A 144,179-nucleotide genomic window follows, 5' to 3' on the forward strand; every position below is an offset into this window, starting at 1 on the left:
CAAAAAGGCTTAAACACATCGCAATAGACAAATACTGCTGGAAATAGAAGCCAAATCTTTTGAAATTATACATTGACTTTCGTTTTCCTTCAATCAGTCACTGGGTAATGAAATAGAGCATAAAATGGTTGGAATTCGATATCATTATATAAAAAATGAAATCATAATTGTAAAATAACTGAAATATTTTGTCGTTTTGAATGTTGCCTAAGTAACAATTTCAGTCATTTTAGTTGTACTGTAACTCTGCCCCGATTCGTTACGCTTCTTCTGACATTCAATGCAAAAAGATGTGTACAGTTCCTCTACCTCACGGGTGATATTAGCATATTTTGTCAATGCTTTCAACATGGTGTCACGACCAGCATGATCAGTTGAAACGTGAACGCTCTCAACGACGTCAAACATATCGTCGGTATGTGTAAAGTATAAGGGTTCTTGAGCACCGGGGGCGTCGGGTAGCCTAGTGGGTAAAGCGTTCGGTCGCCACGCCGAAGACCTGTGTTCCATTCCCGACATGGGTACAATGTGTGAAGCCTATTTCTGGTGTCCCCCGCTATAAACATGTCACTTTTAAAGTTGATATTTGATACCCCTAAAACACTCATTCACTCACTCAGTTTACCCTTGGAAATCACATGACATCATAGGTGTATGTCTAGAAATGTCAGTCTTGATATTTGAGACCTGGAACAAAGAGATAGACAGAACATGGAAAGGTCAGAGATGGAGAGATTTGAGGAGAGGTCTTGAAATGGGCCAGTTTGGGGGATTAATGTGACAATAAGTATTCCACAAAGGTCAGAGGTGTTGTCAGCCTCGTGATGAAGATATTTGTGTCCTGGGAAGATGCTGGTGAATGGCGTCAGGAATGTTCATCACGCCCAGGTGCTTGCTCTCCTTGGTGAGGCGAGGTAAAATTGGGGTTTAACGTCGCGTCCAAGATTATACGTGTGTGTGGCTGCTTGTACTAGTCCGGACTGATGCCGATTTATAGTGCTAGCCTACTGAGATACCATGATGCAGTTTAACACGAATACCCCACTCAGACACAGTATTCTGACCCCGAGCCGACCAGTCCTTGTTTTAGCCCCTTAATGCCGAGCGCCAGACAGGGTAACAACAAGTACCATCTTTTAACGTCTTTTGGTATGACGCGGCCGGATATCGAACCCCGGACCTTCCGCACTCCGGGCGGACGCTCTACCACAAGACCACGGAGGGATTCTGCTCTCCTTGGAGTAGAAGTTTCCTTTATTGATTTAACGATGAAAAGCGTAATCAGGGTTCGACATTATTAGGCCTCTGTAAAATTTGACCGCCTCTTTTGTCTAGTGGATAGAGCGTCTGCCTGGAGAATAGAAGGTTGGTTGTTCGAACCCCAGCCACATCACACCAAAAGAGGTTAAACACCCCAAAACACTCACTCACTCACTCAAGCATATGATTGCCTGTATATCGGAAAGATTACACAGACTTTTTCCGGGGACCAACAGTTCTTAACGACATATCAATATGTCACACACAAACGCACGCACGAACGCACACACGCACGCACGCACGCAGCCACGCACGCACGCACACGCGCGCACATACAGAGCATGACACTATATTAAACAAAAACAGCGCTCTGCTTTAAAGCGACATTCTTTGATTGGCGTGGTTTTCTTTGTTGCAACACTCGTCAATGCAGGCTGACTGGATGCCACCTGTCAGGTGGGGTATAAATAGGTTAATACACACCCTGTAGTCAGTTGACTCTCGCACACGGAGACGACCATGGCGCATGTACCCACCCTGCTGACTTTGCTGCTGACGGCCACATGCTGTGAGTGTTGTCAGTTGTTCTATTAATAATAATATAATGACAGATGTTTCGTAATTGGACGAGTGAGTTGGATTGTAATTGTTTTACATCAGTAACTCGGCGCTGCTATTTAGGACAGATCGCATATTTTCCACTTGGAGAAGAAGTAACTTCTGATCAATTCTCTGGAAGGATCTGGGATTCGAAACAACGCACAATACAACCTATTTTTCCAGCTGTGGGCCAAACTCACAGAGTGGCGGATTGTAGCGCCCCAGACCACCAAAAATATTTCTACACTTCATTGTGCACGTCCACGTTTGTGTGGACAGATGCTATGAACATCATATTTACCTTAAATAGGATCTACGTACCATATTCATATGGTATTTCATATAAGGATCAATTTACAGAAAATGTATTTGGCCAACCTTTGAGAAAAAGGTGAATTGTGATTGTGTTTAAACAGACCAACTCCCATTCGCTATGACTAGTCTGATGAAAAGACGAAATACAACCGAACTCCAACGCAGGATGTCACGTTATTGTTGAAAACGTTGTGTTATGTCATGATTGACAAGGAAGACTTGTATCAGTGCCGTAGCCCCCTACAACCTAGAAAACAACAAACATAGGTTTATGGCGTTCCCAAGGGGCGCAACTCTGCACAGCAAATGGCAGCGCCTTAGACAACTGGGCCATCCGTGCCCCCGAACCCCCTCGAGCTGGGACAACTGTACTTTCATCAAGTCCAAGTAGCATCCAGAGCTTATAAATGCATCAACAATCCATTCTGGGCCATAGAGATTATTAGCCGAGTGTGTTATAGTATCGTATTTATAAGTACATGTATCATACATTAGACTAAAACTATTGTATTACGAGAGAATTATTAATATAAAAAGTACCAAGTGTTTTTGCAGCCATGTTTGTTTACAGAAACACTCACTCCTATACTCAACGCCTTGGGAGTAAATGGGCATCGCATCTATGAATAAAGCTTACTGAAAGCTGTTCCTGAAAAAATAGTTATTTGTACTTAAATTACACCCCTGCAACAGAGGTGTCTGTATAAGTTATGACGTCATTGATTTATTCCGTTTTCCCCAAATTGGTGGCATCATAAATCATAGTGACGATGTACGCTAAACCTTGCGTCACAGCTAGTTGTGACTTGATAATTGCATGGTCAACCGTCTGTCAAACAACATACTTACCATTGCTTACAGTGGGGAAATATTTAAAAATAGGAGGACTTAATTTCTTTTTCAATTCTGGCATTAAACACTAGACAAAATACAATCTGTCCTGAACGGCTGTTATACTTCCATTACATTAAAAATGTCGTCTCCACTGAACTAGAAATGTACAAATTAGTCACGTATGATAGATAACATCCAACACTAATCTTGGACAATGCAAATAAGGACTTTGTTCATCCTAAACACTGGTGTCCCCTTTCCCAAATCTCACTGGCTACATTATGCAATAATAAGGATGGTCAATTCATCTTCATTACTACCCTGTTAGAATAGGTCTTGAGCTATCCATGCTTGTGGCGAGAAGCGACTATGCTTGTTGTAAGAGGCAACTAACGGGATCGGGTGGTCAGGCTCGCTGACTTGATTGATGCAAGTCATCGTTCTTAATCGCGTGGATCGATGCCCATGATGTCAATCACTAGCTTGTCTGGTCCAGACTCGTTTATTCTTGAGACCGCCGTCATATAGCTGGAATGTACAATATTGTTGAGTGCGGCGTTAAACAATCATTTTCAACACAAATACTGTGACAGCACTTTTTGACACAGTTCTTGACATCAGTTCTATGAAAAATAGCAGTAGACGTTACTTCTTATACTTAAAGGACAGTTTCATTTCTTCCATATGCCTTGAAACATTAGAACCACTTCCTTACATCATAACAATCATTCACTCTTGGCATTACAATGATAACATCCAATGTCAGACAACCATAACCACACTCGCATACAGTCTTCAATACATCGGTACAATGTGCAGGTCAGTTCTCGTTCAATCTGTGTGTGGTCCAGGTCAGTTCTCGTTCAATCTGTATGGGGTCCTGGTCAGTTCTCGTTCAATCTGTGTGGGGTCCAGGTCAGTTCTCGTTCAATCTGTGTGGGGTCCTGGTCAGTTCTCGTTCAATCTGTGTGGGGTCCAGGTCAGTTCTCGTTCAATCTGTGTGGGGTCCAGGTCCTGATCAGCATGGTGCTCCTGGTCTCCGAGTCATCTCTCGGCTGAAGAGGATGTCTCTACATGACATGTACATTTGGATTGTTCAGTCTCTGTTTCCAAATGATCCGCTGCATCGGTTAATTCCTCATTATTTTCCACATTCATTCCACTGGAGGTTCGTCAAGGAACCCATATTCATCATCCAAGTTGTCCGATGTACCATCGCCAATGTCAGGATTTATCCTTTCCTGATCCTTCGCCGCCCTTTGACGACGATTTCCTTGTTGAGCTCTGGGCTGAAGTGGAAGACTATCAAGGGTTCTCAAGGGGGTTGCTCTGGCTTGGGGCTTCACCACATAAACTGGGTTACTGTCATTTCCCCTTGATTCCAACATGAATCTGTCCCCCCAGTGCCCCCGTCTTCCCATGGCAAGGGAGTTAACTGACTTTAAAAGTCCAGTTTCAACCCTTGCCGAACTAGGCTGGAATTTCTGGGCTCGATCGTAGCGCCACCAGTGGCTATCCCTTCTATGTCCCTCCTATTGACCAATCAGATTCCACCTCTCATCTCATGCATTTGCTTCAAACAAAATGGCGGCGCCCAGTGAAGACTATCAAAATCTATTTTGTAATAAAACGGGTCTTGCGTCGTAGAGTGCATCAAATCACGTGAGCGCCTTGATTAAAAACATTTGGGAAAATATCTACTGACACCGAGTTGGCAGTACACATGCTTTGCAAATCCTGCATTCGACCGAAATCTGCACGGAAGTTTACGAACCGCATGTCGATTTTGAATGGACTCTGATAAACTCGTTAGTCTAGCCAAAATAAAATAATTGATTATTCCATAATTCCAGCCTAGTAGGCAAGGGTGGAAACTGGACTTTCATAGTCAGTTAACTCCCTTGTCTCGGGAAGATGAGTGTGCCCCTGGTCATGGTGTACTTTGGCTGAGAATTCGACACGAAGGATAAAATAATTAAACTATCGGTCTACTGCTGTAGATATCAGCATCCGCATTAAACATCAGACAAAAAACAACCAGCTCTGAAGGTCACATACATATTTTCGAAGATCATCGAACTGGTTTATCGCACAGATAACACTAATATTGGTTCGTTGAGTTGGACGATTTCACTGGAAATCATCCGGATATTTCATCCTTGATTATTATGGCAGGCAGGGTAACAATAAGTTCCATCTTTAACGTCGTTTAGCGTTTTCTGTTATCCTGAATACATAGTATTCGATATACGTTATGTATAATACAGTTAATGACCAAATAAGTATCCTGTTTTCAAAGAACGTCAGCAAGGGGCATTACGTCGTTCTCTTAATGAATGCATAACTGATGCTATATATATAACCCGTGAAGACCCGTTTTAGACTTTATCCCCAGCAACCCATGTTTGTCGTGAGATGCGACAATGTTTGTCGTAAGAGGCGACTAACGGGATCGGGTGGTCAGGCTCGCTGACCTGGTTGATGCATGTCATCGTATCCCAACTGGGGTGATCAATGCTCACGATATCACTCCTTAAATTATCTGGTCCAAACTCGGTTAATTATAGACCGAGTTATGTAGCTGAAATATAATATAACGAGTGCGGCGTTAAATAACAGAAAAGCATCAAACAAACATAAAATTTATATATATCGCAGCTGTATACCAGTAAGTTTTAAGATACATTTTTCGAACAATTCAACAGATAAAAAATACATGTGCCCTTCATATACCTAAATCTCAAGTAAGCTATTATTGTATATTCTCCTGTATACGTTGTTGTCACGCCAAAGTGACTCTTGAAGTATCGGTGCATGTCTTTATTAAAGTTCTCTCTGTGCAGATACGGTCGATGAAAGGCATCTGTGAGGGCGTCTTCGTGCACTCAGGTTACAGAGTTTAGATCAACTTAATTCCTTACAGTATAATTTCTCATATAACAACAACTCACGATCACCACGCATGGTCATGGGTCCAATACTTCCGACAGACATCGTGACTCAGATGTTTTGCATTTGTTCTATAAAAAGCCTGGCAAATACTGACTGACCTATTTTAGAAACCGCACCATGATTACTGAACACACCAGCTATGCATTACGTGACTCTGTCTGTCTCTTCAGTATCGCAAAAAAATCCAATCATATGAAACAATTCTAAGACAAGATTATTAGCTTTGATACTGTGTACGTTTATATACTAGTAACACTTTATACGTGTCGGTAGTAATAGAAATACCTTATACGTATATAAGGTAGTAATTCCTGTGTATTCAAGTAATACCTAAAACAAGTATGTGCTAGAAATAGCTTATACGTGTATATACCAGATAGACCTTATTCCCGTATGTACTTGTAATACCTTATATGTGTATGTACTAGTAATACCCTTTACGTAAATATATAGTATTACTAAAGAAGCAGGCTTTCCAATGTCACTTTATATAAAGGAAACGCAGATCTTAAACTGTTATTTGTTTCCGCAGTGCCTTCATATTGTTATTACCAGGAGTAGAGACCGGTTCTGTTGGGGCTGTTGATGGTGTTATTTTTTTCATTTGCTGGAATAAAAAACAATCTTTCAGAGTGATGGGTGAGGAGGACTAAAGCCCCACCACAGGAATCTGAACCAATTATATTTGATTATGCAATCCGACCCCAGTGCACTGTGCGTTTGGCGAGGGTTCAATACTTGCTGGTATAAATGAGCGACGCATGTTTAAGTGATTATCTAAACATTCAAATCGTGAGTAAATATTTATGTCACGAAAAGCCTAATCGATGCACGGAGATCCTTCAAAGTGACCTCATTTTCAGTTATAATAGATTGTAATTACAAAGTCTTTGAACAGGACCAGGCCTGGTACATACAAACAACACCTTATGAATGAATGTATTTCTTTATTTCCTCCACAGTTGAATCCGAAGATTTTACATGGGCAAATACATTATTTACAATACATCAATGACATTACTTGACTATATACAATGACATCATGTTATACACTGCTATGAATAAATGATTTACAATGTACATTTTGAGAGCAGTAAGGTATAAGTGTAGTAGATATGCATAAGGTATTTCTTTGAATTCCATATGAAGTGGCAGAACGACATTATGATGCTTTGCCAAGTATCGTAATCAAGTTCGTTAGTCAAGTCATGAACATCTGCACCGAGAAAGAATGAAAGCATAGCATCATCGTCAAGCATATCTATTTTCACATATACATCTACATCAAGTTTATCAATCAGGCATGAGAAGAAATTATTTCTGTCAGGCATAAACATTTCACAGTGTAAAACAATATGGCAATCATAGTCATAGCAATGTCTATTGCAATGGTTACATTCTTTCGACACTTTTGCTCTTGATCCGATTTTAATACAAAGTTGCAGGGGTTGTCTTAGATGTGGATAGAGATACATTACATTATAAAAAAAATGCATTTGTAACCGTTTATGAATTTTATGGTATCGTGCTAGTCTCTCTCTCCAGATGTACTGTTCATTCTCTGATAGACGTCTGATTACAAGAGCTCGTCAAGCCGATTTAGTTGGGAATGAACCGCTATCAGTATATTCCTTTATGTAGTTATCTAAATGGTATTTTTAGCAGTATATAGAAGGCTGTTGCATAAGCTTACTGGACGGCTAATATTGACAATAGCGTCGGTAGCAATGTGAGCACAAAATAGATCTTTTGTTATTGAGTTACAATCGTTATTGCAGAGCCTTCCTAATTATTGTAGTCTACATTTATTAATGTAGCCATTCATTGACCACATTCACAAGTTAGAAATAGACGAATCGGTTGGATGTCTTTTACCAAATCCTTGTATATGACGAGCAAAGTAACGTTGTTTACATTCAATCATTTCAAGTTCTTTACCGTATAAGGCTGGTAACAATTCACATCCATAAAAGCTTGTAGATAAAATCATTCTTTTCAATATATTGACAAATGCAACTGGGTGGAGGTCGGAATCGTTGAGGCCGAGTGATCGTAGTGAATTAACACAGTTTATTGCTTTTGAGCAACATGTTATTATTCTTTCTTAACAGGATAGATTAAAGTGATTTACTCTTGGGGGCATTATACGTGAGTCTCCATTTGTTGGCATATAAACGAACTGAATCAAGGGAAGACTGTAAGCCCCGTGGTGTTGTAGACAAGAGCGTTGTGTCATCGGCCAATAACACACAGGGTATATAGATGCCATGAACAGAGAGGCCATCGTTTGCTTTCCTTAGTTCACATATAAGGTCATTTATGAAAACGAGAAAGAACCATGCTGACATAACTCGACCTTGCCCAACACCTTGTTTAATGGGAAACTCATCAGATCTTTCTCCGTTGTAGGATATAAAAGCACAGCTGTCTGTATAGCTTCACACCAAGGTCATGTAATTTAACAAATAGACCGTCGTGCCAAATACGATCGAAAGCCTTTTCGTTATCTAAAAATGCAGCAAACACTTGTGATTCTCTTTCTAGGTAAAAATTAACGCATTCTAAAACGGTGAATACAGACATGATTGCTCCATGTTCCTTTCTGAAACCAAATGGTAAAACATCGGGGAATGATTGGAGATTACTGGGTGTATATTTCTATTCTACTTAAAATGATTTTCTCTAGGAGTTTAGATAGACACGACGTAAGAGTTATGCCCCTGTAGTTACGTATATCATGTTTGTCGTTTTTGCCTTTATAAATAGGTATTATCATACCTTTTCTGAAGGCACATGGATAATACTGGGATGCAAGTATTTGATTGAATAGGTGTTTGAGGGTTACTACAAGCATCTCTCCTCCAAATATCAGGTTTCATTTGTGATACCATCAGGTCCTGGAGATTTGTTTCTTTTAAGGTTGTGTATATGTGATCTGATTTCTGAGACTTGGATTTCTGTAGACAGGATATCATCTAGTGGATATCGATTGTGACGATTTTGTTCCATGATATAATGAAGTTTGGATACAATGGTGAGTTTAAAGTTTTCGTCAAAATCATCCGACGTTTGTGGTTTTGCCAAATCTGAATAATAGTCACCCCACAGTTTACATATATCAGCTGAAGAAACAGCACTACGTCCATTGTAAGTTAATTTATCAATAACGGGACTCTTGCGTCTCAACTTACGAACATGTTTATAGAATGTATTTATATCGGCTTCACATGTCTTTTCTAGTTCTGTACTTATTTCTTTGCGCTGTTTACGTTTTGATTTTCGGTGTAAACGTCTAAATTCCCTTTTTGCATTTTTGTGGGATTGGTATAATTTAGAGTTTCTATAGTGTCTATTATCCGCTATCCATTCTCGTCTGGCCTATAAACGTGAATATGTACAACAGAAGCAGGCTTTTCAATGTCACTTTATATGATTTAAACAATATTTATTTCCAAGAAAAAGGAATGGGATTGGTGTACAGGTTCAACCTATGTAAACAACTCTCCCTACAAAGAACATTTAACAATTAATAAGAGTAAACTGTACATAAAATAATAAATTTAGATTGATTGTGCCTACTGTTGCAAATATTATGATGATATACAAGTCACACACAAATACACAAATACATATATCGGTACAAAAACAAACAGCATACCAGCATATCATATAGATATTCAGGGGCCAACTTGTTAACCATTTTGTTAAATGTTTTCAATTTATGAGATTGCCGACTTTTGTATAAGGGTGTAAGGTTAGTTTCAGAGTATAGAGACTCGTGGCTGGTACCACGAGTAGCTCAACATATTGTTCTCAGTGCGTCTAAATTTAGCCTTTCCAAAACCAACGCTTGTTCTTGAGAACCGTTATCCCATACTTGATCACAATAGTCGAATATTGGTAAAATAAATGATAAATATATATTCTGTAACGTTTTTTTTCTGGACAGGCGGTATTTGAAAGTTCTAAAGCAGGTAATCGTTGGACTTACCTTATCTACTATATTATCTATATGATTTGACCAGTAGCCATCTTGATGTAAAATTAGCCCTAGGTGTTTGTGCGATGAGACCTCTGTTATTGGAGTACCTTTCATTTAAAGAACAGGTTTTTGCTTGGTTTACTTTTCTTGAAATATTATGGTTTTGGTTTTGTGTGGATTAAACGTTACTTACCAGTTATTCGCCCATACCGATATCCTTTCTAGAGCAACATTTAAATTAATCGCTGCTGTGTTAGGATCATCGACAATAATATAAAGTGACGTATCGATTGCTCAGAATACTGTTGTCTTTGAAGAAGTTAAACACATGTTTATGGATACATTTTTCAAATACTTTTGCAAAACAACTTGTTAGTGCGACTGGTCTATAATTACTGCATTCATTTACATTTCCTTTTTTGTGAATTGGCAATACAGATGCCAATTCGACTGTCGATTGTTCAGAGAAGTTGTCGTTTAAAATATTAGCTTTACATACATCATCATCATAAACCTTATCTTTATATATAACAGCTGGAAAGAGCATCACCAAACTCCACCAAGTTTTAGTACCTCGGGACTTAGATTAGCGACCGGTTCTGTTGGGGCTGTTGATGGTGTTATTTTTTTCATTTGCTGAGATAAAAAAAACAATCTTTCAGAGTGATGGGTGAGGGGGACTAAAACCCCACCACATGAAACTGAACCAATTATATTTGATCATGCAATCCGATCCCAGTGCGCTGTGCGTTTGGGGAGGGTTCAATACTTGCTGGTATAATATAACTGAGTAACGCATGTTTAAGTGACTATCTAAACATTCAAATCGTGGGTAAATATTTATGTCACGAAAAACGTAATCGATGCACGGAGATCCTTCAAGGTGGCCTCATTTTCAGTTATAATAGATCGTAATTACAAAGTCTTTGAACAGGACCAGGCCTGGTACATACAATCAACACCTTATACGTGTGTATACTAGTAATACCTTATACGTCTCTATGCTTGTAACACTTTTTACGTATATATGTTAGTTATGCATTATACGTGTGTATACTAGAAATGCCTTATACGCGTCTATGCTTGTAACACTTTTTACGTATATATGTTAGTTATGCATCATACGTGTGTATACTAGAAATGCCTTATACGTGTCTATGCTTGTAAAACTTTTTACGTATATATGTTAGTTATGCATTATACGTGTGTATACTAGAAATGCCTTATACGCGTCTATGCTTGTAACACTTTTTACGTATATATGTTAGTTATGCATTATACGTGTGTATACTAGAAATGCCTTATACGCGTCTATGCTTGTAACACTTTTTACGTATATATGTTAGTTATGCATTATACGTGTGTATACTAGAAATGCCTTATACGCGTCTATGCTTGTAACACTTTTTACGTATATATGTTAGTTATGCATTATACGTGTGTATACTAGAAATGCCTTATACGCGTCTATGCTTGTAACACTTTTTACGTATATATGTTAGTTATGCATTATACGTGTGTATACTAGAAATGCCTTATACGCGTCTATGCTTGTAACACTTTTTACGTATATATGTTAGTTATGCATTATACGTGTGTATACTAGAAATGCCTTATACGTGTCTATGCTTGTAACACTTTTTACGTATATATGTTAGTTATGCATTATACGTGTGTATACTAGAAATGCCTTATACGTGTCTATGCTTGTAAAGCTTTTTACGTATATATGTTAGTTATGCATTATACGTGTGTATACTAGAAATGCCTTATTCGCGTCTATGCTTGTAACACTTTTTACGTATATATGTTAGTTATGCATTATACGTGTGTATACTAGAAATGCCTTATACGTCTCTATGCTTGTAAAACTTTTTACGTGTATATGTTAGTTATGCATTATACGTGTGTATACTAGAAATGCCTTATACGCGTCTATGCTTGTAAAACCTTTTACGTATATATGTTAGTTATGCATTATACGTGTGTATACTAGAAATGCCTTATACGTCTCTATGCTTGTAACACTTTTTACGTATATATGTTAGTTATGCATTATACGTATGTATACTAGAAATGCCTTATACGCGTCTATGCTTGTAACACTTTTTACGTATATATGTTAGTTATGCATTATACGTGTGTATACTAGAAATGCCTTATACGCGTCTATGCTTGTAACACTTTTTACGTATATATGTTAGTTATGCATTATACGTGTGTATACTAGAAATGCCTTATACGCGTCTATGCTTGTAACACTTTTTACGTATATATGTTAGTTATGCATTATACGTGTGTATACTAGAAATGCCTTATACGCGTCTATGCTTGTAACACTTTTTACGTATATATGTTAGTTATGCATTATACAAGTGTATACTAGAAATGCCTTATATGCGTCTATGCTTGTAACACTTTTTACGTATATATGTTAGTTATGCATTATACGTGTGTATACTAGAAATGCCTTATACGTGTCTATGCTTGTAACACTTTTTACGTATATATGTTAGTTATGCATTATACGTGTGTATACTAGTAATACCTTATGCGTGTCTTTGCTGGTAAATTTGTGTACGTGTATATGCTAATAATATGTCTTTATATTAGTATTATATCGTATACGTATATATACCAGTAATACTTTAAAAGGTGCACATTCCAGTAACACCTTAAACATGAATATACTAGTAATACTAGTACCCTGGTTATGCCTTATAAGTGAATGTACTAGTAATACCTTTCACGTGCATATACTAGTTATGCCTTATACGTGAATATACTATTTATGTCTTATATGTGTACGTACTAGAAACGCCTTATACGTGTAAACTACACAAGCAGGCGTTTCTATGCCCTTTTATAAAAAAAAAGTTAACACAGATTTTAAACTGTTATTTTCCCGTAAATCTCATAATGGACATTACCAGAGTGATGTGCAAAGGAAACTAAAACCCCATCAGAGGAAACTGAACCAATGACATTTCCTCGTGCAATCCGATCCCAGTGGGCTGTGCGTTTCTTTGCATAAATGTACGACGCGAGTTTGAACAAGCATTTTACTGACACTGAGCCAAAACACTCAAATCTTAAGTAAACATATTACGCAATCCCCGAGAGTGGGCAGCAACCTGCCCAAGCTCGGCCTTTACACCATGAGTGTTGCTCAATCGTTGCTCCCTCAATGCATCAACATATTTCGAACGTATATTCTCACGCTGCTACCTCCCTGTGTGTTGGCAGAAGGGATTAGAGCTACCGCTCACTGCATTTCTGGTGGTTATAGTCTGTCTATTAGTAATTAAGGTGAGGTGAAATGGGGTTTAACGTCGTGTCCAACAGTATTGCAGTTATATAGGTGAGGTGAGATGAAATGGGGTTTAACGTCGTGTCCAACAGTATTGCAGTTATATAAGTGAGGTGAGATGAAATTGGGTTTAACGTCGCGTCCAAGATTATTGCACTTATATAGCGACGTACATGCACGTGTGTGTGTGGCTACTTGTACTAGTCCCAACTGATACCGATTTATAGTGCTAGCTCACTGAGATACCATGCCGCAGTTTAACATGAATACCCCACTCAGACACAGTATACTGACTCCGAGCCGACCAGTCCTTGTTTTAGCCGTTTAATGCCGAGCGCCAGACAGGGTAACAACAAGTACCATCTTTTAACGTCTTTTAGTATGACGCGGTCGGGGATCGTACCACGGACCTTCCGCTCTCCGGGCGGACGCTCTACCACTAGACCACGGAGGCGGGCATGTCTAGGTACCAAAGCAGGGTTCACTCAAACGAAAAGTTTACCTAGACATGCCCGCCTCCGTGGTCTAGTCTAGGTAAACTTTTCGTTTGAGTGAACCCTGCTTTGGTAGTGTCTGATCACGTAGATGCCCGATAGATGAACACATGAATGACAGTCATTGCAAAATGACTAATGTTCGGTTTGTTACAGTATTTATCTGACAGAATATTTGTTATAATGATTATTGCACAATTTACACAAGTATTATTGGATAAAGTATTTAAAACACTTTAGACTGCATATAATACAAAGTAAGGATAGGATTTATGGATTAACAACTTCTTTATTACAATAAGGAGCTCCTAATTGTAATAAAGAAGTTTTTCACCCATAAGCCTTATCCTTACTTAATACTCCACCTTCTAAATGCCTCTCAGAGAAGTTATGCATATAATACACTTTACACAATTTTTATTAAGGTCCGATGAGGTGGGATAACGTTGGTTGGTTGGTTTGTTGTTTAACGCCGCACTCAGCAATATTCCAGCTATATGGCGGCGGTCTGTAAATAATCGAGTCTGGACCAGACAATCCAGTGATTAATTCCATGAGCATCGATCCACGCAATTGGGACCGATGACATGTATAAACCAAGTCAGCGGGCCTGACCACCCGATCCCGTTAGTCGCCTTTTACGACAAGCATAGTCGCCTTTTTACGGCAAGCATGGGTTGCTGAAGACCTGTTCTACCCCGGATCTTCACGGGTCAGGTGGGATAACGAGTCTGCATACTCCAATGGAGTCATGATGTTGACTTCTGGTTGTCGGTATTTCCTCCTTCGAGAAGGCATTCGCCCCCCCCCCCCCCCATGATCTGGGTGATTTCAGTGTGGGTTTGTTCTCGCTGCAAGCAACCTTCTGCATGGTTGGTGGCTCTGGCACCAGTGGTGTTGAAGTGAAGTGTAAAACCAAAGCTTATGCAGATTCATTTATACCAGCTACAATACAACTTTGGAATATGTTACCAGAAAACCTAACGGGGACAGAGACCTTACACAATTTAAGAACTTGCTCCACGTAAGGGGAGATAATGGTATACAGTTGGATTTAAATTATGGAAACAGAATATGTCAAATTGTTCACAGTCGCCACAGGCTTGGCCGCTGCGATCTTAACGCAGATCAGTATGATAGATATATTTTGGATACAAAAACTTGTTCCTGTGGATATGTTTTACACTTCTTTTTTGAGTGTACAAATTACTATGTTCTTCGAAATGAAATGTATTTTTACCAACATGGTTATTCTTTACAAACAGTTGAGTAAGGAAGAGCAAATACAAATATTAGATTCTATTCAAAACTTCATATTTAAAAATGGCAGATTTTCAGTGAAATTAATTGTTTAATAAAAACTGCAAATAAACTTATCATATATACACATCTAGCTTGGCATGTACAATTCATTATTACATCTAATCTTTTTGATGTATTTATTGTAATATGTCTATGTGTAATCGAGCGGTATTAACATAAGCGCTTCGCTTGTTTACCAATCAATTTTTCACACTTTTGTAAAAATAAATATTTTTAAACCATAACATATATCAACCAAGCCTAACCAACCGATCCCGTTAGTCGCCTCTTAGTACAAGCATAGTCGGTAAGCATGGGTTGCTCAAGACACATTCTAACCTGGATCTTCTTGGGTATCGAATAGTAGTGGCGCTCTTGAAATGGATCACCTTTGACTTGGATTCATTAACAGACATGGAGTTGGACCGACGCCATGTTTGAGTGAGTGAGTGAGTGAGTATGGTTTTACGCCACTTTTAACAATATTCCAGCAATATCACGGCGGGAGACACCAGAAATGGGCTTCACACATTGTACCCATGTCGGGAATCGAACCCGGGTCTTCGGCGTGACGAGCGAATACTTTAACCACTAGACTACCCGGCCATGTTTGAAGAGAATCTAATAAAACGTTCAGGTCAGTTTCCGATTCTGCAAGTAACCCTATACCATCGCGGTAGTTTAATACCAACTGTTGCCTCGTTGACTACTCCGAATAACACGTGTTTTATAGCAAAAGGTTATCATTTATGAACAGGCTGAAAAGAATCGGAGACAGCAAACATCCTTGTTGAAGTCTGCATTTCACATCAAACCTTGAAGTAGATTTCCCGTTGGGGTTTGCAGTCCACTGTACTGTACACTGTAGAGTGACGGAATTGCATTAAACCTTTTATGTTTTATTCCTGTAGTTTCTTCCTGCATCTCACGGCGGTCAATACAGTCGTACGCTTTCCTGAAGTCTATGAATGCTATGTGTTTGGATTTCTAGATAGATTTACGTGTTTCTACTATAGTATTAATAGTTGCGATATGCCCCATTGTTTACCGACCATACCTGTATCCTTTTTATTACTGTATCTTCTAAAATAACATCGTCTTCTAACCTGGATAACCTGTTATTTAAAATACAACAGTATATTCTTGAATGATACACTAGTGAGAGTAAGTGCTCTGTATGAGAATGGGTCTCTTCGGTCGTCTGTTGATGTCTTCCTTATCACCTGAAAATCACTGAAAAAGTCTAAAAACATATAAACAACAAACAACTGACGTCCATCTGCTTGATATGAAAGTAAAACCATCACACACATTTCTTCGCCCGTTCAAAATACAGTAATTTGTATTAATAGAAAAATCAATAAATAATCGACCACGTGAATTTGTCTGTGAATATAATTACTTATTCCGCGGATCGGTTCCTTATATTACGCACGGCATATATATCATAGAAAGTCTAACGCGACGCATGGCGATCCTACCAAGTTTCAGGTATAACAAACTGCAAGTACCAAGTCTTTGAACAGGTTCAGGCCAATAGGAACGTCATTAACATCAGAGTTATGATGGACCAGTGTTTTCATCCTTAATTTAGAATGCTGATAAGGATAGAAAATAAAAGAACTAAAAAATTACATTAAGCCATGTCATTAATGACACCGATTCAGAATCTTCACGAGAGACAATTCAAAAGACAAAACCCATACGTATGTAATTAAATCAAGACATGCATGCATAATTACCCTGTATATATGCTAATTTTGGCTAACGGGCGCATTCAAAGCAGTATTCATTAAATGATAACGGTAGTAATAATATCACTTCTAATATTCTTCAGACCGCCTCCGTGGTCTAGTGGTAGAGCGTCCGCCCGGAGAGCGGTTCGATCCCCGGCCGCGTCATACCAAAAGGCGTTAAAAGATGGTACTTGTTGTTACCCTGTCTGGCGCTCGGCATTAAACGGCGAAAACAAAGACTGGTCGGCTCGGAGTCAGTATACTGTGTCTGAGTGGGGTATTCATGTTAAACTGCGGCATGGTATCTCAGTGAGCTAGCACTTTAAATCGGCATCAGTCCGGACTAGTACAAGTAGCCACACACACACGTGCATGCACATCGCTATATAAGTGCAATAATCTTGGACGCGACGTTAAAACCAAATTTCACCTCACCTCACCTCTAATATTCTTCGTTTTAATCAAAACCTATGCAGATGTTAACGCCCAGACCGCATGCAGCGTCCGACACGACGCAGTCTGTGTGGCGGCCTTGAGGTCCCTCTACACCAACACCTCGGCCTACTGGTTTGGGACCGGCTTCACTACGGTCTGCCCGCCGGACAGAGGGGGCGTTCAGTGTACAAATCCTAGACCATCCAGAACCTCCCTCCTCACTCGAATATTTGGAAACGACACAACAGACCCCAGCGGCCTCGCCTTCGTCGTCAACGTCACGTACACCATTACTCTCCCAGGTAAGCAAAACCGTCACTGTTATTGACTATGACGACGTTTTGAACTCTTATTTCCATTTCTGGTGTCCCCCGCCGTCATTTTGCTGGAATATCGGAGTAAAACCATAGTCACCCACTCCCACTAATTTCACCAATTCAAAATGAAACAGCTTAATTTTTATAGATTTCATCACATATTTGTAGAACAGTAAAGTTGAGATATGATTTGTTTATACACGTGGTGTAGGACAGCAGTTATCTTTACGCCTAAACGAATCCGACTCTTGACCTTAGATAAAGGGAGGTAACTCTAACATGATGATTGTAAGCACATAAAAGCTGACGCGTGTTAGGCAGAGTAAGACAGTGAGTGAGTGAGTAACGCCGCTTTTGACAGTATTCCAGTTATATCACGGCGTGTCAGCTTGATGTGGGAGGAAAGCCCGAAGTGATGCAGGTCTCAGACGTTTACCACTTTGGTGAAAACCACGAGCACGGGTGTGGTGCTGACAAACCTAGAAACATAATAGGGCGATCCGGGATTCGAACCCACAATCATAGGTTTCTGGCGTGCCCAAGGGACACAACTGTGCACAGCGAATCGCGGCGCCTTAGACGACTGGGCCACCCGTGCCCCCAGAGTAAGTCTGTGTTCTGGGATGTATATAGTGGTAGATGCTGATACGGAAGATTTAGAGTTAACGTTAATACACTGCACGAAACATAGTGTTAAATTAACAATCTATTCTTCCCACATGAGATTTATTCTATTTCCAGCTGATGGATCTGACCGTGAGTACATCCTTCCTACCCTACTCCTATATCCACATTCATGAACATACAAAGCGCCATTTTACTATTTATTAGTTATTTCGACCGCCTCCATGGAAGACGTTAAAATATGATACTTGTTGTTACCCTGTCTGCCGCTGGATATTAACAAGGACCGGTCGGCTCGGAGTCAGTATTCTGTATCTGAGTGGGGTATTCATGTTAAACTACGACATGGTATCTGGTACAAGCAGCCACACACACACATGCATGCACGTCGCTATATAAGTGCACTAATCTTGGACGCGACGTTAAACCCCATTTCACCTGACATATTAGCTATTTCATAATATACTCTGTAAGAAAAGAAACGCAAAAGTGATTTTAGATGTATATGTTATATATCATATAAATAATCAACAGATGGTAATCAATTGTTCACTATTGGCTTACGTCATTGTCATTGACCCAGGTTCCATATTGCACACATGGAACAGCAGATTTTCAAGGTGAAGGTCATCTGTTCTCAATACCTTGTATGGCCACCTTTAGAGTCCAAATGGACTTGCAAAGTTGTGCTACGGAAGCAATAAGATCCCGAATTGTGGCCTGGGGAATGTTCACCCACTCTGTCTGCAGTGCTTGTGCCAACTGTCGGGGGTTATGCAGTTGTTGCTGACGTGCCCGCAGTGATTCCAGCGCATCCCATAAATGTTCGATTGTGTTTTAATCTGGAGAGCAAAGGCATGACCTGGATGTTGGGATTCCTGACAAAAAGGGCTGTCAGTCTTGCCGTGTGAACGCGACGTCTACCCCCTGCATGGCGAAGCATGAAGCTCGACTCGTCACTTAACTAAGCTCTGTGGTCTTGATACCATTGACGTCGCAGTCAACGATGCAGGTCCGTTAAAATGACACCTCGAACTTGTCGTCTAGCGTGGTTGGTTGGTTGGTTTGTTGTTTTACGCCGCACTCAGCAATATTCCGGCTATATGACGGCGGTCTGTAAATAATCGAGTCTGGACCAGACAATCCAGTGATTAATATCATGAGAATCGATCCACGCAATTGGGATCGATGACATGTATAAACCAAGTCAGCGAGCCTGACCACCCGATCCCATCAGTCGCCTTTTACGACAAGCATGGTCACCTTTTACGACAAGCATAGTCAGCATGGGTTGCTGAAGACCTATTCTACCCCGGAATCTTCAAGGGTCCGTCTAGCGTGAATACCCTCAGCACGTAAACGGTTCCTCACTGTCTGGGCTGATATCCTACGCCATCCTGGTATTGCCGCAGTTGTAGAGATGGCCGTAGTGGTTCTTCCATGATTGTGATGGCATGCAAATGAATACCCAACGTGTTTATAGCACATCAAGTGATGATGCTCCTTCATGTCATGTTGGTGTGTTTCGGCGCAAGGCTCTCTCCTGGTTGTATTTTTGCGATTGTTTTGTCTTTTCACACATCTCTACATTACCTCGTTCTTTCCACACAAATCAATCCGAATCCATGTAGAAATGACCAATTCATTTTTGGTATTAATTTTGTAAGGATATCGGAGAAACTCTGTCAGATATTTACGATGTTACTGCTTTTGCGTTTCGTTTTAAGCAGAGTATATCAATAATTCACTTATTGAAAGCACAAAATGAATTTTTCCATTATACTTTATTATATAAGATATTTCTTGATATCACATATTCTATTTTAAGAAAGAAGTAAATGGATTTATATATAAATGTATATATTTTGTGATATCTTAACGTATGTTTCATTACATAAACATCGAAATTGTCTTATTCCAAGTAATAAGCGGCAACTATCGGGGTGGTCAGGCTCGCTGACTTGGTTCATATATGTCATCGAATCCCAATTGCGTAAATTGATGCTCATGATGTCAATCATTGGGTTGTCTGATCCAGAATCGATTTTTAACAAACCGCCGTCATATATCTGTAATATTGCTGAGTGCAGCGTTATACAAACATACAAACAAACAAACAAACAAATAAACACATATACGTTAAAGCTCAAAGATGACGTTACAAATTTGGCTTGAAATTTATTTCTTAAAACGTTTCATGCATTTGTTTGTGTGTCATTCGGTCCTAATTAGATGCGTATTTTTGTTAAACATCAGGTACATACCCTGGCTGTGGGAGAATAGTGGAGGTACCTTTGACAGGACCACAAACTTTCTCCATCGACCCCCTCGCCAACTCCCTTTACACCCCTTTCGACCTGCGCGACCAGCCGGAAGTGACGTGGCCAGCGGAGGAAAACGCCCTCTACACTGTTATGTATTATGCCGCCGGCTCGAGCTACATGCATGGATTGTACGTCAACGTCGCCGGCGGCAGACTGGAGGGTGGAGACGTGAGTGACCTTATATAAATATATATACTCAACTGAAACTCCCGAACACATCAAGATGTACTTTGATCGTAACACTCGCTTGCTCGCTGACTTGGTTGATGCATGTCATCGTATCCCAATTGTGTAGATCGATGTTCATGATGTCATTCATGATATTGTCTGGTCCAGAATCGATTATTTATAGACCGCCGTCATATAGCTGGAATATTGCTGAGTGTGGTGTTAAACAACTAACAAACAAACAATCACAGTCAGTAGCGAGATTGCCAGTCCAACACTGAAAAAGGCCCTTTGAGACCACCAAACGTTGAAGAAATGTCTAAAATAAAAAAAAATGACAAAAACTAAGAACAGACTATATCATTAAATGTGGTGGTCAAAACCTGGAGGTCGTGGATTGTTATGACTATCTTGGCATTCGTTTAACAGATAACTTGGATTATAATCGCATGGCTAGAGCAGCCAGCTTAGCCGGTATAGTGTTTGGCTTCCTCATATCGAAATACAAGCTTCTTTGAGGATGTGCAAACACAATACGTTCACAAAGTCATATGACTCTATGGTGTGGTCATCTTCCCGAGGCAAGAGAGTTAACTGACTATAAAAGTCCAGTTTCCACCCTTGCCGAACTAGGCTGGTATTATGGAGTTACATTTTAGCTGGACTAACGAGTCTTTGCATAGTCCAATCAAAATCGCGCCCCGATATCGAAATCCGGTTCGTAAACTGACGTGCAGATTTCGGTCGATTGCAGGATTTGCAAAGCATGTGCACTGCCAACTCGTTGTCAGCCGATATTTTCCAAATCTTTTCATGTTTTTAATGAAGGTGCTCACGTGATTTGATGCATTTCGCGATGTAGGACCCGTTTTATCCCAATATAGATCGAGCAGATCGCCCTGACTGGGCGCCATCATTCTGTGTGAAGCAAACACAAGTGATACGAGAGGTGGAATCTGATTGGTCCATAGGAGAGGCTTAGAAGGGACATCACTGGTAATAGCCACTGGTGGCGCTACGATCGAGCCCAGTAATTCCAGCCTAGTTTGGCAAGGGTGGAAACTGGACTTTTAAAGTCAGTTAACTCTCTTGCCTCGTGAAGATGTGGTATGGTTGGTGATAGAATGCGGTGCTGGTAAACGGGGAACGTACAAAATAAGGCGTATGGAGGAGATACGGAACAGAGCCATGAGATTCATCCTAGAAGTGAGAAAATATACCCGAAATAATGCAGTCTGTGGGGACATGTGTTGGAGATCACTGGATTGTCATATAGCTGGAATATTGCGGCGTTAAACAACAAACAAACAAACTTTGTAGCCGAGGGCCGTCTAAGGGCGGTAGACATGTGTCCACATATTAGTTCCTGGTATTACACAGCAATACTTTAGCTATACCAAGCATCCTGTAAGTAATCGATTCTGGACCAGACAAATCAGTGGTTGAAACAATGCCACATTAGAGAAAACAGTGTTCTGTTAGATATTATTTAGAGATATATAACCATAGTATAATACTTCCTACCGTGTGTTCAGTACTGCAGTGCATGTTTTCAACAAGCAGTATATATCTTATACCGGTTCTAATTCCATATGTCACTGCGATGCAATTATTGTATAAAGCATGTTATATCTATCTGTTACACTTCAAATGGACCAGCATTGTTTACCTCGTTAACCATAATTTATAGATATTATTTATTCCGAATTTGTTTCTTACAAGTAGTATTGCAGTTTTTGTTCAATTGATTTCATACTGGTACTTTTGGCAGGTACGTTTTAGACATTAGTGCTATATGTCTGTATGTCATCACATTGCTGCTGACCATAATGACAGTTAATTGATGCCTGGTTATTATTGAGCATTTAAAAATCGGAAAAGATTTAATTGACTATTCAATAATAATCTGTTCATTTTATCATAGTCACAGTATCACACATTTAAATGTCTCTCCGTGCCCCATAGCGTTCATTCTTGTTCATGTCATCAACCACTCCATATAACTGATATCATGCGGCACAATACAATACTCACCTTCTGTTACAATTCCAAACATTAAAGCGTTTTAGCTATGATCAATAAGAAACACGTAATTGGTATTAAAGGTAGTCATCGATCATTCATTCTTAGCGCTGCTTAATCATCAAAAGAAGATGACATCATCGTGCTATTTTGAGCGTCACTGGGGTTTCCTAATAATTAGAAGTTATGTGTAGAAAGACCTAACCGCGTCACCGGGGAATTCCCATTTTGTCGTGTGCTGAAAAGTAATTCTAAACTGACGTATTCAGGTCACGTGTTACGTCAGGTCTTTCGCCTTGGATATCGATTGATGGCGTCCTTTAACCTATAAAGCCTTCGTTCCAGACTATAGCTTCCCACCTCGAGCCTGAAATTCCTGCGTACCGGATCACCGCTTACGTCTGGGTTGTGTTTAAGCAACAGACATCACTAAACGCATCCAATGTCGACAGCATTTTCAAGGAATTGATCTCCCGCGACCGATATAGGATCTACCCCGAGGACATTGTGTCGGCGCTAGGACTCTCAAGTAAGGAGTACATTAATGACGATTATCTACTCTTTATTTTTCGATTATATAAAATCATTTTAACATCACGAACCATGCTATACTTTCGTTGGTACACAATGATGGGAGATTTTACACTTAGTATAAATGTAATATTGCGAAAAATAGGTTATAACGAAACAATTTAAGATACCAGGATGTAATTAACTTGGATACAGTTATATTTTATTTTTTTGGTCCGTAAATCTATTTTTTCGTTCAGATACTCAGATCTGTATTTACGTAAAATAGGCACAATTAATTACCATAACCCAATGAACTTTCAGTGTTTGCGTACTGTAGACAGGATTGTTTAATATAAGAAATACAAAGTATAATAACAATGTAACCTTTTCACCATGCGTTCCTGTATATCTTTACCGAACTTTACTTGCTGATCGAATGTAGGTATCACAAATATGTGGCCTCTACTGCTAATGCAGTGCTAGGTCTCACTGTAAAGACACTTTGACATGTATCACTGTTGTGGCACACCTGGGACATCAGATGGACAGGTGCAACTTAGAAGTCACCTGAAACGGTTTTTAAAGCAGAGTTATGTTATAGGGATCACTCATTTTTTTAAATATTCTAATAGACTGGACCCAACGGAGTTAAAATATATATATATATTGAATGCCTAAAAGAGGACTAGCAATACCCAAAGTGAATAACAACATGGGAGTAAATACTCACAAGCTGAAACATTTATCTGGAGCTCTGGAGTAACGCGCAAATGTGCACCAATTCTGACTTTTTAAAGGCTACATATACTCTCTGTACCTGGTTGCAGCGCAGTCGTATGGCATCAACGTGATCAAGGTCGTTACGGATGAGTACACCACCATCGTCTTCCGGGATTTTGACATTTTTAACGGATGTCCACACTTTTATGGGCAGTGTAAGTTGTTAAAAAATCCGTCATGAAATATCGAACTGTATGGCCACTTTACAAGTAGTAAAAGGTAAATATTCTAGTCTGTTTACCTGTTTCGAATGATTATAGAATGTTTTTTGTTGAAGTTTTTGTTTTCATATTGTTCAACGCTGAACTCTGCAATATTCCAGCTACATCACGGCGGTCTGTAAGTAATCGAGTCTGGACCAGACAATCCAGTGATTACAATCTTGAGCATTGATCTACACATTTGGGATACGATGACATGCATCAACTGTGTCTAACCACCCGATCCCGTTATTCGCCCCTGACGGCAAACGTTGATGAAGGCAAATTCTAAAACGGATCTTAACGGGTTCATTAGATTGATACATGCAGTGAATGAAATATCTAAAACCTGCAACCCAAAAGGAGTGCCCTTTGTCTTTAGAGACAAGGGTGTTAACCCTTAACTAACTACAAAAGTCCAGTTTCCATCCTTGCCGAACTAGGCTGGAATTTCGTGGCTCGGTCGTAGCGCCACCAGTGGATATTACGGGTTATGTACCTTCTATGCCCCTCCTATTGATCAATCAAATTCCACCTCTCATATCTCTTGCATTTGCTTCAAACTATCCCATCGGTAATCAAGATCTATTTTGTAATAAAATTTGTTTTACCCCGCCAGGTGCATCAACCTCACTTGAACACCTTGATTAAAACATGCGCAAATTTGCAAAACATCTGATGACACCCAGTTGGCGGTACACATGCTTTGCAAATCCTGCAGTCGACCGAAATCTACACTTTGAAATCCATGTTGCTTACGAACCGGATGTCTAGTTCGTTATGCGATTTTGATTGGACTATGCATAGACTCGTAAGCTCAGCCAAAATATAACTCCGGAATACCAGCTCATATCATCTCTCATAATATTTGCATTTTCTTCAAACAAAATAGCGGCACAACTCGTAATAGCCGATGGTGGCTCCACGAAATTCCAACCTAGTCCGGCAAGGATGGAAACTGGACTTTTACAATCAGTTGCTTCGGGAAGATTGGGGATGTGGGTGTGGATGTGTAAGGTGAGGGTGTAACTTCGCGAGGCAAATAGTAGTCCTTGGAAATTTGATTCAAGTCAGCAAATTCCACAGTGTCTGTTTATAATGCTCAAGCTTCTATTCAGCCAGTGAATTCTCATAGCGCTTCATTATTTGTGCCTTGGTTATTGGATCATTGTGTATAGTATCCTACCGGGTACCCATTCACTACGATACCCATATCGATCTAGCAACAAATGTTTGTTTGTTGTTTAACGCCGCACTCAGCAATATTCCAGATGTATGACTGCGGTTTGTAAATAATCGAGTCTGGACGAGACAATCCAGTGATTGACATCATGAGCATCGATCCACGAATTTGGGACCGATGACATGCATGAACCAAGTCAGCGAGCCTGACCACCCGATCCCGTTAGTCGCCTTTTAAGACAAGCATATATAGTCGTCTAGCAACAAATGATTGCTCTAAGTAAATAATGAGGTGTCAATAAATAATGACACGAATAACAATATCCAGACTGGGAGTCCCTCTTTGAAAGATTCCTGAAAATTTGTTTATACTATTTTTTCGTTTAATCATACGTGGTATGCAGTCGAGTCATTGTATCAAAGATGGGCACACATATCTTAGAAAAATTCACTGAAAAATGTCATTACCGAATTATAACAATATGTTTATCATTAGGGTTGAGTAACTACATTCAGCAAAGAGGTGGTCTTACGTCAGTTCCGGCTCGTCTTGATCTCAGTGTCTCCGTTGACGTCAGCTTCACGCTCCCCGCTATAACGTACACATCGTGCGGCATTGTGTATCAAACAAGGTGAGTCCTCTCATGTCCTCTCTATAACACATTGTGCGGAATAGTGTATCGCTGAAGCGGGTACTCTCACTTCCCCTCTATAACACATTGTGTTGTATAATGCATCACTGAAAGTTGGTGGTCTAGTGTCCCTTCTATAACACATTGTGTGGAATAGTTTATCACGGAAGTGGGTACTCTCTAGGGATGGATATGGAGGTTTAAAGTGTATCACAATATTTTGCAATATCACGATATATTGTATAATTCTATTTTTTTAATTCAGAAGCAATCAAATACATTAGTGTATGAACTGAAGTTCATAAATGGAACAAAACAAGATGCTGGTAGAACAATGTTTACTCTTTCAATAAATACGCAGTCATCTTGGGGCCCCGGATGCTTGCTACGGGGCAGCGAAGGCATTTGGCAGGTGTATAACATTAAACACATGATGGACATCCCAGTTTGATATCACCCGGGCATGAAAAAATGATATTCACAGCCTCACAGCATTAGTCGCCTCACTGAAAGTGGGTACTCTCATGTCCCCGCTATAACACATTATCCGTAAAATTGTATCATTGAAAGTGGGTACTCTCAAAGAGTAGTGCTCCGAGACTAGTGATAATCTGGAGGGACACGTTGTTTTATCCTAAAACATAATTACATCACATAACTCACTGGTCCGAAATGAGCTGTGGACTAGTTGGATATCAACCCGTGAAGATACGGGGTAGAATAGGTCATGTCCCTTCTATAACACACCATGCGGAATAGTGTATCACAGAAGGTGGGTACCCCTCTATAACGTACGCAATGTCAAAATCGGTGTATGTTAGACGCATCATATTTAATGATATTTTGTTGTAGTCATTAATGTACGGGATATAGCTACTGCTCCAACCGTTTGATGATGTACCAGAATAATGTGTGACGCTAAACTATGACACTTCCAGTGCTGAAATGAGTACAAGTATACATTGCTATCGTTTTCGCAATTCTAGTACCAGTAACATGCAGGATTTCGGCCTTGAGGTGAAGAAAACGAATTTCTCTGTTCCAGCCCAGTAAACGTCACTGTAGATTATCGCAACAGGGATCTAGTAGGTTCCGTGGAGACTCGGATCTCCCCAAAAGTCAGCCTGGTTCCAGAGGAGATCAGAGATCAACCCCCAGCAGTCACACTGAGAGGCAAGTGAAGCGAGGTGGTCTCGGATTTTAATAATCTGTTCCAGAAAAGGTTAATTTTCTGGTTTTGCAAAGATAGTTAACGAACATTCAGTGGACACAACCTGCCGGCCAAAAGAAAGAATACACTTGAAAATTGGATTTTGGATTTAACATCTAAATTATAAACGTTATCAAAACGTTACTACGCTGAAAACAGTCGCCATGGAATAAACATTTCTTGTTTGTTTCATTCCTTGCCACCAACAAACATGGGTGTATATTTTATTACACCCTGGCAGTTTTCTTATCAAACTGATCAAGCCATACAACGCCTTAGATTTGATACACTGGAAGCAAGAATGTTCTGTTTGACTAGGTATATTTAATCAAATATAGGTATATGTCATCAAGAGCGAAAACACGAGCTTAGTCTGCAGATACAGTAAACTACGGTTATAACGAACTCAAAGGGACTACTAATTTTAGTTCGTTATAACCGCAGTTCGTTATAAATACATATACAGCATAATTACAGAAAAGTAGTCGGGACCAAAAAGTAAGTTCGTTATATCCGTCAGTTCGTTATAAGCGTGTTCGTTATAACCGGAGTTTACTGTACTTGTAAACAATAATATTATGTGAGGCGGGCGGCTCTAAAAAATGTAATAACTTACGTAATATAGCTTTGATGCACCCTCTCTGATAATTATGAATATATCACAGAATCTGGTGAGGTTTTTTTTTGCTTTATTTTTGCTATATTTTGCTATATGTCAAACTTTCAGCGAAAAGTAACAGTAAAGGCAGGATGTTGCCTGTCATTTTGTTACTTCAGTGTGTTTCTGTTTTCAGACAAGCAGTATACACTGTTGATGTACGATCCCACCCTTGAGCTTGGAACACGTGACCAGAACTCCTACGTCCACTGGATGATCGTAAACATCCAGGGTATTGACATCACTTCCGGTGACGTGGTGTACAGCTGGCTGCTGCCCATGAGTTCCAGGTTGAATCAGCTCTACCTGTTTGCCTTGTTCGAGCAGACGGCATCTATCAGCACCACAACAGCTGGATCCTTCGGAGGAACAGACTGTCACCCATACATAGACAGAAGGTAGAAAACTTCCCAATTTCCTACACGTTCATGTCAGTGGAGAGAGATGGTGTAGCCTTGTGGATAAAGCGTTCGCTCGTCACACCGAAGACGCGGGTTCGATTACCCACATGAGTAAATATATGAAGCCCATTTCCGGTGTACCCCGTCGTGATATTGCTGGAATATTGCTAAAAGCGGCGTAAAATTAAACTCACTTCCTCATGCTAGTAGATAGAGCCTCTGCCCGGGGAACGGACTGGCCGCGTCATACCAAAAGACCTTGAAAGATATCGCCATACTGTTAAACATCCGCATTGTATCTCAGTGGCAGCACGGAACACTGGCTTTTTGCCAGACTAATACAGGCCATATTGTCAGCACCATACTCGTGCTCATGGGTTTCACCGAAGTGGTAAACGTCTGAGACCTTCATCACTTCGGGCTTTCCTCCAACATTAAGCTGACACGCCGTGATAGAACTGGAATATTGTTAAAAGCGGCGTTAAACCCAATTCACTCACTCACTCATATGGGTATAGATGTGTTTTCAGCCAAGTAGCGTTTTGATAACGTATCAAGTGTATAGCCTCTTTTGCCTGGCAGGTGAATTGCCTTAATTACAGAATGAAACAGTTTCTCTGTGTCTGTATACTTCTTTAAGGGCCGGACATTGAAAATAATGTGTTCAAAACACAACTTGAAATTACTTTTGTCTCGGGTTTTACCCCCAAATGATAGTTCACTTATCCTGAAAACAAACGTGTTGTTGGGCCTTTAAAAGACGGTGTATATACGTACATACATTTACTAGTGAGTGAGTGAGTATGGTTTTACGCCGCTTCTAGCAATGTTCTGGACAGCAATATCACGGCGGTGGACACCAGAAATGGGCTTCACACATTGTACCCATGTCGGTAATCGAACACGGGTCTTCGGAGTGACGAGCGAACGCTTTAACCACTAGGCCACCCGAGCGACCCCACATTTACTAAAATAGTACATAATACAAACATTTAAATACTTGTGTTGGCTGCAGATGCAAGTTCAGGGCTGGAGACTTCATCCGCTACAACAATCTCTCCCTCGTCGGCATGAGACACCTCAGGGTGATCCCCGACACCTACCGCCAATATGTGGCGTACGCCGTGGCCAAGTTCCAAACCATGGACCAAGTCTGTTGGGGACAGGACAGCGACCGTCCACAATGTCCAGTCAGTTCCGGAAACAAGCAGACACTACAAATCGGCGTCATAATGTCAGTCCTGACAGTATTGGCAACTTTCTTGACCTTGACAAACTAGTTAGTGATCATAGCGAACACGTAAACCCAGCCTGGTTCCCTGGGTATGCTGCGCTGGCGCTACACTGGTTCCCTGGGTATGCTGCGCTGGCGCTATACTGTGTAGCGCCAGCGCAGCATACCCAGGGATCCAGGCTGCAACATTCGTCACCACTTGCGCCTTTCCGTAACCTGTAAGAAGACTCGTCCCCCAATCGATGAATGTTATGTGCGAAAATACGACAAACCAATCAGAATTCGCGTATGATTTCAAGTTCTTCGTCAAAGAATCCCTCAGAAATATTTTTTGATTTTACATAATTATGTCTTGCATCTAAAAATATACCCAAGACACAGTTAAATGTGTTCAGTCATAATGCATAATTCCGCCTGTCCCGATGTGCTTTAAATTGCATCTGAAATATATATAATATATGGGGAAATATATGTGAACTATTGCGCAACGAGTTGACAATTGTGTTAGGTATGCTCGTTTGCTCTAAGACGGAACACGGTCGCAAAAATGGCCACGAGGGGGGCACGATTCGCTATTCGGCTTGTCCCGGAATAACACGAGTTGGTCACGAATGAGGCTGCAAGTAACCTTGATAATTTTGTATGGTATTAGATACTTGAATACAATTTTAATCAATTTAATTGTATTGCTTTCTTCATTAACGGTGTAAAAACACACTTCCACAACCCAGCTTTTTGTGACCCCTGATCTAAATGTACATTATCCAAGTTATTTTCCCCTTCGCCTTCTAGGATCGAAAAAGCGACGTTGAACCCAACTCACTCACTCACTCTAGGAAATTTGGAAATTGACATGTTGCTCTTGATAATCAGACGATGCACCTGTACTTTCATTTCTTTATTAAATCATTTTCAAGAAGTCATTTTCCATGTCAATCTGTGGACAGGAGGCATGAACGAGTAGAGAGTGAGTGAGTTTGGTTTTACGCCGCTTTTAGCAATATTCCAGCAATATCACGGCGGGGGACACCAGAAATGGGTTTCACACATTGTACCCATGTCGGGAATGGAACCCGGGTCTTCGGCGTGACGAGCGAACGCTTTAACCACTAGGCTACCCGACCGCCCCGCATGAACGAGTAACAATTTAACGTCGCATCGGCAGTTCCAGCCAAATGTCGACTGAACATGAGACCATGTTCTTTAAACTGAAAACGAAATTGGCGCTTCGTGAATGTTAACGTTCTCCCATACTCTAACTCAGTCTGACGCACATTTGTACAGGGGTCGGTTTAAGTGCTAACACGTTGGCCCGCGGCCGGTTAAATTTAAAAAGGGCTTGCAAAAACGTATGGCTGGTCACAATTTCACTCCTTCTCCGTGTACTTTTTTTATTGGATCATCTCGTTAGAAATACAACTGGTCGCATTTTGAAATGTGTACAAGAATTGTTTTTGTTCATAAATCTCTATGAAATAAGGCAAATGGGAGCCAAGATTTTATCTCAAAGTGCAGGAAAAAACGTTTTCGGGGTGTAGAGTTCTAAAGGTTTTAGAGCCCTGCAAGGTGGATACGCGGCTTCCACCATTTAGTTGTAGGCCAGTTAGTTAAGAGAAGGGCCAGCATCTTTTAGAAGGAACAAGCCCTGCTGGCTACATACAAATGTGTTGTAAAATCTACCCAGTTGTATGAAACGTGAACTGGTGCGAGAATTACGAGCGCACTGAACGTCGTCTACCTCTGACTATTCAATTACTGAGAATTATAAGATTGGTTTGAAAAAAATGTTTGTTGTAAATAGATAATTCAACCAGAAAGTGATTCCTGCAATCGTTTCTGTACATATACCAGATATTAAAACCAGGTGGCTGTTAGGGACCGGTCATTTATAACAAGGGTTTGACGGATGAGAGGATTTTCATGACCCTCAAGAAATATGTTTATTATTTTAATGGCACATCCCAAGAGCATCCTTTTCTTGTGACCCTCCCCTGATTACCTCTGACCCTGCCATTCAACCCAAAATGACCGGTCCCTTTGAGCACTTCCGGGTTAAGGAAAACACTTCCGGTTTGGGAAAGCACACGCACAAATGCAGTGCAGCTTTGACACACAAATTCCAATGCCTGTAGTTACCATAATAACAAAAAAAACACATGCCCATGAAGGACAATTTTGAAACAATGATCTTCCTTTGATATATAGCTAAATGTAAACAAGAATAACAAACTAATGACCTGGTAATTGTTTAATTGATGACCACTGTTACTGGCCGGCTTGGCTGCTCTCTTGGCCAAGTTTTGGGGATGGACTATAGATGTAGGTCTCCCGATGTAAACATGTTAAACCGATATTTCAGTAAGGAGTATTGGTAGTCAGATTTTAGTATTGACAGCTTAGCAAGAATGAATTTGTGGCATTTCTTCATTACAACTTATAGGCAGATACACTCATTGCTTTTGCTGCAAACCAACGATGCAATATGATTGAAAGTGCCGTACCGCATTAGTGACAGTGCCCTGAAATAATCTGCTTATGTACCATGTTGATTTTACCAAATGCTGATAAACAGTGATACACGAATAACGAAGTAAATTTAAACACTCAAAGGCAAAAGTTAATGTGGTACACAAATCACAGATTCAGTGTTAAACATTTACTGCCGCAAATGAAAGGCTATTACATGGAAAGACAAATGTTTCAAGGTATGGTAACGATCCACAGTCCATAAGAACAGCGCACCTGGCATATGCTTCTTCACTTTATTCAGTACTTGTAGGACACGGGCCTTTTTGTAAAGACGACATACAATTAAGGTGCAAACAAGTATAAGATATAATAAACATTTTTTTTTTTAACGAAAGCAGTTTTAACATAATTGCACATTATACATGTTGGAGTATTGTGTTCTTACAACATTGGCATAAAACAAGTACTTTGAAGTATTCATATTGATAATAGGGTCTTGCGATGATAGTAGTGTATTAAACTTCAGAATATTTGGGAAGATGAAAAATTTAGATTTAATGTAACTTTGCCTAAGATGGCTATAAGCTGGACAAATTAACAAAACGTGATATTCATTTTCGATATGGTTTAAGTTACAAACTTTACATTTTCTAAATTCACTAGGAATAATATAATGTCGTCCACCTTCAATTTCTAAATTGTGAGATGTTGTTCAGAATTTATTTACTGTAATACTCCTCAAATAGTTCTCACATAAAATGGTTGTTTTAAACTGTGCATAATATGCCATTTGGGGGCTTTCAGATAAATCACTATGTCAAACCTGAGAAAAGTTGTCTTTTAAACGTTGACATAACACATTTAAAAATATGGTTTTATTACCACATGCTTGAAAGAACCAGACATCACCAAATTCTAATCTAAAAATAACAGTTTTAAGTTTCGTTACCCAATTTACGTGGCCTTGTTCATCGTACAAGCGCAATATATTGTAACATTTTTGGGGTAAGCGGGATTCCTGGCATATGCAAACGAACCACAACACAAGAGGGGGTTCACAAAACGTTCACACGGTCTGCAACGAGTGTGTCCATCTTGTGCATTGATGCAGGCCCGGCACCGCCTCATTGAGGCCACTAAACGTTGATGGAAGTTCTGGGGAAGATCATTACATATCCGAGGAGGGATTTGGCAGCGTTATGAGTCCAGCAGCGTTATGGATGCTTCGGATGACGTCGTAAACGTCGCTTCATTTCACCCCAGACGTGTTCAGTGGGTGACAAATCAGAGGAACTTGCGGACCAGGGTAACACATTAACATTGTTCTGATTAAGATACTGCTGTACAACTTGAGCAACGTCTGGTCTGGCGTTATCGTGTGGAAACGTCACTCTGTTCTGTTACAAAAACGTTAAACCGGCCATATGCTAAATCTCGTACCTCACAGCATTCAAATTCCCCTCAACAACAACCCCCCACCTCCAAAACGATCCCCTTCCAGAACACATGGCTTGATGTAACGTTCACCTGTGGGCCTATACACACGTGTCCTGCCATCAGCTCGGTGAAGATGGAAACGTGACTCATCGGTGAAGAGAACTCTTTTCCACTCACGTGCTCCCCGTGCAAGTGTTGTCTGTTCCACTGTAGACGTCGACATCGATGTTCTGCCATCAGAATTGGCTGTCGGTCTTGGCGTCTTGCACGGATGCCGTAGACGCGTAGACGTCGTTGAACTGTTCTTGTAGATACATCTCTATTGCCAGGTATTGTACGGGCTGTAAGGGTTGCAGGCTCGAACCTGTGTCGAAGTGCTGGGTTCGAATCCATCGGCCTTGACGTGGGGTGGCTACTGGTATAGGGCCACTACGGGGACGGTCTATAAATTTATTGTTTTGCTGAAAACGTCTCCAAAAGTACCAAATGCCGTTTCTATGGACGTTGAATCGACGAGCTTGATGTGAGGCAGGTTTGCTATACTATTGGAGTGCATGTAAACAAAAGCAACAAAACCCTTTCCATGTTCATCAGAAATGCCTGCCAAGTCGAGTGTACGATTTCATCTTCCCGAGGCAAGGGCCTTAACTGACTATTAAAGTCCAGTTTCCACCCTTGCCAAACTAGGCTGGTATTCTGGAGGTACATGGTGACTGGACTAATCCAATCAAAATCGCATAACGACATCCGGCTCGTAAGAAAAATGGATTTCAACATGCAGATTTCAGTCGACTGCAGGATTTGCAAAGCATGTGTACCACCAACCTGGTGTCTACAGATGTTTGGCAAATTTGCTCATGTTATTAATCAAGGTGCTCACGTGATTTGATGCATTTCGTGGGGTAAAACCCGTTTTATTACAATATAGATCTTGATTATCGATTAGACTGTCTTCACTGGGCAACACAATTTTATTTGAAGCAAATGCAAGTAATATGAGAGATGGAATCTGACTGGGAAATAGGAAGGACATAGAAGGGACACAACTCGTAATGGCCACTGGTGGCGCTACGATTGAGCCCAGAAATTTCAGCACAGTTCGGATGGGTTAAAGCCCCTGTTTTATTGATAAAGGACTAAATATGGTTCGTATGTGTTCCTTTTCCTTGCAGACAAGAATCAAAGAACATAGTTCATTATTATCAAGAAATTAGGAAAATGATCCCTGGAAATGATGATTTCGAACCCCACACCAGCCCCGAAAATGAAAGTATTGCTCCCTCACTGACGCAGGATGCAATATCTTTATGGAAGTATGAAATGTATTCTTAAACATCAGGGATTAAAAAAAACACTACGTTATCCTCAAGTCGAAGTCTCATAACCAGAGTTCAGACAAACAGCAGTAAAAGAGCTTTACATACTGTTGACTGGGATCCTGATTACCTGAACGAGTACACAGTCTGTGGCTGATATGTCGTAGGCTGCGATTGGATGACACAATAACACTATTCATAACATTAATTGGTTATTGGTATAAAATGAAAACAAACAGTTGAAATGAGGCAAAACTGCGCATGGAAAAAATAACATAGGTAGAGCAGTTTGTAATAATGTTTATTAACCAAAAAACTTTCAGTATGTGGACATTTCTCCATGTTTATTTACATTCGTAAAAGATGTTAAGAATGCGCACCCAAATTTGTACATTTTCGGCCCGCCGCCTGGGCCCCGTTCCACAGAGCGATCTTAGTGCTATGACTATCGTAAGCCTGTGTTACAGTATTGGAGGTATTGTTATCACATCACGGAGATGGCTTAGTGGAACAGAACCCTGGCCGCTAACAGCGCTAGACCTGCTGCGGGAACCAATGGATTCTAGATATATTTAAATACTGCACAGGTATAGAGTGAGTGAGTGAGTTGGGTTTAACGCCGATTTTAACAATATTCCACTCTTATCATGGCGTGTCACCTTAATGTGGGAGGAGAGCCCGAAGTGATGCAGGTCTCAGACGTTTACCACTTCGGTGAAACCCACGGGTATGGTGCTGACAAATCTAGAAACATAATCCAGACGAACCGGGATTCGAACCCACAATCATAGGTTTCTGGCACAGGTATAGATGTTTTATCCTTTCTAAAAACGATCTATAAATGAAGAAATCAAACAGAAACATTTCATGTCATGCTTGCTTTATACAAAAATATTATTTTCATGTTCATAGAAAATTATTTTACAAAAACGACGTCTATACAAGTCTATGTTCCCGTGCAGGTTGTACACATTCCAAATAATTCTCTTTTCATTCTACTTCATCAACATCGACCTCCACACGAAATATTCTTAATAATTATTTACAAGTCATCACTACTTAAGATTACTTCATGATGTGTTATCATTATTATTTTAGGATTGTAATAATAATTCAGATATATAGTATACAGTGATGAAAACTGATTATAAGAAACAGTGTAAAACTATACATTAACAATAAAAGCTCTAACAGTTATAGATATATAAAAATATGTAAATACTACAAAGCAAACACTGCAACAAAATAAAAAGGTGAATTTACAAATATAGTTTTAACAAACAGATTCTGTTTCAGTTTTTTGTTTCTGTTACTGATTCAAATATTTAAATATTATGAACTAAGGAAATCATTCATTATTATGGTGATATTAGATTCCACATATTTTTTTTTCAAGGGCTTTGATATCATGACTGTGTTGTTTAAAAAATACTAATTTACAAGATGATATTAACATTATGATTATTGAACCTGTATATTATCCTCACAAACAGATTTTGCTAGGCTAATTTAGTATAGTGTAATTATTGTAATGTATTCTGTAAGAAACTTTAATAACATGTACATTTTCCTTATCTCTAAGATTGCTGTACTGTTTTATTTTTTAATTGTTATTTTGTATGGGAGACACATGCCTGTACCCCAGTCCCATTCCTTTTTAAAATAAATATTGTTTAAACCACAATGGTACTTTCAAACATGTCTTCAACCAACGTGTTTCGTGATAATAACTAATGCAAGTATAGCAAATCATGGACAGCCTTTATTGTCTCCCTTCGGAACTTCCCATTATTGTACATATTCTAGATAAAGTAATTACATATGCTGCTCTGAATGTTTATTCAGTTCATGCGGAGAATTTAGAAGGCTTGATGCTTTTGGGATGATTAGAAGTTCACTCATACTGATATTCAGGTAGAGAGGTATTATATTGGTGTCAAATAGCTCAGATGAGATTGTATTTCATGCAATCTCTTTATAATCAGATCTTAGTTCTCACTACCGCTAAACAAAGATCTGAGGACATCCCATTAGGGGTCATGTCAGAACAACCTTTCATCCGACCAATCGGAGCGTCGCTTACCAGATCATGAAAGTGACAGTCGGAATGTGATTTCTCATCATGCAGCCTCGAAAACTTTAAAACGGGGTATTCCGAACAATAGTTACGGACTTAACGACTGAATCTATACAATGTAGGCATTCGTGAATGTTCCTTTGTTCAGGTTTCAAATTTTTAAGCGAGAATTTGTCAAAACATGTTTCGAAGCGTTGACGCCAATTTGAAATTAGTGCCATAAAGCATGAGAAAGCTGCCTTCTTATTGGCTAATGTCGACTTCTTGTCAGTAATTCCATTTGTCGGTCACAGTTCGCTAAAAGTCGGTCTGATGTGACCCGTTATGGGATGTCCTCAGATCTTTGTTTAGCACAGCGAGAACTAAGATCGGATTTTAATGTGATTGTATTTCATGAGGACCCAATGAAAAAAGGATATCAATAGAGAAGGAAAGGGGCCTCTTACATTTTGTTATGCCTTAGAAACAAAAACATCTATTGTTTCTTTATGTCTTGTCACAATATGTATATACAGTCATACCAATGTTGAAGGGACCTACGTAAATACTTCGAGGTCCTACACAATGGAGAACAGACCTTAGATGATGTAGCAGTGTTTGACTGTATAAGCAATAAAACACTGTATTATATGCATGTTTTATGTTGCTATTAAATGCAAACTGTTAAAGACATCGGTTTTGAAACAACAAGGAAAGAATGTTAACATCTTTCCTATCCAAAAAGTAAAAATGGCAATTGGTAGCTTTAGTTTTGACTTAGTAGAATATACTCAGTTGGACGGAACTACACCATAAACAGCAAATAAAACCAGATGAGAAATGCAAATTCAGGACCTCAGTATATTCCTCAAAGTGATCTTAAGGCTAGGAATATTGTAAGTCTATGTTATAGTATAGGAGCTACAATGTCTTAGTGCCACGTATATCATAAGCCTATGTTTAAGTATAGGAGTTAGAATGTCTTAGTGCAACGAACATCAGAAGCCTATGTTTAAGTATAGGAGTTAGAATGTCTTAGTGCAACGGACATCAGAAGCCTATGCTTAAGTAAAGGAGTTAGAATGTCTTAGTACTATGAACATGGTAAGCCTATGTTTAAGCATAAGAGTTATGTTCGTCACAGCATATTAGGGTTTTACCAGACACAATATATTGTGCATAGACGCATACAAATTGGGATTAGATGGAAACAAAATTATTTTACATCCTGTCGGATGCAAGATTATTTGATTGATATAATATATCAAACTTGTAGACATACATTTCTGTTCTGGGAAGAAATATGCTCAGTTCAGAGTGTTAATCATTGATTGGCTCCAGTTTAACATTGAAATCACCATCCATAATAGGCTTATGACTCGGAGCAGGTCAAGGGATATGAAGCCAAAATTCTTGGCAACCAATTGAAGCGTGCCTTGGACCCCCCAAATTTATACCTGAGAGGTCCCTGGAAATGAGACAGACCCCAGTAAAGCCTTACACTGAGATCACTTTGATGAACAGGGTCCTTTACTAGCAGCAAGGTCAAAAGTGAGCCAATTGTGTTCTGCTGCAACTGCCCACAGCTTGGCACTTGATAAATACTACATAACAAACAACATTAAATGCCATACGCCTCTGTATGGTAAAGGTTAAAAAAGATTACATTTGTTTCCGTATCTTTAAAGCCATCTTTGTCAACTGACAATTGGGAAAAAATAAACATGTGCTACTGCTCCAGGTACAAAATAACAACAACTGAAACACGGTCATTGAAACCAGCAACAAACAAACAGAAAACTTGGCCATCAAATCTGGGACTCAAAACAAACATGCGTGTGTGAGTGTGGTTTTACGCCGCTTTCTGCAATATTCCAGCAATATCACGCCAGGGGACAGCAGGAATGGGTTCACACATTGTACCAATGTTGGGATTCGAACCTGGGTCTTCAGCATGAGCGCACACTTTAACCACTAGACTACCCAACCACCCCTCACACATATGTAACTAGGAGAGATGAATTCATTCCAATGTCAAACATAACGTGTGGTTTCAGGATCAGGTACTTTCCTGATTTACTTTTGTCAAATATCAACTTCATGGTCAAAATGCATTAAAAAAGCATCGACAAACATAAATAAATACACGTCCCATGAAATAAACATTACAATGACCTTCACATGTCTGGCCTTCACATGTTTGACCTTCTTGACCATGGTACATGATAATAACATTACAATTAACATCCAAAGCCAAACCAAAAGTTATTTACAATCTGCATGCATGCACTGTGGTGAATCATAAATAGAACCTTCAAGATATACAGATTACATAATACAAGAGTGGTTGTGGGTCTGTTGCTGTATCAGGAACTGAGACCAAGGGTTAGTCAACATTCACATTCACGTAGTGAAACTCAGCAATGAAGCTGAATATCGGACAAATTTAGTTTTTGGTTTACACATTCAACTGCCTGGATCACAAAATAAAAATAGTTCTTATTTTAAAATAAATAAGATTAAATTAAACACATTTCTTTATATTTGCCAGATCCATCTTTGATTGCCGGAGAACTAAACAGATACAACTTAAAAACCAATAAGAAATAAAAGTAACTACATTTGTTTTAAGTTTTTAGATAATTGATGAAATACATTACATATATAAATAGTTTACATACACATCGTATATAGTCTCTGCCACTGCACACTTTTTACATAAATCAAACTATTCTTAGACAAAAATACATAATAATAAACATAACTATAAAAATACCAAACATCCTCCACTTGAAACAGTAATACCATACATATTTTTTCCAACTATATTGTCCCTCCTAACAACTTCAGGCTACCCAAAACATGAATCCGCATTAAGCGAAACCAATATAGCTTTATACCAATCAGCGATAGAAATTGGGACTAGTCCTGTAGTCCTTGCCAAACTGCCAATAGTTAAGGTATCATAAGGAACTAGGAGAAATTTGCCATTTTTAAGGGCTTTGCTTTGTTATCATCATGACTAGTGGACTAAAAATGTTTCTTTCTACCGCTGCCAATCAACCTCCTGCCACCCAAATCGATATCCCTTCCCACCACCATCATGGCCATTCATGATATCAGATGCTTCAATGATATCAAAATGGTGCTATGGCACTGTAGCTCACCTGAATATGTAGTTAACAGTTTGAAATGTTGCTGGACACGGGACATGCAGGCCATGACATAAGCTCACTTGACTTTCAAACAGGTGAGCTAATGAGACCCATTTAACAGACATCAGATGTCTACATATACATTGGAAAAAGAACATTAGTTACCATTTCCTGATGATCATATTAAGTGACAATATAGGTAAACATTCCAAACAATGATACCATCAAGGGGACAATCAAATAATCCAACATGGGTCAACGATCTAGACAACAATCCATGATGGACGATCTTACACCAACGCTTCTCCCTTAGTTGGAGTTCATGGTTTTTTTATTAATTCAAATAGAGAATTGTTTAATAAGCAATACTTAGAAGTTGACTGATGACACAGTAGACACAATTTATGGATAACAACTTCTTTATTTACATTAAAGGTGAAGTTTCGGTATAGATCCTTATACCATTGTAGGCTAGCTTGACAATGGTATAAAGATTTATACTGAAACGTTGCCTTTACTGTAAGTAAAGAAGTCGTTATCCATAAATTGTGTCTACTGTGTCATCAGTCAACTTCTAAGTATTGCTTATTAAACAATTCATTAATTCAAACAGGATTGATTTATCAATGTATACTTCTTTTAGGGCACCCATTAGTAAAAGTCAATCTTACCCCCTTGATAACACAGCTTCTTCAGTTGAAGTTATTGTTTAGTGCTGCACTCTGTCTCAGCAATATTCCAGCTACATGACATCAGTTTGTTGTGTAAATAGTCTGGACCTGACAAACCAGTGATTGATACTATGAGCAACGATTCACGCTGGTTACAAGACACTACAGCTTCCAAACTCAAATAAAGAATAATTGGTCATAAAGGTAGTTTACTTCTTGTTCTCTATTTACAAATCTAAGTGGTTAAAATCAGGTGAAAATATCTGACAATTTATGGTAGTTACACACTGACTGCCAGAGTGGTGTACAACATTGACAAAACACCATAGTCAACACAACACAAATACGTCAAACGCGTATAGACAATTTACAGCAGACACTACATCAACACCATGTTAATACAACAAATCATTCCTTGTTCAAAACATAACTTTAAAAATATTAATCATAATTGTGTGAACTGATACAAAATAGATTTTAAAAAGTTGGAAGAGAAGTTGGTTTGTTAATATGGTACAAACTGAAACTGACCAATACATAGTCAGTGGTTAACCTACAATTATGTATTGGTGAGGTGAGGTGAAATGGGGTTTAACGTCACATTCAAGATAATTACACTCATAAAGCGGCGTGCGTGCGTGAGTGCAACAGTCCGGATTTATGCCAGTTTTATAGTGCTCGCCTACCATGCCACAGTATACTGACTCCCGAGTTGATCAGTCCTTGTTTTAGCCCCTATATGCCAAGCATCAGGCAGGGTAACAACAAACATCAGGCAGGGTAACAACAAGCATCAGGCATCGTAACAACAAGTACAATCTTTTAACGTCTTTTCGTATGACGCGGCTGGAGATCAAACCCCTGGCCTTCTGCTCTCCAAGTAGATGCTCTACCACTAGACCACGGAGGCGGTCACAATTAGGTACAATACCCAATACACATCTTCCCGAGGCAAGTGAGTTAACTGACTATAAAAGTCCAGTTTCCACCCTTGCCGAACTAGAGCAAATATCAACAGAACCAGAATTTCTTTTCTGTAACAAAGTACGTTCAGGTAACAAAGTATGTTCAGTTACCAGGTATGATTAGGTACGAGGTATGATAGAGTACCTGGTATGATAGGGTACTGGTTATGATAGGGTACCGGGTATGATAGGGTACCACATATGATTAGGTACCGGGTATGATTGGGTATCGAGTATTTACTCATGTTTGGACGGAAGACTGACACCCTTTCATACAAAGGGCAAATGAGACGAGACAACAGCTCGTTGGGTTATTACGTCGCCTTTGATCCATGATAATATGAAAATTCGTTTTGTCACATTTCTTTAGTTATTCAAGAATTGGTTCTGTTTGTCCTTTTTAGGACAAACAGAACCAATTCTTGAATAAAATAATTTAAAGTTCACCCAAAACTTTACAAAATGTATTGATCAAATCTTCCCAATTTTGAGTTTGAATTTGTTTTCTATATGCAGCAAACTATGGTTATACTGAACTGAAGCGGACCACGAAGTTTAGTTCGTTATAACCGTAATTTGTTATAAGCGTATATACAGCATATATACAGCAAATGACAGTTTGTTATATTCGTCAGTTCGTTATAAGCATGTTTCCTATAAATGTAGTTTACTGTACATGATTGATGAACATATACATTTTGAAAAATACTGCTTTCATAACGGATCATGTGCCAACTCTTAACACATAAACCTGGACTTCTGTGGTAAGTACCACTCAGGATTTCATCTACATGTCAAGATCTATCAATATTTATCAATACGTCAAGATTTATTAATTCTTCATCAATATGTCCAGATCTATCAATATTTATCAATATCTCCAGATCTATCAATATTTATCAATATGTCAAGATCTATCAATATTTATCAATATGTCAAGATCTATCAATATTTACCTATATGTCAAGATCTATCAATATTTATCAATATTTTAAGATTTACCAATTCTTCATCAATATGTCCAGATCTATCACTTCTTTATAAAAATGTCAAGATCTATTAATTCTTCATCAATCTGTCAAAATCTATCAATCTTTTAGCAATATGTCAAGATCTATCACTACTTATCAATACATCAAGAGTTATCAATTCTTTATTAATAGGTCCAGATCTATCAATTCTTTATAAAGATGTCAAGATCTATCAATTCTTCATCAATCTGTCAAGATCTATCAATTCTTCATCAATCTGTCAAGATCTATCACTACAGATCAATACATCAAGTTTATCAATTCTTTATTAATCGGTCAAGATCTATCAATTCTTTATAAAGATGTCAAGATCTATCAATTCTTTAGCACAATGTCAAAATCTATTGATTCTTCATCAATAAGAACTATTTATTTATGTATCAATGTGTCAGTAACTAGGACTGTCTTCAAATGGTGCCATGTTCCTCTACAGTTCTCCTCCTCATCAGCCATCCCTCCAGCACAGCAGATGGATACAACACGATACATGGGACAAGTCTAGGGACACCTGGAGTTATTCTCCACACACTGAGCAAGTAGGCTGGTCCAGTATGAAGGCATTAATCTGACAACCACATGACAACAGCCACAGTGAACAAAGAATTCTTGGACTCATTTGGTCGTCTATTGTCTTTAAATTCAAGAAACTGTTAACTACTACCTGGGCCCACTTGCACAGAGCGACCATTGCGTGAAGACCATCGTCATCGTAACTCTCATACTTTAACATAGACTTACAATGGTCTTGGCGCTAAGACCAACGTAACTCACATACTCTAACATAGACTTACAATGGTCTTAGCGCTAAGACCAACATAACTCTCATACTTAAGCATAGACTTACAATTGTCTTAGTGCTAAGACCAAGGTAACTCACATACTCTAACACAGACTTACAATGGTCTTAGGGCTTAGACCAACGTAACTCTCATACTTTAAACAGACTTACGACTGTCGTAGCGCTAAGATCAATTTGTGGAATGGGACCCAGGACTGTAACAAGACACCACACATAAAGTATCATAACCAAAATGTATCCTTGACAGTACATGTGCTCGGGTTCCACATGTCAACTGGTCTTAGTCACATTACAACAGTCCAACAAAAGTCACGATATTAACAAACACAATGAGCAAAACACGGCGACTCCAAATCCAAGTCCTAGAGGCAGGGGCAAACAATTGTCTTCTCTCAGCGTAAATTCCTACCAAGTTGCCTTGTTTTGTCATTCATGACAACAACATGAAAACTATGAAGATACACACTTGAACTGGTGTTAGTTCAACTAAATCTGATTGTATGTAAAAGCATCAGGGCTGGCTATCGATACAGATCAGAGATAGATAATCGTTTACTAAATATTGATCAATTATCGATAAATATAAGTAACTGTAAGCAAATACGCAAAAAAGAGTCCGAAAGAAATCAACATATATCTCTCCACTGGTGAGTGGGGGCACATTTATGCAGAGATTACTTTGTGGATATTTGATATATAACAAAAACAGTTACTTTCCATCCTCAGCAATTGACATTATTGACAACAACAAGTCTGTTTTGGTAAATCTAATCTTGTTTTCATCCAAATAGTTTTTGTTGATTTTATCAATTTTTATATTGATTATCGTTAATATTTTTTCCCTTCAACGATAATTCTGATTACTGATCTTTTTGCCAGCCCTAAAAAACACACCATGTTAATGCGATTGTACATTATTGAAATCCATTTTCAAACTGGTTTGGTGCTCTCTTTAATTTTCTAATCTAGCATTAGGCACCTCTTGATCTCAGCTTGTATCTGACCTGAGACACTCAGAATAACGGTTGTGAAATGTACAGTTCAAGGGTCATCCCGAGGTCACAGAAGCAAGACCTGGAAGCAGTTTTGTCTTGTTTCGGCCACGATGACCTGTGGTCAGTGTTGACCTCTCAGGGGGAGGCTGTGATCCCCTTCAGGGCAAGCTCCTCCTTCACTCTCTTCAGGTAGTCAGGGTCAGGGTAGCCGTACCTGGAACAGATGCACCTTAGAGCTGCAACACCAACTTACAAACCTCTAACTATGTCACTCGGTTATAAATACAGGTTCGACTTTTCTGGGGTAAACCTGTGAAGGAGTTATTTCCTCAGAATGCCTGGGTAAGCAGGCATTCCAGCTTAAGTATGCCCGGGGAAGCGGGCATTTCAGCTTAAGTATGCCCGGGGAAGGGGGCATTTCAGCTTAAGTATGCCCGGCTAAGCGGGCATTTCAGCTTAAGTATGCTCGGCTATGTGGGCATTTCAGCTTAAGTATGCCTGGCTAAGTGGGCTTTCCAGCTTAAGTATGCCCGGCTAAGTGGGCTTTCCAGCTTAAGTATGCCCGGGTAAATGGGCTTTCCAGCTTAAGTATGCCCGGCTAAGTGGGCTTTCCAGCTTAAGTATGCCCGGGTAAGTGGGCATTCCAGCTTAAGTATGCCCGGGTAAGTGGGCATTCCAGCTTAAGTATGCTCAGGTAAGCAGGCATTCCAGCTTAAGTATGCCTGGGTAAGCGGGCATTCCAGCTTAAGTATGCTCAGGTAAGTGGGTATTCCAGCTTAAGTATGCTCAGGTAAGAGGGCATTCCAGCTTAAGTATGCCTGGGTAAGCGGGCATTCCAGCTTAAGTATGCTCAGGTAAGCAGGCATTCCAGCTTAAGTATGCTCAGGTAAGTGGGCATTCCAGCTTAAGTATGCCTGGGTAAGCGGGCATTCCAGCTTAAGTATGCACGGGTAAGTGGGCATTCCAGCTTAAGTATGCCTGGGTAAGCGGGCATTCCAGCTTAAGTATGCCCGGGTAAGCGGACATTCCAGCTTAAGTATGCCCGGGTAAGCGGACATTCCAGCTTAAGTATGCTCAGGTAAGCGGGCTTTCCAGCTTAAGTATGCCCGGGTAAGCGGGCATTCCAGCTTAAGTATGCCCGGGTAAGCGGACATTCCAGCTTAAGTATGCCCGGGTAAGCGGGCATTCCAGCTTAAGTATGCCCGGGTTAGCGGACATTCCAGCTTAAGTATGCTCAGGTAAGCGGGCTTTCCAGCTTAAGTATGCCTGGGTAAGCGGACATTCCAGCTTAAGTATGCTCAGGTAAGCGGGCTTTCCAGCTTAAGTATGCCCGGGTAAGCGGGCCTTCCAGCTTAAGTATGCCCGGGTAAGTGGGCATTCCAGCTTAAGTATGCCCGGGTAAGCAGGCATTCCAGCTTAAGTATGCCCGGGTAAGCAGGCATACCAGCTTAAGTATGCCCGGGTAAGCAGGCATTCCAGCTTAAGTATGCCCGGGTAAGCGGACATTCCAGCTTAAGTATGCCCGGGTAAGCAGGCATTCCAGCTTAAGTATGCCCGGGTAAACGGACATTCCAGCTTAAGTATGCCCGGGTTAGTGGGCATTCCAGCTTAAGTATGCCCGGGTAAGCGGACATTCCAGCTTAAGTATGCTCAGGTAAGCAGGCTTTCCAGCTTAAGTATGCCTGGGTAAGCGGGCATTCCAGCTTAAGTATGCCCGGGTTAGCGGACATTCCAGCTTAAGTATGCTCAGGTAAGCGGGCTTTCCAGCTTAAGTATGCCTGGGTAAGCGGACATTCCAGCTTAAGTATGCTCAGGTAAGCGGGCTTTCCAGCTTAAGTATGCCCGGGTAAGCGGGCATTCCAGCTTAAGTATGCCCGGGTAAGTGGGCATTCCAGCTTAAGTATGCCCGGGTAAGCAGGCATTCCAGCTTAAGTATGCCCTGGTAAGCAGGCATACCAGCTTAAGTATGCCCGGGTAAGCAGGCATTCAAGCTTAAGTATGCCCGGGTAAGCGGACATTCCAGCTTAAGTATGCCCGGGTAAGCAGGCATTCCAGCTTAAGTATGCCCGGGTAAACGGACATTCCAGCTTAAGTATGCCCGGGTTAGTGGGCATTCCAGCTTAAGTATGCCCGGGTAAGCGGACATTCCAGCTTAAGTATGCTCAGGTAAGCAGGCTTTCCAGCTTAAGTATGCCTGGGTAAGCGGACATTCCAGCTTAAGTATGCTCAGGTAAGCGGGCTTTCCAGCTTAAGTATGCCCGGGTAAGTGGGCATTCCAGCTTAAGTATGCACGGGTAAGTGGGCATTCCAGCTTAAGTATGCCCGGGTAAGTGGGCATTCCAGCTTAAGTATGCCCGGGTAAGCAGGCATTCCAGCTTAAGTATGCCCGGGTAAGCGGGCATTCCAGCTTAAGTATGCCCGGGTAAGCAGGCATTCCAGCTTAAGTATGCCCGGGTAAGCGGACATTCCAGCTTAAGTATGCTCAGGTCAGCGGGCTTTCCAGCTTAAGTATGCCCGGGTAAGTGGGCATTCCAGCTTAAGTATGCACGGGTAAGTGGGCATTCCAGCTTAAGTATGCCCGGGTAAGCAGGCATTCCAGCTTAAGTATGCCCGGGTAAGCAGGCATTCCAGCTTAAGTATGCCCGGGTAAGTGGGCATTCCAGCTTAAGTATGCCCGGGTAAGCAGGCATTCCAGCTTAAGTATGCCCGGGTAAGCAGGCATTCCAGCTTAAGTATGCCCGGGTAAGCGGACATTCCAGCTTAAGTATGCCCGGGTAAGCGGACATTCCAGCTTAAGTATGCCCGGGTAAGCGGACATTCCAGCTTAAGTATGCCCGGGTAAGCGGACATTCCAGCTTAAGTATGCCTGATAATAATAATGTTAGTAAAATCTAAATATTTTTTACATTTGTATACTTATCCTGCATTACTCCGTATTGCATTTACTGCTGTCTTTGACAGAGTGACGAACTGTGTGAGATCCAGCTGCTGAAGAAAGTTGTCCCAACCAGCTCAGGAGGCGGCGCCCTCTCACAGTCGGCACGTGACCCGGAAGTCATGACGTCACACAAAAACACATAACTGCTTTAAACATAACATCTGAAACTTCGTGGGGAGGTAGCGTAGCGAAAGGGAGGGCACTTAGACTTCATAATGCAGGATAAGTATACAAATGTAAAAAATATTTAGATTTTACTAAATTTTTTAACTTATCCTGCATTACTCCGTATTGCATCTTTATCAGACGGCATGGCCGGTGGGCATACCTGCAGATGTGAACCATATTAAACCCTCGTCTAGGTCCGATGAATCCGCACCGCATACAAGTGATGACCGGAACATCTACGACCATTCCTGTCTTCAGGAAACAAGAGTCGATGCAAAAACGAAACGCCCGAATAGGTAACCGAAATACAATGAGGCGTGTTGCCAAAATATATAACTTACCGAAGAGCGAAAGCGAAACGCAGTAGAGCCCTCTAATCTGAGGCGATAAACACCAGAGAGTTCGACGGGCCCCGCTCGGGGAATCGAAGAATCAGCGGCGTCGGCGGCAAAATTTACGACCAATCCCAAGAGCGAATGCGAAACGCAGGAGAGCCCTCTAGGCTGGAGGCAAGGAACACCGGTGAGGTCGACGGGCACCGCTCAGGTATCAGAGAAGCGTTGGCGTCGGCGCCGGTGTCCACATCTACTACCATTCCTGTCATCAGGAAAAGAGAGTTGATGCAAAAAGTAAAACCCGGATAGGTGACAGCAATAGAATGAGTCGGGTAACCCAAAACTAAAACTGACCTAAGAGCGAATGCGGAACGCAAGAGATCCGTCTCGTCTGGGGTGATAAACACCAGAGAGGTCGACGGGCCCCGCTCAGGGTATCGGAGAATCAGTGGCGTCGGAGATAGATGACCTGTTGGGCTACAACCAGGGACCAAAACTGTGAACGCCGGCGACAACTTTCAAGGCTACATCACGGAAGTAGTGGTTGGTGAAGGCGGTGTCCGATCGCCACGAACAGGCTTCCCTGAACGACTGGATGGAACAGTATACCGTGAAGAACCAGTGTAAATACGATCGCCCTGATCTCATTTTATTTCAGGTGATAGCCTTTGGGGGGAGGGTCCAATCCGGCGGCTCATAAGCTTTAAGGATGACCGTCCGGAGCCACAGGGAAAAGTATTCCGGCTGACCAACGACTGCGACGAAGGGGAGACCGGCAGAAAAAGGTGTTTCCTAGACTTGCGGCAGTCTTTAGATCGTAGAATAACCTTCAGTGCCCTTACTGGGCATAATGACGCTCATCCTCATCCTCGGCACCCACACTGGACGAGGGGGGGGGGGGACAAGGAATGATCTATCAGGCTGTCCTGGGAGTTGAGTCTTTACGCTGACGTCCCAGTACGGTCCATGATGAACGGCGCCCTGGGTACCGCATTCGAACCGGGCACGGGAGACGTCGAGGGCGTGCTGTACATGGACTCGAGCGGCAGTAGTCAAAACCAGTAGAAATACCCGTCTTCTACTTAAGGTCGTAGAAGGAAGACGAGGGGAGTGGTTCGAAGGGCGTTGAAGACCACATTCAGATCCAACGCAGGCGGTCCGAACTTGGCCTTCAGGTCTTCAAGACTGAACGAGCGCAGCCAGGCCCGTAGGTCGGGAATTTTCATCTTTCTCCGATCGTCCGAGATGGCCAGAACGGAGTAGATGGCGACCAGGTGTGTGGGGGTGGTAAGCCCTTCAACCGACGGGTGCTACGCAAGTACAGAAGGAACTGATCCAGGATCTGCGGTGACGCTGTCATCGGATCCTGGTGTTTGTCAGAACAAAATGCCTGGAACAAGCATCATTTATCAGCATACAGTCCCCCTGTAGATGGACGGTGGGCTGAAGCAATAGCCTTGGTCGCTCTAGCCGAATAGCCCTTGGCTTTCTGCAGGTGTGTCAGGCGTGCAGACGATAACATGCGGGTATGAAGGTGTGGCAACAGACCGTGTGGATGGAGAAGAAGGTTGGACCACACCGGAAGTTCCAGGGGTTGTCTCTGGGTATGTTTCGGAGGTCGATAACCCAACTTCTGGCTGACCAATAAGGCGAGACCAAAGTCAATGGCAGGGGTCGAGTGGCCTGGATCTCTGAAGAACCATGGGAGGGAGAACCGGAGTCGGAAAAGCGTACACGCGTAATCCTTCTCAGGAACGATGGAAGGCTTCGACTGCCACAGCGGTCGTATCCGGCACAGGTGGAATGGAAGACGACAGCTGGCCACATTCAGATATGAGGCAAACAGATCTAGGGTTGGGGTGTCGACCGTTTGACATATTCTGGCCCGAGGCGCCGGAGAGCGTGAGGCGTCGGAGAGCTTGAGGCGCCTGGAACGCCGAAGATGGTGATTCTCGGGGGCGCCGGTCGAGTTTGTAGCGCCGGGAGAGGGGCGAGTACTCTGGGTCCGCAAACACCACACTACGGTGACGTCGTCAGTGGACACGATCAACAGGGCGTGACCGAGAAAGCACTGTCAGCAAGCGACGTCCTGGATAAGCCTTTATCTCGAGGCTGTTGCTGTGCCAATGGTGTTGATCTCTGGATCACAGGTGGTCACAATGTGGGCTGGTGTGGGCCACTAGCCACTGACAAGGTGGCAGGGGAGGTAGTCAGCAACAGGGGTCTGCGATTGCGTACCGTCGGTACGATTCGGAAAAAGGTGTGATCGCCTGCGAGCCAACCTCAAGTAGACGAAGTAAACCAGCTTCACAATCGACCGCCGGGGCATCGACGTAACCGGGTAGTAGGAAGTCGAGGCAATATGGCCATTGCACGAAGTAATGAGATCGTTTTCATCCCTGAAGCGGCGTATAAGTACTCCTGTTCTTATATCGAGGTGACGATGGAGGACGACAACACGATACGAGGCAGGTATGCAACAGGGGTCAGTGGGACGGCCGAGGGACTTTAAGTATCAAATCGACACTGTGTCCGGTAGTCAAGGCGGAAGATAGGAAGGTGTCGTAGTCGAAAAGATCAAACCGGACGAAGGAAGGCGATCTTTTCCATCCCTTGAACGCCTATAGGCGCTATCGTTCTTACAGCGAAGGGTTGATGAAACAAGGTTCCTCGTGACAGCCGTGTTGGTAGAGGAGGTCTATTGTTTCCAACATCCGTGCATGGATGGACTGCGACAGGCGCCTGGTTGAGTGGTAGCACCAAGCGTACAGTTAGACATGGAAACCAATCTGTAGAAATACATGGCACCCCTTGCCATGGTAAGTTGACCTAATTCCGGTCGGAGTTGTTGACAGTCCGAGTACTTGACACGTGACATGTAAATCACACTGCGCAGTAGCCGAGAAAACCGCCTTGGAGTCGGAACTGAGGTGCAAACTCCACACACAGACAATCCTCAATGAACTGCGTGAGAGACGATCAAGTGGTGTACCCGAGTTTTGCGATAAAACACGGAACCCCATGGGCGTCGTGGAAAACCCGGTGAGCGCCGAGGAAGAGTCTCTTTCAGGAACGCTGGCGCTAGGGTAGGGTAGAACAGCGTTGGTGTCGGCGATGTCGACGAAGTAAACTCTTTGTAAGTGGATGTCGTCGTCGAATCTGATACAGACGCTGTTCACATGACGCTCTGTTTCGATGGAAACCCGCAGGTCATCTCTCCGGAATCATAGCGCTTTAAACGACGGGATTATGGATAAAGTCTCAGTGGGCAAGTTGAATCAGACCAACTGTCTATTGGTTGAAAAGATTCCACCCAGGAAGTAGAACGATAGTCACGATCCCGAAGACCGACGGGAGAGTAGCGACAGGAGCGGCGACAGTTGTTTCACCATGCTTCTCCGTGTGACGAGTTATGAGACAGCAGCAAGAGAAGAGGGCAGCAAGAGAAGAGGGCAGTGGCGCCGGGGAGGCGATTGCCGATGGTGCCCCTTAAGCCGCAGTAGAAGATCGGATAGTCGGCTCGTTGATCTGAGCTTGATAAAGCTTGTTGATCTGGGCGCCGGAGGTCATCTTAGGCGCCGGATATATCATAGGCGCTTCTTCCGTAACTCTTGAGGCGCCGGAGTAGTCAGAGGCGCCAGAGACATTAGAGGCGTCGAAGATCATGAGATCAAAGCCCTTAGAGGCACCGGGAGCGCCGAAGACATCAGAGGATGCGGAGGCGCCGGAGCGCGGAGACATCAGAGGCGCCGGGAATTCACGAGGCGCCGAGACATCAGAGGCGCCAGGAGCGCCGGGAGCGCACGAGGCGCCGAGACATCGGAGGCGCCGAGACATCAGAGGCGCCGGAGGCGCCGGGAGCGCATGAGGCGCCGGGAGCGCCGGGAGCGCACGAGGCGCCGAGACATCTGAGGCGCCGGGAGCGCCGGGACATCAGAGGCGCCGGGAGCGCCGGGAGCGCCGAGACATCGGAGGCGCCGGGAGCGCACGAGGCGCCGAGACATCGGAGGCGCCGGGAGCGCACGAGGCGCCGAGACATCGGAGGCGCCGGGAGCGCCGGGACATCAGAGGCGCCGGGGGCGCCGGAGACATCAGCGTTGATGTGGTGGTGTTGGAGACCGTGAACGGTCGTATGTCGTGCCAGGGGAGGCAGACTCTACGTTGGGAGCGCTGGAGCCGCCGGTGGAGTAGGAGACCGTGAACGGTCGTATGTCGTGCCATGGGAGGCAGACTCTACGTTGGGAGCCGCCGTTGGTGCTGGGAGCACTGCGAAGCTCCGCTGAGCGCTGCTGCCGTCAACGTAGGTGCGCACGGGAGCGCACGAGGCGCCGGGAGCGCCGGGAGCGCACGAGGCGCCGAGACATCTGAGGCGCCGGAGGCGCCGGGAGTGCCGGGACATCAGAGGCGCCGGGAGCGCCGGGAGCGCCGAGACATCGGAGGCGCCGGGAGCGCACGAGGCGCCGAGACATCAGAGGCGCCGGGAGCGCCGGGAGCGCCGAGACATCGGAGGCGCCGGGAGCGCACGAGGCGCCGAGACATCGGAGGCGCCGGGAGCGCACGAGGCGCCGAGACATCGGAGGCGCCGAGACATCGGAGGCGCCGGGAGCGCCGGGACATCAGAGGCGCCGGAGGCGCCGGGGGCGCCGGAGACATCAGCGTTGATGTGGTGGTGTTGGAGACCGTGAACGGTCGTATGTCGTGCCAGGGGAGGCAGACTCTACGTTGGGAGCGCTGGAGCCGCCGGTGGAGTAGGAGACCGTGAACGGTCGTATGTCGTGCCATGGGAGGCAGACTCTACGTTGGGAGCCGCCGTTGGTGCTGGGAGCACTGCGAAGCTCCGCTGAGCGCTGCTGCCGTCAACGTAGGTGCGCACGGGAGCGCACGAGGCGCCGGGAGCGCCGGGAGCGCACGAGGCGCCGAGACATCTGAGGCGCCGGAGGCGCCGGGAGTGCCGGGACATCAGAGGCGCCGGGAGCGCCGGGAGCGCCGAGACATCGGAGGCGCCGGGAGCGCACGAGGCGCCGAGACATCAGAGGCGCCGGGAGCGCCGGGAGCGCCGAGACATCGGAGGCGCCGGGAGCGCACGAGGCGCCGAGACATCGGAGGCGCCGGGAGCGCACGAGGCGCCGAGACATCGGAGGCGCCGGGAGCGCCGGGACATCAGAGGCGCCGGAGGCGCCGGGGGCGCCGGAGACATCAGCGTTGATGTGGTGGTGTTGGAGACCGTGAACGGTCGTATGTCGTGCCAGGGGAGGCAGACTCTACGTTGGGAGCGCTGGAGCCGCCGGTGGAGTAGGAGACCGTGAACGGTCGTATGTCGTGCCATGGGAGGCAGACTCTATGTTGGGAGCCGCCGTTGGTGCTGGGAGCACTGCGAAGCTCCGCTGAGCGCTGCTGCCGTCAACGTAGGTGGGGGTCGACGAGCACGTTGAGCGAGGTGTGTCCTGGATACTCGCATGAGCTGAAGGATCACAGCGACGAATGACTGCAACATCGGCACTGCCTTGTGAAAGTACAGGGCGTCGTACAATCACGGCAGAAAGGGGCGGCCCCGACCAGATTTGTTCCCGCGGCAACAAGTGCAGCGAGGCAGAAAATCTGGAATTTAAGCAAAACATAACTATGTGGCAAAGCCACAAAGTGCGGGAAGCATAATGTGATTCAGAAACTTTGTATTTCAATGAAGTTTATGAGATCAAACAATGACGCTAAAAGGTAGCGAAAAAGCATAGCTTTAAGCAAACACATAACCATGTGGCCAATCACAAAGTATGGGAAGCATAATGTGATTCAGAAACTTTGTATTTCAATGAAGTTTATGAGATCAAACAATGACGCTAAAAGGTAGCGAAAAAGCATAGCTTTAAGCAAACACATAACCATGTGCAAACACGTAACCATGTGGCAAAACCACAGAGTACGGGAGACATAATGTAACTCAAAAACTTCGTATTATATTGAAGTTTATGAGAAGAAACAATTACGCTGAGAGGTAGCGAAAAGGCAAGGCTTTAAGCACACCAAAACAACATACATAAATGTAATGTATTACCCAAGCCAAAGAGAGAATTCAAAACGCAGAACACGACATTACGTGGCCACGTGGTGAATGGCCAAAATGGCGGGAAAGAAAACAAAATGGCGGGAACAACATTGCGCCCGTAAATTACTGTGACGTGAGCCACAGACGAGCGATAAACGTTACAATTTACGAATGGGAAGACCCTAAGGTCACGGCCCATAACAGGTAACAATGTAGCAGCATATAATGAATGTAGAAACACGCAAAATATAAAAAACAAATAATAAGCTTTAATTTCCACAAGGGATACACAGTACGTCCGTCCGTGGAGGTGACAAAGCAGTTATGTGTTTTTGTGTGACGTCATGACTTCCGGGTCATGTGCCGACTGTGAGAGGGCGCTGCCTCCTGAGCTGGTTGGGACAACTTTCTTCAGCAGCTGGATCTCACACAGTTCGTCACTCTGTCAAAGACAGCAGTAAATGCAATACGGAGTAATGCAGGATAAGTTAAAAAATTAGTAACATCAGGGCTCACTAGGTGAATGGAAACTGGCGCATTATTGATGGACTTTCCATTATTCTTAATTATGACCTCCCACCCTCATATATATATACATGTCATCGTGCCACAGTGGACAGATCGTTGCTGAAACTATCATTGTATGTTCTTCCTGGTTGGATGATTTCCAGGAAATGTATAACAAATTGCTTTTCAGGCAATGGCTTTTGGAAAAAAAGTGCTGGTGGGTGTCCTTTTTTCGGGAGGGGGAGTGACTTTACCCTGCTTATAGCAATATTCCAGCAATATCATGGTAGCGGACACCAGAAATGGGCTTCACACATTGTACCCATGTTGGGAATGAAACCCGATCTTCAGCCTGACAAGCGAATGCTTGACCACTAGGCTACCCGAGGATGCCTCAAACACATGATCAGTTATACTACACTTTGCAAATTACCAAAGTACTCCCAGAAAATAGACTTCCAGTGTGATTACCTCAACATTCTCATGGTATCACAGCCTTTTTTTCCATTTTGATCTCTATCCAGTTAATCATGACAAGGGGGGGTCTGGTAGCCTAGTGGTTAAAGCGTTTGCTCATCACGCCAACGACCCGGGTTTGATTCCCAACATGGATACAATGTATGAAGTCCATTTCTGGTGTCCCCTGCCGTCATATTGCTGGAATATTGCTAAAAGCAGCGTAAAACCTCACTCACTCACTCACTAATCATGACAAACCCTTCCCAATGAAGCCCTGATTTGTGAATAAAATCTTTATAGGAATCATTTGGTTAGGACTTACCTTGAAGACCCCCCTGTCATCCTCGTCTTATGATGTATGTCGTTCCAGGTGATGACGCCACTCTGGCCTGAGGTTCGAGAGTCTCCGATGGTGAAGGTGACACCAGCATCGAATGCCTTGTACAGCAGCCTCAGTACCTCCCATCCTTCATCGGTGTACGGTAGGTAGGCTGTTCTATGAATGCCGGAGTACTCCCTGCCTGGCTCTGGGTGATCGGCCTGCAGTGACATAAAATATTGTCAAGGCACTGTAGCTCACCTGGATGTGTAGTCTAAAAAGTCACAAAGACAGCCACCCAACGAAAAATGTTGTAAACATTGATAATAAATATTTTCTGCATAAATACCGTGGACTAAAAACATACCGTATTTTCTTGAGTATAGTGCGCACTTTTTTTCGAAAAAACACAGCTGTGTAGAAGGGGGTGCACATTATACACGAATTATGAGTTTGGGTGTTTTTTTCCCCCATGGAAAGACATTACCGTGAGCACGAAACACCGGAAATACCATGTCAACAAATCCATACTGAAGTACGCAAAATATTTATGTAATTACACTGTCTGTCTATAAAAAGTGTTCTTTGTATTTCTTGACTTATGTTTGTAACTTACTACATTAATTTTATTCAAAATCCCTTATTACCCGACCCTACCCGGGTACGCACTGTAGGTCTCAAGAGATACAAAATGTCTGATTGGGTATTTCTTTTAACCACAGCACTTGCAAAATGTATTTAGATGCATGTATAAACGATCTGGTCATGCATGCACTGAAGTTGACTTAAGTTACACATAGTTGTATCTTTATTCAACCATATGAAAAATCAGAAGGAATGGGTGCAAAGTCAGAAAGAAATTCGAACATTAGTGACTTGTAGTGTAACCATACAGTTCTAGAAAGTTTTTGTCATTAACCTATATATCACATGACTAACCACGGGCCCGGGTAGTCCTGTGGGTACCTATTGAAAACCCACCCGACCCGGGTAACCGAGTTTCCCGTCCCAGCCCTAATAGTCACTTTAATAAAATACTTCACTTCTATCTCAATTTTGAACACAATGGTGAATGCCTGATTTCTTGAAAGATTGAAAAAATCAAAATGTCAGTGAAATTGACTTTATTTAACTTGTCACTAATAATTAGTTGTGCGATCTACAGTAACAATTCCCATACGATTTCGTCGAAATTATTGTAAACATTATTATAATTATTGAATGAAATATTAATTAATATTAATCAAATATATTGCAAACTCTACTCCAGATAAACAGTGAACAATATTTTTTATTACCAGATATTATAATTATTGGATTAAATTGTGTTCTTCAGTTCGGATTTGTTGACTTGTATTTCCGGTGTTACGTGATCGTGGTGATCAGCTGATAATGTTTTCTGAGATGGGGGGAAAACATCGTGTCATTGGAAAACGTGAGTTTACTAAAAATGATAGTAAATTTTGGGAGCCATGCTTTACCGCGCTATAACCGAAGCGCTCAATAACGAGGGAACACTGTACGTAACAACTTGTAATGTGTGTGAAAAGTTGTACGAAAATACGCTTTTTGAAGGGAGCGTGGCCAAAATGCAAATGACCGATTGGGATTTCTCGTGTGATAGATACCGGTAAAGCCAACATTTATCAAGGGAACATCTTTGCTACTACATGTAATACACCATTTAAAAGGTCTAATCCTACTGTTCATACATATGAAAGCTATGTTTATTACATTATTTAAATAATGCATTTACAACTTAGTTAAGTTCGTATATATATATAAACTCACACATTCCAAACGTCCAGATAATAGACCAAGAAAGTGAAAAATTGACGATTTGCAGCAAATATAAGATTTCATAAGATCCACTTACCTATTTCTTTTTTATTTTCATTGTTTGCGTAATCGGAAAATTATTTTATAAAGAATTAAAAATAATATTTGTCTTCACCCATTTCCCGATAACTGCTAAGTAACATGAAGAAATACCTACATTTTCGAAGCTTCGTATGAATAACACGTACGTCAAAAACTGCCAAGTGACACACCATTAGAAAGCTAATTTCTTTATCTACATGACAGTAACGTCTCCCAGTCTGTTTGTTTCTGTAACATTCGGAGAAATTTGTTTCTAATAACGCTTTCTTGCCGCAATCTTAAACAAAGTTTGTGATTGGACAAATTTGAGCATGTGACCTAGGCCAGCCAATCAAATTACAGCAATGGTACTGTCCTTGTGTATGATGAATTTCAGATTTTGACCAAATTTTTTTGTTATTCTGAACGTTTTAACATGTTTAAGAAGGAAATCGTGATCTATATTATAAAATTGGCACTTCATGGATTTATTGTGCTAGGTTACGAGCAGTGACAAAGAATTTTCATGGATATATTTTGGCATTAAACATCCGAGCCGAGAAATCAATGCGACAAAATCCAAGATGTCATTTGACTTACATTACACGCAATCGCACGTATAGATGGAAATAATAACTTAGCTGTAAGTTTGAGAACTTTTAGATATATTTTTGATGATTTTTTATATTACTTTGTATAGCATATATAAAGATTTGCTTTTAACATATTTATTTTGCTCTTTAACATGTCTGATGTGGACCGGTTGTCAAAGTTGAAGTGTGTGTCCAAGAATTTTATTTTCAATAATACTGCGGGTAATGGTGAATATTTTTTTTAATTTAGCGATAAAAAATGATAAAATGAAATGGAATAGGTATTTCATACACTGTGAAATGCGAGAGATTTAAAAAATGAATGATATGCCAGGTAGATTCATAAAATTATATACTATTTTGAAGTGATTACGGCTTGCGGGTCTGGGGACTCGAGGCTTCTTGGCCGGTGTACCGGCCTCTGGTGTTGAAAGAGTCAAATTCATGATTTTTCCGTAATCACCAAGAGATAATTGTTTTAAAATATTTCGGTGCATTTCTCAAACTTCACTCTCAAATGGGACCAATTCACTCGCAACTTCGAGCTCTGATAATGAATCTAAAGTTTTTTCAAATTCCATTATGACATTGTGTATACTAAGTTGTGTCAAATTTCAATCATAAATACTGTGGGACCTTGACCTTTTCACCCTATCATATGTCAAAACATTATCTAAGGGGTACACAGGCATGAAGTCTCTCACATGTGTCATAGCTAAGTGGGGGGGGTCGGGTAGCCCAGTGGTTAAAACGTTCGCTCGTAAGCCGAAGACCCAGCATGGGTCCAATGTGTGAAGACCATTTGAGCTGTCGCCCGCCGTGATATTGCTGGAATATTGCTAAAAGCGGCGTAAAACCTCACTCACTAACTCATAACATAGTGGCTGAGATAACCAATTGCGAAAGCAATGACAGCGGTACATAGATTCTAGCAAACAAATTAAACAGCTGCCCTTTACAGGGTGTATTTCAGTATAAAAATGCCTGAGTTTTCTGAACACCAGACCTACCTGTTGTAGGCCTCCTGGAAATTCATAAGAAATGGCAATCACTCCTTTGGCATCTTCGTATCCTGGAAGAGTATCCTGGTGTGTTTTATGAGTCATCTTCCCACCTTTGGGCTGGTTCCCCTTCACAATACCATACAGCTTCCCACATTCCGGACAGGCTGGCTTCACCTTGAACGCCTGTCTGATACAGTCTGCACAGAAGGTGTGGCCACATTCCAGTTTCTTGGGGACAGTGATTGTGTCCATACAGATGCAGCATGTGTCATCCGGATCTGTTGCCTTGGCAGCTCCAAGAGTTCCTTTTCGGCCAAAATTTGTTGGCAAGCTCTGGAACTTATTATCATCATCACCATAATGTCCTTGTCTGATGATTTCACGATCAACAATACTCTTCCCTCTGACTTCCACATCCTTTCCCATCCCTGTGGTACCAGCTTTCATGGGTTTGTTTCTTGGACTGCTGCTTCCACCAGAAGTGGTCACAGTTCGTGATTTCAGTTTTACATCCAGTGTTGCCCCCATGCCTTGTTTAAAGTTGGGCAAAGTCCTTCCACCATAGTCGGATTTGGAAGTTCCTGCACCAGGCTTCTTCCCTGAGGCCGTACCTCCTGCAGATGATGTGGTCTTGGGTCTTGCTCCTGTTATGGATTTATTCCTTTGAGTCACATCAAGTGATCCTGACCTTTGCCTGTGTTGAATGCCTGGCTGTTCTGCTCTAGATCTTGTACCCATGTCCTCCCCTCTCAGACTCTTCGTTCCTCCGTAGCTAGACGTGCTCAAAAGGTCCTCCTCCTCCACTGAGCTCCTCTGTCGTGAGTTTCTGGTTAGTGAAGATGATCGTTTCACGCTGCTGCCGACTACATCCCTTCTGTCTGACCTTGAGGTCCTGTCAACAAAAGATGTCACAAGGCATTTACAACTTTTCATTACTTGATAAAAAAATCAAACTTAAGCCATGTCACCTTTGTTTTTGACCGTGCATAAACTAACTGGACACCACTTGGCCCATCTTCCCAAGGAAAGTGTGTCCACTTGCCTATACCAAAACCTTGTTTCTTTCTTGGCACATCAAGCTCACTTTTCTCGATCGTGGTGCCACCTCATGTTGATCACTAGTTGTACCCCTTGTCATGTTAACATGATATCCTTAGCTTCACAGCTTCAGCTTAGCTTCACAGTATCTCTTCACCATATTACCATAATCAAATAACGAATACATTTGTGATTCGATCCCTGAGGGTTTAAAACTTGGGAAAGAAATATTTGTGTCAACAAAGACAGGCAGCAGTAAATCACTTTCATACGAATATGTACCAGTCATGTTTAATGTGTTTAATGTTCTCATCATCGTACCACAGTATTTGGGCGAATTGATTTAAAACTTGGACAGACTTAGAAAATACTTTTCTTTCCTTAATTGTTGAAATAATAATAAATAATAATAAATTTGACAAACAATATGGCAACGGGCTATGTTTTTGGAACCTGGACGTTGACTTTATGAAATGTTCTCAGATTGGATTATCGATATGTGCTATAGTCTAATCATATTTAGCACAAGAAAGTGGGATTGATGTGACAAGGGTGGAAACTAGATTTGAGAAATGGGCAAGTGGACACTCTTGCCTAGGGAAGATGTACCTCTCAATGATGGAACTTCTTTCTGCCCCTTAATTTACCTTGATGGTTTAAATAGGTTAGAGCACCCGGAACCTAGTGTCCAATCATTGAAATGGCTAGTTTGACATACTTACTGACCAATTCAACGATTAGACACCAGGTACCTGTCCTCTAACCTTTACATAGAATCCTGGTAGAACAATCAGGGTAAGAATTGAGATTTTACTTTTCAGCTGAAACTTCTTTTCAATGGAGCATGGTCCATAATTTGGGAATGTTTATGGGTAGTGTTTAACAAATTTGTGGTCACAAGAATTTGCAGAAATTTGCTGATCCACGGAAGATTCTCACACCTGAATAATTCAGTACTTAAATGATTTTCTCATAAGGTTACACATCAAACATTTTACTAGTTCAATCATAAGGGAAATAACATTTCTTGATCCTTCAACAATAACCCTTTTTCGAGCAACCAAGGTGTACCTCTCAGACTGCTTGCCCTTGTTCTGCAGCCTGTATGTGGCAGCAGCCTGTAGCTCACTCAAATCCCTCTCCAGATGCTGCTGCAGCATGACAATGGCTGTCTGCACCATCTCCACGTCGGTGTTCAGCAGGTGGATCTCCCTCAGGGTGGAGTATGCATGTTGTGTAGAGGAGAACAACACGACAGCATCCAGGAAAGACTGAATGCAGATGTCAATAGGGACACCAAACACACCTGTCAACAGAGAAAAGACATCATGAAGAAGAGAAACCAGAAAACCATGTGGTATATGGAGAACAATGAATGATTGAGTTGGACTTACCATGCTGGACAATACAGTCTGTGTTCTGGAGAACTATGGCCAGGAACATGAAATGTTCGCTGGGAATACCACTGGGAGCATTCGTGCGAACGCCGAGTGCTTCGCGGATTTTGTAGTTCATGTTAATCGTGCGGCACGTGAAATTGCCTATGTATAACCAAGCTTTGTGAAAATAAAGTCAGTTTGAAAAACACTGCGTAACAGTCTGCTCTCTGATAAGAGAAAGTAGGACAAAAGTTTAAAGAGTCATCTATTTGACTGGAGAAAGCAGGACATTATTGTACCAAATAGGAGAAAGCAAGACAACATTGTCATTTTTTTTACAAGAGAAAGCAGGACGTTATTGTACCAAATAGGAGAAAGCAAGACAACATTGTCAATTTTTTGACAGGAGAAAGCAGGACATTATTGTACCAAATAGGAGAAAGCAAGTCAACATTGTCAGTTTTTTGACAGGAGAAAGAAGGACATTATTGTACCAAACATAAGAAAGCAAGACAACATTGTCAATTTTTTGACAGGAGAAAGCACGACATTATTGTACCAAATAGGAGAAAGCAAGACAACATTGTCAGTTTTTTGACAGGAGAAAGCAGGACATTATTGTACCAAATAGGAGAAAGCAAGACAACATTGTCAGTTATTTGACAGGAGAAAGCAGGACATTATTGTACCAAATAGGAGAAAGCAAGACAACATTGTCAGTTATTTGACAGGAGAAATCAGGACACTTTCAGTCACCTCTCTCTCAGGAGAAAGGAAAATAATGGGTTTTTCAGATTAAAAAAGTTTTATTGGTCTGTTTTCAGTCGTACAATTGGGTATCTCATACCTCTAGTCGCACGTTAAAAGGAAGCCAGAAGCTGGAATGTAAACAATAAACTTGTTTCCGTCCGGTTGCGCACGCACATCCCGATGACATGTCACAAATCTCGAAGAATAAGCCATCCAGCAGGACTGGACTGGATTTCTTCCCAGTGGGGATGGCTGGGTGGGAACGTACGACTGAAAACAGACCAATAAAACATCGTTTTTAATCTGAAAAACCTATGTTTTAGTCTGTTTTCAGTCGTACAAATGGGTAGAATTCGACGGAACACTGGAAGGAGGGTCGGGAAAGTAATCAGGAAGTGACCTCTTTCACGTCGAATGTACCAAGTTCCTCACCCCTGTAGTGACAATAGAACATTCGACCAGATGCACGGACGAGAAAAATTGTTTATGCTCATCGACACACAACTAATTATCGATGCGACAGGACAACTGCACCCGTCAGTTGAACTGCGATCGAAGTGGTCGAAGTATAGTTTAGTTACAGAGCAACTCGCAGTATACAAGGTAACTAAAACAGCATGTTTAATGCTCTTTGACCCACAAGTAAGTCTCAATGCGTCGGGACAACTGCACACGGCAGTTGAACTACGATCGAAGTGGTCGACGGATAGTTTAGTTAGTGTCAGAACGACTCGTCGTATCCAAAGTAACTAAAACAGCATGGTGAATGCTTTTCGACACACAACTAATTATCGATACGACAGGACAACTGCACACGTCAGTTGAATTGCGATCGAAGTGGTCGACGTATAGTTTAGTTACAGAGCAACTCGCAGTATACAAGGTAACTAAAACAGCATGTTTAATGCTCTTTGACCCATAAGTAAGTATCGATGCGACAGGACAACTGCACACGTCAGTTGAATTGCGATCGAATTGGTCGACGTATAGTTTAGTTACAGAGCAACTTGCAGTATACAAGGTAACTAAGACAGCATGTTTAATGCTGTTCGACCCACAAGTAGGTATCGATGCGACAGGACAACTGCACACGTCAGTTGAATTGCGATCGTAGTGTAGTCGGCGCATAATTTAGTTACAGAGTAACTCGCAGTATACAAGGTAACTAAAAAATATGAGCAGTACTATAAAGTATGGGAAGACGATGCATACACCGAATAACCATAATAAAACAGCCGAAGTACTGCATGCAACAAAAAACCAGAAGAATGCGTACATTCACCAACAGTTTTTATTGTAATCTGCGAAGAGATCTACTTGGGGCAACCAGAGTCGATCTGTCAGCAGATGAAAAGCTGACAGGCGGATCATTCACTCCGTGGGAGACGGCCTCGAAAGTCTCGACAGGGCGTCAACTATCACATTCTTGGCCCCCGGGATGAGACGGGCGCATACTCCCATGTCTAAGGGTCCTCACTTCTGCCCCCGCCGGCTCTGTCCCCCCCCCTGGGATACTTGGAAAAGGAGACCTGGCGACCTTTTCTGTCCACATCTCTCTCGCGGGACGGCTGTCGAGGCGCGTCCCTACGAAAGGCCTGTTGCACATTCTCCTTTTGGTAATGTCGTCGTGGGGCGTTCGAAACCGGTGGCCGTCTGGACAGGTTGTGTGAAGCCGAAATGATGATGTCACGCTCGGCTTCCTTGGAGTACTTGTCCAGAACGAACTGTTGCGATGACCACGGGGCCCATAAGAGTGTCCTGCCATGACGATCAGGTAGTTCAGTGCAGTCGATGTAACCATGACAACGTGCCGTAGTAATCTGGCGAGAAACATATCGGGACTGGGCGAGGACGTCCGAGATCCACCGTTGCAGACAGGTGAGGATTGATGGCACCGTCCTTTCGTCCTCGTCCTGGGGGTCTTTCTCCTCAAAGTACACTGAGAGGGCCTCGATCGCTGTCGACAGCATAGCAAGCGGTTGTAGCTGGTGACGAACAGCAGTGTCCATGGATTCCAAATGCCTGTCTTCTACTAGAATCTTGGAGGGCGCTGGTGTCTCGAAGAGTAGCCCCCAATCCAAGTCCCTTCGTCCCTATGGTTGACGAAAACGGCATGCCATAGATCGGGTAACTAGATCGACCAGGCGGCTTGCTGAAACTCTGTCCCGGCAGAGCAGAGGCAAAGTTCTGATCCATATCGTGAGCCATGGCTCTGAAGACATCGGGAGGTGAAAACTGAAGAGACTGCGGCATATCACCAACCTTAAAACCAGCACGCGTCAGTTTGTCGGCATCATTCGATAACTCAGGCAGAAAGTTAGATAGCCAAGCAAACAACTCAATGTCTTTGGGAGGCCTAGGAGGGCTGTCGACGTCGATTGTGTAGGCGTAGATGAAGGAACTGGTGTACTGGTCGATGGTCCATGGACCTCCGACGTAGTCGAATCCTTCTTGGTCGACGCCGTCGAGGCGTGGACGGCCGCCGTGATCTGGGCTATCAAAGTCGGGTCGATAGGAAAGTGAGACGAGGGTGTCGATCGGTCATCAGGTCTATGACGCTGATCTCCCAAAAACTCACTTCGGGAGCGTCGCAAGTACCCGTGGGGGCGAGGGCTACGATCTCTAACTGTAGATGTACTACGATCCCCATCGTAGTTATTGTCCGAAACGAACTCACGACGACCACGAAGGCGACGAACGTCCTGTCGTTTACTGTCTCTCGACGAGGCCCTCGACCTGTCGTCCCGTGACCGGGAACGACTTCTAGAGAGGGATCTGTGATCACTGTCGACCCGCACGACGTTCCTATCGTCGTTGGTAGGACGAGAGATGGACCGACTGGGGACCGTAGTCCCCTTGAGGTCCTCGTCACCACCCGGTCCCGTCATAACGGGGGTGACTGAGTGACGCTCTCGATCAACCTATTGACGAAGATCAGTCGTGCGGGTAGTATCATTAGCAGGCGAACGGTCACGTGTCTTGTCGAAAACATAAGTTGACTGAGGTGGGTCTTTATCAACTGATTTCTTGGGTGTGTCTGACGCGCCACCCCCAGGGCCAGATGTAGAGGGTGCAGAGTCCAAGGATCCATCCGATGACCTCCTCTGCTTGTAGCGCTGGTCAGTAGCCAGCTTCGCCAACGCACGAAGAAATAAGTTAAATTTGATAGAAGACAATTGCTCACATTCTTTACAACGCTTATTCCACGAACACGTTGAAAACCTGTCCTTATTTATGCACGAAGGACAATACTTGTGAGGATCTACTTTAGACAGTTTTCGTTGCCACGAGGCACAAAGGCCCGACATGTTGCCACGTGTATAATCAAGTGAAACAGTGAAACACGTGTTGAACACAAACAATGGATTACCAAGGATTACATTCCAGGAGTCTACAGGTAAGACATATTATTATAACGGTATTAGAACAACAACTGTAGACACACGATAAGTACTAGTAGAATACAAACTAGCAGTCTATCGTGAAAGTCCTTCTCGAGCGACCAGCTCTGAGGCGCGCTGAGAGATTTGTGAAATGTCATCGGGAGGTGCGTGCGCAACCGGACGGAAACAAGTTTATTGTTTACATTCCAGCTTCTGGCTTCCTTTTAACGTGCGACTAGAGGTATGAGATACCCAATTGTACGACTGAAAACAGAATAAAACATAGTTTGCTCTTTGGCACAATTCAGAGCAGTACAATATTTGCCCTTTGGCAGGAGAACTCAGGATACTGCAACATTTGACTGGAGAAAACAGGACACAGTGACATTCAACAGGAGAAAGCAAAACAGTATACACAGTTAAGTTAGCTCATTGACAGGAGAAAGCAATACAATCTGGCCATCAGATAACATATATGTTCATCTTACCTGTACTAATGAAGGGAAATGCAATTGAGTTGATATACAGCCTCTCCTTAGCATGGTCCAGGCAATGAAGAAATGTACGTGTCAGCTGATATGCACACTTGTTATCCATGGTTTCAACATATACCGGCCCCACTGTATGAAGAATGTAACGTGGGCCAATCAAGTCACCTGGGGTTGTATGCATCACTTCATTGACCTGGAGGGGCCCATGATGGCGCACGTACCTCTCACACTCACGTCTTAATTCATTCCCACAAGCTCGCTCTATAGCCCCAGCTACACCAGCGAAGTTCCGGAGTTCTCCATTAGCTGCACTGACTATTCCTTCAAGCTTACATTTCACAATATTACCATAGGAAACTTGAACCTTAATTCCACCTGGCAGTTCAAATCTGTAAGACAACTGGTCTTGAGGGATTTTTTGTGCCAATCTTTTAGAATCATGCCCCAGACGATATGGTTTATAAACATCTGAACTCGGACCATTAGAAGCACCAGATGGAGGAGACGTTTGGTGTCCATTCAAACCCTCTCTCAACAACTCATCAGTGCTGTCAGAGCCTTCCCTTTCCCTGCCCACAGTCCCCTTCCTTGTATCATCAAGCCATTTCTGCATCTCAGCAAGTTCTTCCTTTGGAGCTCTATCCAGATCTCTTAGCATAGATGCCTCACTAGCAAATGTACTGCCGATTGATTGCTCCTCTCGATTTTTGTCCCGAATGTGCTGCTGTTCCTCAAGTTGTAAAGACTTTGGGATTCCAGAATCACCTCGAGGGCTGGAACGCTTGTCTCTGTCAGCCGCTAAGGGTGACTCTGCTCGATCTCTCCCTGGTGTCTGAGACGGAAGACTGGCATAGTGGTTGAAAGTGTCTGATGCATCCTGATGCCTGGAATTTGTACTGCTACGAAAATCACCAGCAGGTCCGTAATCTAATCCATTTGACACATGCGCAGTGTCATCTTCTCTTGGATATATTCTGTATGTCCCGGAGGAACTGGAACCTATTCTGTCAGCTGTGGTTCTCTTTGCCTGTGTAGGGCTCTGCTGCATACCAGGAGATGTTCTTCTATTCTTGAACTGATGCAGAGCATCATGATCAGCTGCTGATTGGTCATGACCATTTTGAAAGTCTTGGTGTATTTTGTGCTGGCTTTCAAGAGACTCATGAAGAACTTTCTGGGCAAGTTCGATATCAAACTGGTTCCCCTTCAAGGTCACATTCCCGTTCGCATTAGTGAATGTTTGTAGTCTTCCATTAGTGTTAACTCCAATACGCTTTGTACATTCTGAAGTCTGCAACAGAGCTGCAACTTGTTCTTCAAGCTCCACTGTTACTGATGAGAATATCTGAAAGCAGGTTAGACATGTGATTAAAAATGTGATGATTCACATAAGCTTCAGAAGTACCAAGTCCTAAGGGACCAACCATTTGATTATTCAGAGGGGGAGGGCTGGAAATTTGTATGGAGACTAGATATTTTTTTCAGTGAGTGAGTGAGGTAAAATTTAATGTCACATCGTCAATATTTCAGCCATATCGTGACGATGATACCAATTTATATAGAAGGAGTAGTTACATTGGACAGCAAAACAACTAGAGTATCACAGATTTGTATTTCAAACTACCTCTGCTCCATCCTTGGTACTACAGCAGGATTTTCACATCCAAACAATTATATCTGACAAGTATTCTATGATATATATTTTTTTTAAATTTATCACTTAAATTAATTTCTGTTAAAAAATGAGTAGCATCATGTATCCGGACCCAAAGGGAAGAACTGTAAATACCAATATGATTGATTGATTGATTGTTTGTTGTTTAACGCTGCACTCAGCGATATTCCAGCTTTATGATGCAGTCTGTAAATAATCGAGTCTGGACCAGACAATCCAATGATTGACATCATGGGCATTGATCCACGCAATTAGGATACAATGACATGCATCAACCAAGTCAGCGAGCCTGATCACCGATCCCGTTAGTCGCCTCTTACAACAATCATAGTCGCCCTTTATGGTAAGCATGGGTTGCTGAAGACCTATTCTACCCCGGATCTTCACGGGTCAATATCAATATGAAGGATAACATGTGAGTAAATACTCCACAGTATAGAGCCCCATGATCCCCCTCAACAGTGAGTGAGTGAGTGAGTGAGTGAGTGAGTGAGTGAGTGAGTGAGTGAGTGAGTGAGTGAGTGAGTGAGTGAGTGAGTGAGTGAGTGAGTGAGTGAGTGAGTTTGGTTTAACACCACTTTGAATAATATTTCAGTTACATCACGATGTGTCTGCTCCATGAGGGGCCAGCTCCATGAGGGGCCAGCCAAGGTAAAGCAGTTTCTAGATGTTTACCACTTTAGTAAAACCCCAGAGTATGTGTAGGGTTTGAACTGGCCACCATAGGTTTCTGGTGTTCCTGGCAGCCACAACCCTGTACGGCTGATTGAGGCAGTTCAGACGATTGGTCAACCGCAATTTTATGAGGGCTTGCTAGGGGGGGGGGGGGGGTGGAATGCTCGCCCAGAAATGTTGAAAAATTAGATGCTCTTAAAGACCAATTCCTGCATTTTGTACTGTTTATGTTTGATTTTATTTGTAAAAAATATTGGTATTTTATTTAGTATAATTTTTATTTGTAATATATATGTTTCACCAACACATTCCTTCATAAACTTCTGGTTGCTCATGACAGGATGATGACGTGTGTTTGAAGGCTCTCGCCAACCCACGGATAAATCAACAAAATCGTTATAAATGGAAACTTAGAAACAATTAAAAAGACCTAAATCATACATAAGGTGGGTCAGCATTCCCGTTATATGATGGCATGTCAGCTCAATGTGGGAGGAAAGCCCGAAGTGATGCAGGTCTCAGATGTTTACACTTCAGTGAAACCCACGAGCACTGGTATGGTGCTGACAAACCTAGAAACATAATCCGGGCGAACTGGGATTCGAACCCACAATCATAGGTTTCTGGCGTGCCCAAGGGACGCAACTCTCCACAGTGAACTGCGGCGCCTTAGACGACTGGGCCACCTGTGCCCCCGGGAAATATCTAATAAAATCCTTATATGACACTTACCATAATGGACAATTATTGATATCACAAAGAAAAGAACGTTATCCCAAAAGGAAATAAACCAAAGCAGCATTTGAAAAACTGGCGACCAATAAAATCGCATCAACAGTAATATCACAAATTGTAAGATCTGTGTTAAACCTCCAGATCAACGAGGAACAAAAATGACTTATGGCTGGAAGATACATTGGTGAAATAACAAAACAAATCTATGATCTACTGGACTACCCCGATACCTATCAGATACCAGGTTTATTATTGCTTGTAGATTTTGAAAAGGCATTCGATACAGTTGATTCATAGACAAAACACTTTTTTGGTTTTGAAAAGCCAATAAGAAGCTGGATAAAAATATTTTACAACGAAATTCAATCATGTGTGCTAGTTGATGGCTTTGGATCCCCATTTTTTAAAATATACCATATTTTCTTGAGTAAAGTGCTCACCCAAGAATAATGCGCACCCCCCTCCAGCGGATTCAGTATTTTTGATAAAAGAATTTTGAATATTATGCACCAAAAAAAAAATAACACCATACCCCTTCACCGAATACCGGTAAACAAACGTGTGATAAGAAACTTGGTCAGTACAAATTTAAAATTTGGGATAAAAAATCACCAGACATGTTGATTTACCGTTTAAATTGTATTTTTTGTTCTGCTAGGCATTGTTTTACGACCAGGGATTTAGACTACCTTGTGTATTTTCTCGTAAACAAAGCTGGAAACAGCAATCAGCTGTACACGTTTTCTTTGAATCTTCATAGAGTCTGTCACAACAACTGAAGATTTAGATCTAGACTGACTCTGCATTGAACAGTAGACCAGAGTCCTTCTTTAAACCCATATTCTCTCTTCTATCTCTCAAGACTTACCCTGTGAGGGAGAGGATTGATTGTAAACTTTGAGAGTCCCTCCAGCCTTTCAAAGAGCGCCATTGATGTGCCTGTAGAGGTGAAAACAAACTGTAAGCATTGCAGGATTTGTATCCTTCAGAAACACAATGCACTGACGGCCCCATTTCAGTGTAAGCAACATGACCAGATGGAAATACACTTCCTGTATTCTGATTAAATCCATCAGCTCATGAGCGTATGTCCATATATAGTCTAACAATTAGTCACAGAAATGTTTTCTTATTTAAAATTTGTATCGGCACAATCTCATTAAATGACAGAAATGTACCCTAGCCAAAATCAGAATACATAAAGGTACCCGGTACTCAAAACGACGGACGAGACTATATTCCTCAGCCCGAAACCGAAACCGGTTCATGTTGTAGTGGTTTGCTTGATGCGAAGTGTTGGAGAATGCAATGCACGTGGAATATTACAGTAATGTACGTACTTCAATATGTTTGCTCGCTTTTATATAGCACATTGGAATGCATCTCATACAACAGAATGACAGTTCCGTTCATACTTGCAGTTTCGAACGCATACTGCCATGTTAAATTTTACGACGATTTGGCATTCATGGCGTGTCGTATATATTAAAGGAACCGCTTCAGCCCATTGCACAATATGGCCTGCGGCGGAATGGACTCATCCTAGGGTACCTTTCTGTATTCTGATTTTGGCTAGGGTATATTTCTGTATAGAGAAACGTATCTAGGGTCATATCTGTAGTACGTCTGCCGACAATTTTGATAATAACAATTATGCCAGCAATTTTTCCAGATCCTGTTGGTCAAATCTGAATTGATAGCTGATTGATATCATGTAAGTACAGAAAGTAGTACCTATCTGACCTCTTTTATTTGCATATTTATCTCTTATGACCCCAACAAAGAAACCGTGAGAGTAATTTCTTTTCAATAACTGATCAAAGTTTGTTGGTTTCTTTCTTCGTTGGTTAACGCCGCACTCAGCAATATTTCAGCTATATGACAGTGGTCTGTAAATAATCTTGTCTGGACCCGTGAAGATCCAGGAGAGAATAGGCCTTTAGCAACCCATGCTTGCCATAAAAGGTAAGCTTAGCGTAAGAGGCGACTAACGGGATCGGGTGGTCAGGCTCGCTGACTTGGTTGATGTATGTCATCGATCCCAATTGTGTGGATTACTGGTCATGATATCAGTCACTGGATTGTTTGGTCCAGACTCGATTATTTGCTTTAGTGCGGCGTTAGACAACAAACAAACAAACCAGACAATCCAGTCATTGACATCATGAGCATCAATCCACAAAACTGGAATATGATGACAGGCATCAACCAAGTCAGCAAGCCTGAACACCCGATCCCGTTAGTCGCCTCTTATGACAAGCACAGTCAAATTTTCAGCAAGCATGGGTTGCTGAAGACCTATTTTACCCCGGATCTTCACAGATCTGTGATTAAAGTAATGACTTACTTTCTGAGTCAGAGAAGATAATGACAGCATCATTATTGAGTAGTGGGTAGTAGATCGTCTGGACCTTCAGGAGATGCAGCTCACAAAACGCTCTGATGTGTTTCTCGGACACACCAGACTGAATTCCTGACAGTCGGATCCCGTCCATTCTGCTGAAGGAAACAAAGAATGAAAGTAAATAGAGAAGGCTAAAAAATATAGAGCCACAGCACTGTAGCTCACCTGGTTACAGAGTCAAGACACAGTTTATACAGTATATACAGTTTAACATGTAAAGAAAGACAGTGACTTTACAAAATTTGCTGTCAGCAATAATATTCAAATATTTTGTACATAAATACCCACCAGAAACCATAAAATAGAGTACACGCCGTAGCGCTGATTGTTTCGCGCATTGGCTAGAGGTCAGTCCCTCTATTTTATGGTCTCTGTATTGCCTCAAGGAATGTATGTGGAGTTGGTTCAGTGGTCTCGGAAATGTCTTAGAGGAACATCTTTACGAAGGACAATGCACAACAGCCAGACAAGCCATGGTATGAGCTCACTTGACTTTAAGTCAGGTGAGCTAAAAAAAATTAAGATTCTGTTGTACATGCAATGTATCTGGAGCAACATTAGAGTAAGTGAGTGAGTTGGGTTTAACGCCTCTTTTAACATTATTCCAGTCATATCACGGAGTGTCAGCTTAATGTTGGAGGAAAGCTCGAAGTGATGCAGGTCTCAGACGTTTACCACTTCGGTGAAACCCACGAGCACGGGTATGGTGCTGACAAACCTAGAAACATAATCAGGGCGAACTGGGATTCGCTCTGAAATATCAGTATCAGGTAAGGTGAAGTGAGGTGGGGTTTTACTTCACGGCCAAGAATATTGCACTTATAAAGCGACGTGCAGGCACGTGTGTGTGGCTGTTTGTACTAGTCCGGACTGATGCCGATTTCAAAGTGCTAGCACACTGAGCTACCATGCCGCCGTTTAACGTGAATACCCCACTCATACACAGAATATTGAGTCCGAGCCGACCAGTCCATGTTTTATCCCCTTAATGCCAAGCACCAGGCAGGGAAACAACAAGTACCGTCTTTTAACGTCTTTTGGTATGACGCAGCCAGGGATCGAACACCAGACCTTCCGCTCAATGGGCAGACACTCTACCACTGGACCACGAAGGTGGTCTGTATCAGTTACAGTAACCCAAACATGATGGTTGTACCTGTCATGTTCTGCATGACACATGTCATCATCAAGCATTCTGTTTCTGCTGTTACACGTCACGACAACACATGAACATTCTTGCACAACTTCTAAGGTCACCTGATTCATTGAATATTTGCAACATTATAAATCAGATCATTCCAAATTAAGTCCACAAACATCACATAAGGATTAGGCAAGTCACTAATGTTTTACATTGGTGAAATATAACAGCTACAGTATTCGACGTAATAAGCGCCCAGGGCGCTCTCAAAATTAGAAATATAGGGCTCATACTTAAATATTATTTTGGTGAAAAAAACAGTTGAAAGATAAATTTCCTTGTTTATGCTGATAGCCTGAAATGTTCACAAACGACATATATTTTTCTAGAATTTAATTGTCCATAATCAAGGGTGCATATAGCACACGAGTGCGTATTATACGCTAATATATAAGTCTTGTGTACATTGATCAATTTGAAGGGGTGCTATTTGGGATTGTTCATTAGCCAATATATTAGCAAATATCGCTGTGGGCGCTTATTAGAGCGGGGCGCTTATTACGTCGAATACAGTAACCCATGTGTACTCAATATGTACAATTTCACATCACTATATAAATAACAAACTTCAAGGCATGTACAATTTCATATCAACCAGGAAGAGTGAGTATGGTTTTACGCTGCTTTTAGTTTTAGCAATATTCCGGCACTATCACAGCAGGAGACACCAAAAGTGGGCTTCACACATTGTACCCATGTCGGGAATCAAACTTGGGTCTTCGGAGTGACGAGTGAACGCTTTAACCACAAGGCTATCCCACCATCCTCACATCAAGCTGGAAATCCTCCAACCAGGGACAACTCCGTGGTCTAGTCGTAGAGCGTCCGACCGGAGAGCGGAAGGTCCTGGGTTCGATCCCCAGCCGCATTATACCAAAAGACGTTAAAAGGTGGTACTTGTTGTTACCCTGTCTGGCGCTCGGCATTGAGGGGCTAAAACAAGGACTGGTCGACTCGGAGTCAGTATACTGTGTCTGATGAGTGTGGTATTCATGTTGAACTGCAGCATGGTATCTCAGTGAGCTAGCACTATAAATTGGCATCAGTCCGGACTAGTACAAGCAGCCACACAAACACACACACGTGCATGCACGTCGCTATATAAGTGCAATAATCTTGGACGCGATGTTAAACCCCATATCACCTCACATCCAACCAGGCAGAACATACAATGATAGTTCCAGCAACAATCTGTCCACTGTGGCATGATGACATGTATATATATGAGGGTGGGAGGTCATAATAAAGAATAATGGAAAGTCAATCAATAATGCGCCAGTCTCCATTCGCCTAGTGAGCCCTAATGCCACTACATTATTATTACCCCGGTCTTTGGATTAGTGTGCATTCAAACTACATTCTCAGCCCCCTGGGGAGAATACAACCAAGCTGCCTAATGAGGTGCTAGATTGGCTAACAGTCACATCACCATTTCATCCTACCGGGTACCCATTCACTGCAGGTGAACAGCGTCATATTTTTTCTTAGAAAAGTCACTTGCCTAAGGAGACACCACATGTAACATGTGCTTCAGTGTGGGGCATGTCCGAATCCGCAGAAACCCTCAAGAGTACTGTATGTAATGTAACTGTTTATCACGTTCATAGCAGACAAAACAGGCCATTACATAAAGGACCGCCTCATGGTCTGGTGGTAGAGCGTTTACCTGGAGAGCGAAAGGTCCGGGGTTCGATCCCCAGCTGTGTCATACCAAAAGATGATAATTGAAGGTACTTGTTGTTACCCTGTCTGGCGCTCGGCATTGAGGGGATAAAACAAGGACTGGTTGGCTCGGAGTCAGTATACTGTGTCTGAGTGGGGTATTCATGTTAAACTGCGGCATGGTATCTCAGTAGGCCAGCACTATATAATCGGTATCGGTCTTGACTAGTACAAGCAGCCACACACACACACACACACGTGCATGCACGTCACTATATACATGATATATGTGCAATAATCTTGGAAACAACTTCAAATCACATTTCACTTCACCTCACGTCACCATCACATTAAGTCACACAAATCATTGGTTTTGGAAAGCCCAATGAATAAGCTGCTGTTCAATCTCATTTCTAAATAGCCAATGTCGTAGAGCCTATTTTTCTATTTGTAGCCCTATTTTAATTGTAATTGCAGATGTAATTGCACAACTCAATTTTACGACATTTTTACAAAATTTCAAATGCTCAAAATACTTCACATAGTCAATTCCCATGACCTCAGAAGTTCAAAGGACAGACAACAGGTTCTGATACTGATAACAACAGCATCCCACTGAAGCATATCATACCCTCTAATGGATTTCAATGGCTGGTAATGCACCATTGTGAGTGGGTCTGTCCATAAATCACCATAAGCCACAGGAAAATCCAATAAGACCTAATTAGCATCATGCTCTGCATCATAAACCGAGTCGACAAAGCCCAGCTTCTATTAATACCCCGGAAGAGAAAGGGAGTCCTCATTGTGTAATTTAGGTCCCAAAAAGGTATCATTAATTGTATCAACTGATCGACCCGGCATCTATTAGAGGCCCAGCTTCTATTTTTTGCACTGAACAATTGACCCGGCTTCTATTAGAGGCACGGCGTCTAATAGAAGAAATACGGTATTTAGAGGGTATACGGGACCCAGCAGACTTTGAGGGATGCAAATAAAATTCCATTTGGCATGCACATTTAAAAAATATATATATATCTTTCACTGTATGATTTTATTAACTTCAACTTTTTTAACTTCAAATGACATCCTTTTCTCAATGGTTTTGGGCTTTATATTCAGGATTTAGAGTTGAGCAATGAGATTCACAGCGAAAAATTCAATGGTATTGAGGAAGGAGGTTTGGCACCCTCTGACACTGCAATGTACATACGTACACATACGTATTACCAATATCACTGAGAGCACGGGTAGAGGCCAATCAATAATAGTCTGACTACAACCAATGGCTAAATTCCAATGTCGGCTTTAATTCCCAAGTTGACATAATACGTAAATAGATATAGGCTATCTTATATAGCATGAAATAGTGATCTAGATAGAATCACAATCGTACGTAATGTGGTAAGTTGGGAAAACGAAAGTCTTAGACATGTTAAACTCCGAGATTGTTTACGGTGTTTTGCTTTCCTTGCAAAACGTATGCATTGTCATGGAAACATTGCGATGTAATTTACCTGAACAAGAAGAAGACTAATCAAAATGTCAAACTGTGACGTCTATGTAGCATGTTTTGACCCGTCAGACATTTTCCACCATTTCAAAACTCAAAACCGAAACTACAATCACGAACAATGGTCGATCAAAACAAACCCCAGCGCCACGACAGTAGATTAGAGTTACCTGCCCTTAGACCATAAAAATACATGTCTTGTGTATCGTTTATTATACGAAGCGTTGCGAAACATAAAATCATAAACCATTTAAGACCGTTGTCGAGTAGCCCGTGAGCTTTACAATATTCAAATACTTTAAATGTTTTAATTATTTGAGCAAGCCTAGAGGAATTAGATAAATCGTTCAAAGCGCATAATGCACATAAAAAGCTAAGTGTGTCACACCCCTTTCCCCCCAAAACACACACAAACACACACACAGACACACAGACACACACACACACACACACACACACACACACACACACACACACACACACACACACACACACACACACACACACACACAACCAAGTGTAGTATGGAAACCAAATGTAGTATGTCGTAGGCACTAAAATTATCTGAGACAGGCTTTCGATATTTTGGATCCCTTCCTTTTAAAAATGCTGGATCCAGTCTGTATAAACCCAACTTGCTGACTTACTCACAAACTCGATCACTGGTTCGATGTCACAGCTTGGGTTATGTCCATTTGGACTGAATTTACACCACGTGAATACATGTATTATTTTTAGCAAATATGACATAACTCCACAAAACAGAATAAATGTTTAATATGTTTGTTTGTTTGTTTGTTTGTTATTTAACGCCGAACTCGGCAATATTCCAGCTATATGACGGCGGTCTGTTAAATAATCGAGCCTGTACCAGACAATCCAGTGATTGACATCATGAGCATCGATCCACGCAATTGGGATCGATGACATGTTTCAACCAAGTCAGCGAGCCTGACCACCCGATCCCGTTAGTCGCCTTTTACGACAAGCATAGTCACCTTTTACGGCAAGTATGGGTTGCTGAAGACCTATTCTACCCCGGAATCTTCACGGGTCAAATGTTTAATAATTCTGTTCTTTAATAATTCTTTTCATAGCAACCTCAGTAATCTTGAAAAAGTTGGCACAACGGAAGACACATGCCCTTTTAGAACAACAAACGCACTGCGAGTAATGTTAGACTCGTCCAATATTCAAGCTATCTGGACCCCGTTCCACAGACCTTATCTAACTTAGGGCTCAGTCACACATTCAGGATTTTTACTGCCGTCCTTGATAGGACCATTCCCGATTAAAATTTGCCAAAAGTCTGATCAAGATCCTGTGATTCGTGGCGGGAAATTCACAAACAATCAGATATTGTTCAGGAAGCGTCCCTATTCAGCCGTTTCCGGCCGAATTCGTCACGATTCTCCCGTTCCCAATCCGAATCTGATCCGATTTGTATCTTCCGCATGGTAAAAAACGGCACTGTGTGAACCTGGCCTTACGCGACTATCAAAATCAGTGGGCCGTTGCGGTCGTCTTCGCGCAGAGATCGCTTAGTGGCACGGGGCCCAGCTGATTGGCAAGTCGCGCCTTGTAAAAAGATGGGATATAGTTATGACGTGCTAATTTGCAGAAGATGCGCACGCAATATACAAGTTGAACACACATGACTCTGTAAAAAAAATTTAAAAACCCGCCTAAACTGATTAGTTATATGGGACAACAGGCTTAACCTCATGACCACGTATCCTGTATTCCACTAAAGAACATGCAAAGGTCATCACGCCTTCTTTTCACCCGAGGAGGAGGTTTCTCACAGCACGTGGTTACCAGGTCGCATACCTTTATTTACTGTGATGACGTCACAGCGTTATTTACACCTGCCCTTCTCTGATTACCCGGATGTGTTGACAAGCCCCACAGTAAACAACACGGGTGGATAGCGGTTGCATTTAATTCATGCACCTGTGTGATGAATGCTTGTTTCCCGACATTCAGACATTTGTGGAGGTTTACACTGACGTGGGTCAGAGACGTCATCGGTGGTGATATACAACTACCTGGTTATTTTTTTCCTAATTTGTTTTGTAAACATCAAGAAATTCCAACATCGTTTGGTTTAAATCACATCAAATATTTTCGTTGGCTCTGTTACGAAACAAGTCTGCCCTGGTCTCCTCATTTGAAAAGGATGTGTCATATGACACTTATACCTATGTGCACATATGACTTTCTTGTTATATAGTTATGATATGATATACAAAGCCATCTCACGCCTCAGACTCGGTCACAAATAGCACTATGACAAGGTTTGTTCATCTTGCAATCAACCTGAATCCATATAAATATATATACAGCATATTTCCATTGCATTATGGGCCGGTGGCCTGAAGTACCAAATACATTTGTCTGTCTGCAATCAACCTGAATCCATTGCTCACGTGTTACTGGAATGTCAAGACCACGCCCCAGCCAAGGCCCGGTTAAAACACGAATTACAGTTAGATCCGCTATCTGTCATAGATCTCCTAAAGCCAAGAGATGCAATAGCCAAAGCCAAACTATTCTGAGAGATGGACAGCTACTCGAACTTAAATAAACAGAGCAGCCAAAGATAAAAACATGAACTCATATAGATATAAAAAAACCCAGAATATTTATCAAATTGAATACTGAAACTCACAATAGATATATATATATATACACACTAGTCACACCGAGTCCCAAAGAGGGACACTCATTGGTAATTGGCAATGGACAATGGGCAAACGGGAGTCCGGGGTAAGTAGAGCTGACAGGTTAAAGAATAGGAATAGCAATGGGCAAACGGGAGGCCGGGGGTAAGTAGAGCTGACAGGTTAAAGAATAGGAATAGCAATGGGCAAACGGGAGGCTGGGGGTAAGTAGAGCTGACAGGTTAAAGAATAGGAATAGCAATGGGCAAACGGGAGGCCGGGGGTAAGTAGCGCCGACAGGTTAAAGAATAGGAATAGCAATGGGCAAACGGGAGTCCGGGGTAAGTAGAGCTGACAGGTTAAGGAATAGGAATAGCAATGGGCAAACGGGAGTCCGGGGTAAGTAGAGCTGACAGGTTAAGGAATAGGAATAGCAATGGGCAAACGGGAGGCCGGGGGTAAGTAGAGCTGACAGGTTAAAGAATAGGAATAGCAATGGGCAAATGGGAGCCAGCTAAATAATAGACACCGACAAAGATTAAAGCAATAAGTCCCAAGCACTGTTGGTTTCTCTGTTGGCTTCCCTTGTTAAGTTTCCACCTTTTGTTGTCTTATTACTTTTGTTGTTCTTACATGTACATATATATCTCTGCCTCATAACATTTATTCACCTGATGAAGGAGTAGGCATATACTCCGAAACGTTGCGTTCCTCCTTATATAAAGAAGTTGACATCCATATATTCTCTTCCCCGTGATTAATATGTTCAGTCACGCATTGATATATATTTTAAAAGTTGTCACTCATACACTACCGTGTATGTGAATATATAGTTCACCAATTCGTTGTGTTGTTAAATTTGGTGAGATATTTACCTATCCCCTATTGTCTTACCAATCAACACGCTCGGGTGAATTTGTACCCATAACAAACAAACAAACAAAAGTACCCATAAGGTGCTGCACATGAAGGAAGTCCCCCAATAAACTACCAGGCCTAGGCAGACTGAGAGCCGTTCCAATCGTTGAAATTGCACAGCACGTCTAACACCGGGAGAGGCGTTCGGGTAGCCTAGTGGTTAAAGCGTTCGCTCGTCACGCCGAAGACCCGGGTTCGACTCCCGACATGGGTACAATGTGTGAAGCCCATTTCTGGTGTCCCCCACCGTGATATTGCTGGAATATTGCTTAAAGCGGCGTAAAACCATACTCAGTCACATACGTTGTAACCTCCAGGGCCAACTTGCACAAAGCGATCTTAGCGATAAGACTATTGCAAGCCTAGGTTAAAGTATGGGAGTTACGATCATCTTAGCGCTAAGATCGCTTTGTGCAAGTGGGTCCAGGAAGGGCAATCCCCACCGTGGAGGAAAAATTCATTTGGGGGAAATTTATATCGTGTGTTTTACGTTATTTCCGTTTTTCAAATTTAATTTTGATCACACAATTATCATTAGGTATGTCCAAAAGTATTAAAACCTGCAAGATTGCAATGTTGACTTTACTTTCCCTCTTAGTTTTATCATGCACGTAGAGGCAGATTTGTGTTCGTTACAATGAGCTTATATATAATACCTTGTTTTCAAATTGAACTGCATTTCGAGGGTTGATTGATAGTGAGTAAGTGATGTGTGCCGCTTTCAGCTATATTCCAGCAATATCAGTCGGGGGACACCAGAGATGGGCTTCACACAGTGTAACTATGTGGGGAAACGAACCGGACCTTTAGCGTGACGAGCGAACGCTTATACCTCCAGGCTACCCGACCGCCCCCAGGTTTGATTGATAAGTTCAGAGCCTTACAGATGGATGGAAATGGGTAATAAAGAAATCTTTTGTTGAGGACTTTACATGGTGACATAGAGGTAAACCGGAATCAGTGGAGCAAATGGTTTCGCTGTGACAAGTCAAAATACTTAGGGGTTTGTGACCTTTGGAAAATGGACAACTGTGAGGAACGTGCATTGATCAGGTACTTGCAGAAAGGGCTTAACACGAAATGCCATCTATTAAAGATATGGGTAAGTGAGTGAGTGAGTTGGGTTTAACGCCGCTTTTAACAGTATTCCAGTTATATCACGGCGTGTAAGCTTAATGTGGGAGGAAAGCCCGTGGTCTCAGACGTTTACCACTTCGGTGAAACCCAATAGCACGGGTATGGTGCTGACAAACCTAGAAACATAATCGGGGAGAACCGGGATTCGAACCCCAAATCATAGGTTTCTGGAGAGATTGGCAACAGAGTTTAAGCGTGGCATGGGACGCTAAAGGCGACCCCCGTTATGGGATGTCCTAAGATCTTTGTTTTGCGGTAGTGAGTTCTGATTTTATTGCAACAACAGAAATGATCCTGAGAATCCACGATGATCGCCCGGCGAATAGCATCACACTGAGGGTTCAGTAGGAATTTCCCAGGTGAGCTACAGTACATTCCACTGTCTCAGAAACGTTGGCAGTGAAGGAAAGTATCAGCTCGCTGGGTTCCAAAGCTTATGACATCTGATGAAAAACCGCACCCAGCACAAAAAGATCTTGCTCTGTTTGAAGCTGACTCAGAAAGGTTCTTGCAACGATTTGTGACTTTGAGTGAGTGAGTATGGCTTTACGCCGCTTTTAGCAATATTCCAGCAATATCACGGCGGGGGACACCAGAAATGGGCTTCACACATTGTACCCATGTTGGGAATCGAACCCGGGTGTTCGGCGTGACGAGCGAACGCTTTAACCACTTGGCTACCCGACCGCCCCTGTGTCTATGAATGAAACCTGGGTTCACTATTTTAAATCAGTGGAAGCATTAAACATCCGCACCACATAAGAAGACAAAGACTGTCCCAAAACGTGAAAAGGTTCAGGGATGCCGAGGGTGCCATCATGGTCTTGTCTTCCAAAGAGACAGACAAAAAAAACCGGAGCAAAATATGCTGTTTTTTAGGCAAATACGGCATGAAGGTATGACCAATAGACGTGGGAAGCTGATAAAACGCGTGCTCTTCCAGCAGGACAACACACCAGTGCATAAAACAGACATTGCCATGACTACAATCCAGGAGTCTGTCTTTGAACTCCTTCAGCACCCATCTGATTCTCCTGATCTGGCTCCGTCCGATTTCCATCTGTTCCCAAACATGAAGAAAGATCTAGAAGAACCCATTTCGACTCGAACGATGACGCCATAGCAGCTGTGGTGTCGTTTTTGGACAGTAAAGACAAGGACTTCACGAAACTGGTATAAAATCCCTCCAACATAGTTGACAAAAGTGTATCAATGTGAAAGGACAGACAGAAAGATTTATTTCAGCAATGTAGGCATAATACAATGGGATTTTCTGGCGTTCTCGAGCATGCTGGCGTGTTATCTGTTGGTACAGGAGTTCCGCAATATTGTTCACAGTAACAAAGTATTAAAGTAATAATACAGGAGTTCAATAGAAAAATGCTTTCAAAATTAATGGTGAGTTTCATATTGTTGCTGTTGACACAAATAGCTTTTGTTTGTTTGCTTGTTGTTTAACGCCCCTATCAGCAATCTTCCAGATATATGACGGCGGTCTGTAAATAATCGAGTCTGGACCTGACAATCCTGTCACTGACATCATGAGCATCGATCCACGCAATTTGGATACGATGACATACATCAAGCAAGTCAGCGAGCCTGACCACCCGATTCCGTTAATCGACTCTTACGACAAGCACAGTCGCCTTTTCCGGCAAACATCGGTTGCTGAAGACCTATTCTACCCCGGATCTTCACGGGTCACACAAATAGCACCCAAGACGCAGTAACATATTTCTGCTTACACAAGCAATTTATCAAATTTATCCATGTTCAATATGGAAGGGGTTTAATATGTTGAAAAATAGATCATTTTAGTGTTTCTAGGTCAAATTTTGCTATGGCTCAGAACATATATACCAATCACTCCTCGTATATACACCTGGAAAAAGGTCAAGCATAACTCTGTTTTTATGAATTTTTTATGCATTCAAAACTTCCATGTGTGTTTTGGACACACGTCTCCATGGTTTAGTAGATATAGCGTCTGCCCGAAGAGTGGAAGGTTGGTTATTCGATCCTCGACCGCGCTATACCAAAAGACATTAAAAGATGGCACTTGTTGCCCGACGCTCGGTATTGATGAAACAAGGACTGGTCGGCTCAGTGACAGTATACTGTGTCTGAGTGGGGTATTCATGTTAATCTCATGGTATCTCAGTGGGCTATAAGACCGACATAAGTCAGGGCTAGTACAAGCAGGCACGCACGCACACACACAAACGTATGTACCTGCACGTCGCAATATAAGTGCAAAATATTTGAAAACAACGTTTAACCCCATTTCACCCCTTTGGAAACATCTGCAATTCACGTGGACATTATTGTTTTGCAGGTGTATTTAAATAATATTGTAAATAATCCACTGACAAATCTTGAAAGATCAGAACGCCAAATATGATGTAGATGATCAAGTGAACTCTGTCCTACAATTTGTTTGTTGGATAGTTAACACCGCAGTCTGAACATTCCAGCTTTATGACGACGGTCTGTAAATAATCGAGTCTGGACCAAACAATCCAGTGATTGATATCATGAGCATCGATCCACGCAGCTAGGATACGATGACATACCCAAAACTAAGTCACCGAGCCTTACGACAATATGACCCGTTAGTCGCCTTACGACAAGCATGGAATGCTGACCATTTCTAAAAGAAATTCTCGGACAGAATATAGTCATGCGAAGACCTTTAATGAGTCACATTGTTGTATCAGTGATCATAAATAACGTGATTTCATAAAACTGTTCTCTGTACATCACTCCCGAATCACGCTTGTCTAGACGTAACCCTACGCCACGTAGAGAGGAGCCTCACATATAAATTAACCTTTATCAAGTTTTTGCAATGTGAAAATAGGCCTGATACACGAACAACACGCAACGCAAGCATGCCGAGGAGAGAACCTCTACGCCCTGCCTTTGTGTAATCGTGGAACAGTGGGTCTTGACGTCATCATCCAGATGAGATTCTCGGATTTCTTGCTGCTGTTGAACTCTCCGGGATGTGGACGATGTTTTTGTCCGGATATCGTGTCTAACTATAGAGCTTGTAGTTGAACGCCATTTGTTCCGAGGTGACCTTATAGAAAAAGTTTAAAAAATAGTATGAACGACTGCGTAGTAGATTGTTGGTGTTACGTCATCGGATACGTCATGACATACAGCTAGCCCGGCACTAATGACATCACATCTACCTGGCTGTCTCGATCGCACAAACAATCCTCTTTCGTTTTATTTAATGTCAAGACCAATTAAAGTTCTGAGTACTTATAAAGGTTGTGATAGGTTTGTGAGCACTCAATTTTAAACATTTGTAGCAACGAAGTGACAAGGGCGATAAAATATTACACAACGCTAGGGTACATCGTTTTCAACATCTATTTTTTACAGTTTTCTATCCTCGATTATTACGTTTTACCATAATTCGTTTTCGCTGAAATAACATTTTATTGCAACCACCCTCATTGAGTGCTCCTCATCCCACCATCCCCCGCTGTCCCCACCCAACCCACGTGCTCCCTCCATCCCACTTACAAGGATGTTCTATCTTATTCGGGGGCACGGGTGGCCCAGTCGTCTGAGGCGCCGCGATTCGTTGTGCAGAGTTGCGTCCCTTGGACACGCCAGAAACCTATGATTGTGGGTTCGAATCCCGATTCGCCCCGATTATGTTTCTAGGTTTGTCAGCACCATACCCGTGCTCGTGGGTTTCACCGAAGTGGTAAACGTCTGAGACCTGCATCACTTCGGGCTTTCCTCCCACATTAAGCTGACACGCCGTGATATAACGGAAATAATGTTAAAAGCGGCGTTAAACCCAAATCACTCTATCTTGTTCTAAGTTATCCATTCAATTGTAGCCACCCCACCTGAACCACTCCAAAACAACAACCCACTCCCAAACCTTTGTTAAATGAATCAGACAGGCGGCATCTATTCCTGTAACTCTACCTGTGATATTTGACTTGGCTCAGTTTGTATTTTGCATCCATTCCCAGCGTGCAAGAAGAAGAACTTGAATTTTGAACAGCCATTGGCGTGTGTTGGTTATTGACTATAAGATTCCTACATGCAACGTCCCCCTTAATACAGCCCACTCCACTCTATCCGTCGCCATCACACACACACACACACACACACACACACACACACACACACAGAGAGAGAGAGAGAGAGAGAGAGAGAGAGAGAGAGAGAACGCAACACTCACACAGAATACAACACACACACACACAGAGAAAGAACACAACACACACAGAACACAGCATACAACACACACAACACACACACAGAGACAGAACACAACACACACAGAATACAACACACACACACACACACACACACACACACACACACACACACACACACACACACACACACACACACACACACACACACACACACACAACACATCCGACCTACCCATTGACGTAGTGTGTTTTTAAGGAATTGGCAACATTTAACCATCCCTCCCCAATACACCCCATTCCATCACACCCAATACACCCCGACAAGTACCTGTACCCCACCCTATTGTCTATGAGAGGTACACATGTCCGTTACACATCACCCTGCTGAACGTACTCGGGCAGCTGGATACTTTACACTTAAGCTCTCCTTCCGCATTTTTCATGAGGTGCACAGTTTCTAAGTTTAGACTATGTAAAAACCACACCTGACTTAAACGTACCCAACAGCTCTTCATCTACGCGAAGACATGTTGTCTTGATATGCTGGTGTGTATTTGTAGACGCGAACACGTGGGGATTGTCTGTTTTAACCTGACGCTCTTCGTATATATAGTACGTGTGTTCTAAACCTTCTTCAGTGATGCGACATCTTCAACGGGCAAGGTATTGGCATCCTTAACAACAGCTCAAGGAGGTTGTCATATTGTTGGATACAGGTGTCTATGAAGGATGATTGATGACCAATATTATATCCAACTCACGAGGCAGTCTTCCAAAACAATAGATCATCTTAATTCGGCCATAAGAGTACAAATGACAAATCACTACCTGTACTATAATATACTAAGTTATATTTTCTACCCGTTGTATTTTGAAAACATTTTGAATATATTTTTCTCATTACATTTCCCCCGAATTTATCAAATTTTATTATATTCAGTTACGTAATAATCTTTGTGCTATTCCGCTGCGCATCCCGATCAGCGAGACCGTCCTCGACTATCCAGTGTATCATTGTATCTCCATTTCATGAGATTTAACATAATGACACGGCGATATGATAGGCTGGATAATCGAGGGTTGAAACGTCCGGAGTTCACAAAAACATATGTGTTTGTTCCCTGGACGCGATGTTTGTACTGAAAAAAATGTACGGTTTCTTCTTTCAGAGAAAACTTGTTGTCTTGTCTTGTCCATCATTGTTTCGATGGACAAGACAAGACAACAAGTTTTCTCTGAAAGAAGAAACCGTACATTCCTCCTCAACAAAAATACAAAGCCCAACCCAGACTATTTAAACGGCCGTTACTCAGTAGAGGCGGAGGTGTGTGTGTGTGTGTGTGTGTGTGTGTGTGTGTGTGTGTGTGTGTGTGTGTGTGTGTGTGTGTGTGTGTTTGTGCGTGTCAGTGGGATGAGGTGTGTGTGTGTCTGTGTGTTTTTGTTTTGTTTAATCTTTAGCCACCATCAAACATTGATGTAAATTTTCTTTTGCCAGGCAGTTAAAATTTCATTCGGGGACGAATCCACACCTATGTCAGAGCTTCGTGTCCACTTCCTTGCTCAGGCACAAACTGATTTAACAAAAACTAACTAACTATAAATAAATGATGTTTGGAAACTTTCATTATTGGATTCCGAGATAAACGCACCACTTCTAAATAACCTGATTTTATACACCCCTGCCGTGATAATGCAGGAATATTGCTAAAAGCAGCGTTAAACCATACTCACTCACTCACTCGGCTCTCTAGTGGGCCCAGTGTAACCTTTGTCATTACACGTGTGTTATTATGTAAACATAATCATTGTGAACCTAACGCTTTGCGGCGACGGGGAAGCGCGCGTTTTCTCGTCATGTGGAAGGCTCTGGTTTGATTCCTACATTGATACAATTGTGATGTCTCCCCCTGTGATATTGAGTGAATATTGCAAAAAGTGGCATAAAATCATACTCACTCACTCATATATATAACGGTTTTGTTTGTACACGATAACAAGTTTTCAAGGTCCTTTATTGAAGGGATAAGCAACAATCCGTTAAAACTCACAATACCATTAATCTTTAACATTACAGTAAACTACGGTTATAACGAACTCAAAGGAACCTCTAATTTTAGTTCGTTATAACCGTTGTTCGTTATAAGCATATATACAACATAACTACAGCAAATAGTCGGGACCAAAAGTTCGTTATATCCGTCAGTTCGTTATAAGCGTGTTCGTTATAACCGTAGTTTACTGTATCTTTTAATTATGTAACTGAAACTATACATATACGTGTAGTTACCGATGTTAACTATATGCTCTACAGTATACAAACTCTTCAGAACAGTACCTAGTGTGTCTTTGCTTTCCGATGCTAAATCAATGCAAGCGAGCGTGCGTTGCTGTCTAAAAACGGCCTTGTTGTTGACTGACTTGTTTCGGCTGCCTGGAAGACTGGGTGCAGAATTAGGAGACGCCTGCGACAGTAATGCCTGTTTACATCACAGGAGAACGTAACCCCGTCCTATTACGAGACGCAAACAGTTACAAATAACATTGTCAGCTATACTTAACCGATTTACATAGAAAACACATGCTTCAGTTAAGTTGAACATCGGACAACGTTAACCGTTATTGGCTCGAGTTGCATTGAGAAAACAAGCAATGTGTGTCACGGCGTGCTAGCTGAACGTGGGACATTCTTTTTCAAATACGATCCTTTACTCCAATACGATACCCCTCAGCATTAAGTGAGTGAGTGAGTGAGTGAGTGAGTGAGTTGGGTTTAACGCCGCTTTTAACATTATTCCAGTTATATCACGGCGTGTCAGCTTAATGTGGGAGGAAAGCCCAAAGTGATTCAGGTCTCAGACGTTTACCACTTCGGTGAAACCCACGAGCACGGGTATGGTGCTGACAAAGCTAGAAACATAATCGGGACGAACCGGGATTCGAACCCACAATCATAGGTTCCTGGCGTGCCCAAGGGACGCAACTCTCCACAGCGAATCGCGGCGCCTTAGACGACTGGGTCACCTGTGCCCCCCTCAGTATTAAGATCTGAGGACCCCTCAATGGAGTGAGTGAGGATTGTTTTACGCCACTTTTAGCAACACTAAAGCAATATTGCGACGGGGAACACCAGAAATAGGCTTCACACATTGCACATGTGGGGAATCGAACACGGGTCTTCGTCGTGATAAGAGAACACCTAAATCACTAGGCTACCTCACCGCCCCCCTCCATGGAAAGTCGATATTGCTGGAATATTGCTAAATGCGGCGTAAAATAATGCTCGTTCACTAGCTGCTACTCGCACTTTTTTGAGTGGATGGGTGTCTTTTATCCACCAAAACAAACAAACCCTCTATGGATATTGTCCTATATACACCCGGGTCGGGTGAGTACTGAAAAGGACCCGGGTACCCACGGGTCTACCCGGACCCGTGGTTAGTCACGTGATATATTGTTTAATGGCAAAACATATCCAGAGCTCTATGGTTAAACTACAAGTCACTTATGTTCGCATTTCTTTCTGACTATGCACCCATTCCTTCTGATTTTTCATATGGTTGAATAAAGATATAACTTAATTCAACTTCAGTTTATGAATGATCAGATTGTTTAATACGTGTATCTAAATACGTTTTGCCAATACGCTAAAAATGTTCCCAATCAGACATTTTGAGACATCTCCTGAGACCTACAGTGGGTAACCGGGTAGGGTGTGTGTGTGTGTGTGTGTGTGTGTGTGTGTGTGTGTGTGTGTGTGCTCCAATTCGTCATGCGTACCTCTGACGTTCCCTGACCCAATAATTATCTTGAGATTCTCCCTGATTATCATTAAGTTTGTCCGAATAACACCATGCCTGTGCTCGTGGGTTTCAATAAAGTAGTAAATGTCTGAGACCAGCATCACTGGAATATCCTCCCACACCAAGCTGACATGCTGTGATGTAAATGAAATAATCTTCAAAGCTCTTTTACCCCGACACACACGATACCTCTCTGCACGAAGATCTGACAATCCCTCAATACAAGCCGAACCCTGAGCGAATTTAGACCGCCTATTTTAGATCAAGGAAGCATGGGTTATTGAGCCAATCAAATATCATTTTTTCAAACGATTCGCGATCGGCGTCTTGTTTTTGCAGTCTCTTTTTGTACAAATGCAAACCCACTCAGACCACAGTTATTCATTCAGTGTTACTTCCTTTTCGGTGTCGATGCAATTGCGCCAAGTAACAACAGTGCGTGTAAATAACATCAACGCTATAATAGCCGCGGTCAAGTTTATCTACATTCGAAACTTGTCGTTTAAATTCGTTTTCAAGATACCGAAATGAGATATGGTGATCTGACCGTTTTCCTCACTGTAACTGTATGATATAGATAGGACAGTGTGTGTGATTTTATCACAGCCCCACCCGTAGGTCCTTCACTGACGTATATGTCCTCTAGAATGTAGTTAGTCAGTTAACCATTCGTATATTTAGACGGCGGATATGGGGATGGTTTGATGTGGGGTATGGTATGAAAACTGCCAAATAATCACCTTTTTATCATAAACCAGAACATGCAATTGTAAAATGTATCTATTTGCAACTGAAAGCAAACATTTTCACCTTGTTTGGAAGACATTGTCATGGGAAAGGTAACTGAGCAGACGAGCAGACGACGCACTAAGGGACGTAACTCTAATTTCTCACCACCCGACTGACATCGATTGCCCAATGACAATGCATTGACAAGTCATATCAGCCCTGCAGGGGGTCTAGTTATTACCCCCCCCCCGTGAAGTGACCGTCTCTATGTTGGCTCCATCGCTCATGCAAAACGCCTCATTGATAGGTATATGATAACATCTTATATAAGAAGCTGACTGTCTCTAAATCTAGTAGGCCATAACTCCATGACGCTATATGTAACCTATGGTTGACAACAACGTGAACCAACCCATATGCTTGTCATAAGACGCGACTAACGAGATCGGGTGGTCAGGCTCGCTGACTTGGTCGATGCATGTCATCGTATCCCAATTGCACGGATCGATGCTCGTGATGTCAATCACTGGATTGCCTGGTCCAGACTCGATCTGTCTTATAGCTGGAATATTTGCTGCGGGGTGTTAGACATCAAACAAAACAACGTAAACTGTCAGCTTCCTCGTTCTAACAGCATGTCAAAGGTGCCTGGATAAATGAACGGTGAGGTGAGGTGAAATAGGGTTTAACGTCGCGTCCAAGATTATTGCACTTATATAGCGCGCGCGCGGGCGCGCGCGCGTGCGTGTGTGTGTGTGTGTGTGTGTGTGTGTGTGTGTGTGTGTGGCTGCTTGTACTAGTCCGGACAGATGCCGATTTATAGTGCTAGCTCACTGAGATACCATGCCGCAGTTTAACATGAATACCCCACTCAGACACAGTATACAGACTCCGAGCCGACCAGTCCTTGTTTTAGCCCCTTAATGCCGAGCGCCAGACAGGGTAACAACAAGTACCATCTTTTAACGTCTTTTGGGTTGACGCGGCCGTGGATCGAACGCTCTACCACTAGACCACGGAGGCGGTTGATGAATGAACAGAACTGTTCTACGTCACGGTCAGTTCCATAAGAGCTTTATCATAGAGGCTTGTATATACACAATTCAGGGGCAGACGATCTAAAAACTAAGTGGTTGATTTCAGGGCATCGACCTATGTCTCGCTGCGATGGAATCTAATTAGGGAGCTACATACTGAACCTACTCTCAGTTTAGTCGGGACTACACGCACACTTCCGGTGATTTGTTCATCCGGGGTTCCCTGTGGGGAGTACATGTCGGGATGGAGACTACACGCCCGAGGTCAACATTATAACGTTTCATCCATATAGTTTCTGATCATTACCTTAGCTGACGTCATAATCAACAGGGTAGGTGGGGTAGGCCAGTGGTTAAAGTGTTTTTTCGTCACGCAAACACCCTTGTTCGATTCCAAACATTTGGGATATTCGGCCAGTGTCGGTTGCCCCCATCTCCCCGAGGCAAGAGAGTCAACTGACTTTAAAAGCCCAGTTTCCTATCGTCAGTTAACTCACTTGCCTCGGTAAGATGGGTGTCCCCCGCTGTGAAATTGAGAGAACATTGCTAAAATAACATAACTGAAATAATACTCGATGGATGTGAAATGAATATCTAACATTTTGGGTTTCGAATGAGCAAGTAGCGAACGTATTAAATGATTGACTACCCGAACAGGAGATAATCACGATAATCAACAGGGTATCGCCCAGATTAACACGATTCCGGATTTACTGTTTTTCTGTAAAATAGTTTATTTCAGAGAAATGTGTATGACGAAAGGTTTGTCTCTGCGTTCATTTGAAACCAGTAAAAAAGTAGATTTATCGAGTCACAGATTATTCAGATTTAGACGGTGTTCACTGAGTGAGTGAGTGAGTGAGTGAGTGAATAAGTGAACCGTTTTGAACAGTATTCCATTTATATCACGGCGTGTCAGCTCAGTGTGACAAGACAGCCCGAAATGATGCAGGTCTCAGACGTTTACCACTTCGGTGAAACCCACGAGCAAGGGTATGGTGCTGACAAACCTAGAAACATAATCGGGGCGAACCGGGATTTGAACCCACAAACACAATGCCCACAGATTAAGACAGTGAGTGAGTGAGTGAGTTGAGTTTATTGGCCCTTTGAACAGTATTCAAGTTATATCAGAACATGTCAGCATGATGTGGCGAGAACGTTTCAGACGTTTACCATTTTGGTGAAACCCACGAGTGTTCTTTGATATCATACAAACGCCGTTTCCGCGGTTGGCACCTTTTTTCATTGATGTTTTTGTTTGTTTGTTTGTTGTTTAACGCTACACACATAAACGAGTTATCGTTGGTTGGTCTGTTGTTTAACGCCGCATTCACTAATGTTCCAGCGGTCTGTAAACAATCGAGTCTGGACCAGACAATCCAGTGATTAATATCATGAGCATCGATCTATGCGAGTTATGGATTAATGAATCATTAGTACGTGCTTCTGTCTTCTTAACTATCGAGTGACGTTTCCAACAGCAATCGACCACAGAAGGAGGTTTCCGGATTATCGGGGTCCGTACTGACCAGGTTTCTCTGTTCCCCTCATTAGTGATTACCAAATAGATCCCCGTGAAGATCTGGTTCAGAATTTGTCTTCAGCTCTCTAGGTTTATCGTAAGAAGCGGGATGGGGTGGTCAGGCTCGCTGACTTGGTTGATGCATGTCATAATATCCCAATTGCGTGGATCGATGCTCATGATGGCATTCACCGGATTGTTGTGGCCCAGACTCGATTATTTACAAACCGCAGACTTATAGCTGGAATATTGCTGAGGGCGGCGTCAAACAACAAACACACAAAACAATATAATTAGAATATTGCTGAGTACGGCTTTGACAGCCAATATATAACAAGCGACCGTACCATATAACCTCATGTATATATTTCGTGAAACACACCAGTACCCTAAATACTGGGATGATAAACGCGAACACATGTATCACAACATTATGTTATGTCTGTAGCACGATGAACATATTGAAGTAATTTCCCATAGTGAACGATCATGTCCGACCCGCGTGTACTCAATCTCTAGATGTAGGTAAGGTCATAATCTAGTTCTTCAAAGTAGTACCAGGTGGCGCTGGTATGGTGCGTCTTGACCATCTGCCAATCAGAAACTATTTCAGTGGCGACCGTGACCTTGGTTTGTGTTTGGGCCTGTGTTGCAGCCTACCATCTACCTAGCTGATTCACAAAGACAGAAAGGAGATATGGTTATCGCATGCGTGACACCTTGGTGCTTTCACGCCAAGAATGAATCAGAGACTGCTAGGAGAGCATTTATATGGCACTGGTCCATGCATGCTGTAGACGCCACAGTGAATTCTTTGTTGTTTAACGCCGCACACAGCAATATCCCAGCTATATGACGGCGGTCTGTAAATAATCGAGTCTGGACCAGACAATCCAGTGATTGACATCATGAGCATCGATCCACGCAATTGGGATACAATGACATGCATCAACCAAGTCAGCGAGCCTGACCATCCGCAATCGTTAGTTGGCTTTTACGTCAAGATGGGTTGCTGAAGACCTATTCTACACCGGATCTTCACGGGTCTGAAGCCACTCTGAAAAGAACAACATATGATTTGATTGATAAACCTAAACAATATCATCTTCTCTAACACCAACCTGTCTATAGTTTAGCGCTAATGAAGGTGGTATTCCTGCACCAGAAGGCTCTCATTCAATACACAGCACAGCGTGTAAGGATAAGTTTAACCGCCACTGGCACACACATTCGTTGTGTAGAGTTGCGTCCCTTAGCTGCCGGGATCCGCCGATGGAGCGTTTGATTCCGAAATTCGTTCAGAATATGATCGTTGGCTTGTCAGACACAAACGCTAGCTTGGGATACGTCTACACCTCACTCATTCTTCACTACCAGAGTAATGCGGTATCCTGACCTCAATTAATGGTAGGGTTCGATTCCCTACACTTACACCAATACATGCAAGAACAATACCTGTAGTCGTGGTATCGCTAAGTGGCGTAAAACTATACTCACTCATATGATAGTGGATTGTTTTAAACGTCACGACCATTGTTTATAAAATCTGCAACAGTTACTCAACAGTTTTCAGCAACACGGAAATTAATGTATGCGAGTGTGTGTGTGTGTGTGTGTGTGTGTGTGTTTTGGTGTCTGCATGTGTGTGTATGTATGTATTTGTGTGTCTGCATGTGTTTGTGTGTATATGTGTGTGCGTGTGTGTTTCTTTGTGTATGTGTGTGTTTTACTTTTTGTTAAAAGTCGAATAGATAGATAGATAGATAGATAGATAGATAGATAGATATAGTCTATATTTCCAGACGCACCTTTCAACTGTCTCTGATAAAAGATTCTATAAGAACAATTAAGAGAACATAACATGATCCCGGAAATCTAGAAAACATCTAATCAAGTCGATTTACTTTTTCAGATGGGACAATTAATCATAAATCCTGATGATACTGCAAGTGCCGGGTCGCCATAACGAGACATTGATACGTTGGTGCTCTTCACCGCCAGAGCCCGACCAGACTTCTTCACAGCGTTGTATACAAACACAGCATCGTCTGACTGCCCTGGTAAAGAGAAGCGCGAGCACGGATTCAGATGCGGCAGATGTGTGTAATCACTTCCACACTTAGCGTTTCACCTCCGAGACGAGACATATATAACTCACTACGTACTGTTAAATATAGACAGGTGTTCTGCTTGAGAAGCGCCATTGCCATACCACCGACCTACTGCTGGAGAACCACGTGCTTCCTAGTTTACAGCAATAAACGTAACTGAGAGAATTGTATGTACCTACAGTGAGTTGTTTACGCGTGGAGGAATGTATTTGAGAATAATTGTTTTCGTGTACTTTGAAAAATGTGATTATTCGTTCGGAAGAACAAATTGTTTTCGTTAAATACTGCTTTACCATAGTGGGGGATCCGCTGTCAGAACTTTGTCTTCGGGAATATGACAGCGTCTAACTAATCTTTTAGGTGCTAGTGGTAGAAAGTATTTGCCAACTGTTCCAAAACCGTCAAAGCTTGTCAAACCTGCACAGCAAAACATTAATAGCATTTCTGTATCATCGGATGTAAATGGACCGGGCAATAGAGTCAAAAAGTGCACGCGCGCGCGTGTGTGTGTGCGCGTGTGTGTGCCCGGCCCATTTACAACCGTTACCACCCACCACCCCCACCACCCCACCCCCCCCTCCACACACACAGCACCCAGCATGTTACCAAAAAGTCTGTAATATGTCGGTCCACACAAACACACAGCAATCCGGCCTTACAAGGTCCCAATGTACACACACAACACGTCAATGAAAGTGATGGATTTACGAAACCGATGTCATATCTAACACATATAGCAAGCTAGACGTGCACAGGGGCGGTCGGGTAGCCTAGTGGTTCAAGCGTTCGCTTGTCACGCCGAAGACCCGGGTTCGATTCCCGACATGGGTACATTGTGTGAAGCCCATTCCTGGTGTCCACCGCCGTGATATTGCTGGAATATTGCTAAAAGCGGCGTAAAACCATACTCACTCTCTCACTAGACGTGCACAAGTCTCTAAGGCACTTATTATTAGTTTTAAACCATAATTTCTTGATTCTGTAAATAATAACAATTCCCTATGAGACTGGAGTCCTTAGATATGTCGTCTTGCCCGCTAGGATGATAGATTACTACACATGCATGGACCTTTCTTTCAGTAGAGGTGAGGTGAAATGGGGTTTAACGTCGTGTCCAAGATTATTGCACTTATATTGCGACGTGCATGTACATGTGTGTGTTTGTGTGGCTGCTTGTACTAGTCCGGACTGATGCCGATTTATAGTGCTAGCTCACGGAGATACCATGCCGCAGTTTAACATGAATACCCCACTCAGACACAGTATACTGACTGTATACCGAGCGCCAGACAAGGTAACAACAAGTACAATCTTTTAACATCTTTTGGTATGACGCGGCCGTGGATCGAGCCCCGGGCGGACGCTCTACCACTAGACCACGGAGACGGTCATATTTCAGTAGAGTCTATGAGCAAGGCTACTAGCAAGCATACATGTCTCTTAATTCTTCCCCGCCCTGTAGGCGGGGAAGTATACGGGAAAGGTTAATTTTATAGCATGTATGTCGACATGTTGGTTTATTTGAAAATTCTAGCCACGCAGTTACCGAAACGAAACATACAAATCATGTGCACGAAATGTTGATGCTAATCTTTTTCAGCAATAAGAGATACTTCAAAATCGTCTTTATATAGTTATATAGTCCGTGAAACAGAAACCCGTTAAGTTTTAATAGACATAAAAATCGTGAAAAGAAACATCCAGAAATTTTGACGGCTATGTCCTCGTTATCCTCAACTCTCGCGAGACCCAGCACTTTCTTTCTCCAGTTCAACATGTAGGGCATGACTCCCTTGCTACCACTACTCGAGGACAGGGGGCGTGAGATATACGCAATGTTAAGCGTGTTTTCCATATTTAACCCCTGGAATAGTTTGCCAGACTTGTAAATGCTTCTCGGTCGGTTCGCCAAATATTTCCGGAAACGTTGTAATTGCTTCCAAGGTTTTGTGAAGGTTTTTCTTCCGTTTACGTCAACACTTAAACTACATTCGGCTTTTGTCGTCCCATTCCGTATGCTTTTTCCGGTGTGATGGGTCTGTAACACTTACGCGAGACGTGTAAGAGTCTTTTATACGCCAGAGAGAAGAATGGAGATCGATCTTCTGGTTGGAAACAGGATTAATACTGCCGTGTGGCTACAACATTACGACTGGATTTGTTTATTGAATTTGGTCAGTCTTGACCCTACATGATCAGAGACGTAAGGACACGTTTTCAGGTCTGACGTGCAGTATGTCCCACCCGGTGTTCGTGTAGCCGTATGCCGACCAATAGAATACCGCCGGTCATTATACGATAGGAAGTAAAGTTGCGACAAAGAAAGTTATCATCTATTTCCCATAGCTAAGAGCAAGGGAGGAGTACTTCTCCACCGGTAATTGTGTGAGGAGTTCCGTTTTCTGTACAACGTGCCCTAGCTTAAAAAAAAGCAGCTAAATACTTCTCCACATTTACTATCCGACATCCACTGGTTTGTTTTAAAAAAAAAAAAAAATTTAACGCCGCACTCAGCATTATTCCATCTTTATGACGGCGGTCTGTTAATAATTGAGTCTGGACCAGACAATCCAGTGATTGACATCATGAGCATCGATCTACACAATTGGGATACGATGTCATGCATGAACCATGTCAGCGAGCCTGACCACCCGATCCCGTTAGTCGCCTTTTACGACAAGCATAATCGCCTTTTGCAGCAAGCACGGGTTGCTGAAGACCTATTCTACCCCGTATCTTCAAGGTTTACATCCACTGGCCACTAATACATGGCTGATACACCTTCATAAAGTTTCCAGATCATGTATCCTTAAGTACATTAACATTTCGATCGAAAATCTTTGGGTTTTTGTTTGGTTGTTGGGTTTGATGTTTAACGCCGAACTCAGCATTATTCCAAATGTGTGACAGCGGTCTGTAAACAATCGAGTCTGGACGAGACAATCCAGTGATTGACATCATGAGCATCGATCTACGCAATTAGGATACGATGACATACATTGATCAAGTCAACAAGCCTGACAACCAACCAGACAACAAATAAAATTTGATACATTTCCAAAGGAATGGTTAGGCTGTGTTTTAGGATAAATGGGTTGGGAAGGAGGCATAAAGAAGTCCACCATATTGGGTAATGTGCGCTCTGACGGAGCTTGTGATGGCCGATGTAAAATCTGCACCGGACTTCAAGAGAACGTTGTGAAGGCGTGAATCATAGCCCTTTGTATTAGCGGCCTGTGGATGTCGGACAGTGGAAGTGAGTGAGTGAGGGGTTTAACGCCGCTTTTAACATTATTCCAGTTATATAAAGGCGTGCCAGCTTAATGTGGGAGGAAAGCCCAAAGTGATGCAGGTCTCAGACGTTTACCACTTCGGTGAAACCCACGAGCACGGGTATGGTGCTGTCAAACCTAGAAACATAATCGGGGCGAACCGGGATTCGAACCCACACTCATAGGTTTCTGGCGTGCCCAAGGTACGCAACTCTGCACAGCGAATCGCGGTGCCTTTTACGACTGGGCCACCCGCGCCCCCTCATGGAAGTAGAGCGTGCATACAGCTTCTATTCCGATGTTAACATCATCGTTCCGCGGAAAAGGAGTTAACTGACTATCAACTCTCTTGACTCGGAAAGATGATGTTAGCACATATGTTTTCCCATGATCAGCATATATGATTTGTGATATAGTCATACGGACATGGGACAGGGCTAGTTTAATGTTTCGTCCATCAGAATAAATGCGGGAGATAATTGGATTTTACGCTGCTCTGACTATACCAAGATGTGTCAGCTATATGTTGGAGGAAAACCCGTTATGCAGCTCTTAGACGTATATCACTTTGGCGAAACCCACGAGCTGACATCCCAAAAATATAATCAGGATGAATCAGGGATTCGAACACACGATTATTGGTTTCACAGCATATAAGGAACAAATGGGACCGCCTCATGGTCTGGTGGTAGAGCGTCCGCCCGGAGCGCGGAAGGTCCAGGATTCGATCCCCGGCTGTATCATACCAAAAAGACGTTCAAAAATAGTACTTGTTATACTGTCTGGCGCTCGATATTAAGGGGATAAAACACGGACCGGTCGGGGCGGAGTCAGTATACTGTGTCTGCGTGGGGTATTCATATTAAACTACAGCATAGTATCTCATTGAGCTAGCACTATAAATCGGCATCAGTCCGGACTGGTACAAGCAGCCACACACACACGAGCATGCACGTTGCTATATAAGTGCAATAATTTTGAACGCTACGTTAAACTCCATTTCACCTTACCTCAAACAAATAGAACTATGTCCTATCATGTCTCCTCTATGGACATAGGGCAATGGGTAGTACAGTACATTGCATATCATCAAAAGAAAGGCTTGATGCTCCTCTTGGATATAATATATTTGTAATGCCAGATCTAGATCTTTACATCATGGCAATATTTTAAAAGCAAAAGCAATTCCCACGAAAGTTTTACCTGATTGATGTTAGTTATTCAAAAGTGAACTATACAGGTATTGTTCCTTTTTCAGCTAATGTTTAAACCTTAAATAGTACTATGCCAACCTTAAGATTCTTTGAAAAGAAATTAAAACGCTGGCCTCGTGATATCTGATGCCGAGGAAAGCTTTAATGAGAGCTCTAATCATCTGAAACGTTTCAGGCTTTTATTTAAAAAAAACTTCTCGCATCAAATAGCAAATTATGCGATTGGTCGATTTCTGCGTCACACGGTCTTTCAATGACGTCTCCAGCTTGCAATGGTTTGCGAATGACAGACGCTGTGATGTCAGTGATATTAAAAAGTGCAAAAAGACGCCCTCAAGTTTGTTACACGAGCTACACATTTAGGGTGGGGAAGACAACACAGTGAGTGAGTGAGTTGGGTTTAACGCCGCTTTTAACATTTATCCAGTTATATCACGGCGTGTTAGCTTAATGTGGGAGGAAAGCCCGAAGTGATGCAGGTCTCAGACGTTTACCACTTCGGTGAAACCCACGAGCACGGGTTTGGTGCTTACAAACCTAGAAACATAATCAGGGTGAACCGGGATTCGAACCCACAATCATAGGTTTCTGGCGTGCCAAAGGTACGCAACTCTGCACAGCGAATCGCGGCGCCTTAGACGACTGGGCCACCCCTACCCCCCGGAAGACAACATAACTGTATAAACAATATAAAAATGTGTGAATCAATTCATGAATACCATACAATGTGCCATAATTATATAAATCCTCGATTATCCAGTGTATTGAATCTCCATTCTATTTTGATAGTTTCACTTATCCGTTCCACAGCTCTCGTCATGAGGGTATTTTGCGCGTCTTTTTCAGCGTCAACCCGTGAAGAACCGGGGTAGAATACGTCTTCAGCAACCCATGCTTGCAGTAAAAGGCGATTATGCTTGTCGTAAGAGTCGACTAACGGGATCGGGAGGTCAGGCCTCTGACTTGATTGATGCTTGTCATCGTATCCCAATTACGTGGATCGATGCTCATGATGCCAATCACTGGATTGTCTGGTCCAGACTCGATTATTTACAGACCGCCGTCTTACAGCTGGAATATTGCTGACTTGGGTGTCGAACAAAACAACAAAAATCGAATCGGGCTCAAAACGAAGCTGAGTTAACGAATAGAGGAGAGGATGACGTTAACGCACCATTGCTGTCAACCGTTATCACTATCTGCCTCGTGAAACAAACTTCACTCACAGACTCTCCAACGTTTTCATACTGTGCTGAGACATTATTGACAATCCCTAAAGGACATTCCCAACCCCCACTCCACCTACTACCCCCCACCCCTCTCTACCCACCCACCCCCACCTCCATCCCTTTATCGCCCTCTCCTCCCCATGAAGTCTAATCCGGAACTCCCACCATATGGCTATCGATCTTATAGCCTACGGTCACCTTTAAAGGTCGTATGACCGTTGGTCAGAGGCTCAGCGCCCGAACCAATTACGGCCTGGGGAGATGAACTAGGGGCAACACGGGTTGGTTAATGGTGATAATGGTGTGATAAGGGAGTGAGGCGTAAACCAGTTACGAAAGTACCGAGATGACAGGGCAGGCCTAACGATCCTGGAGCCAACAATAGTGTTGGATACATGTTCGCTGCTGGGAAGAATTACGTGGTGCTCACCTGTCAGGATTATGCAATCTCCTCGTCCTTGACGTGTGATCGATATGTCCATCTTGTAATTGCATCAGATGCAGACAAATAATTTGGTTTTGTCTGACAAACCAACTTGTTGCAGGAGCGATTCATCATGACAGATTCTTCCAATTTGCTTGAAATATTTCTGAATGAAGCTAATTACTGTTGACATGAAGGATGAGTTCTTGCCAGGAATCTGGTGCTCTATTCCCGTGTCGATAAATACCAGTTGGGCAGGGAAGAAATATATGATGAACGAAATTATACATTCGCTTCACCGAGAAACCCCTTTAATCCGGACTTTCGACAAAATCGTCCGGATTAACATTTGTCCGGATTATAATGTGAATAATCTTTTACAGACAGTTCCAACAATAATCGTCCAGAACGTGAGGTTTCAGTAAAAGCGGGGTCCGCTCTAACGAGGTGCCACTATAAAGAGTTGTCTAAGACCCGTGAGAGGCATCTCCGCGAAGTAGAACCATGTCCATGTAAATAAAATTTTAGAACCAAAGTCTCTTTGAAGTCGTGGTGCCATCGTTGCCTCATTGATATTGCCGATGGGGGTTAGGTGTGTATGTGGGAAGGAGGGTGGGGTGGAGTGGGGTGCAGTCTTCTGCGTCCCTTAGCCGTGCCAGAAACGTATGACCGTGGTTTGGAAACCCGGTTCACACTAACTGTGTTCCTAGGTTTATCAGTTTATCCATGCTCGTAGGTTTCACCAAAGTGGTAACCATCTTACACCTTCATCACTTGAGGCTTTCCTCCCACATCAAACTGACACTATTCAAAGCTATGATCACCCGAACCACTCACTCACTCACTTATAATGCACTTCAAGGTCAACCGAGAGGTCATCTCTACCGCGGACTATATAATGCTTCCAACAAATATGCGTGAATTCTGTCATAAAAAAAATAAATAGAAAATACTTTTTGTCACAGTCAACTTCAATAAAGTTTTCAGCTTGCTAAGTTTAATCATATGCGTCATGTTATAAACCCCCACATTGCCCAAATTCATTATTCCAACCAACGCCTACCCAATAACAGCCATTCTAAGAGTATTGACAGCTGAGAAGCCTTTCATTCATTCCTTATCGACCAGGATAATTTCTGGAGTCGGAACGACATCCTCTGTCATGAGAGACTGATATGTTTGATTTGTGAGTTGTATCTGCATTGAACTGAGATTTAGATCGCCCCCGTGGTTGCCGTCGCACGGCCGTTGACGTAGGAGCCAGGTCGTACTCCAAAGACGCTTGAATACCTCTCCACAGACCTAAAAGTCGATACCGCCCCACTGGCCTAAGCCTGGAGTAGACGCAGTCCCCATTGCAATAATACATTTTATACATAATATATACAAAAACAACATTAGGTATATTGTTTTCATCGTCACTGTTTTCCGAATAGATTTTAAAACTTTAATACTGTTTTAGAAACATTACTTGCTATACATTTTGTTTTTATGATTTAAGGTAACGTAAAAAGGGGGCGGTTTAGGCAGGATTTTGTCAAAATTGTGCGGCCATCTTGGATTTTCTACCACCAGGATGGAGCTAAGATGGATCCATATAAAAAAATGTTAGGAATTGTTCAATGTATAAGTGTGCCAAGTTTGGTTCTTTTAACCCAAAGCGAACAATTTTCGTCTCCACCGCCTCATTGAAAGGATAAGTAGCATTATTTAACCCTCGAGGGCATTGCGGGTAAGAAAAGGACATCAGCAATATATGCTGTTCGTAATAGGTGATGCCGTAAAAGGCGTCTATGCTTGTCGTAAAAGGCGACTAACGGGATCGGGTGGTCAGGCTCGCTGACTTGGTTGGTGCATGTCATCGATCCCAATTGCGTGGATCGATGCTCATGATGTCAATCACTGGATTGTCTGGTCCAGACTCGATTATTTACAGACCGCCGTCATATAGCTGGAATATTGCTGAGTGCGGCGTTAAACAACAAACACAACGTTATAGGTGACATTAGGATCAAGTGGTCAGGCACGGTGGTTTAGTTGATTGCGTGGATCGTTGCTCGTATTATCAATCACGGGGTATTCTGGTTCAGACTCGGTTATTTACAGACCGTTATACAGCTGGGATGTAGGAGTGTGGAGTTCAAATATAGAATAAGATAGAGCCAGCTCCAGTCTACATACGACACTGAGACCCTTGAATGTCCAGTCAGGGATGAAATGCCTCTGAGGTCTAGATTGATAGCTTTTGAGACACATGTCTACTTGCTGCCAACATTTACATCAGAAACAAGTCACTGTGTTCTTGAGCTTCCTTGGATTACACATCAATTACGTTGAGAGCAATACGACAAAGGTAAGAGCTGCTGTTGTATCTGTTCAAGCTTACTGTGCAGACATAAAGGTCACATTCCCACGTCACGTCATTAGCATTACCATGTGTACCGTATGATCGTCGATAGTAGCATCCAATGTCTGACAAACATACATCTCCAGTCTGTCATTCACATTATGTTCTTCATTCATCATTATTGTGTCTCTTGAGTAAGTTAACTGAGTAAGTTAGTTGCTTTTCACGGCGTGTCAGCTTAATATGGGAGGAAAGCCCGAAGTGATGCAGGTCTCAGACGTTTACCACTTCGGTGAAACCCACGAGCACGGGTATGGTGCTGATAAACCTAGAAATATAATCGGGGCGAACCTGGATTCGAACCCACAATCATATGTTTCTGGCGTGTCCGAGGGACCCAACTCTGCACAGCGAATCGCCGCGCCCTAGACGACTGGGCCATCCGTGTCGCCTTAGTAGTAGCAGCATCAAAGTATCTTTTATGCGTTCTTTTGTTGCTTAAAGTAGTCAAAACGTCCTATATTAGCTGCACTCTCAAGGTATTATAAGTTTAACATGGTCAAATGCCCCCATCACGAATTTGATATGTCAAAGCAATATATCCGGGTTGACTTAATTGTACGACCACGACTGTCCAAGCCGGAAAATGTCAAGTACGCATTCTGATTGGCCGTAGCAGTGCATTCGGGAATTCAGGTACTTGCTGACGTCAAAGAATTGCATGCATTCCTTGTATATCCGTTTAAACTGTCGCCTGACATTTACTCCAATCGTGCACTTCCTTGTTGTAAATACGACGGAACGAAGCGATCGTTGTGTTCATGTTACGCGAAGAGATCACCTTAATCCATGCTTGTAATACGACAAGAAATCAATATAATGATGCGAGACATGCGAGTGATACAGTGTCTTCTCCAACATCAATTCAGGCTGCATTCTTGAAAGCATTCTAACTTAATTATGTTACTTTCCTTTACGCCTTCTTGCTACTGCAAAACTACTCTAAACTACAATATATGTTTCTTTACTCCCAACAAATAAAACCCCTATGCAAAAAACTATACTAAACTACAATATGTTACATTACTCCTGAAATAAAAAAAACCTATGCAAAAAACTACTCTAAACGACAATATGTTTCATTACTCCTGAAATAAAAAAAAACTATGCAAAACACTACTCTAAACTACAATATATGTTTCATAACTCCTAAAAAATAAAACACCTATGCAAAATAACTACCCTAAACTACAATAAGTTACATTACTCCTGAAATATAAAAAAAATAGCAAAAGTGAACAAATGTTTGAGTAATTCAGAAATTAATGGTTGTTATTACCATTGTTCAGTTATATTAATTCCTATATATTGTTTATCCTACCCTCCCGGGACAAAAAAGCCCTACCGTGGCCTACTGGTATCTCTAGCTGGTCCAGGCTCTATTATTTGCAGGCTGCCGTAGTACTGCTGAGGCGTTAAAACAAACAAACGAAACTAACTTTATTTGCATCTGGGTGATGGTGGACTTACCGTGGTCCAAGACGCCCCTATTTCTACACCTGCTGCTACTGAACCCCAACACAGAAGGGTAAATAGGCCTACTATTGCCTACCTCCTAAAGCTGACCACTACCACTACTAGACCCCTGAAGATCCGGGGTAGAATAGGTCTTCAGCAACCCATGCTTGCAGTAAAAGACGACTATGCTCGTCGTAAGAGGCGACTAACGGGATCGGGTAGTCCGGCTCGCTGACTTGGTTGATACATGTCATCGTATCCCAATTGCTTAGATCGATGATCATGGTGTCAATCGTTGGATTGTCTGGTCGAGACTCGATTGTTTTACAGACCGCAACTCCTTTAATTATCCAATTTATATTGTTACAATAGGAGTGAAAAAGTAACAAGGTAAATACCATGAACATTAAGCAATCGAAATGTTTCATCGTCATGGAGATACATTGGCCTGTCCCTCATGACAACTTGTCCCAGGAGTCGAACCTTGGCATTTTGGCACGCGTTGAATCTGATCTGGTCCTCCAGACTGGCCTATGGATTTCTATCTTCACTCGACACCAGTTTCTGACACCTGATAACGGTTTTCACCCAGCCTCTCTCATCTTAATCGGGCAATTCCGGCATTGCACCCAAGAATGTCCAGTCCAGTACGATTTTTCTGAAAACTTTCCAAATAAAGTCTTGGGACTTGCTATGGACATATTGAAGGATCAAGAGAACGGCTTCACAGCCAGATAAATCATTACGCTGTAACTTTGAAAATGCAGATGGCGTGAGACTGTTTGTATGGCACTGACATGGTATTTGATCAAGCTGGTTGGATTGTACCGGTTCGGAACGATCACGTCTTTAGAACCGTCTGTCAAACTGATATCCCAGTTAACTAGGCTGGGGGATGCTGTGGGGGTGCGGCTTGGTGGTGGGGGTGGTAGTAGATGGTGGAGGTGAGGTATGGTGTGTGTGTGGGGGAAGGGGGGGGGGGGGGGGGGTATGGGGTGTGTGTGTGTTCTGTCGGGGTTTGTGTGTCTAACGGTCTTAGGCAGTTTGGAAAGAGAGTAATGAAATTTGGAAACCATTCCCTACAACCTCATCTGATTTAGCTGATAAGGAAAAGATGCAACAAAAGACAGATTAGACTATAAGACGTCAGCGCCAGAATATAACCAGTCTCAATTATCCACTGAAACAGATTCCAATGGCCGTAAAAGGCATTATAGCGTTGAAAAATATATGAATTGACACCGGGTGCGAAGTCATCTCTGATGCTTATGTCCAAATATGATTATGACCAAAATGCTCATGACCAAATATGCTTATGACCAAATATGCTTATGTCCAAATATGCTTATGTCCAAATATGCTTATGTCTAGCATATGTCCGTACGTGAAGCGAAATAGTGAGGTCCTCAGTATAAAAATGATGCTCTATCTGTTTAGACTTGAGTGTAACGTAATGTCAATTTCCTGGTTATGGGAAATGGCGAAGGTCTTTCCATATTCAGGATATTGAATTGAGCAATTTCTCGCCAGAGACAATCCAGCCATCCTGGGGTTGTCGGGTCGATTATTCGTTTGCTCGGAAACAGAATAATGCCACCATAATGGCTATTTTGATGGAGGGCTATATAAGATATAATATGATTTCCTTGTCACATAGGCCAACTGAAACGGCAAAGCAGCAGCTCAAGGCGTCTCCGGTGTGAGCTTTTTCCCGTAAAGGTAAATCTTAATATCTTGATAGAGCTTGACTTATTTGTAGAGTTTTCAATAAACAGGTCGTGCTGTTATACGGTCAAGGTAATTTGTTGTTTATAGAACATTATTCAAAACACACACGCACCATCCCCCGCTGGACTGTGGAGGGTCCCCTGTATATTTGCTTTAATGCAGCAGGGGGCACGGGTGGCCCAGTCGTCTAAGGCGCCGCGATTCACTGTGCAGAGTTAGCCAGATGGGTTTGTGGTGGTAGGTATGGAAAGGTCATTGCCGAAATACCTACGGTTCTGCATCTGTGTTTATGTGCAAGAATGCAGTTGTCTTAATGCGTTTTAGATACGTCAGGAGAGTGCTTAAAGGCGGTCTTAAATCTACACTGCGGGTACGATGTCATACTTATACAGACGGGTAACGGTTAAAGGGGAACTATTGGTTGCTATTCCACAGTCAATTTATCAACAACGTTTTTCAACAACAAACACCCGGTATTAATATTGCGATTGTGATTGAAGGTCTCATGGATTTTTGGGAGGCACGGGTGGCCCAGTCGTCTAAGGCACTGGATAATCGAGGATTTATATAATTATGGCACATTGTATGGTATTCATGAATTGATTCACACATGACAAATTGTCATTTTTATATTGTTTATACAGTTATGTTGTCTTCCGGGGGGTAGGGGTGGCCTAGTCGTCTAAGGCGCCGCGATTCGCTGTGCAGAGTTGCGACCCTTGGGCACGCCAGAAACCTATGATTGTGGGTTCGAATCCCGGTTCGCCCCGATTATGTTTCTAGGTCTGTCAGCACCATACCCGTGCTCGTGGGTTTCACCGAAGTGGTAAACGTCTGAGACCTGCATCACTTCGGGCTTTCCTCCAACTTTAAGCTGACACGCCGCGATATAACTGGAATAATGTTAAAAGCGGCATTAAACCGAACTCACTCACTCATTTAATGCTGCAGAACATGTGAGGAAATCCCAGGCGGTCAGCTTTATGTGGGAGGAAAGCTCGAAGTGAGGCAGGGCTTTGACCTTTGACCTTTGACCTTTGGTGACACGATGAGAGGTGCGGTCTTGACAAACCAAGAAAAAAAATCAAACCAAGAGACAAATCTGGCATCATTATGGAAAACACCTTTACAAAATTTTGTAGGTTGTAAGTTGAACTTAAATGTATGTAAATGTGTGATAAGGACAGGAATGTGTGTTGAGGAAGGTGTCATATTTACTTCAATTGTGTATTTAGGGACGATGTCTGAAACATTTACAAGAAAGTAAAGGCATACATTTCGTCCACTGTCAGATTGGTGTGCGTGTGTGTTTGTGTCTGTGTGTGCGTGTGCGTTCGTGCGTGTGTGTGTGTGTGTGCGTGTGTATGTGTGAGCCTAAGGTGATGCGGGTGCTTACTACTTTGGTGAAACCCACAAAGACAAACTGACAGGGGCGGTCGGGGAGCCTAGTGGTTAAAGCGTTCGCTCGTCACGCCGAAGACCCGGGTTCGATTCCCGACATGGGTACAATGTGTGAAGCCCGTTTCTGGTTTCCCCCGCCGTGATATTGCTGTAATATTGCTAAAAGCGGCGTAAAACCATACTCACTCACTCACTCACTCACTCACTCACAAACTGACAAACTGACAAACCAGGCGTGATATTCGGAACGATTCTGCCAATCTGTCTTATATCAGGTACACAACTCCACACAACAAATATCGGCGTTTTCGACAACTGACGGGTCCGTTATCGCCTTCCATTGTATCACATCTAGACCACCTGGGTTTGTTACAGCAGTGTATCATCATCGATGTTCTTAATTGTTCCAATCTCATTAAAATCAGACCTTAGTTCTCGCTACCGCTAAACAAAGATCTGAAGACATCCCATTATGGGTCACGTCATAACGACCTTTCATCCGGCCAAACAGGGCGTCGCTTACCAGATCATGAAAGTGGCAGTCGGAATGTGATTTCTAATCATACAACCTCGAAAACTTTAACACGGGGTATTCCGATCGATAGTTACGGGTTTAACGACTGAATCCATACAATCTAGACCATCTACTAGCCATTCCAGAATGTTCTTTTGTTCGGATTTCAAATTTGTCAAAATATGTTTCGAAGCGTAGTCGCCAATTTGAAATTAGTGCCATAAAGCACGAGAAAGCTGCCTTCTGATTGGTTATCCCAGTCAAAGTTCGCGCAAGGTCGGTCTGACGTGACTCGTAATGGGATCTCATCAGATCTTTGTTTAGCGATAGCGAGAACTAAGTTCTGATTTTAAAGAGATTGTAATTGTTCCAGTATAATCATTAATGGTCATACGACCAGAAGTACTGTTTAACCGAGGACCTTAATTGAGCATTCTAATATGGTAATGGATAATTGTGGAAATAATACGCAGCAGTTTAACGAGGTCTCATTCTAATGAACTGATATGGAATAACCTTGTGGAGAACAAGTGAAATAGCATAGCAAATTGTGGACATATTTCTGTTCGTTTTTCCCCGTATGTCAAAGGGGAAGTCGGGTAGCCGAGTGGTTAAAGCGTTCGCTCGTCACGCCGAACACCCGGGTTCGATTCCCGACATGGGTACAATGTTTGAAGCCCATTTCTGGTGTCCCCCGCCGTGATATTGCTGGAATATTGCTAAAAGCGGCGTAAAACCATACTCACTCGCTCACTGTATGTCAAGGCTCCAAACATCAATACCAGGAGGACATTTCTGTTAAGCATCACATCAAGTCGAACACATCAGAGTGAGTGAGTGAGTATGGTTTTACGCCGCTTTTAGCAATATCACGGCTGGGGACACCATAAATGGGCTTCACACATTGTACCCATGTCGGGAATCGAACCCTGGTCTTCGGCGAGCGAACGCTTAAACCACTAGGCTACCCGACCGCCCCTGAACACATCAGAAAACTTCAAACAGATAAGTGAGAGGAAGGTTTATTTGAAATGATGAAGTCGTCCTTCCTAGCCCGGATCGAAAAAGCGGACATTTTGAAATGACACTTGATCTAAGCCAAGACAGATGAGATGAACCTGGCATTTCATGCCGTAAGTATGTCAACAATTCTTACTTTATTCTTTTTCATTATTGAACTTCATACTGCTAATAAGATGTGTGTTTGTAGTTTTTGTAACAGATCATGATCCGCTGGATTCAATTTAAGTTCCCCGGGATACTGATAAAGACGCATGACAAACGGAAGTGGAATGTGTACCAACCGGAAGTGGAGGAATCGCGAGAATGGGACTTCCGGTACAGTTAGGTGACGTCCATTTGTGAGCGTTAATGTGCATTATCAAGATCCGCTGGGCTCCATTAAAGTTATAGACAGCATGTCGTGCAGCAGACAATAGTTTTATTACGCCTTGAAGTGAAATATATGCATGCACATTCTGCCGTCACAGGAATCAGTTTTACAGTGTACAATGCCATCGATGTGAATACCCCACGACAGCGTATATGTGATGTCCCTAGAATTACATATTGATATGAATCATATAATTCCATACTGTAAATAGACTTTGAAGACTTCGAGAAATACAACTGTACATTCGTTATTTCAGGTCTCATAATTTGGTAAAAGAGAAATTTAAAGATATTTTCTGGAAAAAAATGTCAAATCGATTCCACCGGTACTAAAATATGAAAAGTGGAGTACAGTAAACTACGGTTATAACGAAAACGCTTATAACGAACTAACCGATATAACGAACTTAATTTTTGGACCCGGCCATTTGTTTTATATATGCTGTACATATGCTTATAACGAACTACGGTTATAACGAACTAAAATTAGTGGTCCCTTTGAGTTCGTAATAACCGTAGTTTACTGTAAATTCTGAAAAGCAGTATTTTGCAATCTGTCGTGTGTAGATCTTTCTGTTCGCCATCGTTTAAGGTTGGTGGGCAATATTCACGGGGGCAAACGTTCCAATACTGGCGCCACTCGGGTGAATCAACTCACACGTTACACTGAAAGTGTAGAATCTCCATGAGTTGGTTACGGATGCCGTGCTCGTGGCATTCATGGAGCACGTTCTTGGGTCATAGGTGAAGGTCGATTGGGACGGAAGTTCCTCGATGTAGGGCGCAGGTGCCTGATGCAGGAGCAGATACCACCGGAAGTAGCCTCCGCTGCTGCCAGAAACATCGGTGCACGTAAACGTCACTTCCTGATCATACGGGACCGAGGCTGGACTCTGGGTCACTTCGAGACTCGAAGCAGCAGGATCTGAATAAAGGAGTTACAAAGAAGTGAGTGGGTGAATAGGAATGACGCTTCTGTTAGTTATGTTCATGTAAAATCTTTGACGGGAACACGACGAATGAGATTCACATATTGAACCAATGGGGGAAATCGGATGCATTAAACACGGGGCTACCCGACCGCCCCATAAGCAGGAACACCGGCCCAGCCACCATTCCGAAGCATGAGTGAGTGAGTATGGTTTTACGCCGCTGTTAGCAATATTCCAGCAGTATCACAGCAGGGGACACCAGAAATGGGCTTCACACATTCTACCCATGAAGGGAATCGAACCCGGGTCTTCGGGGCGACGAACGACCACTTGAACCACTAGGCGACCACACTGCACCTTCAGAAGCATGAAATAGGTTAGCTAGTATATAGATATGATTATCTATGAGATATGTTGGATGCATGGTAGTCCTAAGAGTCTTTCTAGTTGTTTGTCCCAATTAATGAAATACAAAAATACAATACAAATGAGAGTGACGTATTTTAATCGACGAGTCCACCCCGACCTAACCAGGGTCGATACAGTGAACATCTTGACGGAAAGGGTAACGTTTTGTGAGTATCCCTGACTGTGAACACACAATGCCAAAGTGATCAAATGTAACAAATGTTCAAATGTAACAAATACATTTAGAAATTAATGGTTGTTATTATCATTGCTTAGTTATGCTAATTACTATATCTTATGTATCCTACTCTCCGGGGCCTACCCTGGTCTAAAAAAACCGGTATCTCCAGCTGGTCCAGACTCTATTATTTACAGGCCGCCGTAATACTGCTGAGGGCGGCGTTAAAACAAACAAAAAGAACTAGCTTTGGATACACAATGACATTTACAAAAGAGGTCAAATGTAACAAATGTTATATTTCTGATAACATCTCGTATTTTGGGGGGTTGAGTCCCATCCGTGATTCGAACCCACACTGCCAGAGTGAGGCCACACATATTATAGTGAGTGAGTGAGTGAGTTGGGTTTAACGCCGCTTTTAACAGTATTCCAGTTACATCACGGCGTGTCAGCTTAATGTGGGAGGAAAGCCCGAAATGGTGCAGGACTCAGACGTTTACCACTTCGGTGAAACCCACGAGCACGGGTATGGTACTGACAAACCTAGAAACATAATCGGGGCGAACCGGGATTCGAACCTCCAATCATAGGTTTCTGGCGTGCCTTAGGGACGCAACTCTGCACAGCGAATCGCGGCGCCTCAGACGACTGGGCCACTCGTGCCCCCCACACATATTATAAAACAGAGCCCTCTGATACTACCGTAGCCTGAAAACGTTATAACCACACATTTACGGTATTTCAAAAGAAACATATTTATATAGATATTACTTACGATTAATGAATAGATCGATCGTCACCCATTCATCGGTGGCCTTACTGCCTACAACGTTACAAGAGTATAGGCCGTCGTGGTCACAAGCGATGTTGGTGATGTGGTAGCCGACTTGCTGCGTGTTGTTTGAGGGTAGCGTCAGTGACACGCGGGGTCCAGCAACGATGTCGACAAAGTGATATTGTTTATTCCAGAAAGCTACTCTTTCGCTTCTGTCATACCGACCCGGCCATCTCTTTGCCCATGTCACGGAGTCATACTCTTCGCCATGTTGTAACGTCACTGGGCATGTCAGTGTGACGTCACTTCCGGACGTCTCGGTGTATCTCAAATGATTGTTTATTTCTGCGACATAAGCAGGATTGTTGTCAGAAAATGCTATTTTCAATAAACAAACGGTGTGTTATAGTAGATTGAAGTTTTTCTAATATCTGATTGAGCGATGCTTTTGTCGTTTCCACGGTCACCGAAACACAAATGATCATCTAGCTAAGGCATTCCAAGATCATTCTGTTAGAGTCGTTGTTCTTAACCAAGGTTCGCCCTGATTATAATACATGGTTTGTTTGTGCCATTCCCGTGCTCATGGATTTTGCCAAAGTGGCTGACAAGCATCACTGCGGGCATCTTCCCGAGGCAAGGGTGTTGGGTTGTTGTTTTACGCCGCACTCGGCAATATTCCAGCTATATGACGGCGGTCTGTAAAATAATCGAGTCTGGACCAGACAATCCAGTGATTGACATCATGAGCATCGACCCACGCAATTGGGATCGACGGCATGTATCAACCAAGTCAGCGAGCCTGACCGCCCGATCCCGTTAGTCGCCTTTTACGACAAGCATAGTCGCCTTTTACGACAAGTATGGGTTGCTGAAGACCTATTCTACCCCGGAATCTTCACGGGTCGATAGAATTAGTGATAAAGCGAGTGTTAGAGTGATAAAGCGAGTGTTCGAGTGAGTGATAGAGTAACTGGGTGATTGAGCGAGGGAGAGCGTGTACACATATCAAAACTAAACATCAGAAAACAAAAATATAATTAAAACGATACTCACGTAATTCAAATGACGATTGGGCCACCAGAATAAGAAAAAGTATAAGTCTAGACGAGAATACATAGAGAGTCGTCATGATTTCTTAACCTGGACTGTTCAAGTCCAGCTCCGAGTCCCAACTAACCCTGAATAGGAACCGACGTCACCGTATGTCAAAAAAGGGCGGACGTCATCACAGTAACTGTTGTTAAACATACCCCGTCCTAATTGCTACACAAAATAAAAATATCTATATTTGTTCAACAGTCAATTCGATCTTGGGCACAAACTGGTAGGCATGTATATCATGTCCGTTATCTGTATATCACATGCTGTGTATGTGAACCCACGAGGAGATGCTTGGTGATACAGTTGTACAGAGTTACATCCCCCTGACGTCCTCGAGTAGCCAGGGTACCACATCGCTGTTGCATTATGATAGATGCCTGGAGCCATGTTCCACAAGGCGATCATTGTGCGAGGACGATCGTAACTCCAATACCTTAACAGACTTACAGCAGTCCCAGCCTCCCTTTGTGGCTCTCGACCCCTTCTCCACCAAATTTCGTATCGGAAATGACGTCACCATCCCTATCGGTCCTATCGCTATCTTAGCACAGAATTTCTGTCGCTCACTGGTGTATTTTGATAGTGTCTGCCGTGTACACACCCTGTGCCAATTTGGTCTTTGCGACAACATTATCCAGACTGAAGAAAACAGAAATATTTATTTTAAAAAACAAAAGGTTTAGAGATCCCGATTCGACCTCTCATATCGTTATTGCAATGTTTACATAATTTATCTTTTTTATGAATGAGAGTTACCGCCCTTGGCCATGTTGTTTCTTTTTGAGACATGACGAGTCAGGCGAAACATATCAGCAGTTTGTACGGTCAACCGTGACATTCAAAACAGTTCGAATGAAGAAGAACCCGATTGTCATCGTCTTCAAAACTAAGTCGGGTAGAAGAGCGTGGTTAGTGTAACATTTAGTGACAATTAACAGAGAAAGAATGAGATTAGTACAAGAAGCATTAAATTCACCTGGCACACTTAATCTTAGGACATTATTGTTATTAAGACAAGAAAATCTATAGAAATGACAATTACATATTTCAAGACAACGTTTGTCTCTATCGGTATTTTTCATAAAGGCAGTATTGCTTTAACAGAGACATCATTCACCTGTTTTTACGGAGGGAACGACAACTGATATACTGCGATATTGTCCTGATGAGTTATTGATGTGTTGTCCTCTCCCGGATGTGTCAGTGTACTCTGGAGCAAGGTGAAGGTCGCGTAACACGGGAGAGACTCGTTCTTTAGCATGTGCCTACTCGTGCAAGAATATGTTTGTTTGTTTTTTTGTTGTTTAATGCCGAACTCAGCAATATTCGTGACGGCGGTCTGTAAATAATCGAGTCTGGACTAGACAATCCAGTGATTGACATCATGAGCATCGATCCACGCAATTGGGATACGACGACATGCATGAACCAAGTCAGCGAGCCTGACCACCCGATCCCCGTTAGTCGCCTTTTACGACAAGCATAGTCCCCTTTTACAGCAAGCATGGGTTGCTGAAGACCTATTTTAATCGGAGACTGGGGACTATGTGGTCGCATAATTATATTTTTAATGAACTTTAGTGTCACGCCATTTAATATATATATTTTTAATTTACACGATATACGGCTTCTCCATTGGAGATGAGGTGAAATGGGGTTTAACGTCGCGTCCAAGATTATTGCACTTATATAGCGACGTGCATGTATGTGTGTGTGTTTGTGTGGCTGCTTGTACTAGTCCGGACTCATGCCAATTTAGAGTGCTAGCTCACTGAGATACCATGCCGCTGTTTAACATGAATACTCCACTCAGACACAGTATACTGACTCCGAGCCGACCAGTACTTGTTTTAGCCCCTTAATGCCGAACGCCAGACAGGGTAACAACAAGTACCATCTATTAACGTCTTTTGCTATGACGCGGTCTGGGATCGACACCCGGACTTTCACTCTACCACTAGACCACGTAGGCGGTATTCTCCATGGAAGAGAGGCCGGTCACATGACCGCAGACTGAAGTTCATAAACAAATGAACGACACAATTTGACGTTCATCGCAAGCTCCGACGTTCATACAGTTTGGCCCTTACTTCATGAAGGTTCATCCTCCAATGAACTCACAGAAAGTGAAAATCAATTCGCAAGTATAATACTATGTTTAAAACCATTCGGCAATATTTGGAGCTGAATTGGAAGCAGCGTTAACTTATTGCAATTTTTGGTTAAAGCTCTGCATACATATACACAACGTTACCGTTGAAGAAGCCTATAAGAAAATACAGTAAACTACGGTTATAACGAACTCAAAGGGACTACAATCTTAGTTCGTTATAACCGTAGTTCGTTATAAGCATATATTCAGCAAATAGTCGGGACCAAAAAGTAAGTTCGTTTTATCCGTCAGTTCGTTATAAGCGTGTTCGTTATAACCGTAGTTTACTGTAGTTGTTTACTTTGATTAGCTATGACATTATGGAACCGAACACATGTCTATCAACATTCAAGAGAGAAATACTCAATGGAGTACCAGTAAATATTAATGTTTTTCTTTAACCTTTCTCAGATTCCAAAAGGAAAATGTAAGAAAAAAGATGCAGTCTGTTTTGCTTGCGCCATTTTTTACATAAAACCTTGATAACTCTACTTCAGAACGACGCCCTTGAAGTCTACTCTCTAAGAGCTTCTGAGGCATGTTGCATAACCAAGGGGATGTAAAAAGAGACGAAAGAACTTACTGAAGTCCTTGCTTCAATGATACACCACAAAACGTTTGATGTTTCAAGTATGATTCCTCTCTAAAAAACTCAACGAAAACCTTCATGTTTTCCTAGGCTGCCTTCACACAGTGCCGATCATGGCTCCCGTTTGAGATCAGACAGCGCTACGACACGAAAAGTGAAAAAGTCGGATTACCATCCTCAATGATCTGGACTGTCCAATCATTGTCTGAACGCAGTCGTATACGTTCGTGACAGAGTCCTACGGATCGGGAAAGGCCCACGGAGGTCGGCCAAGCATTCCCGACAGTATGTTGCGTCCCGTAACTTTTGCGAAAGTCAGCCGATTTTGTCTAGTCGGATTACAATCGTGACCATGTCGTGACAGATTCTGCAGTATCGTATCAAAATCATAATAATGTTCTAGCTGTCTGGACGGTACCGGTGTCCTGTGGATCGGGACGCTGTCGTGATGAACGGGCATGTTTAGGAGAAATTGTTTCTTGTCGATTGAGTTCAGATTGAGTCCAGATTGCGTCCAGATTGTGCCGAATAAGAACCATCTTTGTCGTTTCACTGTCCGGTCACTGTCTGATCTCTGTCGTATCGCATTCGGGAGAATCGGGACGCTGTCGGGACAGATTCAGACGTTTTTTACCATGCGGATTCAGAACGGGAGAATCGGGACGAATTCTCCTGTAAACGACTGAATCGGGACGCTTCCTGAACGATATCTGATTGTTGTCGTGATTAAATAAATGGTTTTACGAATTTATGAATTTCCCGCATTGAATCATAGGATCTTGATCAGTTTTTTGACAAACTTTAATCCAGAATGGTCCTATCAAGGACGGCAGTAAAACTCCTGAATGTGTGACAGATCCCTTAAAAATGTGTTTATGCGAAAAAAGCACTTACAAAGCAGTGAACTCAATATAAGATACATACGTTACTGACCAAAGGGAAACTTCATCAACGTAGAACATGATTGTTCCAGAACCTGGAAAGAAGCAGGTACCCGTGTGGTTATAAGTCGTGACCTCGACTTGCCGACCTGTTTCTTTATGCATGTAAACTGATTTCACACTTTACAAAAATAATAATTTCAAATTCCTTGTATATAGCACAGTTATTCTGACACGGTAGCAGAATACATTTCCACGATTTATCCATCAGAGTTAGACAACAGGAACGCAGCATGTGTTCCATGTGTTAAACATGCTTTGACAATTTCTTCTAGAGTCGATGTAAAACTTTAAAACCCTTTTTTGTGTTAAACCAAGAACAATTTTTATGAAAATGTTCCAAGAAAACACAACCACGCATTTTATAAGGGAGAAGTTGTTTCAAATGTTCTCTATAAAACAAATGTCCAATTCCATATCATGGTCTAAGCATTTTTCGCATGTGCGGAGTTCATAAAAAACCACTTTGGTTTGTTTTGATGAGATTTCGCCATGACACGCTTAAAAGAAAATGTCCGGTAGTAATCTTGAACCCGGTACCTCGCAGCGTGACGTCGCACGTCAACTCAACGTCCACAGGAACATTATATAGCACTGATGGCGACGTTATTAACAGAAAAACTCGTGAGAGACCGTCACGGTAGTTGCCGCTAACCCATGAGAACCCCTCGCCATCAAGACATACGGATTTGAACCACGCATCTTCGACACGGGATAGCCCATCTTACCGAGGCAAGAGAGTAAACTGACTATAAATGTCCAGTTTCCACCCTTGCCGAACTAGGCTGGTATAATGGAGTTACATTTTGTCTGGACTAACGAGTCTATGCATAGTCCAATCAAAATCGCGCACCAAAATCAATATCCGGTTTGTAAACTGTCGTGCAGATTTCGATCAGGATTTACAAAGCATGTGCACCGCCAACTCGTTGTCAGCAGATATTTTCCAAATCTTTTCAAGTTTTTAATCAAGGTGTTCACGTGATTTGATGCATTTCGCGATGTAAGACCCGTTTTATCACAATATAGATCTTGATTATCGATCAGATCGTCCTGACTGAGCGCCACCATTTTGTTTGAAGCAAACGCTAGTGATACGAGAGGTGGAATCCGATTGGTCCATAGGAGAGGCTTAGAAGGGACATAATTGGTAATAGCCACTGGTGGCGCAACGATCGAGCCCAGTAATTTCAGCCTAGTTCGGAAAGAGTGGAAACTGGACTTTTAAAGTCAGTTAGCTCCCTGGCCTCGGGAAGATGGGGATAGTCCGACGACGTCTACGCATCTACAGGCGCCCTTGTGTGCGAGGCGCCTGGTAAGACGGCCAATTTTGTCCACAAAACATCAACGTCGAGGGCTAAAGTGGTGCTAACAACACGTGGACAGCACGTCAATGGAGCAGGACCCTCATCACTGGTGAGTCACGCCTCTTACTGCTACTGAGTGTGAACGTGCTCGTGTGACGTGATATTCTGTGAGTATCTCTACTACATTAACTTATTTGTAATCAAAGAATATTCAGTGTAAGTGAAGGATCGAACGGTATTTTGATACATATTTTGCAATATGTTGCGGCATATGATTTGGGTGTATGGTCATACATGTAATCGTGGAACGTTGACACGTCGTGCAACAGCGATTGGTAGACAGTGCATCAACAATCACTAATATTCATCTTAAGCCTCTATAAAGCACAAAGTTTTATTTTGATCCGGGAAATTCGTCACTGACACTATAACACATTCAACATTTTGCACCTCTTGGTCCACATATTTTGCTTTCATAACCCGAAATATCCGTTTTGCGTTTCCTTTTTTGAAAAGTATATGTGTAATAATGGAACGTGGACAAGTCGTGCAACAGCGAATGGTAGACAGTGCATCAACACTCACTAATATTCATCTTAAGCCTCTGTAAAGCACAAAGTTTCATTTTGATCCGGGAAATTCGTCACTGACACTATAACACATTAAAACCTCTTCATTTTGTCACCTGTTGGTCCATATATTTTGCATTTATGACCCGAAATATCCGTTTTGCGTTTCCTTTTTTGAAAAGTATATATGTAATAGTGGAACGTGGACAAGTCGTACAACAACGATTGGTAGACAGTGCATAAACACTCACTATTATTCATCTTAGGCCTCTATAAAGCACAATCCCGATCCTGTGAGAATAGGGGCGGTGGGGTAGCCAAGTGGTTAAAGCGTTCGCTCGTCACGCCGAAGACCCGGGTTCGATTCCCGACATGAGTACAATGCGTGAAGCCCATTTCTGGTGTCCCCCGCCATGATATTGCTGGAATATTGCTAAAAGCGGCGTAAAACCATACTCACTCACTCACTCACTGAGAATATTTACACAATTTTGAAGGATGATGATGGAAACGATCAAAAGCATGAAGTAGGAATATAGCCTTGTGGTGGATATCTCGACACCAGATCAGAACGTTACTGTTGACGGCGATCAGATAACAGAAACAAAGACACAAATTATTCTGTATTTAATAATTCATATTTATTGAAACATGACGGTCATCAATTGGATATTCACCTGGTCCATAACATCATACTGTTATTGTTTGTGAGCCAGAACCGATGTCCACAATCCTTGCGCGTCTTTCGAGAGATATCCGTTTGCCTCCGGGACGGATGACGTCACAATGGACTGAGTTTTGCAATGTGAGCTTGCCAGTCAAGATGGATACTTCAATGTCCGCTTGGCAAGATGCAATTTCAGAAAAGGTCTCGGGGTCATAGGTGATGGTGCAAACTGTTGGAAGATCGAGGAATACTGCCCTGAGAGACCAACTTCCGTGATAAATTCTCATGATGCTTCCAGGAACATATGCCTCGTCCGTGCATGTGACTTGTACAGATCCAGGGCAACCCTTGACGGCGATAATGGGATCTGGTTTCAGTATTGGCTCGGCTGATGCATCTGTAAGTAAATCCAAAGGATTATTAACTCAAAGTAAAAACACGTAAATGTTGGACACAAATAAGCATTACCGTAGTTTCGGTGCATCTTTCTTGCTTGCTTCAATAGCTAATGTCCACATGGATACAATGTGTGAAGCCCACGCCGTGATATTGCTGAAATATTGCTCAAATATTCCCCTGTGTGCCGAGGATGAGAACACTTACTTTTAAGAACGTACACGTTATATCATAGCTAGCTTCAATAGCTAATGTCATCTAAAAGTGACAAGTGAAGTGGAAATATTCCCCTGCGTGCCGAGGATGGTGAGAACACTTACTTTTAAGAACGTACACGTCGAGGAGGTGGTACTGATCTGTGCTTCCTGTACCAATAACATGACAGAGGTAATATCCAGAAAGACCATTTGTGATGTTCTTGACTGTAGCAGTAGCCTCCACAGAACTGTCTTCAGGAATCTGGGGAATCACTGGACCTTGTTGTCTCCCAAGCCCTTGTTCTCTTGACCACATGGATTGCTCAAAGCAGGGGTTCGTGAAGAAGTAGCGTCCACAGGACAGGAATGTCCACTTCACTCTGTCATACTGCTCGCCCGGATGTAGAGTAACCGGGCACGTGAGTGTGACGTCATCACCGGATGTGAAGGAAAGTCTTGACTGCTCTATTGAGAGTAAATGATTGAACGAAGAGATAATTAATGGAATTTGGAATCTAAAGCTGGAATGTAAATTTTGACTGGTCAAACTATTCTTGTCCAGATTACCAATATGAAGCATGAATGAACTTACTGACCTTCACAAAATCAAGCAAAAGACAACACACTTGCCAGCCAGTGACCTCACATGATTAGAATCATTAGCATTTAAGTCTAGCTCAATGTAATATTTAAGATATTTTTGCTGAGTCCTATGTTAAGAGTATATACTGAATAGTACGCACCGTAAGAGTCTGGCAGGAAACTCAACTGTTCCGTGACCATGGGCAGACACAGGAGAACGACGGCCAGTCCAGTGAGGGTCATCTTGGATTTGCTGAAGTGTCCCACCGTCTTGTGTTTAAATCCCCTCCTTGTATTTACATGACACACTGACCTATCTTCAAAACAAATATATTTGCCCTAATCACCGTCACACCATGGTAAGTAACTATAACACTCCTTGGGTAAATCGTTAAACGTTTTAAAGTAGGTGCAATGGGGTTATACCTATTGCTACCTTTGGCATACCAGAAACTTAAGACTGTAAGCACGAAACCCAGATTCGCCTGGATTATGTTTCTAGGTTTTTCAGCAGCATACCAGTGCTCGTGGGTTTCACCAAACTTTATTTTTAAAAATAAGACCTATATAATGGCTAAGGCTTCTTCATGTGTCACTAAACCTTTTTGGTCACACTGTGGTCATCTTCCTCTTTCTATAAAATATAGACGGTTTTTAACGCTGTGATATAACTGAAGGTGAGGTGAAATGGGGTTTAACGTCGCGTCCAAGATTATTGCACTTATATAGCGACGTGCATCTACGTGTGTGTGTTTGTGTGTGTGTGTGTGGCTGCTTGTACTAGTCCGGACATATGCCGATTTATAGTGCTGGCTCACTGAGATACCATGCCGCAGTTTAACATGACACAGTACTGACTCCTATCCGACCAGTCCTTGTTTTAGCCCCTTAATGCCGAGCGCAAGAGAGGGTAACAACAAGTACCATCTTTTAACGTCTTTTGGTATGACGCGGCTGGGGATCGAACCCCGAACCTTCCGCTCTCCGGGCGGACGCTGTACCATTAGACCACGGAGGCGGTCGTGATATAACTGAAATAGTGTTCCTAGTGGCAATCAGCCACACTTCTCACGCACTCGTGCACTTCAGACATGATCATGTGAAGGGTTCATCTCTTTTGCCACGAGGAATCTATTTGTGCCAAGGTCATTACCGACCATTTGCTGCTTATGAAAACGTCTTTTTATTACGAACGCCCAAGCGCTTTACTTACTTTTACAAACATTTTTCGCTTACATAATTGTAAGAATGGCGGGTGCTGTCGGCAGGGCAGGACATGCTTACCCTTTTCGCAAACACCTAGTCTCATCACTGATTTTCAGTGGTCCATTCATATAATTGCCACAGATATTTGCCCTTTATGCCAAGTGGAATGTGTTCGGCAGTAAATCTAGGCTGGATATTCTCTTGCATTGACAATTTATATTTACTTGATGCCCCACACTTTGATAATGTCATCTCACTATTCCTGTAGATGGACCATTTTCTGTCAACACTGTTGCAACAGTGACCATCTCTCACGACACATGTCCAGTATCATGGTAGTGTATGGTCCATGTGGGCCAGACAGCGAAGATCCGGGTAGATAATAGGTCTTCGCAACCCATGCTAGCTTAAGAGGCGACTATACTTGTCGTAAGAGGCGACTAACGGGATCGGGTGGTCAGGCTGGCTGACTTGGTTGATGCATGTCATTGTATCATAATTGCGTAGATCGATCCTCATGATGTCAATGACAGGATTGTCTGGTCCAGATTCGATTATTTACAGACCGCCGCCATATAGCTGGAAAATTGTTGAGTGTAACGTTCAACAAACAACAAACTAACAATCTAACGTCCAAGGACAAAGTGAAACCGCATTAACACAACTTGAAGATTTGATTGTAACTGTATGGTTCTGGTAGTGGACGCATGGATGAGTTAAACCAAAATATACTCTTAAAAAAGAAGAAGCGCACAGGTAGATTTTAGTAAATTTATTGTACCTAATAAAGTCGATATATTTAACTTAATATCATAGATACAAATATGAAATTTTGGAGCTCGATAGTCACATGTTTTCGTTGTATATAGATAATTTATGTGCTCTTCTTTTTGCTGATGATGTTTCTGCTCTCTCAGATAGTTGTGCCCAGTTTCAAAAGAAAATTAATGCTTTGGAAATATTTTGTAATAAAACAGGCATGCAAATTAACTTTAAAAAAACAAAAGTAATTGTATTTAGGCAAGGTGGTCATCTTCGCAGTTATGAAAAGTGGTTTTATCATGGTGAACCTATTGAAACTGTTTCAAGCTATAGATATCTTGGCTTAATGTTTACACCTAAGCTTGTATGGAGTAAGGCACAAACTACTCTAGCATCCCAAGCCACCAAAACAATTTTAGCCATTAACTCTTTTCGAAGGAAAATTGGTAATATCACTTGTACAGATCTGTTTAAGGTTTTTGATTCTATGGTCACCCCCATCTTAACCTATGGCTCTGAAATTTGGTGGACTTGCTATTGTAAAAAAATCGAATCTGTCCAAATCACCTCTTGTAAGCATTATTTAAAAGTAAACAAATCAACCTGCTCAAATATGGTTTTAGGGGAATGTGGGAGGTTTCCTTTACAACTCACTTACATGACTAAAGTAATTAAATATTGGTGCAGGCTCTTACATCTTCAACCCCACAGATTACCTTCCCAATGCTATTTAATGCTTAAATCTTTAGATGATGTTGGGCGGGTAACTTGGGCGACTAAAGTTAGAAATATTTTATTCCAATTTGGGTTTGGATTTTGTATGGCTCAATCAACAGGTGGGTGACTCTAAAGCTTTTATTCTCCATTTTAAGCAAAGGCTCAAAGATAATTTACAGCAATTCTGGAGTGCTTCTGTAAACTCTTCTCCAAAATGTGATCTTTATAAGCATTTTAAATCCATGTTAAATGTTGAAAGGTACTTGTCATGTCCACTCCCTACCCATTTAAGTATTGCTGTTACTAAATTCAGATGTTCAAATTTTAAAATAGCTTTAGAAACTGGCAGATATAGTAAAACAGACCGTTCACTCAGATTCTGTAACTATTGTAGTAGTAAGGGAGTTAATGTCATTGAGGATGAATTCCATGTACTCTTTTATTGTAATTTATATTCTGCCCTAAGACAAAAATACCTTGTTAATCTTCCTATGCCTACTCATTACAGTAATTCTCATGTGATAAATATTCTTAGTAATTATAATGAGCAAACATTATTTCTAGTTTGTAAATTCTTATATTATGCTCACAAAATAATTAATGATAAATTCTGTGCCCTGTAAATGTCATGCTCACATGTCTGTATTTTGGGCCATTGGCCTTTTACTGAATAAACATGTCTGTCTGTCTGTCTGTCTGTTTTCGTTGTACAAAGGCATTGAAAACTGTTCATTGTCATGTTACGTAAAGCCACAAGGTAGGTGGACCAGTCGAATGTAGCGATCCTGTGCAGGGGTGGTAACTCTTGGTCGGCCGGTTCTCGGACGGTCTGCAGTGGAATTGAACTGTGTGTATCGGTCACAAAGTCGACAAATAGTGCCATGGTGGACGTTGAAGTGGCGTGCAACAGAAGACCACTGTTCCCCTCTTTGGATACGTCCTATGACGATGTTCCGATCGGCAGCGCTGTGTCTCGGCATTTTCGAACTTGAAAAATGTTGACAGCTGACTGACAAATTATTGGCTTATGCTTTCTTTTTTATCGCCACTACCATGAGTTACGAATGCGATAACTTGCACGTGCATTTTGCTTTACTGTTTTCCTCCATGACATTTTTCAACAAGTGTGAAAACAATGCCGTTTAAAACGTTGCAAATCGACACCTTTGTCGAATTTTAGGCAACCAACAATGTTCAATAACATATATCCAATTTATATACCGGATTTTTTTGTAGCCAGGTTCAATGAACTGCATACTACCTGTGCGTTTCTTTTTTTGAAGAGTGTATGCTAAAGCATATTGTTGTTTCCCTGCCTGGCGCATCCGGGTGATAAAACAAGGGGATTTGCTAGGAGTCAGTATATTGTGTCTGAGTGGGGTATTCATGTTAAACTGCAGCTAGGTATCTCAGTAGGCTAGCACTATAAAACCGGCATTAGTCCGGACTAATACAAACAGCCACATACGTGCATGCATGTCACTAAAAAGTGCAATAATATTGAACGCGACGTTAAACCCCATTTCACCCCACCTCGCCCTATAGGGTTAAGTTTAGTCGACTCTACGTTTGTCTCTGCAGTCTGATATATTTCAATGGGTCGAAGTACTTAGATGTGTCATTGTAGGTAATAAGAACCCGGATTTATTCTTTCTTTCTGATCAAATGATATAAATAAGATCAATTGCTACTTTCAGCAGTAATATTTGATTGGACATATCTTTCTTTTGGATTGATGAATAGCAGCACCAACCAATGCTTATGCAGAAAATCAGTTTATATTTTCCTTAAAAAGGATGGACATGAGTGCAATTTACTCTTGAACAATATACCACATTTTAGTATAACTGTGTCATTATAAAACCATTTTATAACAAAAGTAAGAGCGTTATTTGTATGACTTAAACATTAAAGCTGATAAAAGGTTTGCGTCAAACGAAGATCAACTGAGTGAGTGAGTGAGTCAGTGAGTATGGTTTTAAGCCGCTTTTAGCAATATTCCAGCAATATCATGGCGGGGGACACCAGAAATGGGCTTCACACATTGTACCCATGTCGGGAATCGAACCCGGGTCTTCGGCGTGACGAGCGAACGCTTTAACCACTAGGCTACCTGACCGCCCAAGATCAGCTGAATGAGAACGCATGTTGTAAATTATGCAACGAACGATTCCATGTGCATGTAATGGCACACTTAACTTTGGAGAGATCTTGTGTCAACAACGTCTCTGTGATGTCGTTACCAACATGCCAAGACCTTAGAAAGCTCGCAATCACCTCACATATCCAATTAGTCGGGTGAGTGTCATCTTGGATGTGCCCTGATCCCGAGATGTTTGACCTTTGACTATTTACACAGCTCATGCCCATCTTCAGCATAGCTTAGCTTACCCTCTCGGGTAAGGTATTGGACGTTAATGAAACTAACCTCAACAAAGTTTTATTCCTTTGAACTCATACGGTCGATATATCAAGATACGTACCAACTCAACTTTCCGATGTGCTTCCTATCACTGCCAGAAAATGCTGGGAAATACTCAGCCGAAATTACTATGCCTAAAAAGAAGGGGGTAGTGGGAATCATTGAGACATATCTTCTGATCTATATGGCATTGGCAAATGGAAATGATATGATCATATGGGCTGGGGAGGAGACAATCACATCTAATGGTTGGTATGATGAGATGGTGGCGCAATGTGTTGTTACAGAGGTCGTTGGTCAAATTCGAAATTTGCATTTTGCAGCCAACGTAACTAATATGTTTTTCAGACATGCGTGAATTCTTTGGAGCATGCCTCTTATGAGTCGACCAATGTCAGCTTGAATCATGCTGTTCCACTCATCAGTGAGAACAACACCAAGTTTATTGAGAGTGGTGGATGGATTTTGACGTTGACGTACACGTCTGCCATTGATGTCCAGACGTGTTCAATGAGGTAAAGGTCAGGACAGAGTACTAGCCATGGCATGACATGGATGTTTTGCTGTTGGAGGTATTGGGTAACAAGCCTCTTACAGCAGTTGCCTGTTGCAACTGATCCCTTATCTAAATGTCAGTTTGCAATCTGTCCTGGGCTGGAGTTGGTTCCCCTGGGCGTCCAGATCGGCGTCGATCTGCTGACGACAGAATGAATCACACATGAAGCGATTGGGCAATATATTCTGACGTGTGTCCACCTGCAACATGCCTATTGCACGTAAACGTTCAGCACTTGCACACGACGCAGGATCAATGCTATTTGTTCCATAATAATTAAATGTGTTAAAGTGTCTCCGAGGGTTTGGTTCCAAGAAAACAATATGCGTCTACTCATACCCAAATATGAGTGACAACGGTAAATCAGGCCCATGCACGTGCTGTCCGAGGTCACGTTCTTTATGACTGTCACGATGTTGTGTTTGGGGGCTTGATTTCTTGGAAAATATTCCTGCCACATAAATCACTTACTGTAAACTAACGGTTATAACGAACTCGCTTATAACGAACTGACGGATATAACGAACTTCCTTTTTGGTCCCGACTACTTGCCGTAGTCATGCTGTATATGTACTTATAACGAACTAGGTAATAACGAACTAAAATTAGTAGTCCCTTTGAGTTCGTTATAACCGTACGTTACTGTACTTTCATTGCCAGACATTGGTGTATTTACCTGTAGTTTCACCTCTTAACAAATCAACCCTATGTGGTTGTGCATGGTTTGTGAAACTGATGCAAGTCCTACTAACCTGGACAGAGGAAAGACAAAAGATCGGATCCATCATACACGCAAAAGCCATTTCAAAATGAAAGCACGAACTTTATATTGTCAGAGTGAGCAGGATTCGGCTAATATCTCTGAATGCTTATTTGTATTAAAAATTGATCAAGGTAACTGAAGGGTCAAACAGTATTTTGATCAATATTTTACAATATGTCTGGTCATAATGTCATTATAAATAATCCGGGAAAAGTGAACCAGTGATTGCACAACAATTTTAAAAAATGCATAAGAAATAGTCAAATTCATTTAGGCCTATGTAAATCTTTTTTTACCTGCAATATTCATAATATGCAGTATTTTGCATCACGGACGTGGTTTGTTTCATGTTTGTTGCATCACGGACGTGGTTTGTTTCATGTTTGTTTTGCATCACGGACGTGGTTTGTTTCATGTTTGTTTTGCATCACGGACGTGGTTTGTTTCATGTTTGTTGCATCACGGACCTGGTTTGTTTCATGTTTGTTTTGCATCACGGACGTGGTTTGTTTCATGTTTGTTTTGCATCACCGGACGTGGTTTGTTTCATGTTTGTTTTGCATCACGGACGTGGTTTGTTTCATGTTTGTTTTGCATCATGGACGTGGCCTGTTTCGTGTTTGTTTTGCATCACGGACGTGGTCTGTTTCATGTTTGTTTTGCATCACGGACGTGGTCTGTTTCATGTTTGTTTTGCATCACGGACGTGGTTTATTTCATGTTTTTGTTTGTTCCGTAATCATTGTGTTGTAAGACTTGGTTTTGCATTTAATTTTCATCATGTCTTATGGTATGATGGTAGGACGCCAAATAACTTCACCATGGCTTCGATTTCAGATCGTGCTTGCCCATTTACACAATTTCGAAGTTTGATGAAAGACTAATCACTATCATGTAGGTGGTAATTTAGCCACATGGTTGATATCCCTGGACGCCAAATCAGCAATTTGCTGTTGATTGATCAGAAAGGGGAAACAAAAACACAAATTATTCTGCAATTTTTTTAATGATGCATCTATATATTGAAACATGTCAGATATCAAGCAGATATTCACCTGGTCCATGATATCATATTGTGATTGTTTGTGAGCCAGAACCGAGGTCCACAATCCTTGCGCGTCTTTCGAGAGATATTCGTTTGCCTCCGGGACGGATGACGTCACAATGGACAGAGTTTTGCAATGTGAGCTTGCCAGTCAAGATAGATACTGCAATGTCCGCTTGGCAAGATGCAATTTCAGAAAAGGTCTCGGGGTCATAGGTGATGGTGCAAACTGTTGGAAGATCGAAGAACACTGCCCTGAGAGCCCAACTTCCGTGATAAATTCTCATGATGCTTCCAGGAACATAGGCCTCGTCCGTGCATGTGACTTGTACAGATCCTGTCGCACCCTTGATGACCATTATAGGATCTGGTTTCAGTGTTTGAACAGCCGATGCATCTGTTAGAAAATCCAAAGCGGTTTATTAGTTTATTAGACGACACATTATCTACACATTAGGAACAATGAAACAATATATAGTGGACGGTGTAATACAGTAGTGTCAGCGCTTTCTCTATAGCGTAAACGCCAGAGAATAACCAGTCTCGATTATCTGCCGAATCAGATAACGAGAAGACACCAGGTGCTCAAGAATTTTCTTCCTTTTGACTTGTTATTTATTCCATTTACAGCTGAAACATTGTCGAGCCATGTTAAATGTTAACCCACTTACTCAAGAACTAAAGCGATGAAGAAATTATTTTTTACAATTGCCAGGGTCCTGTTACAAGAAGCGGTTTTGGCACTACGACTGTCGTAACCATATCCTCATTTAACATAAATTTAGGATAAATATATAAATATATATCATTGCTTTGTGGAAAGAAAAAATAATACTTACAGCACTGACTTACGACGTCAATACTTTATCAACATGGATATGTTCAGTTTAAAAGTTTCAAGGAACATTTCGTAAAAATATCTAACAATAAACAGTGTCTTAGAAGCAGTTGTGAAAAATCATCTTCATTGAGAAACGTTGTCATTATGAGAATAAATGGGATTTTGTTCGCATTGGTGTTATATTTTAGCTTGATTGAAAAGTTTAAAAGGGAAGTGTAAATATTACCCTGTGCAATGTAAAAAATGTGCTGAGATCCTAAACACAAACCTAAACACATATCTTGTCACATACTTTGGACGCGCTGAGTTAGAAGCTGAACATTTGTAAGGTCAAAATATGGGAAAGACCCGTATCTTAATCCCCAATATTATGCACTATATTTACACGTGTATAAATACTAAACACATTCAGACACTTAACATGTTTAAATTCTAAACATTTTTAGTAATGAAACATATTTACAAATTGAATCTAAACATGTTTAGATTATGTTGATGTTGTGCTGAAGTGATGTTCAGGCTGTGAGACGAGATATCATTTCATGTGTTTAGACCCTAAACGTGATTAGATAGGACACACCAAATGTGTATACCGTTCAGGACTTAAACACATTCTTAAACATGTTTAGATATAAACATGTACTTTATTTGTTTTCATTCTAAACATCTTTTACAATATTTGTCAATATGAGAACACTTACGTTTAAGAACGTGCACGTTATATTATAGCTAGCTTCAATAGCTAATGTCATCTAAAAGTGACAAGTGAAGTAGAAATATTCCCCTGCGTGCCGAGGATGATGAGAACACTTACTTTTAAGAACGTACACGTCGAGGAGGTGGGTCTGATCTGTGCTTCCTGTACCAATAACATGACAGAGGTAATATCCCGAAAGACCATTTGTGATGTTCTTGACTGTAGCAGTAGCCTCCACAGAACTGTCTTCAGGAATCTGGGGAATCACTGGACCTTGTTGTCTCCCAAGCCCTTGTTCTCTTGACCACATGGATTGCTCAAAGCAGGGGTTCGTGAAGAAGTAGCGTCCACAGGACAGGAATGTCCACTCCACTCTGTCATACTGCTCGCCCGGATGTAGAGTAACCGGGCACGTGAGTGTGACGTCATCACCGGATGTGAAGGAAAGTCTTGACTGCTCTATTGGGAGTAAATGATTGAACGAAGAGATAATTAATGGAATTTGGAATCTAAAGCTGGAATGTAAAGTTTGACTGGTCAAACTTTTCTTGTCCAGATTACCAACATGAAGCATGAATGAACTTACTGACCTTCACAAAATCAAGCAAAAGACAACACACTTGCCAGCCAGTGACCACACATGATTAGAATCATTAGCATTTAAGTCTAGCTCAATGTAATTTTTAAGATATTATTGTTGAGTCCGATGTTAAGAATATATACTGAATAGTACGCACCGTAAGAGTCTGGCAGGAAACTCAACTGTTCCGTGACCATGGGCAGACACAGGAGAACGACGGCCAGTCCAGTGAGGGTCATCTTGGATTTGCTGCAGTGTCCCACCGTCTTGTGTTTAAATCTCCTCCTTGTATTTACATGACACACTGACCTATCTTCAAAACAAATATATTTGCCCTAATCACCGTCACACCATGGTAAGTAACTATAACACTCCTTGGGTAAATCGTTAAACGTTTTAAAGTAGGTGCAATGGGGTTATACCTATTGCTACCTTTGGCATACCAGAAGCTTAAGACTGTAAGCACGAAACCCAGATTCGCCTGGATTATGTTTCTAGGTTTTTCAGCAGCATACCAGTGCTCGTGGGTTTCACCAAACTTTATTTTTAAAAATAAGACCTATATAATGGCTAAGGCTTCTTCATGTGTCACTTAACCTTTTTGGTCACACTGTGGTCATCTTCCTCTTTCTATAAAATATAGACGGTAACTGAAGGTGAGGTGAAATGGGGTTTAACGTCGCGTCCAAGATTATTGCACTTATTTGGCGACGTGCATCTACGTGTGTGTGTTTGTGTGTGTGTGTGTGGCTGCTTGTACTAGTCCGGACATATGCCGATTTATAGTGCTGGCTCACTGAGATACCATGCCGCAGTTTAACATGACACAGTACTGACTCCTATCCGACCAGTCCTTGTTTCAGCCCCTTAATGCCGAGCGCAAGAGAGGGTAACAACAAGTACCATCTTTTAACGTCTTTTGGTATGACGCGGCTGGGGATCGAAACCCGAACCTTCCGCTCTCCGGGCGGACGCTGTACCATTAGACCACGGAGGCGGTCGTGATATAACTGAAATAGTGTTCCTAGTGGCAATCAGCCACACTTCTCACACTCGTACACTTCAGACATGTTCATGTGAAGGGTTCATCTCTTTTGCCACGAGGAATCTATTTGTGCCAAGGTCATTTCCGACCATTTGCTGCTTATGAAAACGTCTTTTTATTACGAACGCCCAAGCGCTTTACTTACTTTTACAAACATTTTTCGCTTACATAATTGTAAGAATGGCGGGTGCTGTCGGCAGGGAAGGACATGCTTACCCTTTTCGCGAACACCTGGTGTCATCACTGATTTTCAGTGGTCCATTCATATAATTGGCACAGCTATTTGCCCTTTATGCCAAGTGGAATGTGTTCGGCAGAAAATCTAGGCTGGATATTCTCTTGCATTGACAATTTATATTTACTTGATGCCCCACACTTTGATAATGTCATCTCACTATTCCTGTAGATGGACCATTTTCTGTCATCACTGTTGCAACAGTGACCATCTCCCACGACGCATGTCCAGTATCATGGTAGTGTATGTATGAGGTCCATGAGGGCCAGACTGCGAAGATCCGGGTAGATAATAGGTCTTCGCAACCCATGCTAGCTTAAGAGGCGACTATACTTGTCGTAAGAGGCGACTAACGGAATCGGGTGGTCAGGATGGCTGACTTGGTTGATGCATGTCATTGTATCATAATTGCGTAGATCGATGCTCATGATGTCAATGACAGGATTGTCTGGTCCAGATTCGATTATTTACAGACCGCCGCCATATAGCTGGAAAATTGTTGAGTGCAACGTTAAACAAAAAACAAACAAACAATCTAACGTCCAAGGACAAAGTGAAACCGCATTAACACAACTTGAAGATTTGATTGTAACTGTATGGTTCTGGTAGTGGACGCATGGATGAGTTAAACCAAAATATACTCTTAAAAAAGAAGAAGCGCACAGGTAGATTTTTAGTAAATTTATTGTACCTAATAAAGTCGATATATTTAATTTAATATCATAGATACAAATATGAAATTTTGGAGCTCGATAGTCACATGTTTTCGTTGTATATAGATAATTTATGTGCTCTCCTTTTTGCTGATGATGTTTCTGCTCTCTCAGATAGTTGTGCCCAGCTTCAAAAGAAAATTAATGCTTTGGAAATATTTTGTAATATAACAGGCATGCAAATTAACTTTAAAAAAACAAAAGTAATTGTATTTAGGCAAGGTGGCCATCTTCGCAGGCAGTTATGAAAAGTGGTTTTATCATGGTGAACCTATTGAAACTGTTTCAAGCTATAGATATCTTGGCTTAATGTTTACACCTAAGCTTGTATGGAGTAAGGCACAAACTACTGTAGCATCCCAAGCCACCAAAACAATTTTAGCCATTAACTCTTTTCGAAGGAAAATTGGTAATATCACTTGTACAGATCTGTTTAAGGTTTTTGATTCTATGGTCACCCCCATCTTAACCTATGGCTCTGAAATTTGGTGGACTTGCTATTGTAAAAAAATCGAATCTGTCCAAGTCACCTCTTGTAAGCATTATTTAAAAGTAAACAAATCAACCTGCTCAAATATGGTTTTATGGGAATGTGGGAGGTTTCCTTTACAACTCACTTACATGACTAAAGTAATTAAATATTGGTGCAGGCTCTTACATCTTCAACCCCACAGATTACCCCCCCAATGCTATTTAATGCTTAAATCTTTAGATGATGTTGGGCGGGTAACTTGGGCGACTAAAGTTAGAAATATTTTATTCCAATTTGGGTTTGGATTTTGTATGGCTCAATCAACAGTTGGGTGACTCTAAAGCTTTTATTCTCCATTTTAAGCAAAGGCTCAAAGATAATTTACAGCAATTCTGGAGTGCTTCTGTAAACTCTTCTCCAAAATGTGATCTTTATAAGCATTTTAAATCAATGTTAAATGTTGAAAGGTACTTGTCATGTCCACTCCCTACCAATTTAAGAATTGCTTTTACTAAATTCAGATGTTTAAATTTTAAAATAGCTTTAGAAACTGGCAGATATAGTAAAACAGACCGTTCACTCAGATTCTGTAACTATTGTAGTAGTAAGGGAGTTAATGTCATTGAGGATGAATTCCATGTACTCTTTTATTGTAATTTATATTCTGCCCTAAGACAAAAATACCTTGTTAATCTTCCTATGCCTACTCATTACAGTAATTCTCATGTGATAAATATTCTTAGTAATTATAATGAGCAAACATTATTTCTAGTTTGTAAATTCTTATATTATGCTCACAAAATAATTAATGATAAATTCTGTGCCCTGTAAATGTCATGCTCACATGTCTGTATTTTGGGCCATTGGCCTTTTACTGAATAAACATGTCTGTCTGTCTGTCTGTCTGTTTTCGGTGTACAGAGGCATTGAAAACTGTTCATTGTCATGTTACGTAAAGCCACAAGGTAGGTGGACCAGTCGAATGTAGCGATCCTGTGCAGGGGTGGTAACTCTTGGTCGGCCGGTTCTCGGACGGTCTGCAGTGGAATTGAACTGTGTGTATCGGTCACAAAGTCGACAAATAGTGCCATGGTGGACGTTGAAGTGGCGTGCAACAGAAGAACACTATTCCCCTCTTTGGATACGTCCTATGACGATGTTCCGATCGGCAGCGCTGTGTCTCGGCATTTTCGAACTTGAAAAATGTTGACAACTGACTGACAAATTATTGGCTTATGCTTTCTTTTTTATAGCCACTACCACGAGTTACGAATGCGATAACTTGCACGTGCATTTTGCTTTATTGTTTTCTTCCATGACATTTTTCAACAAGTGTGAAAACAATGCCGTTTAAAATGTTGCAAATCGACACCTTTGTCGAATTTTAGGCAACCAACAATAACATATATCCAATTTTTTGTGTAGCCAGGTTCAATGAACTGCATACTACCTGTGCGTTTCTTTTTTTGAAGAGTGTATGCTAAAGCATATTGTTGTTTCCCTGCCTGGCGCATCCGGGTGATAAAACTAGCTAGGGGATTTGCTGGGAGTCAGTATATTGTGTCTGAGTGGGGTATTCATGTTAAACTGCAGCTAGGTATCTTAGTAGGCTAGCACTATAAAACCGGCATTAGTCCGGACTAATAGAAACAGCCACACACGTGCATGCATGTCACTAAAAAGTGCAATAATATTGAACGCGACATTAAACCCCATTTCACCTCACCTCGCCCTATAGGGTTAAGTTTAGTCGACTCTACGTTTGTCTCTGTAGTCTGATATATTTCAATGGGTCGAAGTACTTTCATGTGTCATTATAGGTAATAAGAACCCGGATTTAGTCTTTCTTTCTGATCAAATGACATATATAAGATCAATTGCTACTTTCAGCAGCAATATTTGATTGGACATATATTTCTTTGGGATTGATGAATAGCAGCACCAACCAATTCTTATGCAGAAAATTAGTTTATATTTTCCTTAAAAAGGATGGACATGAATGCAATTTACTCTTGAACAACATACCACATTTTAGTATAACTGTGTCATTATAAAAAAATTATAACAAAAGTAAGAGCGTTATTTATATGATTTTAACATTAAAGCTGATAGAAGGTTTGCCTCAAACAAAGATCAATTGAATGAGAACGCATGTTGTAAATTATGCAACGAACGATTCCATGTGCATGTAATGGCACACTTAACTTTGGAGAGATATTGTGTCAACAAAGTCTCCGTGATGTCGTTACCAACATGCCAAGACCTTAGAAAGCTCGCAATCCCCTCATATATCCAATTAGTCGGGTGAGTGTCATCTTGGATGTGCCCTGATCCCGAGATGTTTGACCTTTGATTGTTTACACAGCTCATGCCCATCTTCAGCATAGCTTAGCTTACCCTCTCGGGTAAGGTATTGGACGTTAATGAAACTAACCTCAACAAAGTTTTATTCCTTTGAACTCATACGGTCGATATATCCAGATACGTACCAACTCAACTTTCCGATGTGCCTCCTATCACTGCCAGGAAATGCTGGGAAATGCCGAAATTACTATTCCAAAAAAGAAGGGGGTAGTGGGAATCGTCGAGGCATATCTCCTGATCTATATGGCATTGGCAAATGGAAATGATATGATCATATCGGCTGGGGAGGAGACAATCACATCTAATGGTTGGTATGATGAGATGGTGGCGCAATGTGTTGTTACAGAGGTCGTGGGTCAAATTCGAAATTTGCATTTTGCAGCCAACGTAACTAAAATGTTTTTCAGACATGCGTGAATTCTTTGGAGCATGCCTCTTATGAGTCGACCAATGTCAGCTTGATTCACGCTGTTCCACTCATCAGTGAGAACAACACCCAGTTATTGAGAGTGGTGGATGGATTTTGACGTCGACGTACACGTCTGCCATTGACGTCCCAGACCGTGTTCAATGAGGTAAAGGCCAGGCCAGAGTACTAGCCATGGCATCACATGGATGTTTTGCTGTTGGAGGAATTGGGTAACAAGCCTCTTACAGCAGTTGCCTGTTGCAACTGATCCCTTATCTGAATGTCAGTTTGCAACCTATTTCTTAATGAAATCGTTCTGATTAATATGTCCTGGGCTGGAGTTGGTGCCCCTGGGCGTCCAGAGCGGCGTCGATCTGCTGACGACAGAATGAAACACACATGAAGCGATTGGGCAACACTATTCTGACGTGTGTCCACCTGCAACATGCCTATGGCACGTCAACGTTCAGCACTTGCACACGACGCAGGATCAATGCTATTTGTTCCTTAATAATTAAATGTCTTAATAAAGTGTCTCCGAGGGTTTGGTTCCAAGAAAACAATATGCGTCTACTCATAACCAAATATGAGTGACAACGGTAAATCAGGCCCATGCACGTGCTGTCCGAGGTCACGTTCTTCATGACTGTCACGATGTTGTGTTTGGGGGCTTGATTTCTTGGAAAATATTCCTGCCACATAAATCACTTACAGTAAACTAACGGTTATAACGAACTCGCTTATAACGAACTGACGGATATAACGAACTTCCTTTTTGGTCCCGACTACTTGCTGTAGTCATGCTGTATATGTACTTATAACGAACTAGGTAATAACGAACTAAAATTAATAGTCCCTTTGAGTTCGTTATAACCGTACTTTACTGTACTTTCATTGCCAGACATTGGTGTATTTACCTGTAGTTTCACCTCTTAACAAATCAACCCTATGTGGTTGTGCATGGTTTGTGAAACTGATGCAAGTCCTACTAACCTGGACAGAGGAAAGACAAAAGATCGGATCCATCATACACGCAAAAGCCACTTCAAAATGAAAGCACGAACTTTATATTGTCAGAGTGAGCAGGATTCGGCGAATATCTCTGAATGCTTATTTGTATTAAAAATTGATCAAGGTAACTGAAGGGTCAAACAGTATTTTGATCAATATTTTACAATATGTCTGGTCATAATGTCATTATATATAATCCGGGAAAAGTGAACCAGTGATTGCACAACAATTTTAAAAAATGCATAAGAAATAGTCAAATTCATTTAGGCCTATGTAAATCTTTTTTACCTGCAATATTCATAATATGCAGTATTTTGCATCACGGACGTGGTTTGTTTCATGTTTGTTGCATCACGGACGTGGTCTGTTTCATGTTTGTTTTGCATCACGGACGTGGGTTTTTTTCTGTTTGCTTTGCATCACGGACGTGGTTTGTTTCATGTTTGTTTTGCATCACGGACGTGGTTTGTTTCATGTTTGTTGCATCACGGACCTGGTTTGTTTCATGTTTGTTTTGCATCACGGACGTGGTTTGTTTCATGTTTGTTTTGCATCACGGACGTGGTTTGTTTCATGTTTGTTTTGCATCACGGACGTGGTCTGTTTCATGTTTGCTTTGCATCACGGACGTGGTCTGTTTCATGTTTGTTTTGCATCACGGACGTGGTTTATTTCATGTTTTTGTTTGTTCCGCAATCATTGTGTTGTAAGACTTGGTTTTGCATTTAATTTTCATCATGTCTTATGGTATGATGGTAGGACGCCAAATAACTTCACCATGGCTTCGATTTCAGATCGTGCTTGCCCATTTACACAATTTCGAAGTTTGATGAAAGACGAATCACAATCATGTAGGTGGTAATTTAGCCACGTGGTTGATATCCCTGGACGCCAAATCAGCAATTTGCTGTTGATTGATCAGAAAGGGGAAACAAAAACACAAATTATTCTGCAATTTTTTTAATGATGCATCTATATATTGAAACATGTCAGATATCAAGCAGATATTCACCTGGTCCATGATATCATATTGTGATTGTTTGTGAGCCAGAACCGAGGTCCACAATCCTTGCGCGTCTTTCGAGAGATATTCGTTTGCCTCCGGGACGGATGACGTCACAATGGACAGAGTTTTGCAATGTGAGCTTGCCAGTCAAGATGGATACTTCAATGTCCGCTTGGCAAGATGCAGTTTCAGAAAAGGTCTCGGGGTCATAGGTGATGGTGCAAACTGTTGGAAGATCGAAGAACACTGCCCTGAGAGCCCAACTTCCGTGATAAATTCTCATGATGCTTCCAGGAACATAGGCCTCGTCCGTGCATGTGACTTGTACAGATCCTGTCGCACCCTTGATGACCATTATAGGATCTGGTTTCAGTGTTTGAACAGCCGATGCATCTGTTAGAAAATCCAAAGCGGTTTATTAGTTTATTAGACGACACATTATCTACACATTAGGAACAATGAAACAATATATAGTGGACGGTGTAATACAGTAGTGTCAGCGCTTTCTCTATAGCGTAAACGCCAGAGAATAACCAGTCTCGATTATCTGCCGAATCAGATAACGAGAAGACACCAGGTGCTCAAGAATTTTCTTCCTTTTGACTTGTTATTTATTCCATTTACAGCTGAAACATTGTCGAGCCATGTTAAATGTTAACCCACTTACTCAAGAACTAAAGCGATGAAGAAATTATTTTTTACAATTGCCAGGGTCCTGTTACAAGAAGCGGTTTTGGCACTACGACTGTCGTAACCATATCCTCATTAAACATAAATTTAGGATACATATATAAATATATATCATTGCTTTGTGGAAAGAAAAAATAATACTTACAGCACTGACTTACGACGTCAATACTTTATCAACATGGATATGTTCAGTTTAAAAGTTTCAAGGAACATTTCGTAAAAATATCTAACAATAAACAGTGTCTTAGAAGCAGTTGTGAAAAATCATCTTCATTGAGAAACGTTGTCATTATGAGAATAAATGGGATTTTGTTCGCATTGGTGTTATATTTTAGCTTGATTGAAAAGTTTAAAAGGGAAGTGTAAATATTACCCTGTGCAATGTAAAAAATGTGCTGAGATCCTAAACACAAACCTAAACACATATCTTGTCACATACTTTGGACGCGCTGAGTTAGAAGCTGAACATTTGTAAGGTCAAAATATGGGAAAGAACCGTACCTTAATCCCAAATATTATGCACTATATTTACACGTGTATAAATACTAAACACATTCAGACACTTAACATGTTTAAATTCTAAACATTTTTAGTAATGAAACATATTTACAAATTGAATCTAAACATGTTTAGATTATGTTGATGTTGTGCTGAAGTGATGTTCAGGCTGTGAGACGAGATATCATTTCATGTGTTTAGACCCTAAACGTGATTAGATAGGACACACCAAATGTGTATACCGTTCAGGACTTAAACACATTCTTAAACATGTTTAGATATAAACATGTACTTTATTTGTTTTCATTCTAAACATCTTTTACAATATTTGTCAATATGAGAACACTTACGTTTAAGAACGTGCACGTTATATTATAGCTTGCTTCAATAGCCATTGTCATCTAAAAGAGACAAGTGAAGTGGAAATATTCCCCTGCGTGCCGTGGATGATGAGAACACTTACTTTTAAGAACGTACACGTCGAGGAGGTGGGTCTGATCTGTGCTTCCTGTACCAATAACATGGCAGAGGTAATATCCAGAAAGACCATTTGTGATGTTCTTGACTGTAGCAGTAGCCTCCACAGAACTGTCTTCAGGAATCTGGGGAATCACTGGACCTTGTTGTCTCCCAAGCCCTTGTTCTCTTGACCACATGGATTGCTCAAAGCAGGGGTTCGTGAAGAAGTAGCGTCCACAGGACAGGAATGTCCACTCCACTCTGTCATACTGCTCGCCCGGATGTAGAGTAACCGGGCACGTGAGTGTGACGTCATCACCGGATGTGAAGGAAAGTCTTGACTGCTCTATTGAGAGTAAATGATTGAACGAAGAGATAATTAATGGAATTTGGAATCTAAAGCTGGAATGTAAATTTTGACTGGTCAAACTATTCTTGTCCAGATTACCAACATGAAGCATGAATGAACTTACTGACCTTCACAAAATCAAGCAAAAGACAACACACTTGCCAGCCAGTGACCACACATGATTAGAATCATTAGCATTTAAGTCTAGCTCAATGTATTTTTTAAGATATTATTGCTGAGTCCGATGTTAAGAATATATACTGAATAGTACGCACCGTAAGAGTCTGGCAGGAAACTCAACTGTTCCGTGACCATGGGCAGACACAGGAGAACGACGGCCAGTCCAGTGAGGGTCATCTTGCATTTGCTGCAGTGTCCCAACGTCTTGTGTTTAAATCCCCTCCTGGTATTTACATGACACACTGACCTATCTTCAAAACAAATATATTTGTCCTAATCACAGTCACACCATGGTAAGTAACTATAACACTCCTTGGGTAAATTGTTTAACGTTTTAAAGTAGGTGCAATAGGGTTATACCTATTGCTACCTTTGGCATACCAGAAACTTAAGACCGTAAGCACGAAACCCAGATTCGCCTGGATTATGTTTCTAGGTTTTTCAGCAGCATACCGGTGCTCGTGGGTTTCACCAAACTTTATTTTTAAAAATAAGACCTATATAACGGCTAAGGCTTCTTCATGTGTCACTTAACCTTTTTGGTCACACTGTGGTCATCTTCCTCTTTCTATAAAAAATAGACGGTTTTTAACGCTGTGATATAACTGAAGGTGAGGTGAAATGGGGTTTAACGTCGTGTCCAAGATTATTGCACTTATATAGCGACGTGCATCTACGTGTGTGTGTTTGTGTGTGTGTGGCTGGGGATCGAGCCACGGACCTTCCGCTCTCCGGGCGGACGCTCTACCATTAGACCACGTTGGCGGTCGTGATATAACTGAAATAGTGTTCCTAGTAGCAATCAGCCACACTTCTCACACTCGTACACTTCAGACATGTTCATGTGAAGGGTTCATCTCTTCTGCCACGAGGAATCCATTTGTGCCAAGGTCATTTCCGACCATTTGCTGCTTATGAAAACGTCTTTTTATTACGAACGCCCAAGCGCTTTACTTACTTTTACAAACTTTTTTGGCTTACATAATTGTAAGAATGGCGGGTGCTGTCGGCAGGGAAGGACATGCTTACCCTTTTCGCGAACACCTGGTGTCATCACTGATTTTCAGTGGTCCATTCATATAATTGGCACAGCTATTTGCCCTTTATGCCAAGTGGAATGTGTTCGGCAGAAAATTTAGGCTGGATATTCTCTTGCATTGACAATTTATATTTACTTGATGCCCCAGACTTTGAAAATGTCGTCTCACTATTCCTGTAGATGGACCATTTTCTGTCAACACTGTTGCAACAGTGACCATCTCCCACGACGCATGTCCAGTATCATGGTAGTGTATGTATGAGGTCCATGAGGGCCAGACTGCGAAGATCCGGGTAGATAATAGGTCTTCGCAACCCATGCTAGCTTAAGAGGCGACTATGCTTGTCGTAAAAGGCGACTAACGGGATCAGGTGGTCAGGCTGGCTGACTTGGTTGATGCATGTCATTGTATCATAATTGCGTAGATCGATACTCATGATGTCAATGACAGGACTGTCTGGTCCAGATTCGATTATTTACAGACCGCCGCCATATAGCTGGAAAATTGTTGAGTGCAACGTTAAACAAAAAACAAACAAACAATCTAACGTCCAAGGACAAAGTGAAACCGCATTAACACAACTTGAAGATTTGATTGTAACTGTATGGTTCTGGTAGTGGACGCATGGATGAGTTAAACCAAAATATACTCTTAAAAAAGAAGAAGCGCACAGGTAGATTTTAGTAAATTTATTATTATAGATATATTTTATTTAATATCATAGATACAAATATGAAATTTTGGAGCTCGATAGTCACATGTTTTCGTTGTATATAGATAATTTATGTGCTCTTCTTTTTGCTGATGATGTTTCTGCTCTCTCAGATAGTTGTGCCCAGCTTCAAAAGAAAATTAATGCTTTGGAAATATTTTGTAATAAAACAGGCATGCAAATTAACTTTAAAAAAACAAAAGTAATTGTATTTAGGCAAGGTGGCCATCTTCGCAGTTATGAAAAGTGGTTTTATCATGGTGAACCTATTGAAACTGTTTCAAGCTATAGATATCTTGGCTTAATGTTTACACCTAAGCTTGTATGGAGTAAGGCACAAACTACTGTAGCATCCCAAGCCACCAAAACAATTTTAGCCATTAACTCTTTTCGAAGGAAAATTGGTAATATCACTTGTACAGATCTGTTTAAGGTTTTTGATTCTATGGTCACCCCCATCTTAACCTATGGCTCTGAAATTTGGTGGACTTGCTATTGTAAAAAAATCGAATCTGTCCAAATCACCTCTTGTAAGCATTATTTAAAAGTAAACAAATCAACCTGCTCAAATATGGTTTTAGGGGAATGTGGGAGGTTTCCTTTACAACTCACTTACATGACTAAAGTAATTAAATATTGGTGCAGGCTCTTACATCTTCAACCCCACAGATTACCTTCCCAATGCTATTTAATGCTTAAATCTTTAGATGATGTTGGGCGGGTAACTTGGGCGACTAAAGTTAGAAATATTTTATTCCAGTTTGGGTTTGGATTTTGTATGGCTCAATCAACAGGTGGGTGACTCTAAAGCTTTTATTCTCCATTTTAAGCAAAGGCTCAAAGATAATTTACAGCAATTCTGGAGTGCTTCTGTAAACTCTTCTCCAAAATGTGATCTTTATAAGCATTTTAAATCCATGTTAAATGTTGAAAGGTACTTGTCATGTCCACTCCCTACCCATTTAAGTATTGCTGTTACTAAATTCAGATGTTCAAATTTTAAAATAGCTTTAGAAACTGGCAGATATAGTAAAACAGACCGTTCACTCAGATTCTGTAACTATTGTAGTAGTAAGGGAGTTAATGTCATTGAGGATGAATTCCATGTACTCTTTTATTGTAATTTATATTCTGCCCTAAGACAAAAATACCTTGTTAATCTTCCTATGCCTACTCATTACAGTAATTCTCATGTGATAAATATTCTTAGTAATTATAATGAGCAAACATTATTTCTAGTTTGTAAATTCTTATATTATGCTCACAAAATAATAAATGATAAATTCTGTGCCCTGTAAATGTCATGCTCACATGTCTGTATTTTGGGCCATTGGCCTTTTATTGAATAAACATGTCTGTCTGTCTGTCTGTCTGTCTGTTTTCGTTGTACAAAGGCATTGAAAACTGTTCATTGTCATGTTACGTAAAGCCACAAGGTAGGTGGACCAGTCGAATGTAGCGATCCTGTGCAGGGGTGGTAACTCTTGGTCGGCCGGTTCTCGGACGGTCTGCAGTGGAATTGAACTGTGTGCATCGGTCACAAAGTCGACAAATAGTGCCATGGTGGACGTTGAAGTGGCGTGCAACAGAAGACCACTATTCCCCTCTTTGGATACGTCCTATGACGATGTTCCGATCGGCAGCGCTGTGTCTCGGCATTTTCGAACTTGAAAAATGTTGACAACTGACTGACAAATTATTGGCTTATGCTTTCTTTTTTATAGCCACTACCACGAGTTACGAATGCGATAACTTGCACGTGCATTTTGCTTTATTGTTTTCTTCCATGACATTTTTCAACAAGTGTGAAAACAATGCCGTTTAAAATGTTGCAAATCGACACCTTTGTCGAATTTTAGGCAACCAACAATAACATATATCCAATTTTTTGTGTAGCCAGGTTCAATGAACTGCATACTACCTGTGCGTTTCTTTTTTTGAAGAGTGTATGCTAAAGCATATTGTTGTTTCCCTGCCTGGCGCATCCGGGTGATAAAACTAGCTAGGGGATTTGCTGGGAGTCAGTATATTGTGTCTGAGTGGGGTATTCATGTTAAACTGCAGCTAGGTATCTTAGTAGGCTAGCACTATAAAACCGGCATTAGTCCGGACTAATAGAAACAGCCACACACGTGCATGCATGTCACTAAAAAGTGCAATAATATTGAACGCGACATTAAACCCCATTTCACCTCACCTCGCCCTATAGGGTTAAGTTTAGTCGACTCTACGTTTGTCTCTGTAGTCTGATATATTTCAATGGGTCGAAGTACTTTCATGTGTCATTATAGGTAATAAGAACCCGGATTTAGTCTTTCTTTCTGATCAAATGACAAATATAAGATCAATTGCTACTTTCAGCAGCAATATTTGATTGGACATATATTTCTTTGGGATTGATGAATAGCAGCACCAACCAATTCTTATGCAGAAAATTAGTTTATATTTTCCTTAAAAAGGATGGACATGAATGCAATTTACTCTTGAACAACATACCACATTTTAGTATAACTGTGTCATTATAAAAAAATTATAACAAAAGTAAGAGCGTTATTTATATGATTTTAACATTAAAGCTGATAGAAGGTTTGCCTCAAACGAAGATCAATTGAATGAGAACGCATGTTGTAAATTATGCAACGAACGATTCCATGTGCATGTAATGGCACACTTAACTTTGGAGAGATATTGTGTCAACAACGTCTCTGTGATGACGTTACCAACATGCCAAGACCTTAGAAAGCTCGCAATCACCTCATATATCCAATTAGTCGGGTTAGTGTCATCTTGGATGTGCCCTGATCCCGAGATGTTTGACCTTTGACTATTTACACAGCTCATGCCCATCTTCAGCATAGCTTAGTTTACCCTCTCGGGTAAGGTATTGGACGTTAATGAAACTAACCTCAACAAAGTTTTATTCCTTTGAACTCATACGGTCGATATATCCAGATAGGTACCAACTCAACTTTCCGATGTGCTTCCTATCACTGCCAGAAAATGCTGGGAAATACTCAGCCGAAATTACTATGCCTAAAAAGAAGGGGGTAGTGGGAATCATTGAGACATATCTTCTGATCTATATGGCATTGGCAAATGGAAATGATATGATCATATCGGCTGGGGAGTAGACAATCACATCTAATGGTTGGTATGATGAGATGGTGGCGCAGTGTGTTGTTACAGAGGTCGTGGGTCAAATTCGAAATTTGCATTTTGCAGCCAACGTAACTAATTTGCTTTTCAGACATGCGTGAATTCTTTGGAGCATGCCTCTTATGAGTTGACCAATGTCAGCTTGATTCATGCTGTTCCACTCATCAGTGAGAACAACACCAAGTTTATTGAGAGTGGTGGGTGGATTTTGACGTCGACGTACACGTCTGCCATTGACGTCCCAGTCCGTGTTCAATGAGGTAAAGGTCAGGACAGAGTACTAGCCATGGCATCACATGGCTGTTTTGCTGTAACAAGCCTCTTACAGCAGTTGCCTGTTGCAACTGATCCCTTATCTGAATGTCAGTTTGCAACCGATTTCTTAATGAAATCGTTCTGATTAATATGTCCTGGGCTGGAGTTGGTGCCCATGGTCGTCCAGAGCGGCGTCGATCTGCTGACGACAGAATGAAACACACATGAAGCGATTGGGCAACAATATTCTGACGTGTGTCCACCTGCAACATGCCTATGGCACGTCAACGTTCAGCACTTCCACACGACGCAGGATCAATGCTATTTGTTCCTTAATAATTAAATGTGTTAATAAAGTGTCTCCGTGGGTTTGGTTCCAAGAAAACAATATGCGTCTACTCATAACCAAATATGAGTGACAACGGTAAATCAGGCCCATGCACGTGCTGTCCGAGGTCACGTTCTTCATGACTGCCACGATGTTGTGTTTGGGGGCTTGATTTCTTGGAAAATATTCCTGCCACATAAATCAC

At 42.0% G+C, this 144,179-nt stretch overlaps 5 protein-coding genes across 6 annotated transcripts; 1 reads left to right on the forward strand and 4 right to left on the reverse strand.

The window, feature by feature from the left end:
- The first annotated feature begins 1,776 nt into the window (after window positions 1-1,776).
- On the forward strand, window positions 1,777-29,727 carry LOC139452816 (uncharacterized). Its single transcript, XM_071234440.1, has 10 exons — window positions 1,777-1,828; window positions 17,262-17,522; window positions 18,279-18,293; window positions 20,418-20,653; window positions 23,021-23,204; window positions 24,016-24,123; window positions 25,847-25,982; window positions 27,028-27,155; window positions 27,987-28,248; window positions 29,267-29,727. Exons 1-10 carry the CDS (start codon window positions 1,780-1,782, stop codon window positions 29,529-29,531), a joined length of 1,644 nt encoding a protein of 547 aa, XP_071090541.1. The 5' UTR covers window positions 1,777-1,779; the 3' UTR covers window positions 29,532-29,727.
- An 11,496-nt stretch (window positions 29,728-41,223) lies between these two features.
- Window positions 41,224-75,645, reverse strand: LOC139452730 (uncharacterized). Of its 2 annotated transcripts, none has more exons than XM_071234306.1 (8): window positions 75,516-75,645; window positions 71,079-71,227; window positions 69,600-69,670; window positions 65,644-66,991; window positions 60,715-60,949; window positions 58,612-59,497; window positions 55,152-55,369; window positions 41,224-44,593 (listed from the first exon to the last, which is right to left on the reverse strand). In XM_071234306.1, exons 2-8 carry the CDS (start codon window positions 71,224-71,226, stop codon window positions 44,515-44,517), a joined length of 2,985 nt encoding a protein of 994 aa, XP_071090407.1. In that variant the 5' UTR covers window position 71,227; window positions 75,516-75,645; the 3' UTR covers window positions 41,224-44,514. The 2 variants fall into 2 exon arrangements, with proteins under 2 accessions (XP_071090407.1, XP_071090408.1); XM_071234307.1 differs by having other exon boundaries at window positions 71,079-71,230.
- Window positions 75,646-118,311: 42,666 nt separating this feature from the next.
- On the reverse strand, window positions 118,312-119,706 carry LOC139453221 (uncharacterized). The gene is made up of 3 exons (XM_071234849.1): window positions 119,625-119,706; window positions 119,005-119,346; window positions 118,312-118,685 (listed from the first exon to the last, which is right to left on the reverse strand). The coding sequence occupies exons 1-3, from the start codon at window positions 119,704-119,706 to the stop codon at window positions 118,312-118,314; spliced, it is 798 nt and encodes a 265-aa protein (XP_071090950.1).
- Window positions 119,707-126,933: 7,227 nt separating this feature from the next.
- LOC139453222 (uncharacterized) lies at window positions 126,934-129,291 on the reverse strand. Its single transcript, XM_071234851.1, has 3 exons — window positions 129,210-129,291; window positions 128,590-128,931; window positions 126,934-127,331 (listed from the first exon to the last, which is right to left on the reverse strand). The coding sequence occupies exons 1-3, from the start codon at window positions 129,289-129,291 to the stop codon at window positions 126,958-126,960; spliced, it is 798 nt and encodes a 265-aa protein (XP_071090952.1). The 3' UTR covers window positions 126,934-126,957.
- A 7,011-nt stretch (window positions 129,292-136,302) lies between these two features.
- Window positions 136,303-138,660, reverse strand: LOC139453402 (uncharacterized). The gene is made up of 3 exons (XM_071235082.1): window positions 138,579-138,660; window positions 137,959-138,300; window positions 136,303-136,700 (listed from the first exon to the last, which is right to left on the reverse strand). Exons 1-3 carry the CDS (start codon window positions 138,658-138,660, stop codon window positions 136,327-136,329), a joined length of 798 nt encoding a protein of 265 aa, XP_071091183.1. The 3' UTR covers window positions 136,303-136,326.
- Between the last annotated feature and the right edge of the window lie 5,519 nt (window positions 138,661-144,179).

This window comes from Haliotis cracherodii, unplaced genomic scaffold (assembly GCF_022045235.1).
Source record: "Haliotis cracherodii isolate W230 unplaced genomic scaffold, xgHalCrac1.p SCAF_9, whole genome shotgun sequence".
NCBI classification, from domain to species: domain Eukaryota; kingdom Metazoa; phylum Mollusca; class Gastropoda; order Lepetellida; family Haliotidae; genus Haliotis; species Haliotis cracherodii.

Excerpts from the sequence above, each read along its gene's own strand:
- LOC139452816 (XM_071234440.1), top strand. The coding sequence starts at position 1,780 with ATGGCGCATGTACCCACCCTGCTGACTTTGCTGCTGACGGCCACATGC. Across the intron at positions 24,124-25,846 it reads TCCACACTTTTATGGGCAGT|GGTTGAGTAACTACATTCAG; the intron begins GTAAGTTGTTAA and ends GTTTATCATTAG. Across the intron at positions 25,983-27,027 it reads GGCATTGTGTATCAAACAAG|CCCAGTAAACGTCACTGTAG; the intron begins GTGAGTCCTCTC and ends TCTCTGTTCCAG.
- LOC139452730 (XM_071234306.1), bottom strand. The coding sequence starts at position 71,226 with ATGGACGGGATCCGACTGTCAGGAATTCAGTCTGGTGTGTCCGAGAAA. Across the intron at positions 69,671-71,078 it reads TATCTTCTCTGACTCAGAAA|GCACATCAATGGCGCTCTTT; the intron begins GTAAGTCATTAC and ends TCACCTCTACAG. Across the intron at positions 59,498-60,714 it reads AAGGGCAAGCAGTCTGAGAG|GACCTCAAGGTCAGACAGAA; the intron begins GTACACCTTGGT and ends TTTTGTTGACAG.
- LOC139453221 (XM_071234849.1), bottom strand. The coding sequence starts at position 119,706 with ATGACCCTCACTGGACTGGCCGTCGTTCTCCTGTGTCTGCCCATGGTC. Across the intron at positions 119,347-119,624 it reads TTTCCTGCCAGACTCTTACG|AGCAGTCAAGACTTTCCTTC; the intron begins GTGCGTACTATT and ends TACTCTCAATAG. Across the intron at positions 118,686-119,004 it reads CGACGTGTACGTTCTTAAAA|ATGCATCAGCCGAGCCAATA; the intron begins GTAAGTGTTCTC and ends ATTTACTTACAG.
- LOC139453222 (XM_071234851.1), bottom strand. The coding sequence starts at position 129,291 with ATGACCCTCACTGGACTGGCCGTCGTTCTCCTGTGTCTGCCCATGGTC. Across the intron at positions 128,932-129,209 it reads TTTCCTGCCAGACTCTTACG|AGCAGTCAAGACTTTCCTTC; the intron begins GTGCGTACTATT and ends TACTCCCAATAG. Across the intron at positions 127,332-128,589 it reads CGACGTGTACGTTCTTAAAA|ATGCATCGGCTGTTCAAACA; the intron begins GTAAGTGTTCTC and ends ATTTTCTAACAG.
- LOC139453402 (XM_071235082.1), bottom strand. The coding sequence starts at position 138,660 with ATGACCCTCACTGGACTGGCCGTCGTTCTCCTGTGTCTGCCCATGGTC. Across the intron at positions 138,301-138,578 it reads TTTCCTGCCAGACTCTTACG|AGCAGTCAAGACTTTCCTTC; the intron begins GTGCGTACTATT and ends TACTCTCAATAG. Across the intron at positions 136,701-137,958 it reads CGACGTGTACGTTCTTAAAA|ATGCATCGGCTGTTCAAACA; the intron begins GTAAGTGTTCTC and ends ATTTTCTAACAG.